This window comes from Trifolium pratense, linkage group LG1 (assembly GCF_020283565.1).
Source record: "Trifolium pratense cultivar HEN17-A07 linkage group LG1, ARS_RC_1.1, whole genome shotgun sequence".
Taxonomy (NCBI): domain Eukaryota; kingdom Viridiplantae; phylum Streptophyta; class Magnoliopsida; order Fabales; family Fabaceae; genus Trifolium; species Trifolium pratense.
The window spans coordinates 31,049,644-31,150,664 of NC_060059.1; the positions used below are offsets into that span (position 1 = coordinate 31,049,644).

At 33.8% G+C, this 101,021-nt stretch overlaps 8 protein-coding genes across 9 annotated transcripts; 5 read left to right on the forward strand and 3 right to left on the reverse strand.

Moving 5' to 3' along the window:
* The first annotated feature begins 1,951 nt into the window (after positions 1–1,951).
* Positions 1,952–6,968, forward strand: LOC123892259. Its single transcript, XM_045942064.1, has 3 exons — positions 1,952–2,771; positions 5,121–5,275; positions 6,159–6,968. Exons 1-3 carry the CDS (start codon positions 1,952–1,954, stop codon positions 6,840–6,842), a joined length of 1,659 nt encoding a protein of 552 aa, XP_045798020.1. The 3' UTR covers positions 6,843–6,968.
* A 1,398-nt stretch (positions 6,969–8,366) lies between these two features.
* On the forward strand, positions 8,367–10,037 carry LOC123902625 (chlorophyllase-2). Its single transcript, XM_045952397.1, has 3 exons — positions 8,367–8,525; positions 8,641–8,795; positions 9,314–10,037. The coding sequence occupies exons 1-3, from the start codon at positions 8,438–8,440 to the stop codon at positions 9,989–9,991; spliced, it is 921 nt and encodes a 306-aa protein (XP_045808353.1). The 5' UTR covers positions 8,367–8,437; the 3' UTR covers positions 9,992–10,037.
* Positions 10,038–11,568: 1,531 nt separating this feature from the next.
* LOC123902626 (GDSL esterase/lipase At1g71250-like) lies at positions 11,569–13,589 on the forward strand. Its single transcript, XM_045952398.1, has 3 exons — positions 11,569–12,162; positions 12,830–13,085; positions 13,250–13,589. Exons 1-3 carry the CDS (start codon positions 11,968–11,970, stop codon positions 13,507–13,509), a joined length of 711 nt encoding a protein of 236 aa, XP_045808354.1. The 5' UTR covers positions 11,569–11,967; the 3' UTR covers positions 13,510–13,589.
* A 5,730-nt stretch (positions 13,590–19,319) lies between these two features.
* LOC123892269 lies at positions 19,320–21,688 on the reverse strand. Its single transcript, XM_045942073.1, has 8 exons — positions 21,186–21,688; positions 20,876–21,055; positions 20,463–20,730; positions 20,271–20,367; positions 20,103–20,194; positions 19,975–20,059; positions 19,739–19,883; positions 19,320–19,628 (listed from the first exon to the last, which is right to left on the reverse strand). The coding sequence occupies exons 1-8, from the start codon at positions 21,633–21,635 to the stop codon at positions 19,320–19,322; spliced, it is 1,626 nt and encodes a 541-aa protein (XP_045798029.1). The 5' UTR covers positions 21,636–21,688.
* Positions 21,689–23,270: 1,582 nt separating this feature from the next.
* On the forward strand, positions 23,271–26,673 carry LOC123902830 (stem-specific protein TSJT1-like). Its single transcript, XM_045952632.1, has 4 exons — positions 23,271–23,624; positions 25,270–25,510; positions 25,605–25,725; positions 26,248–26,673. The coding sequence occupies exons 1-4, from the start codon at positions 23,425–23,427 to the stop codon at positions 26,436–26,438; spliced, it is 753 nt and encodes a 250-aa protein (XP_045808588.1). The 5' UTR covers positions 23,271–23,424; the 3' UTR covers positions 26,439–26,673.
* Positions 26,674–55,021: 28,348 nt separating this feature from the next.
* LOC123892274 lies at positions 55,022–55,504 on the forward strand. The gene has a single exon (XM_045942079.1). It carries the CDS (start codon positions 55,022–55,024, stop codon positions 55,502–55,504), a length of 483 nt encoding a protein of 160 aa, XP_045798035.1.
* Positions 55,505–56,810: 1,306 nt separating this feature from the next.
* LOC123902831 (protein argonaute 10-like) lies at positions 56,811–64,581 on the reverse strand. 2 transcript variants are annotated; one of them, XM_045952633.1, is made up of 22 exons: positions 64,104–64,581; positions 62,383–62,967; positions 61,605–61,813; positions 61,324–61,473; positions 61,094–61,227; positions 60,898–61,007; positions 60,430–60,536; positions 60,199–60,340; positions 59,996–60,112; positions 59,686–59,793; positions 59,511–59,582; positions 59,304–59,426; positions 59,061–59,220; positions 58,803–58,924; positions 58,553–58,690; positions 58,309–58,451; positions 58,156–58,218; positions 57,977–58,040; positions 57,763–57,898; positions 57,569–57,642; positions 57,358–57,484; positions 56,811–57,245 (listed from the first exon to the last, which is right to left on the reverse strand). In XM_045952633.1, exons 2-22 carry the CDS (start codon positions 62,842–62,844, stop codon positions 57,061–57,063), a joined length of 2,946 nt encoding a protein of 981 aa, XP_045808589.1. In that variant the 5' UTR covers positions 62,845–62,967; positions 64,104–64,581; the 3' UTR covers positions 56,811–57,060. The 2 variants fall into 2 exon arrangements, with proteins under 2 accessions (XP_045808589.1, XP_045808590.1); XM_045952634.1 differs by lacking the exon at positions 64,104–64,581 and adding an exon at positions 64,010–64,057.
* Positions 64,582–89,090: 24,509 nt separating this feature from the next.
* LOC123899083 (50S ribosomal protein L28) lies at positions 89,091–91,442 on the reverse strand. The gene is made up of 3 exons (XM_045950143.1): positions 91,267–91,442; positions 91,047–91,154; positions 89,091–89,529 (listed from the first exon to the last, which is right to left on the reverse strand). Exons 1-3 carry the CDS (start codon positions 91,343–91,345, stop codon positions 89,297–89,299), a joined length of 420 nt encoding a protein of 139 aa, XP_045806099.1. The 5' UTR covers positions 91,346–91,442; the 3' UTR covers positions 89,091–89,296.
* Positions 91,443–101,021: the final 9,579 nt, after the last annotated feature.

Below are 101,021 nucleotides of genomic sequence, written 5' to 3' on the forward strand. Positions count from 1 at the left end.
GTTATTAGTTCTGTTTCAATCTTCAATTTTTTGAATTTTTTTTCAAAACATCACAAATCATATTGCAAAAAACGTTGAGATGGAGGTCACTGGTGGACGAACGAAGAAGTGGCCGCGGCGACGACGAGAAAGAGAAAGAAGGAGTGATGAGATGAAGAAGATGAAGTGGCCGCCGACAGCGGCTATCGAAGGACGAAGGCTACTGTTGTTGTGATGGGTAAGAAGAAAGAGAAGAAAAGAAAGGTGTGTATTGTTGTGATCTCAGCCATTAGATTGTTTTTTCACACATGTCACACATCCATACAATTAATTGGGTAAATGGATGATACATTAAATGGAGGAAACTTTGACTCTATGACTCTCCTTAATGTATTAATGCTTTTGGCAGGTGCATAATTTTACAACCAACTTGTGATGCTGTAACAACCAATTTTGCAACAGTAGCATTAATAATAACAACAATAATAGTAGTCAAAATTGGCATATGGATCCTCAGTAGCAAGACTGCCGGCTGCAAATTTCACAACCGTTGGATTAATCCAACAATTGAGATATAAGATAAAAAATAACAAAGAAACCACCAAATTAAAAACCACAACCCATGATTGGTGAGTTTTCATTGAACAACAAATCCCTTGCTAAACCTCAATATATTCCACAATCAAAACCATCATCTCCTTCAATAATCACTTGTTCAAACCCCCTAATTTATTCTCAAGTTCCATTATCAATGCTCAAATTTTAGAGGTAAGCTTCATAATGCAATTTGAAAAACCCTTGGCCAGTGTCTTTCATGTGATTGTAGTGTTGTGAATTTGGGGTAAACACCGAGATAAATTCTACAGGTTATAAAAATGAATTATAATGATCATATTTGTAAAAATATGAAGGTAGAAAGATGCAACTTTATGAGGGATGATAACTATAACAGGTCAATGAAAATCTTGTTGAATTTGAATTTGTTTTGATTTTATTTGCAAGCAGCGACTCTGAGAGATTGATTGGTAGTTGTTTTCAACAGAGTTGTAGTGTTGTGTCCCTTATCGACATCTATCATCGGTGCTCTGACCTTGGTGTAATCTATAAGTGTTAACTCAGGTAAAAATAATCTGGTGTGTGTGGTGTAAACAACCAAGCATGATAACAACAATCTAACGGCTTAGCTGTTGCAGCAGAAACTATAGCAGCAGAGGATCCGGATCGTCAAAATTAAGTTACGCGCATAATAATAATAATAGTAGTAATAAATTTTACAAAAAAAAAAAGTAATAGTAGTAATAATAAAAATATTAATAACAACAACAACGGCGAAACCTGCTGTGACATAAACGAACTTATTTTTCTTTACAACGGCGGAAATTTTTCTCCATTCTTCTTTACACACCGCCAAGCACCACATCATTGTGTCTCCGTTAATGTAGTACGAAGTATTGTTCATGCTAGTAATGACAGACAGATGAGAACATACACAGGCGCAACAACACACCAATAATAACTTGCTGTTCACACAATTATTAGCAATTACATTGTTGTTCCTGTAAAAGAGAAAAAATTGGACACTGTTACATGCATAATAGTAATGATGATAATAATAAGGTTTTTTTTTCTTCTAATTAACCCTCACATAAATTGAGGGTAGGTGCTCTATGCTGACATATCACCAATTAAATTCAGCCATATGTGTCCAAGTTAAACATGAATAATTTTTTTACCAAAAAGTAATGTTGACTACTTTAATTTTCAAACAATTATATTTTAGGTTACTACTTCTCATTAATTATATTTTAGGATATATATATATATATATATATATATATATATATATATATATATATATATATATATATATATATATATATATATTCTTATCACTCTCATAAATTCAGTTCTTTCTAGTTTACCTCTCTATTTCTTCTCTTTTTTTAAAGCACCGGTTTGTGTGTTGAAGGAAATGGTGAGCATTCAAAGGAATTTTTTATGGGGTGGAGGAATGGATAGATCAAAAATATGTTGGGTTGGTTGGGATAATATTTGCCAACCAAAGGATAAAGGAGGGTTAGGCATAAAAAATTTGAAGTCATTTAATGATTCACTCTTATGTAAATGGAAGTGGCGGTGTCTGAATGATTTGTCTGCTTCTTGGTTCAATCTTTTGCATTTTCGTTATGGTTCTTTTGCCGCTAATTTCTTATATGGGGAAGGGAGGGAGAGTCTCAAACATGCTTCAATTTGGTGGCGGGATATGTGGAAAACAGGAGGAGCGGAGGAAGGGGGTTGGTTTGTTAATAATATTAGTAGCATTCTCGGCGACGGTAACAATATAGCTTTTTGGAAGGAAAAATGGTTAGGAATGGAACCGTTAAGTGAACTGTATCCATCTTTGTTCCAAAAATCAACTCATAAAGATGCTTGCATTTCAAATATGGGGATATGGAATAACAACATGTGGTCTTGGAAAGTTAATTGGATGGAAGCACTTGATGATGCAGATATTGAATCCCTCAATGAATTGCATCAATTGCTTGAACAAGTTCGGCCTAACAGAGCTTCTAGCGACAGGCGAAGATGGTCATCAAATTCTGATGGATCTTTTTCGGTTCGATCAACGTACATGGTTTTGCAGGACAAACGTGTAGATACTACTCTTGATACAAATACAATGGCAGCATTGAAAAGATTATGGAAGAACAATGTTCCATCAAAAGTTAGCGTTTTCGGTTGGCGGTTGTTACTTGAAAAATTACCAACCCGGGAGGCTTTATTTTGCAAAGGTATTATCACGAATAATCATGAGAGAAGTTGCGTATTTTGCTTCAAAGAGGTAGAGGACATACAACACATCTTTTTCACTTGCTGCATTACTTCACAAATTTGGCAGAAAATATTTGTTTGGTTGGGCACTAATGTGATCTCTTTTGAGGACGTCACAAGCCATTTCACTTTGTTTGGTGAATTAGCAAAAGGCAACCATAGCAAGCGAATTCGTCATATAATTTGGCTGGCGACGACATGGAGTATTTGGCGCACGCGTAATAACATTATTTTTAGAGGAGACTGTGTCAACATATCATCTTTAGTGGAGCAAATTGTTTATTTTTCTTGGTTTTGGTTTATAGGCCGAACAGGGAACAATGTTAATTTAGTTTTTTCTGAATGGCGTAATAATCCTTTAGATTGTTTTCAACGCATCTAAAGTGATCTATTCTGAATTGTAAGGGTTGAGTACCCCTTGTACTCCTTATAATTCATTTTTTTGCTTATCAAAAAAAAAATATATATTCTTATCATTTACTAAAAAATACTTTTCACCAATTCTATTCATCTTTTCTTTCTCCGTAAGATCAAATATTTTCGCCGGTGCTTTGCTTGTTGCCGCCGCTTCACTTGTCGTTGTCGCTGCTTCACTTGTGATCCTTGAAGATCGCCGCTTCCTTAGGCTCTGGAATCACTCCTCCATCATCGGCCTCTTCACAATTGTCTTTCAGAATTTTGTTTCGGATACATTTGTTCCAGAATCGGTTCATCCAGGTAACATTGATTTTATTTGTTTTTGAGCATGATAATCAAGATTGACGGAGAACGAAAGAGTGTCGCAAACAGAGAAAAAAATTTGGCTAATTATGAATTGATTGTTGACTAGAATGAAATTAAATTGAATTTAGGGTTAGAAAGATTGGACAAATAAATATAATTATTTGAAAATTAAAGTAGTCAAAATTATTTTTTGGTAAAAAATTATTTATGTGTGACTTTGACACATATATGACTGAATTTGATTAGTGTCATGTTAGCATAAGGCATATACCTTCAATTTATGTGAGGGTAGAGAAGTAGTCACCTAATAATAATAACAAAAACAATAACAACGGTGATGCCCGGCAGTGGCACGACATAAACTAACTTGTTTTTCTTTACTACGATGGTAGTTTTTCTCCATTCTCCGCAACACGCTACCCCATATTCTCGTCGTTTTTTTATTTCGCCGTTTCTTCGTCTCGCCATCTTCATCAACACATTTCGTCACACATAAGTGACAAAGCATGTTGCTGTTCATTGAGGAAGTGTTGTTCATGCTAATGATGACAGACAAATATTGCAACCCAAATAGGCGCATCAACACACCAACAACTTAATGTTCACGCAAATAGCATTGTTAGCGAGTAAATTAATTTCATCAGAATAAGTAAAAGTAATTCTTGAAAATGATCAAAGTTAGTTTTTTTTGCTTATAATTTAGGAAATGAAAAATTAATTTTTTTTTTTTGCTTATAATATGGACTGAGGGAGTATTTAATATACATCTTTTGACCAAAAACAAATGTCACCAAGATTTTTTTATCAAAATATCCAATTAAAGACGACTATATAAAAGTCACACCATAAATTTATATTATCATCAAATTCTTTAACAAAAAGTAACACTTAGCTCAAACATCAATTATGGGTTCTTCTGTTACTAACGTTTTTGAGATGGCAATTGCACCCCATATGGTAGATTCATGTTCACAAACACAATATGGTACGATTTTGGTTCTTTTTGCATCAATTGTTTAAGATTACTACATCAATTGTAATTATATTATTATTATTATTATTATTATTATTATTATTATAAGGATAATTAAAAATGAGAACTACCAACATCTATTTAATATGACCTGCTAGATACTTTAAACTCAAGCAAACCATCTATTTAATATATTACCAACATCTTTTGACCAAAAATAAATGGGTCATGTTATGCGGATATGTATCAGTTAAACAAGACTATATAAAAGCCACACCAACTCCCCAATAATTCCCCCCATGTTTCAAGAGGAAGGTTTATCTTTCTTCTTTCTTGTTGTGATTCCATTTCCTGCCAGATTTATATAGCCTTTATATTATCATCAAATTCTTCAACAAAAAGTAAGACTTAGTTCAATCATCAAGTATGAGTTCTTCTATTACTAACGTATTTGAGGCTGGCAATTACACAACTCAGTTGTTGATGGCTGATTCATATTCACACACACAATATGGTACAATTTTGGTTCACTCTTCTATTATAATATCTCCTTAATTTATTAATTATAACTTTCTTTTTGTTCATGTGTCTAATTATTGGTATATGTTATCAGTTCCACCACCAAAATCTCTTTTGATTGCAACTCCTATTGAAGGTGGAGAATTCCCACTTCTACTTTTCTTGCATGGTTATCTTATGTACAACTCATTTTATTCTCAGCTTATTCAACATGTGGCTTCTCATGGTTTCATTGTCATTGCTCCTCAGGTTAGTTCTTGTTTGACATTTACATATGTAAGTAATATCTTATCTTGTTTGTTCGAATACTTTTAATCTTGTACATCCGTAAAGTACTAAATGAACTTTTAACAAAAGAAGTATCAAATGAAATATGAACTAATGAAATTTGTGAAGCTAATATGAGCTTGAATAATTATAGACCTAATTAAGAACCGGGCCAATATGATCCATTATGAATAATTACCTATTTTTGTTTTTGTCCATTTTCTAAATTGAATTGGCATATAATATTATGACGTTGGATTGTATTTATAGAATTAAGTAAATTTTTCGTTTTTAAAAATATAACAAATTTTTATTTTAGTCCATAAATGTAAAAACAAAATGTTTTTGTCCTCCTTATTTTAACATGTTCTTGAGATTTTTTTGAACATAATATGGAAACATATATATGTTTGAAATAATTTATGGATATAACAAGGACACATCTTGAACATAAAATGGTCATAACATTGACAATAACATGAACATAAACCGGTTATTATGGACCAATAACAAAATAACAACAAAATTGAGAGGACAAAAAAATATATTTTTTATTTTTAGGGACTAAAATCAAAATTCTTTATATTTTTAAAGACAAAAAACTTATTTAACCCATATTAATATAATGTGTTTTCTTGTTGAATACAAGATTAGAACACTTAATATACACGATAAGGAAGTGTATATCTTAGAAATAACATGCTTCATGTTTTATAATTTCATGTAATATTATTATAATGGTATCCTTCCTTATAAATTATAAAGTTAAATATGATTTTAATCATGCAATTTCTTGTAGCCATATTTTTTTTTCAATTGTTATATTTTGGTGAACTAAAAGTTTAAATTTTGTTTTCACTCTTAGTTGTATGAAGTAGCTGGACCAGATATAAATGATGATATTTACTATGTAGTTGCGATAACAAATTGGCTTTCGAGAGGACTTAGCAAGATTCTTCCACCAAACATAATACCAAACCTTGAAAAGTTAGCACTTGGTGGACATAGTCGCGGCGGCAAAACAACATTTGCTATTGCTCTAGGAAAATTAAACATCACAACTGATTTAAAATTTTCAGCCATAATAGGAGTGGATCCAATTGATGGAATAGATACTGGAATACAAACATATCCACACATTCTCACCTATGTTCCTCATTCATTTAATTTTGAAATGCCAACACTAGTTTTTGGTTCTGGTTTAGGTGACGTAAAAAAGAATCTTTTGTTGCCACCTTGTTCTCCTAAAGGTGTCAATCACGAGAATTTTTTTAATGAATGTAACAAACCTTCTTGGCATTTTGTGGCTGAGGATTATGGTCATAATGATATGATGGATGATGATACTAATTATAACGGAGTTAAAGGGAGACTGAGTTATTGTTTTTGTAAGAATGGAGAATCAAGAAAACCTATGAGGATATTTGTTGGAGGAGTTATGACTGCTTTCTTGAAAGCTTATATAGTTGGTGATAATGTTGACTTGTTGGCTATAAGAGACAAGAATGTGAGTGTACCTTTGAAGATGAAATTTGATTATATTGTATGAAGATCAAAGAAGATATGAAATGATGCATATCTTTTTGTTGGACATCCATGTCAACTAATGAGACAATAATCATCGCTATGTAGTTTAATTACATGAACATCATGTTGTAAGATATATGTTGTTTTACTTTCATATCGGAGTTAATTTCAAATTCAAATAAAGAAACTTTGTTTTTAATAATTAAAACAAAGCTTAGAACTCTGTTTTTAATAATCTTTTATAGAACTTTAAATAAATAAAAATAAAAAACGCCAACTATGAATTGGATACACAAACATCAATCACCACCTGGCAAAACATGCATTTGCCAATGATATTATGGTTGCATGTGAATTGCATATGATAGATAAGAGATACTGTGTTGGCATATTCAATTCTGACCAAATTTGCAATGCTACATGCATGTCTTTGTATAATGACAATACGAACACGTTGTATGTTACTCCTCTTGCTCTACATGATTCAACCCTGTTCTACCTAATGTGTTCCATAATTCTATCCATTTCTCTCAAACATTGACAATATAAGTTAAAATTCATAACTCATTTAAAATAGAACCCGATAAATTCATAAGGTAAAATTCATAAATTCATGAAGAACACATGTTAGATTCTAGAATACGAGTAGCACTAACAGTCTAGGAAAAAAATGCATGCACTAAACAAATATTTGAATAAATATATACTAATTGTTTAGTAGGCGAAAATTGAAACAATGTGAAAGATTCAACCAATATTTGATTTTTTTTTATTTTTTTTTTAAAGGCACAATGAGAGGCTTCAAAATTGGGATTTTGATCCTGTCCAATTTTTCTCTCATTTTTATCTCATTTTATTAATCTAATGGTTAAATCACAAAGAGCATGAAAGCATTTAAAAAGAGAAAAAAAAATGAATGAGTGAGTAAAGATTAATATAAACATGAGAGAAAAAATTGGAGAAGATCCAAATCCCAAAATTGGAAGGTTTTTTAGTTTTTTATTTTGGGTTTTATTAGAAACTACTGAAGTGCTAGAAAAGTGGATGTTTTCTCTCCCCACCCCCCGTGATTCTTTTATACCCTCAATATTCCAATTTTGCCCTTGCAAAAAACTTCGGTTTGCAGAAACTGAATTTTTTCTAGTACAAATTCAGAGTAAATTTCGGTTTTTATAAACCGAAATTTGTTTTCAAGGCAAAAAAAAACTTCGATTTCTATAAACCAAAGTTTTTTGCAAGGACAAAATTAAAAATTCAAGGGGATAAAAGAATCACAGAGGGTGGGGAGAGAAAACATCGAAAAGTGGAAAGGTCACTCTTATCTTCTTCTTCTCTCTCTCTTTTTTTTTTCGCTTAACAATTCACACTCTTCTCATAATCAGCTCCAAAATCTTCTTATTGGGCCTCTTAGTTACTTTAAACCCATACAAAACCATCTATTTTTTTTGTTAAAAAAAACCATCTATTTAATATCACTAACATCTTTTGACCAACAAAAAATATCACCAAAATCTCTTAACAAAATATCCAATATTAAATAAGACTATATAAAAGCCACACCACATATTTATCTTATCATCACATTTTCAGCAAAAAGTAACACTTCAACCATTTGTCATGGGTTCTTCTGTTACTAATATTTTTGAAACTGGCAATTACACCACACAACTACTAAGAGTAGATTCATGTTCACGTACACAATATGGTATAATTTTGATGAATTCATATTATAAGAGTTCCTTAATTAATTATAATTTTTTGTTGGTAATTTAATTTTTCTCATAGTTTACGGGTACTAATTTTTCGTATGTGTTGATTAGTTCCACCACCAAAATCTCTTTTGATTGCTACTCCTATTAAAGGTGGAAAATTCCCAATTCTACTTTTCCTCCATGGATATCTTCTTTACAACTCATTTTATTCTCAACTTATTCAACATGTAGCTTCTCATGGCTTCATTGTCATTGCTCCTCAGGTTAGTTCTCATTCGACATTTAAATATGTAAATAATATTTTATCTTGTTTGCAAGAAGCACTACTAATATTTTATCTTGTGTGTTTATAAGCTAAATTCATATTAATATATTCTGTGTTTTTCTATTTTTGATAGCATTTGTTACTAGGCATTTCGATTACTAACTGAGCTTTGATCTTGCAGCCCTTAGATTAATCTAATTGTTAGGATTCAATGTTGAGAGATTGATATATAACTTGATTGAAAGGATACAAATTCTATATTTGCCAATACATGAATTTTCAATAAAAAGAAGTACCAAATAAACTAATGAATTTGTAATGATGATTTGGGCATGAAATTATAGACCTGTTTAAGAACTTGGCCAACCTGATCCATTATGATAACTACCCATTCTTGCTTATACTTGTTTCTATCCATTATGATTTTAGTTGTTGCAATTTTTTACAGTCACGTTTTTAATTTCCAACAGTTATATTTTGGTTAAATAAAAGTTTAAATTTTGTTTGCATTCTCAGTTGTATACGGTGGCTGGACCAGATATAACTGATGAGATTTACTCTGTAACTGCAATAACAAATTGGTTATCGAAAGGACTTGGCAAGATTCTTTCACCAAACATAATACCAAATTTTGACAAGTTAGCACTTGGCGGTCATAGTCGTGGAGGCAAAACATCATTTGCTATTGCTCTAAGAAAATTAAACATCACAACTGATTTAAAATTTTCAGCCATAATAGGAGTTGATCCAGTTGATGGAACAGATACAGGAAGCCAAACATCACCACCGATTCTCACTTATGTTCCTCATTCATTTGATTTTGATATGGCAACACTAGTTATTGGTTCTGGTTTAGGTGATGTAAAAAAGAACCCTTTGTTCCCTCCTTGTGCACCTAAAGGTGTCAATCACGAGAATTTTTTTAATGAATGTAATAAGCCTTCTTGGCATTTTGTGGCTAAGGATTATGGTCATGTTGATATGTTGGATGATGATACTAAGGGAGTTAGAGGAAAACTTAGTTATTGTTTATGTAAAAATGGGGAATCAAGGAAACCTATGAGGATATTTGTTGGAGGAGTTATGGTTGCATTCTTGAAAGCTTATCTAGATGGTGATAATGTGGACTTATTGGCTATTAGAGATAAGAATGTGAGTGTACCTTTAGAGATGAAATTTGATTATGTTGTATGAAAATCAAAGAAGATATATATGAAAGGAAGTATATGTTTTTGTTTCACATCTATCTCAACTAATGAGACAATAATTATCTCTATACATATTACATGAACAATTGAACATGAAAATCATGTTTTGATATAGTTTTATCCATATTGATTAAGTGGTTCATGAGTTTGTCTCTGGTGATCATGCTCATCCACAATGGGAGAGCAGATTACAAATATTTTAGTTTCAGTTATAGATACCGTAAAACTTTGGAGGTTACACCCTTAAACTTTGGAGGTTACATGATATTCAAGAAGAGAAAGAGCATTGTGTGGGTTATTAGTGAGGAATTGACAGTGGCTTTTGTCCTTCTTTATCATAGGGATAGAAGGCCCATTAGGGTCATTAAAAATCTTAGGATTTGTTTTGACTGTCATCATGATTTCATGAAGTATGTTTCATGTTCCACCGTTAATTTTTGAAGTCACACTTTGCGATAGCAGATTTAATAAAGAAATTTTTGCATTTACACACTAATTTTAAATTAAGCAGAATTTAATTAAGTAGGCATTGATTACAACATATTTGTTCAAAAACATATTTTAAATTGCACAAAGACATAAATGGATAGTACAACAGTTATTGCATCAGCTTAACTAAAACAACATTGTTTTCATAATAGTGATTACATATGAACTTCAAACCAAATGGGTTCATTTATTCACCTGCATATAAGAAAGGCAGGAATGTAGTCAATAATGTTGTTGTTAGAGAAAATGACAGAGTTAGAAGTAATTTGTTTCCATGCATGGTTCATAATTTCACACCATGTTCTTTGTAGCTTCTTACCAAATGTTCAGTTTTCAAAGTGGCAATGGTCCAGAGTGGTGGTTTGTCATCCTTCTATGGAAAGAAAGGAATTCTACACGCCACGCCAATGAATCTGTTAAGATTTGTTGCAACCGATATAAATAACTTTGTAGTATGCATTACTCAGAGTATAGAATTGATAACATAATTTTTAGACGGCAAATGGTTTTCTTAGCGTTTGGTGTTTAGGTTTCGTCTTAGGTTGTTGGACTACATTGTCGCGTGTACGAACTTTATGAAGGGCTAGGCAATGATTGTGTGCTTTGCATGAAACTGAATGACTCTTCTATGGGAGAAACCAAATTAGTAAACTTTTTATGTCAAGTTTGAGGCTAGTGAGGAAGGGATTGAAGTAAAAGCAACTATTTTATGTCCAAGAAGGCCCCAAATGTTAACACTGAAAGAGATAATATCGCGTGACAAATGACCAGCACGCCGTATCTGTAGGAGGTAAACAGGGTGAAAAGAAATCAAGTGGGGAAACGCAACACTTCATGTTAGGCATATATTGCCACCTCAACCCCAGATCTAAGAGCATATGAGAACATCTTCGCCATTGTCGCAATCTTCCGTGTGTAAGGCGGAAGCCCCCCAAAATGGTTTTCCAAAAATGGGTGATCAAAAGATCGAATCGTTATGCGTATCTTGTGGTCATTACTTTATCATTTATTTTCGTTCTCCGGCATTGTCGCAATCTTCCGTGTGTAAGACGGGAACCCCCCAAAATGGTTTTCCAAAAATGGGTGATCAAAAGATTAAATCATTATGCGTATCTTGGTGGTCATTACTTTATCATTTCTTTTCGGCTGACTTCTCGCTCTTCCTGTTCTATTCATTATATATATATACTTGTTTGGCTTGGCCAAACTCATTGCAGAACTAAACTAAATCTCACATCAATTTTGAGAAGAAAAAAAAATTAAAATGGAATGCTTGCAAATGATTTCTTTGGCACTATGGAGCATGATTTTTATAAATGCATCAGCATATGATTCATCAAAGGAGCCATTAATTTTGGCGATGTTTGTTTTTGGAGATTCATTAGTAGATAACGGTAACAACAACAAGCTACACTCTGGAGCAAAAGCTAATTATATGCCTTATGGCATTGATTTTCCAGGAAAGCTAATTATATGCCTTATGGCATTGATTTTCCAGGAAATCAGAATTTGAGTCAGTACTTGGCAAACTCATTGGCAACAGTGATTATGGGAAATAATGATTACTTAAACAACTATCTCATGCCTGAATTTTATGGTACTAGCTTTGTGTACAACCCAAAAAACTTCGCTGACATCCTCATTGAGAATTACAAAAAACACATATTGGTAATTTTCTTAGTAACTTACAAAAAACACATATTTAATGAGTGAATCACCATTTTGATTCTTAAAACTTTAGAGGGAAGACAATGTTTTTTCCCCCCAAAAATTAGCGAATTTTTAAAAACATATGTAAAATTGAAAATCTTCAATCACATTAGTACTTTTGAATGAGTCAATTTAGTCATTGAAATTGCTTCGAAGACTGATGTGGTCGAGTGTTTTCAATTTTAAATACTACTCCCTCCGTCCCAATTTGATTGAAATTGTTGACTGTTTCACGCATGCCGATGCATAACTTTGACGATTAATATTTTTAATTGTATAATAGTAAAAATTATAAAAAATTGATATTTTGAAAATACTCATCGAGACGAATCAAACAACATCTTCGATGAGTATTTTCAAAATATAAAAGTTTTATAATTTTTACTATTACACATTTAAAAATATTATTCGTCAAAGTTATGCATCGACATGCGTGAAATAGTCAACCATGTCAATCAAATTGTGACGGAAGAAGTATTTTAGAATTTCGTCAAGGTGATCCCTAAAACTTCAAGATTATATTAGTGTGATTCATTTGAAATTGAATAGATTCTAGTAGTCCACTATTAACATGTAAGTGTAAAAATAAGAAATATGTAAAGTACTACTATTATATGTGTTACAGGACCTTCAGAGTTTGGGACTGAGAAAATTCTTTCTAGCAGCAATTGGGCCACTTGGTTGCATACCGTATCAAATATCCAAGGGCATGATCCCTCCAGGACAATGCGATACTTATATCAACGACATAGTTGTCCTGTTCAGCAATTTGTTGAGATTTTTGGTGGAACAATTGAACACAGAATACACAAATTGTATTTTTGTATATGGCGATACTTTTAAAGTTTTCAATGAGTTGATTGCAGATTCAAATAGATATGGTAAGAACTTAGAAGTTAATGTTCTTAATTAATTATTATTATTATTATTATTATTATTATTATTATTATTATTATTATTATTATTATTATTGTTTTAAGATTATGATATATATGATCTGTCATGACGTGTGTGATATGATATAAAGATTTTATTTCTATTTCAGGATTCAATGTAAGTGATACGGCATGTTGTGGTATTGGAAGAAATAAAGCACAGATAAATTGTTTGCCAATGGCTAATCCATGCTCAAATAGAGACCAATATGTGTTTTGGGATCCCTTCCATCCAACTCAAGCCGTGGATAAAATTATGGCCAGTCAGGTTTTTAGTGGACCACCATCTGTTTGTTACCCAATTAATGTACTTCAGATGGCACAAAAGCATTTATCAAATGGTCAAAACAATATCTCAATCGCATTCTAGTATGCCTAAGTAAAAGTTTTTGTAATATTTTATTATGGAATGATTCCTAAATGAATTTCAATGTAAAGTATATGCAAAAATTTGTCTTGAACGTTAATTAAATTAAAAGGTTAATTATCCTTAAAAAAAGGTTAATTAGGGTGATATTTTATACGTCACATGCCGAAAAGTAAAAGGATAGGAAATATTGAAAAGTAAAATGATAGGAAATATATTTATTTATTTTGACAAATGTAAGGTGGGAAATAGAGCAGTTATATTTAGGGGTGCTTGCGGTTTGGTTTGAATCGATTTTGAAGCAAAAACTCATCCGATTCAAAAATAAATTTGTTCGCGATTTGGTTCGATTTTGAATGATAAATAAACAAAATCCGATCCAATCCAATTTTATGCTGTTTAATTTAGATCGGTTTTTGGATATCCAAATTATAAATTGTAAATTTTTTTATAAATATTAATATTATAAAAAATGCTAAAAAATAATAGCTTGACTTATTTGACGAATAAACATCAAGTTTGATCTAAAATATAACATATAATATATTAAAAATTAATATTTTGGAATGTCAATTATCAATTATATTTGAAACATATCATAAAGTAAAAAATAGATTAAATTAAAAAAACGAATAGTATTAGCAAAATTTAAAATAAAGAAAAAAAAATAGGTTAATGCAATATATATTCATACTATTAAAAAGATAAATAGGTATTAAAATATATGTATGCAGTTTGGTTCGGTTTTGAAAAATCAATCTGAAATTCGATCCAATCCAGCGATTTTAACAAAAGGACATTCAAACACATCCAAAAATATTCAATTTTTTGCGGCTTTCGATTTTTTTTAGATCGGTTTGCGGTTTTGAGCACCCCTTATATCTTATTAAGTATTGTTATAATCAATACTTCAAAGAAAATAATTAGCATAGGGATTACATTTCTCCCTGTCTCATTAAGTATCCCATAACTGGATGAAGTAAAGTTTACTATCCTATAAATGTCAATATTTTGTTTGTGATATCGGTAGTAAAGGAATTCCCACTATTTCCCTTGCAAAACTGCAATGTCAATGCAAATAATGTTTTTTTATTATCTTGTTTTTGGTAATCGGTTATCGAGAAAATTTATGATAGTTTTGTCGTTAGAAAATCTGCTAGTTGGGCCTGGATGATCACCCAGAAAATCAATGTTGTAAGGTATATAGTTGACTTTTGCTAAAGAGTGAAGTTTGTTGTTATTCACGTTGCCCACTAATAAATCTCCAAACACAAAGATTGCAGAAAATAATAGCTTTCTCAGTGAATCATATGCAGAGACATTTATCAAAAGAATGCTCCATAGTGCCAAAGAAACCACTAACAAGCATTCCATTTTAATTTTATTTTCTCAAAATTGATGTTAGTTTTGTTATGATTAAGGGATCTTTCTCATTGATTACTAATGATCACCACATACTTTATATAGGCAATGTGCCATATACAAGCAATGGGCTTAAAGTACAAACACTTGATATTGGGCTTGCATAATTCTAGGCCCAATATACAATATCCAACATATTCTCCCCTAATTGTATAACCCTACAATTACAAAAACAAACAGCAAACTATACAAAAACTAGAAGAAATTGCTAGGCCAAGCTAAGGCAAACACTCTAGCAAGCCAAACAAGAAAAACTGCGCGCGCGCCTAGGCCAACAGGCAGGCCTGCAAGCTGGTTAGGCCAGTCAAGCACACAGCCAACTGCTGTAGGCAACACAGTCAACCTGACCAATCCATAAGCACACTTCACACTATCATTTCACTGCATTCTTCATCCCTAAACCAGCCTTCAATTTGTAGAATGCATCAATCTTCAATGGTTTTGTCATTATATCTGCAAGCTGCTCCTGAGATGGACAGTGCTTGAGCTCAGTTGTGCCATCCTTTGCAAGATTCCTCAAGAAGTGAAATCTAACATCAATATGTTTGCATCTACCATGCATAATTGGATTCTTGGACAACTTAATGGATGAACTATTATCACAGTAGACAACAGTTACCTCTCTTTGTTCAACCTTTAAATGACTCATGACATTTCTTAACCATAATCCTTGGCAAGCACATAGTGAAGCTGCAACATACTCAGCCTCAGTGGTGGACAAAGTTACAATGGGCTGCTTCTTTGAAGACCAAGAGACTGCACCAGTTCCAATCATGAACACATATCCAGAAGTACTCTTCCTATCATCTAAATCTCCAGCATAATCAGAGTCAGACCATCCAACCAATTTGGCTTCATCTGAGTTATGACTGTACATTATTCCATCAGCAAGAGTACCCTTCAAATACCTCATTATTCTTTTAACAGCTGTGACATGAAGCTCAGTAGGTCTATCCATAAATCTAGCAACCAAGCACACAGAAAAAGCTAAGTCAGGCCTGGTAGCTAGCAGATACATCAAGCTACCCACCATCTGCTTGTATTCTCTAGCATCTGCAGCACTTTCATTTTCATTTTTGACAAGCTTGGATCCAGGCACTATAGGACTGCAAACCTCATTACAATGTTCCATGCCAAATCTTTTCAATATCTCAACTGCATATTTGTGCTGATTTATGAATATTCCTTCCTTAGATTGAATAACTTCCACTCCAAGAAAGTACTTCATCTTTCCTAAGTCAGTCATTGCAAACCTCTTTTTCATAGATTCTTTGAATGCTTGTATCATGTGCAAGTCATTTCCAGTGCATATCAAATCATCAACATATAAGCTAACAATCAGAATCTTACCATTTCTATCATACTTCACAAATAAAGTATGTTCATGAGGACATTTTTCAAACTTCTCATCATTGAAGTACCCTTCAATTTTGCTGTACCATGCTCTTGGAGCCTGTTTCAAACCATAGAGGGCCTTCTTCAATTTATACACACTATTCTTATTTCCCTTCTGATATCCAAGAGGTTGCTCAACATAGATGTCTTCAGCTAAATCACCATGTAAAAAAGCACTTTTTACATCCAATTGAAACACATTCCAGCTCTCTTTTGCAGCAAGAGCAAGAATTGTTCTTATAGTATCCCATCTAGCTATAGGAGCAAAAACCTCATTGTAATCTATTCCATATTTCTGAGTATATCCCTTAGCAATATCTTTAGCAAGAATTGTTTCTAAAATGCCACGATCAATAGATTGAAACAGGTAATTCTTTACCTTCATATCAGTAATCTTGCTTGCAGCTGCAGCTTTGAGTTGATCTTCTGTTGCATTTGCAGGCGCAATTGTAACTCCATCCTCTATCAATGACCAATACTCCTTTGATCTCAGTAGGTTTTCCATCAACATTGCCCAGTGATCATAAAATCCATCAAACTTAGGGATTGAAGGTTTCAGAAAATCTGAATTTTCTGCCATGGCTTGATGCTCAAGAAAGCCAAAGAACTGATGAATTTGCAGAAAGATGCAGATTGAAGCTGCAAGATCGTTGGAAAACTGAAGAAGAAAGAAGTTTGTTGAAGAAGAAACAGTTTAGAAACGGTTGTAACAAACTTTTTGATGGTGGTTTTGCAAAACCACCACTAGGTCCTTGGAACTTTGGTGATGATACCACTTGTTATGATTAAGGGATCTTTCTCATTGATTACTAATGATCACCACATACTTTATATAGGCAATGTGTCATATACAAGCAATGGGCTTAAAGTACAAACACTTGATATTGGGCTTGCATAATTCTAGGCCCAATATACAATATCCAACAAGTTTTACGTAGAGCTGTCAAAAAGGGCTGGGCTATCGAGCCGGCCCATTAGCCCTATCCTTTTACACTGGTCGGGCTTCATAAAAAGGGGGCCGGGCCTTATGGAGCAAGACTTTTTCATGGGCCGTCATGGGCCGGCCCTTAAAGAATTAAAAAAATTATTTAAAAAAATTGTATAATCTTTTTATTGTTATATTTTGGTCTTATTTTTATGCATAAATTCATATATAATTTTTTTAATTATTTTTGTTGTTTTATTGTTATTATTTGTGTTTTGTTCCTATCTATAATCTGTTTTATTCCTATTTTTAAGCATATCATCTTTTTATATTTTTTTTTTTGTGCAATTACAACGAAGGATATAAAACTTGGAATATGGTTATTTTAAGCCTATCATCTTTTTATTGTATTTATTTTATATTCTTTTATATTTTTGTTTTTTTTTTACTTAAATTACAATGGATGAATGAAAGATATAAAACTTGGAATTTTTTTGGTAGTAATAATAATAATATGACAAAAAACTTATTGGATTAGAATGAGATTATTTGTTAGAGATTTGTTTGTTTGATGAGGATAAAGAGGAAGATATTGTTGTTTGGGAAATTATGTGAGAAAATATAGGGATACGAATTACCTTCTTGAAGATTTAGTTGAAAAATATAACATAAATTTAGTAGAATATATTTTTTTTTTCAAAAAAACAAATACTATGAAAATTAGTGGACCGACCCATCGAACTATGTAGACTTTTTCTTATCGGACCGGGTTAAGCGGGTCGGGTCATGAAGTTAATGAGCCGGGCCCTTTATTTGACCGGGCCCCTCCAAGTCGGGCCAGGCCGGACCGGACCAGCCCCTTTGACGGTAAAACTTTTACGTTTAGCCCTGCAATGACCAAGCTAAATAGGTATAAATATACCTAACATGAAGACAAACATATATTTAATTTAACGTGATTTATATATATTAACCATTTATTCAACTGAATTAATTTTATATCTGATTAACCTAGTGTCACAATAATAACAAAGATTGAGTGCAATTTTGTTGGTGAAATTGCAAAAACCATGAATTCATTAATGTCATGCAAATATTGCCCTGTTAATTCAACTAATCCTCATTTATGTATAATCGAAATTATTAGCTTGCCCTCAAAGTTGCCAAGCATCTCTACAAGTCGTGTGTGACTTTTTCACCCCTCTTTTTGCTATTTCTCCTCCCCAACCATCATTTCCATATTGTAAATTCCAACACTTTTTTTTTTTTATGGGATTGTAAAGTCAACACATGTATAACATGTGAATATCAATTGTATATTTACTAGTGTAAGACCCGTGCGGATGCACGGGTTTAATTAAAATATTTAATTAATACATAATCTAACAATTATTTTCAACCATAAATAGTAAAAATTATAAAGGATAAATTTTTTATAAATAAATTAAAAATAAAATTTCCCAAAGGTAAGACCAGATTATTAAAACTAATTGATATTTATATTCAAAGTCCGTACTACAGACACATGTTGCATGAGCATAAATAAATAAACTTTCAAATCATTGAAGCTAATGATAAGTTATCAAACATAATGACAATAAATCAGGTTCAATAACTTTGTCGATAAAACACATCAGAGACATGAGATTTATCACAAACAAAGTATTTCATAATATATATTTATCTTGAATGGAGGTCTTGCACATGATCGTAGATATGATGACCAATATATTCTTAATCCTTTAGCTTCTTTTTGAATCACTTTAGCACATTTGAATATTTGATCACAAAGTAATGATACAATTATTATCTGCACAGACCAACCCAAATAGATAAATTTCAATTCTAACTATAAGTAAATTACAAACCAATTAATATTCATCATCAGGAATAAGGGCATTCCACGACTTAATAAAATTACATACCATATATTAAAGAAAAATACCAAGACCTAGAAAACCATCAACAATTAATCATTAATATCAATCAAACGATACCGCGTCTACGATAATCATCGCAATCTTCACAATCTGCCAGATCTATTTCAACGACCTCGATATAAAAAACAATCTTAAATTCTTTCTCTCCAAATTGTTGTTCCATCAATTTCACCAGAAATTTCTTCAACAAAATCATCATCTGTGTTACTCATGAAAGACCTGCGATATCGCTTAGAAGCCGACATTCCAACATGGATGTCATCGTCAGTGTCATCGTCAACATTGAAAACGGACGAGCAATCAACAATAGTGTGATCAATGACCTCACATTGGGGAGTCACCAATGTGTCTTCTGCAAAATTCAGAGCTTCATAACTTTCTAAATCTCCCACTTCTTTAGCAGCAACATCAGGGGAAGAAGTACCAAATATGGCATTGACCTAAAGCAAACACAATGAGATTCATACCATTTAAAAACAAACCAACCATAAAATTTTACAAAGATGAACATCCGAACAAAATAAATGAAACTAAATATAAAATTTCATACTTTATTGGCTGATTGACCAACGTTTTCTAACTCAAAAAGTTCAACAATTGGATTCTCTTTGCAGACATCAAACACTCCAACCTCATTCATAGCATTAATTTGCTCAATACTTTTTTCGGAGTTTGACATACCAGCAATGGCTAACCTATATAATAAAAATAAAACATAAACATATAAGATAGCAATGAGAAAAATCCAGTGCATACATTAAGATTGGCAAGACAACAATAGCATACCCCTTTCTTAACTCGGATGTCTCTTTAATCTCAGGGTCAAGAAAAATCCTTGTGGTATTCATAACATCTTGAATGGAAACTTTCCCTATGATTGGAAAAGATTGGAAAAAAAAAAGGGATATTATTACACCAAACAACGTGGAGACCGGAAGGACAATTACCAATTAATCTTTGCAACTCATCAACATGATCACCAAACAACGCGCATTCACATTTACCACTGATCCGATTGAAAATTTAGTGTGCAAATAAATTTAGGCAAAAACCAATATTAACCGACTTAAACTTGGTATTACCTATTGTCTGTAAGTTCAAGCACAACCATCTTGATGACTTTGCCAGCACGAATATACTCCCTCTCATTTGATATACCAGAGATTAAACCAATGACATCTACACAATGACATAAGAAACAAATAACTTGATACACAATGACCATTAATCGATGAAAATTACAAAATTTGTAAGGTTCTTCAAATCAAAATTACCTATTAGGTAATCATAGTTAACAGAGTAGCTAGCCACTTCAGCAAGATCGGTGAAAGAAAATCCCAAAATAGGAATATCAGAACTCGCAAAATTCTGAACTTTGGTATTCGATCGAAAAATCAATTTGTAAGGATGCAGAGTTGTACGATAAAATCCAACGACTGGAACAACATCAAAGTTTGATAGCTTATAAACTTCCCCTTCCTTTAATTTATTCTGGAATAGGTAAACCAATTCTTTCCTTATCAAGGCATGAATCTTACCTCCCTGTGTATTATTCAAAGTTTCGTTATTTATAGATCAACCATCACCAAGAACACGAGAAACATATCAAAACAAAACCAAAAAAAAATAATCATACACAATAATCAATTCTATGAATTAGCAAACAAACCAAATATTACGAACAAACCTTCTCATCTATCAGCACCATTTCCATAGAGTTCAACTCATTAGGCTTCATAAAAGAAGAAATTGCCCACATACGGAGGACACGAACTTTGAACTTCCATGAATTATGCCCAGGAAGAACATCGCACAACATGTCAAATTGGGTTGCCATTTCGAAATCGAATTGGATGACTGATTCAGCCTCAAATGCAATGGAAGAAGAAAAGAAATTATGGATATTTATAAGTGAGAATCACAAACAATAACACACTGTTGAGAATAGTCTTATTCAAATGATTATAGAGAAAAGAAGAATCAGAATATATTCTTACCCAATTGCTAGAAACAAAGCCGCATAGTATTCCCATAATCAGAATCAATTTACGCGCGCAAAGCTTTTGAAAAACGAATCTAAAACACCCTATTAAGCTGGAACAATCGCACATGATAAGCTGGCAGTGTTTCTGTGAGCATGTTGGTGTGAAAGCTCCTGGAACGGCGAAGAGAACGGCTTTTTTGCCTTTTGTTAGGTCGGAAACTGTTATGGTTTGAACTTCGCCGGCGGGGTCGAGGTATGAGAAGGTGGATTTGGGAAGTTTGTCGCCGACGGAGATGGTGGCGGAGATTTTGGATGAAGTGGAAAATCGGAGAGGTTTTGGGTTGAAACGGTTGAGTTTGAGGGGGAGGGTAAAATTGGAAGAGAGGGTTTTGGTTTTGGGAGATAAGAGTGATGTGGTGGTGGAAGAAGAGAGGAGTCTAGAGAAAGAGAGAGATGTATCCATTGATGAGAATTTTGAGGTACAATCTAATAGTAAAAACCCTATTTTTTCTAAACAAACAGTGGCCCAATCAAGGAGAGTTCATTATTTTGAAAACTGGATGATTTTTGGCTGAAATAGTTCTCGACGAATGGGTTTGCATTGTTAATATATAGGATTAAGTTTTTTCACTACATATACTTTCTCCGTCTTTGTTTATCAGCACTTATTGCTTTTTTCATGTATATTTAGGGTAGTGTTTCGGCAAACTTAATTTCAGCTTTTCTCTCCATAACAAAAGTAGGGCCAAACAAATATATTTATAAAAGCACTTAATATGAAAAGCAGCTAAATTTTTGTTAACAAAAACTAAAAAAGGCACTTCTATAGAAGTTACTTGCAGCAACTTTTGTAGCCTAACGCGTATCTTATATTTAAGGTGCACTCTTAGATTTTATTTTTGTTAGGTTTTAAATTCGTGGTAAAAAATTTAGTTGTAAATTTACATTTTTGACCTTCTAATTTTTACAAACTTACGATTCTGACTCTTTAACTTTTATAATAGCACTTTTGGCCTCTAATTTTATCGCATTTTGCAAAAGGATGGTCCTCCACTAATTTTGACTAAGTCAACACACATGTTGCAAGTGACTCAACAGTCACATCAGCATGTCTTGCCACATATGGTAACGTGACATGTGTGTCATTGTCCACATGGCAAGACATGCTTACGTGGAATGTAAGTCATTTGTCATATGCACGTTGACTTGATTAGAGAGTCAAATCGCAAGTTTGTGAAAACTAAGGGTAAAAAATGCTATTAAGAAAATTAAGAGGTCAGGCGGCCAAAAATATAATATAATCAAATTTTGAAAGAGCAAAATAGGTTAGGGCTCAGCATAAACCCGAGACCCGACTCGAAACCAATATAACCGATAGCACACTGAAGCATTTGGTCGGGTCATGTCTCGGGTCAACAAATTGCGAACAATCCGGTATGAATGGTTGCATGCAGGCGGATGCGGGTCTCTAAAATTCTATTTCTCCATAACCGAAACCGACCGAAAAACCATTAAGATACAAATTAATTTTTCTCTTTCTCTCCCTCTCAATCTCTTATACTATTATCTTTGTTGCTTTTATCCATCTTTAATATAAGCGAGAAAATGTTATATTTTACAAAGCTTATAAGTAATAATACGTTGATGAAGGAGGTGCGAAAAATATTCAAATATATATTCTAGATCTATTTTAATTTCTACTTCTCTTCTACTTGATCTTTTATTGTCTTTAGATCTACATATTTGAAACATATTTGAAACAAAGTAACTGCATCTCACCCTCTTTGTTTTTAATTTAGTTCGTATATATTTTATTGCATTGTGTACGAGGTATTGAACTATTCGAAAATTAGGAATTTTTTGATAATGGATGAGTTTTAGATGTAAACAAAGTTTTAATATAACCCTTAATAACCGACCCGTTCAACCTGTCACCCGCACGACCCGAACCCGAACAAACCGAAGATATAGACGGTCGGAATTGGGTCCAAATTAAATGTTTGCAATTTTTATCGGTTTGATGATTTTGGGTCCGAACCCGACCGAAATTGACCGATGCTCAGGCATAAAATAGGTCATCCCTCGAATGATTTTTAATTATTACCTTAACTAATTTGTCAGGTTCAACCTCCAATCACACTTTATTACTGTTTTAAACAAAAATTATAAAACCAACCATAAACTCGTTTCTTTGCATTGAGTTCTGTTCTTCTGTGAGAATCTATTTTGCGATTCAGAAAAAAAAGAAAAAAATGTTAGCAGTTTTTGACAAATCTGTGGCGAAGAGTCCAGAGGGTTTACAGAGTCCTGAATCAAACTCAGTTTCATCACTCAAAGATGGTTTTTTGGCTCAACATTTTGCATCTCTAAACCCTTCTTCTGTTACCCTTAATCTTGCTTCTTCTGGTCTCTTAGCTTATTCTGTTCACAAAGACAACCCTTTACTCCCTAGGTATAAATTTCTCATCTTTTAACTATTTTTGTGAATTTGGTCATTGTTTGATTTTGTTATTTTAATTTTTTATATCTGGGTATCTTTGAAGTGATCAAAGTTTGAACCTTTTTGTTTTGTATATGTTATATGCATTTAGGGTTTTTCTTACCCTTTTGATCCCTTGAACATTTGGTGATCAGTGAATTTGTTGTCTGTGTTCTATTTAGATGTGTTTTGATGATCTAAGTTGGAATTTTGGTTGTTGACTTTATCATGATTTTTGTTTTTGTTGTACTTTTTGGAAGAAAAAAATTGAGTTTTGGAAGATGGTAGTTTATGTTTTGATTATTGAGCTTAATTTTGATTTTGGGAAGATTATAGATTATGTTTTGGAATTGATACTTGTTGGGAATAAGGTGTGTGTGTTTTGAGTAGTTTATAATTATTTAACTTGACATGTTATTATTGATATTCTATTCATGGTGAATGGATAATTTTGAGGACTATAGTTGGTACCTTTTCCTCTATGAAACACTCACATAGACACCAACATCAGACACGACACTGACACTAACACAGACACCGATAATAATCTAAGAAAAGTAGAATTGACTGAGTGTAACTACATGTATCATTTCTGAAACCAGACACACTTTTAATTTGAAGTGTCAGTGCTACATAAAGTTGCACTGAAAGTCTGAACCTTCTTAGAAGTTAGAACTTTCCTTGGCCAAACTTCTGGTATTCTCCAATTTTATGATTGTCATTCATTACTTTATTGATAACTTTTCAGAACAGCCACCAAATATAAAGTGTTTGATTAAGAATTTAAGATATGCAACTTTGTGTTTGTATTATTAATAGAGCCTTGTCATTTTCCTTGTGGTTCCTTATTTGGGATATATGCACATGATTGCATATGTGTATAAAATCTTACAGATTCTTCTTTAAGGTTGTTTTGGTGTATGATACAATACAATAATGCTTCTCATTCATTGTTTATTCTTGGATCTTAACAATTATATATAGTTTGTCTTTTGTCAATTGTCTTCATATGTGTAATCTTTAGTATTCCGCAGAATCGTTTGTTAATCTTTCCACCACGGTTTTCATCTTTTTCTACTGCTTCTTGTTACTGTAATTTGATGAAATTGAAAACATTCGCATAACAAGGTTAAGTTTCTACTTAGAACAACCTTGTTTAATATTTTCTTTCTAATGTTACACCGGATTTTCTCCTCCGGTTTTTTGTTTGATCTATGATTAAATATGTTATTGCTAAAATAACCATATCTGATAGTCCTTCTATTGTTTTCAATCAGATCATTAAAAAGTGATTCTATAAAGAGCCTGTTTGGATTGACTTATTTGAGCTTATCTACTGATATAATCACTTCTTCTGTTTAGGAAAGGTTGTGGAAACAGCTTATGACATGCATGTCCATAAGCTGTTTTAAGCCTATTTCCATAATCTCTCAAAGATAGCTTATGAAAACAACTTGTAGCTTATATGACAACAGTATAACTTTATTTTAACTTTGGTTATAGAAATAGCTTATACATAAACACTTATCCATTTATGATATAAGTGCTTCACTGAGCTGTTTATCCAAACATGGCCAAAAGATTAATGTAACTTATTATTCCTTTCCCGTGTTCACAGGCTGTTTGCAGTTGTGGATGACATCTTCTGCTTGTTTCAAGGCCACATTAACAATGTTGCGAATCTTAAACAACAATATGGATTGAACAAAACAGCAAATGAGGTGACCATTATTATAGAGGCTTACAGGACTCTGAGAGATCGTGGTCCCTATCCGGCTGATCAAGTTGTGAGAGATTTCCAAGGCAAATTTGCATTTATCCTGTTTGATAGTAGTTCAAAAGCTGTGTTTGTTGCTGCTGTGAGTAAATCCTAGCGCCTATCTTTATCTTCCAAGTCATGTTTTCCGTTAAATTTTCCGCTTTTATCTGGCATACTATTGTAACTTTTTTCAGGATGCTGACGGGAGCGTTCCCTTCTTCTGGGGAATTGATGCTGATGAAAGTCTAGTTCTTTCAGATGACACGGAGATTGTTCGTAAGAGCTGTGGCAAATCTTATGCACCTTTTCCTAAAGGTAGTAGCATGATTTAATTACCTCATCATAAGGAAAAAAGATTCAATGTGCTTTACTAGATGAATTCATAAGCCCTTGCGTTGAACATAGCTATTATCTGAGGCTATAAGTGATAAATATTGGATCATTAATACCATTTCTATGTAAGATGCGCAACAAGTGAAATCTTCTAATTTATCCAATCCAATTTCGTAAAACTAAATCGAACCGGCCGGTTCAACCAGTTGAACCAAGACCGGTCAGTTTGTTGGTCGGTTTGATCCTGCTTATACTGCAGTCCGGTTAAACTGAGTTGAACTGACTGAACCATGACTTGGAGGTTTCACCCGTTCGATCTTCAGTCCGGTTTCTTAAACAAGTTTACCAACTTTATGAATTACAATCAAATTTCAAGAGCTTAATATGAAATTTTCCCTCTGATTTCCAGATCCTCATGCCTGTATTGATTGTTCACTATCAATGTTTCTTCCATATTGTATACGTCTTTTCAAATTATTTTATGCAATGTTTATCTATGTTTAGGATGCTTCTTTACAACTTCTGGAGGTTTGAGGAGTTTCGAGCATCCGCTTAACGAGCTGAAGCCGATACCAAGGATTGATAGTTCTGGTCAGGTCTGTGGTTCAACTTACAAGGTCGATGCTGATTCTAAGAAGGAAACAACCGGCATGCCAAGAGTTGGGAGCGCTGCTAACTGGTCTTCTGATTACTGATTTCAACTCCATTTCGTTTGAACTACTAAAGGCATCATTTGTTCCTGTTATCATCAGATGAGACTTGCAATCTAAATATTAAGATGATACTTTCTTGGCACATATGATGTAATAATATCGACTTTCGCATTGATTTTTTCGTGGAATGTTGACAATTTGATGTAGTTATTTGGATCTTATTTACTTTGACTTTGTTTTACTCCTACATAAACTGTTAATGTGATGGATATTCAAAGATGGTGCACCTTAGTGATAGTTAAAATTGTTGAGATGTTGAAAAATAGAAGTATCAAGTATATCATATCTGCTAGTTATTACTACAACAAAACAATCTCATTAAAAAATGCAAATAGAAATTACAAAGAAGGAATATGATACACAATATTGATGTATGATTACTTAATGCATGTGATACTTTTATGAAAAATGCTAACAGTGATTCAGGGTGCCCCAGGGGCAATAGTTAAGAAACTAAATATAGTAAAATAATCTTGAAATTTGTATAATTAACCTTTTAAAAATATTTAAAAAATAAAAAAAACAATATTTTCAATACAAAACGCTTCTTTTCTGTCCATCATGAACTAACTATAAAGTATAAACATGTCACTGAATGTTTATTAAACTCTAAAATAGTTAAATTTCTTATGTTTTTAAATCTCTTCAAAATTTAAGATGTATGCCACTTTTAGTGGTATTTACTACCTTGTTTACATACAAAGTTGTAAACAAAGAAAAATACTAATTTTATACATTTTAGTCTTAAATTAACTATTTTCTGTCACAACTCACAACTACTAAAAAATAATTTAGAAGACAATTTCTCTTATAGTTATTTAAAGTTTTGGAATAGTCTGTTGTCTTTTTTTAGTTAAGTGGCCTAATGACTAAATTTACATTAGAAGTGTGAAAATATAAGAAACTTAGGATTCAAACCTCGGTATTCTTAATACTCCCTCCAGTTTTTAATATAAGAGAGATTTTACTTTTTAGATTTATTGAGAATCTAATGTATTTATATCATAATATGGACTAGATACATTAGATTCTCAATAAATCTAAAAAGTAAAGTCTCTCTTATATTAAGGACTGAAAGGTGTAATGTCTACGATAGCCCACCCAAATTGGCGCCAGAGAGAATCGAACCTCAGACCTCAAGAGGAGCACACTCCCAGGTTCCAAGCCAATACCAATGCACCAACCCAAGTGGGTTTTTCTAGCATATGAGATGTTTGATTTTGTCTCGATTAGTATGTTCCAAATATATCATTTTTATAATTTCTAATAAAATATAATTTAAGATATTAACGGTTAAAGTTGTACATTAACAAACATGACAATGGTACCATATTACAATCTATTTGAGTCAGATACACAGTCGCAAAACCTTTGTTGCTATTTTATTTTATGTCTTTCTTATTCTTTAGCCAACTCCTAATTTGTTTTTCAGTTTGCTTGTACGATAATCAATTAATCATTCTTGTTTTTTTCTTGTAGATTTAACAAAAATCTAATAAAATAAACACACGAAAGGTACCATCCCACTGATTTCTTAATGTATATTAACTTATGTTAAAATCTTGAACAGTTTCTCTTTTCATTATTTTCATTCTTGAAAATCTGATTGTTCAGTTACAGTGGAAGGAGGAGACTCAATATATATTGGTCTTCTTTTCAATACTAGTGAGACTGCCACATCACCTAATTGTAACAAACTCTGTGACACGTCATCACTTATTGAACTAACTCCTAACAAACTAATTACACGTCAGCATAGGTTCTTAGTTTGACTAGCTAATTACACATTTAGATGCAACATTACATAAGTGCTTATATACACTAATATCCCCCCCTCAAACACAAGGGGTTTCATAGCATGAGAACACCTTAAGTTTGCTTCTGATGTCTGCATAATTGTTAGGAGATAGAGGTTTTGTGAGTGGGTCTGCAAGTTGATCAACTGCTGGGACATGAAGAATGTTTAGCTTCTTTGATAAGACCTTTTCTCTCACAAAGTGTATATCTAATTCAATGTGTTTAGTCCTTGAATGAAGAACAGGATTGTGAGCCAAGGATACTGCACTGAGATTGTCACATAAGAGTGTAGGAATGTGACAGGGGATTTGAAGTTCAACTAGTAAAGACTGAATCCATAACAAATCTGCAGTAGTATTTGCCATGCTTCTGTATTCTGCTTCTGTACTTGATCTAGCTACAAGAGGCTGCTTTTTGGAACTCCAAGAGACCAAATTTGATCCAAAATAAATGCATGAACCTGAGGTGGATCTCCTGTCATCTTGGTCATTTGCCCAGTCAGCATCACTATAGGCTCTAATTGAGAAGGGATGGCTTGACTTTGAAGGATGTAACAGTAATCCATGATTTTCAGTTCCCTTGAGATACCTTAAAATTCTCTTGACTGCTTTCCAATGAGATTCCAGTGGATGTGCCATGAATTGACATACTTTGTTAACACTAAATGCTATATCAGGCCTTGTTAATGTTGCATATTGTAAGGCACCAACTGTAGATCTGTATAATGAGGGATCCTCCATAGTATCAGTGCCAAATTTACTCAGTTTGCAGTTGCTTACCATTGGTGAACCAATTGGTTTACAGTTTTCCATTTTGGTTTTGCACAGTAGATCCTTTATGTATTTGGATTGATGAAGCAGTATGCTGCCTGAAGTAGAGTGATGTACCTCAAGGCCTAGAAAGTAGTCTACCTCACCAAGTTGTTTGAGAGCAAATTTGATGTTAAGTTTGTGGATGAGATCCTTTATGAGATGTGGTGCTGAACCTGTGATGAGAATGTCATCAACATAAACTAAGACATAGGTACAAGCTCCATTTTGATGATGAACTAGTAGAGAAGGATCACATCTACTCTTGGTGAAGCCCATTTGAAGTAGTGTCTGAGTGAGTCTATCGTACCAGGCACGTGGGGCTTGCTTTAAGCCATAGAGGGCCTTGTGAAGCTTGCACACTAAGTTCTTGTCAGAGCTTTCAAATCCAGGAGGTTGTGTCATATAGACCTCTTCTTGTAGTATACCATTTAGGAAGGCATTGTTAATATCAATTTGCTGAACAGACCATTTATGGGTGACTGCAAGTGTGAGGATGATTCTGATAGTTACAGGTTTGATGACAGGTGAAAAGGTCTCTGTAAAATCAAAACCTGGAGTTTGAAGGAAGCCCTTGGCAACTAGGCGTGCTTTGTATTTGTTTATGGAGCCATCAGGATTTTCTTTAACTCTAAAGATCCACTTGCATCCAATGGCCTTTCTATGGGGTGGGAGAGGTACCAGGGACCAAGTTTTGTTATCCATTAGGGCCTTGTATTCTGCTTGCATAGCTTGAAGCCAGTGGGGTTCAGCTAATGCACTTTTTACATTGGTGGGTGCAATGCTGGCAGTGAAGGTTTTGGGTTTGAGATTGCCAGTTTTAGTTCTTGTAATCATGGGATGTTTGTTATGCTCGATATTGGTGTTGGGAGGAGTGAACTTGAAGGGCTTGAACTTGTATAGTCCATCAGATCCAACTGTGCCTTCAAGCAGAGTGTGTTTAGAATCCTGAGATTTCACATAGCAGGAATGAGGGTGAAATTCAAAAAATACATTGTTATCTTGTGCAAACTTACTCACAGATAAAAGATTTTTGGAAATGTGTGGAACATGTAATAAATCATTGAGTTTGAGTTGCACATTAGGGTCATAGGGAGAGTAAAAATTAGAGTGACCTAAAGAGTTAATGGACACACCTTGACCGTTTCCCATTAAAACTTGATCATGTCCATAATAGGGCATGCGATAGCCAATGTTGTTGGGATTGAAGGTAAGATGGTGGGAAGCTCCTGAGTCAGGGTACCAGGAAGCAGTAGAAACTGAGTCCATGTCTGGTGTGTTGTAAAATTGGGGTATGGCAAGATGAGCAGTGGGACGAGGGTAGGGATTGTAGTGTAAAGGTCTTGAGGTGTTACCAGCATTGTGACCACGTCCTTTAGGTTTAGAGTGAGGAGGTTCATACCTGTACCAGCAAATTGCAGCGTCATGGTTAGATTTTCCACAAATTTGGCATTGAACTTTACCAGTGCTAGGTGCATTTTGAGTCTTGCCACGACTTCTGTCTCTTCCTTTTCCTCGTCCACGGCCACGATTAGTGTTGACATTGTAATGCTCAGTGCCTGATTCTTGATCTTCATATTCCAATTTAGGACTATTGGAATTGGTTTCCACCTGAGCTATGTTGGCAGAAACGCTAGGGTTTGCTAGTTCTTGGCGAAATTTCTCAAATTGAACTTCTTGAAGCAAGAGTAGGGCTTCTACGTTCTCAACTGTTGGTGTTTCAAACCGACTATAAACCATCATTACGAATGAGTTGAATTCTTCTGGTAATCCCTCTAATATCGCATCGACTTGTTCTTGTTCAGAAACAACATCACCTACAGCAATAAGGGAATTCACAATGGATTTAACACGAAGAAGATACTCGTTTACCGATTTTGAGAGTTTCTTGGTGTTCTTGAGCTCAGATCTTAATTGGCGTGCACGCGATTTGAGTACAGAGTTGAAGAATTTGTGAATTGTGTCCCAGACTTCGTGCGAATGCTTGCAATTCAGAACTCGTGGAAGAACACTATCGGAGATGGTGGAAAGAAGCCACGTGAATAGTGTTTGATCTTTGAAAAGCCACCGTTGATATTCATCGGAATTCTTTCCGTCTAAACGATCGGCGACGGAGGTGTATTGCAGCGGAATCTCTGGATTGACGACAAATCGGTGAAGATTGTGAGCAGTTATGACTCCATTGACTTGCTGATTCCATAGGAGGTAGTTCTTTTCGTCTAATTTGATGGTAAGTGAATGAGTGAGACCTGATTTTGACGAACCCTTGGTGGTGGAGGGTAGATCAGTGGTGGCGATGTCTTCGGAAGCGTTTGCATATGGAGTTTGTGGTGGCTCCATTGAGGAAGACGACGCGAGTTGATGAGTAGTGCGGAAGCGAAAAAAATGGTTGAACCTTAAAGGCTCTGTGATACCATGTTAAAATCTTGAACAGTTTCTCTTTTTATTATTTTCATTCTTGAAAATCTGATTGTTCAGTTACAGTGGAAGGAGGAGACTCAATATATATTGGTCTTCTTTTCAATACTAGTGAGACTGCCACATCACCTAATTGTAACAAACTCTGTGACACGTCATCACTTATTGAACTAACTCCTAACAAACTAATTACACGTCAGCATAGGTTCTTAGTTTGACTAGCTAATTACACATTTAGATGCAACATTACATAAGTGCTTATATACACTAATAACTTACTCTGTTGACACACGAGAAGTACATTATGTGGGAGGGAGGACGCATAGGGGTTCAAAAAGAAGAATATCACCTAACGATGGGTTAATGATGGGTTTAGTTCTTTAATTAATAATAAACATAAATAATGAATGACTTAAATTATGACTCAATGGTCAGATAGTAGTTTTATAAATAGAATTACTTGTTCCTACAAAAAAAAAAAAATGAACTATACTTGTGCATATACCAATCGTCAATTGGTTCAGTGACGATTGGCGTTGAACTTGGTAGGGAGGATTACGGTTCAATCTCCCGTAACTATGATCGGGAGGGGGTTGGAACAAATGTCATAACGGATACTCGAACCAGATTAAACTGATGATAAACAGAAAAAAAATACTTGTACATACTTTAGTTTATCGTGTACTGTGTTTTATCTTAAACTTCATTATACCTTATGGTGTGTCGTTTTCTCCTTAATTTCATGTAATTAAAGAATCGAAAATTGTAAACTTATTTCCGGCATAATAGTTAATATCGATACGAAAAATTTGTTTTAAAATGTGTGCATTCAATATTTAAAAGTGTAAAAAGTTGTCTTCCTACTATTAATTTTATTTTTCATTTTCTTTTTTGGTATACTTAACAATTACTTTGGAGGGACTATTTCATCAACCGACTTTATAGTTATCCTGTTATGAACAACATTTGAATGACAACAAAATACTTGACTCCTACATCTAGGATACATAGGCTCTATTTGGCAAAAATAGCAGATGACTGATAAGCTAGTGATCATTGTCATACGCGGTCAAAAATAATTGAATTTATAAAATGTAGTAACAAGGTAGTTAACATTTGTCGTCTCACAAGGACTCTTAAATCAGTTTTAGCAATATTATAATCAAGTAAAAACTATAAATTAGGGAGGTTTAGTTTTGGGTTTCTATGATTAAAAACAAAGAAGATAGTTTGGTTGATAACAGTTATGAAAAATCGATTATTATATTATCAGTCCCTAAGCGGATTTAATTCTCTTTCAATCATAGAAATGATTAACAAACGTATTCAATTCTATATGAGTTATATTCCTTTTGTTAGATTACCAAATTAATCAAACGTTTAAGAACACTTTAATGAATAAGCTAAGTTAAAACACGACTACCTTAGAAAATATAAATCAATCAAAATTAACAATCATATTCCATAAAATTTGAATTAAGCTAACAAGAACAAGAACATAATCGAATTAACAATGAATAATATAATAACCTCAAAGCCTTGGAGAAATTCTCTTATAGCATATCAACCTTAATTAATGGTTTAGCAAGCCTGGAATACTAAAGACTACAATAGTTTCGTGGAAACTGGAATGAATAAAATATGATAATTGAGGCTCTATTTATAAGCTTTCTAGACTTGGGGACCAAGCACCATCATGGCACGATGGGCTTTCCTTGTTCAGCAAGTAGTTCTTCTTTTCTTAGTGGCTAATCTTCCTTCTCATCATGGCACGATGTAATCCATCGTGGCAAGATGGAGACTTCAGAATTGGATTTTATCTTCAACGTGAAAGTTGTAGCTCTTTGTCTTAGCTTTCCAACGCATTGTCACGAGCCTCAATCTGATACTCGTAGCTCTAGTTATGGCATGCAGAGTGAGAAGAGGTCAAACTGCTGTTTATTCATGAAATAAGTAATGAAAACAAAATAAAACCAAAACTAAATTGAACTTAGGAAACACATTGAAAATACTAAAAATACACAGAGAAATCATATAAATGTCATAGCATTAGATAAAAGAAAGTGCATTAGAAATGTACTGATCAGCTATAGCTTATGGCTGATTGCTAATAGCTGATAAGTTAATTTAAGTATTTGGTAAAATTAATTAGCGGTTCAACAAACTAATAAATGTAAAATGACATAAAAGAATATTCTTAATTTATATTAAAATTGATATTAATTTAATATTTAAGATACTTTAATTATTTATAATTAATTATGTGTTTTGATTACTTATTTATAATTAATTTTTAAACATTTATATGGTATTTTAATTTTATTTTATTTCAGATCAATATTTATCTTCATTATTTTTATATAGGATTTTTTTTTTATTTTTTTTTTGGTTACTATAGGATATTTATTTTCATTGTATATAATCTTATATTTTATATTTTTGAACAATCTTATATTTTATATTTATTTTATAAAATAATGTTATCTTTGAAATACAAGCAATGCCAATGGCATAGCATTTTCTTATGACGTGATTGAACAATTAATAGGATACAACTTACAAGCAATGCCAATAGCATTTTCTTATGACGTGACCGAAAGTTACTTATTTTATTTTATATTACAATAAATTAGAAAGGGTAAAATGATAATAGTAAAAATGGAAGAAAAATAATAAGCTATAAGCTATAAGCTATAAGTTCATCAGCTACTTGAAATAAGTTATAAATCGGTAAAATAAGCTATAAACTCGTGATGAAAAGATTGTTACCAAACATATCTTATAGCTCATAAGCTATAAGACATAAGTTATAAGGTTGGTATACACCACTATCATTATCAGAATAACTCATAAGCCATTTGAAACAATGTATTATTCTCTGACCAATCCAATAACAAATATTACTCTCAATATTTATACATACGTGAAGACTTAATAAGCGGTTATCCGTTTACCCACATTATGTCTTACTACTATCTAATTTCATAATTAAGTTCTAAACTACATCAATAATATATATATATATTAGTAACATATCTTATGCCACGTGTCGATTCTATATTTATTCCCAATCATTTTATTTTTTTAAGAATAATTCAATTTCACATAAATATCTCAACAAATTATTTTTTTTCCAAACAAAATTTTTCTTCTTTCTATTTAGCACATATATATATATATATATATTGAATTTTCCCCTTACCAAAAAATATATTGAATTTTCAATATATTTTTTTCATTACTTTTTATATAACATAAATATCTCAACAAACTAAATATATTATTTCTTTTTCCTTGTTTGGATGTTTGTTATATCTTATCTTTAAAATTAAACTTTTTAAATTGCTTAAAATATTTGTTACTTCTTTATCTTTTAACTTCTTTTTTTACATAATTATCTTTTAACATTATATTCCAAAACAAATTGGTATATTGACAACAACAACAAAAAATTCGAGTATTGCTCAAGTTAGATATCAAATTGGAGTACTCTTGATTGAAAATTTAATTATGAACTTAATCTAAAATTGAGAATTTTACTTTTAATTTAGAAATTTAAATATTGCAAATTTTAATTTTAATTATAGAAATGAAGAAAACACAAATAATATACCATTTGTTTTTTAATATTATTATATAAACAACACAATTTTTTTCACTCATTTTCATGTGTTAAATATGACTTGAACAGTAAAAAAAAAATATGACTTGAAGTCATGCGTATTAATCATCAATAACACCACCAGCCAATTACATGCATGACACCACCAACTAATTATGAAATTTAAATTTTGAAAAATTAATATTAATAAATGATACACAATTCCCCAAATTCTCATGTATTAAATATGACTTTGGAATCATGTGTATCAATTACCAAAAACACCCACAACTTGTTATTAGATGCATAACACTGTTAGAATTCATTTTCTCCTTAATTTTTCATGTAAATTACCATATGCATCATTATTTCTTTAATCTCTTATTTCTTTTCATATTTTTCTCTTTTCTTTCCTTTCATCTTTCTTGCTTACATTCATAAAAATAAAATAAAATTGTGCAAAATTACATAGTACATTACTAGGATAACAAAAATATATACTCCCTCTTGTCATTATTATAAGTAAAATTGACTTATTTGGTATATAAAAAGTGATGTATTTGGTCCATATTACGTACTAGATACATAATTTTTTCAATTTACTAAAAATAAATCAAATTTACTTATAATAGTAACCGGAGGGAGTATCCTCTAACTATTTAAACCACTATTAAAATAAATTTATGTTCATCTAATATTTATACTTCTTATATATGTATTACTAAAAATTATTTGTTGCCTATTTAAACATGCTCTGGGCAAATTGTTCATCTTGAACCGTGCTCATGACCATCATTGTTTACAGTATTTACTATATAAGTTTATTTTATCTTCATGCATCTGTTAAGCTATTTGTCTCGTGTCTATAGTAAATTTTATCCACAATCACAACTATCGACCGTACGAATTTTTTGTTACCGAAATACTTTATATCCTTATGTACTTATTTTATGCATTCTAAACATATACTCTTGATTTCTTTTTTTACTTCAATAAACAAAACTTTTTTATTTTATGTATATCTATACTATAAATAAAGAGATACAAATATTTTTTGTGTCGAATTTTCATAATACCAACAATACTCTTTTTTCTTTTAGCAATAAAAATCTTTTATTAACAAATTTATCATAACATAAGACACGTCTTTTTTTTTAGTAGCAAAAATCTTTTATTAACAAACTCACCATAACATAAGACATGTCTTTTTTTTTTTGTGGACATAAGTTAGACACAGGCAGGCGCGGGACACGTCTGTCTAGCTCGCTAGTATTAATAAATCATTTATTAACCTGGACAACGCCGGAAAAATAAGCTAGTATGTTTTAAGAATAAAGAATAATGTCCAAAAAAAAAAGTCATTTAGTTTAATATGAAGTCTATGAAGGGAAATCGATATATCAGAGGCAGCGGAATTTTAAAAAAAATGATTTCCTTTCCTTGGATCATTACGAACTTAGAATGAATCAGTGATAGAATTGTTACCTCACAAAGTATGGAAATAGTTTCGATCACTAGCAAAGCAAAGAAGCGATGCATCTACTCAGTCCACACGAACAGAACTTCTCCGATGACCGGTGCTAGCCAACTCCACCAGAAATTCAGGGAGAATAGGGTTTAGAGAGCGGCGGCTAGGTTTTACTTTGTGAATTAGGTTAAGCTTACAAAACTTCATCACAAGGGTTCTATTTATAGAACCACTTGTGTGGTCATCAAACCAAGCACTGCACCGTACCTTACGGTGGACCGCATTTCTCTATTTTCATAAATTAAATAATAAGTCATACTTAATTATTTAATTACTAATAAGTCCTACTTATTATTTTATAAATAAGTCTTACTTATTTATTTCTCTCATCTATCTGTTCTTTGTGTGTGACCCTATAGGTTCTCGTAACGTTGGCAATAATATTAAATCACATATTTAATATCATAAACAGTGAGCGGTATCTAGCAACACATCACTGCTACCCAAGTGACGAGAATGTCATGTGATCTGACGAAACCTTTCCGTGATAACGATCTTGTGTATAATTACCCCTTTGCCCTTATATCTATATTGAACACAAGGCATAGATCGTGTCACCCTTGTATGGTTCAATATCTTATTTCTTGATCCCAGAATATACTGAACAACGAATAAGCTCAATATCTCATATTGACTTAGTTCGGCGTGGCCACGCATTTTATCAGTCATATTCCATCAAGAGGCCTACAGATATTGCTCCTGTTATGTAGGAGGGGCAAATTCCATCTAGGTCACTCATGTCTCTCAGCATGATTTGTAGAGTACCCATCAACCGACTTTATAGTCATCCTGTTACGGACAATGTTTGAACGGCAACTAAGTATTCTACTCCACATCTAGGGTCCATAGTGGTTTCAGGTCGAAGGGTGGTATACACCATTATCATTATGAGAATAACTTATGACACTTTTCATAACATACAATGTAGCATTCTCATGGCGGGTCAATCCAATATAAATATTACTCCTAATATTTATATCTATGTGAAGACTTGATATCTCATATCCATGACTCGTGAGATGAAGTCATCGGTCTACTCACATAATAGTCTCTATGTTTTACTGTTATCCCACATCACAGTAAAACTTGACTATGGATACTTTAAGAATAGTGTCATTATGTTTAATGGAGTCTCACTATTAAGTCACACTTAATGTTCCATTAATTAGACTAGCTATTCTAGGGACTTTATTAGTTTGAAACAAACATAATAAAGAAATGCCTTATTATATATATTAAATATATAAATCAAAGTCATCATACAAAAGACGATTCTATCAAAATAGATTGGCTTTTAGGGCTTACTCCAACAATCTCCCACTAGCACTAAAGTCAATCAGATATTAACTCAACATCTATTGGACTAGCGTCATCATCAAGCATCTTCTATGCAAGATTTTCTATTAGTGGATAAGAAACTCTTTCCTATGTTGGTACCCGATACATCTTCCTATTTACACTTTTGATCTTCTATAAAAAAATCAAGTGTCAAAACTTGTATTTGAATCGTTGGTGTGATCTGGTTTTCCGTTGCTTGCAAGATTAAACCATTACCATCTTTAATGAGGTCAAGGGAATCTGCAACGTAAGGAAAACAATTTTCTGCCTCATCTTATGAGACAAACGATTCAAATCATATATTTGACCTTTGTAATAGATATATCAATCTTCTGAAGCTTGTAAGCTTACAGATTTGACATCCGAGCATAAAGTTTATTCCAGACTACAATCTGGGTATACTGTTCTTCAGTTTTGGACAATCAATATCATTGTAACTCATTTACAATGATCATTTCCAGAACCGATCAAGAAGTCATCCTTAGTGATTTTAATATATCCATGGATATTCTTGATGGTGATCTAATGACAATCACTAGAAATAATTGGTACATGTTGTTTATGCTAATAGCATATAGTACATCTGGTCTAGTACATATCATGATATACATGATCAATCCAATTGCCAAAGCATTTGGATACTTCTCATGCATCCCTTTCTCATCCAATGAGGTTGGATATTGTCTTTGAGACAAAATACATCATGTGATGTATGCAATAACTTCAATAATTTAAGCACATGAGGTGTCTTTACACTTCATCAAATTTGTACATAGGCTAAGGTTGATATATGTCAACAATCTATCTCTATAGATCTTGATTCCTAACTTTTAGGAAGTCTCACCTAAGTATTTCATCAAGAAACAATTACCTAATCATGTCTTACATGTGTAGCGTATGAAAATTGTCTTGATGATCAGTACGTCATCCACATACAATACCAGATTAATTTAAATACTCCCACTGACTTTCTTGTGTGCACAAGATTTCCTTTATTAATCTTCGTTTTCATAAAACTTGATCAATAAAATTGATAATTCAACTTTGAGAAATTTGAACAAATTCACAAATGAATTTTGTAATTTATATACTTTTCTAGCATGCTTTAGATTAATAAAAACCCTATCCATATGTCAAATACATATGTAATGTCATTCCAATTAAGGAATAGAACCTCGTTATCTATCCGCCAGAAGTGTTATGGTGAGGCCATGTCCTTCAACTTTTGATAGGACATATTAGACTCATCTAGTTCTTGTGCTACTCGAACCGGTAGTCCAACAACAACCTTGTGGAATTGATTCGTGTTCCAATTTTGAAAGGACATGTGTTTTGTGTTACTTGAATTTACTCAAGTTTTACGTCACTCCCACTGTCTCTTTTAGAGACATATTTCTTCTAAAGAAATATTTCAGTTCATGTAATAAAACAACTTTTATCCTAGAGAGTGTCGTAAAATTAGTATCCCTTAGGTACTTCCACAAATACACATTCATTCAATTTGGGATTAAGTTTATCTAATAAACCTTACAATCTCAAACTATCATAAAGTCAAACAAGGTACTCTTACCTCCATATCGAATATGGTGTCTTTATGATTTGATTTATTGGAACTTGTTGTGGGTAAAGAATAACTATAATTAAAATAATTTTTCAAAAGAGTCGTAAGAGATATAAATGAACTATCTTATATGTAAACATGTCAAACATGATGTAATATAAATAGTTATTATTATACTTCTTATTTAAGCATTTACCATCACGACATGTTCGTATGGTCTAAATACTTTTCAAAATTTCCTTTACTTCATTCATTCATGAATTCTTTGAACAAATTCAAAGAATCATAGTTTGTGTCAAATACACATATTCACATCTATTAAACTTATTAGCAATGTAAATGAAGTAAGAGAAATGAAACAAGTAGTCCTTTTCTTGTCAATACAAGGTTTAGGCTCAATGCTTCTATTATTAAATGAAACTTAATAACAATTATTTGGTTCCATGTTAAACTCAACTTATACGATCAATGAAACTATTTCATTCTAAACGTAAGTTGATTTTATCTATAGTCAAATTTTTACTTCTTTAAAACAATTTCATATTTCAATAAATATGAAATTTGCATCTAGTATCATATACCTTAGATGTAAAAGTAAATAATTTAACTTTCTATAACAAGATGTATGAAGAAGTCTTACTTCTTTCTTCCATTTTGACTCTTTCAAAACTATTAGAAGTTTTTCTCGTATTTGAGAACAATTCTCAATATATGTACCAATTCAGAAACTCTTTTCCGAACCTTATGTCCTTCGTAAGGACCTTTAGTGAAATATAAACTATATGCCAAATATATCTAATTATGAAGATAAGAATATTTGTATCATGATTAAAACATATTTAACTAGGTCTTTAATTAAATATGCTCCCACTATTTTACTCAAAACAAATGACCCTCGACATTTGATTCGGAAAATCCCATTGAAAATTTTCTAGTGGGAATGAGATCCATATTTCACTTTGTTTTAAGTCAGCGTTGGGCTGATTACACAAAACGTAGTTATTTAGGTAGGAAACTGTTTCCAATTGTATCTCATACAACTCTCATGTCCTTTCTGTTGGGTGAATAACACTTATTTTAATCCATCATATGGTATAACCCAACATTTGCTTCTAAAGTCATATAATCATATTATATTTTTCTTTAGTTAAGTTAAACCCAATAAATAGCAATCGGATAAACTGGTTATCTCACCGCAACTTATCAATATTGACAATGCACTTTACGTTGGCAAAACCTACATTAATCGATATTGATCTTGAAGGGTGCTATTCTTTGGAAAGCATAAAACTTAATATAGACACATCTTACTAGTATAGAAAATGCACCTTGCGTTGGCAAAACCTACATCTTCAATATTAGTCTTTATGAGTACTTGAAGGATTTTTAATTAAATTTGATCTCACCGACATGTGTATCTTATACACGCGTTTCACTTTACATGACATTCATGTAAATATGCGTTTAATAATTATATAAAACATACATGGCAAATATAATTAAAACATACATCTCATGCATCACATACATAAAATAAAATAGACTAGGTAGTATGGTTATGACCTCCTAACGCACAAGAATTAAATAAACTACTTTATTACAATTCTTTGACCCTCGAGCAAACTTCTCAAGCTTCTCCATCGGTATCATCATTTGGCGTTGTCTCTTTTGAACTCGAGCAATTACATTATTTAAGTAACTAAATAAATAAATAAATAAAATGCACGACACGCAGGCCGTATTTTAAAATAAACCACGACACGCAGGCCGTATAAATTAACGCACCAAATATCTAATGTCATAACCATATACCATATATTTAATAAATAAATAAATAAGTAATAATAACATCTTATTATTACTATTATTATTAAATTAATATTACATTGTTATGCCAATAACAACGTATCTTAACAAACTAGCGCCAAAAAAAAAAAAAAAAATTATTCTTTCTGTTTTATTGGCATAACAAACTAATATTATTTCAAAATAATATCGCATCACATGGATATATATCAAATAAAAGTAAAACTGATTCAAATCTTTTAATCTACAATCAAATCTTTTGATTCATAAAAGAAAATAAAATTATGCTAAATTTATGCTAAACTTTTAAATCAAATCTTTAACAATTAATCAAAACACTTTTGAATTAATTTAAATCAGAATCAAACCTTTTGATTCATCATCGCTTTAAAAGTACCAAATCAATTTTATTTGATTCAAATCTTTTAATTCTAAATTAAATATTTTGAATCAAATCTTTAATGATTCTATAATCATCAAATATGGTAATTTAATTAATCAAAACTCCTTTTGAATAAACTTTAAATAATTCAAGTAATTAATTTTAAAAACAGAATCAAACATTTTGATTCATAATCGCTTTGAAAAACCCAATTAATTAAATTTGATTCAAATCTTGTAATTCTAAATCAAATATTTTAAATCAAATCTTTGACAATTCTCTAATTATCAAATATGGTAATTTATTTATTCAAAACCCTTTTGAATAATATATTTGCAAAAATTGATAATATTATCTTTTAAAACAATTTCAAAAGATATTTCTAAAATTTTGAAACAATTTCAAAATTAAATATATTTGTCAAAATCACTTTGAGTTACCATCTAATTTATGCATCAACATTTGATACGTTTTGCAAACCCTAATTATAATGGCACAACACATGCGCCGTTATGAATCCTAATTGCAATAACATGATCATACCAAATCAAGTACTCTGATTTTTATTCTATATGATGATCGAATATTTTAAAACTTCACCAGATTCGGTTCCGAAGCACTTCACCAGATACGGTTCCGAAGTACTTCACCAGATACGGTTCCGAAGTTTCAAATATCAATTATCAAATAAACAAATATCATCTGACTTAATTATTTTATGATAAAAACCAGTATATCACATATACTATTATTGCTTAAGGTTTAAAGTTGTTGCGATGTCGATTTTAATTCCCTTTATTATTTAATTGATTCAAAAATGTTTAAACAAATTTAAACAAATTGTTTAAACAGAAGCAGTTCTAAACAGAAACATGTTTAAACAGAATTGCAATTAAACAATATAAACAAATCGCGTTTTAAACAATTTAAACAGAATAGCGATTTAAACAGTATTATGTTTAAACGATTTAAACAGAATTGCAATTGCGATTAAACAATTTAAACAGAATCGCGTTTTAAACAATTTAAACAAATCGCGTTTTAAACAATTTTAAACAGAATCGCGATTTAAACAGTTTAAACAGAATCGCAATTTAATCATAAACATGTTTAAACGATTTAAACAGTAAACAAAACAATCCGATTCAAGGTTTCGTAATTGGCTCTGATACCACTGAAGGGAAATCGATATATCAGAGGCAGCGGAATTTTAAAAAAAATGATTTCCTTTCCTTGGATCATTACGAACTTAGAATGAATCAGTGATAGAATTGTTACCTCAAAAAGTATGGAAATAGTTTCGATCACTAGCAAAGCAAAGAAGCGATGCATCTACTCAGTCCACACGAACAGAACTTCTCCGATGACCGGTGCTAGCCAACTCCACCAGAAATTCAGAGAGAAGAGCGGCGGCTAGGTTTTACTTTGTGAATTAGGTTAAGCTTACAAAACTTCATCACAAGGGTTCTATTTATAGAACCACTTGTGTGGTCATCAAACCAAGCACTGCACCGTACCTTACGGTGGACCGCATTTCTCTATTTTCATAAATTAAATAATAAGTCATACTTAATTATTTAATTACTAATAAGTCCTACTTATTATTTTATAAATAAGTCTTACTTATTTATTTCTCTCATCTATCTGTTCTTTGTGTGTGACCCTATAGGTTCTCGTAACGTTGGCAATAATATTAAATCACATATTTAATATCATAAACAGTGAGCGGTATCTAGCAACACATCACTGCTACCCAAGTGACGAGAATGACATGTGATCTGACGAAACCTTTCCGTGATAACGATCTTGTGTATAATTACCCCTTTGCTCTTATATCTATATTGAACACAAGGCATAGATCGTGTCACCCTTGTATGGTTCAATATCTTATTTCTTGATCCCAGAATATACTGAACAACGAATAAGCTCAATATCTCATATTGACTTAGTTCGGCGTGGCCACGCATTTTATCAGTCATATTCCATCAAGAGGCCTACAGATATTGCTCCTGTTATGTAGGAGGGGCAAATTCCATCTAGGTCACTCATGTCTCTCAGCATGATTTGTAGAGTACCCATCAACCGACTTTATAGTCATCCTGTTACGAACAATGTTTGAACGGCAACTAAGTATTCTACTCCACATCTAGGGTCCATAGTGGTTTCAGGTCGAAGGGTGGTATACACCATTATCATTATGAGAATAACTTATGACACTTTTCATAACATACAATGTAGCATTCTCATGGCGGGTCAATCCAATATAAATATTACTCCTAATATTTATATCTATGTGAAGACTTGATATCTCATATCCATGACTCGTGAGATGAAGTCATCGGTCTACTCACATAATAGTCTCTATGTTTTACTGTTATCCCACATCACAGTAAAACTTGACTATGGATACTTTAAGAATAGTGTCATTATGTTTAATGGAGTCTCACTATTAAGTCACACTTAATGTTCCATTAATTAGACTAGCTATTCTAGGGACTTTATTAGTTTGAAACAAACATAATAAAGAAATACCTTATTATATATATTAAATATATAAATCAAAGTCATCATACAAAAGACGATTCTATCAAAATAGATTGGCTTTTAGGGCTTACTCCAACAATCTAATCATTAAGTCACACTTAATTTTCATTAAATAGACTAACTATTCTATAAACTTTATTATTTTAAAACGAATGTATAAATAAGATCATATACATAATTAAAGTTTAGACATAAAACTATGGACGTTTAATTAAACCAACACGTTTTTAGATTTATTGATATTCGACCTAAAAATTGATTTCTCTAAATCAAAAATCAACTTATGAACCCAGAAATCTCATAAGCACAACATAATCATACAATAACTTATATGTATATCGCATAACCTCCACAGCGCGCCACTTCGAGCACGATTGTAAGTCCTCGATACCTTTTTTTCCTCTACTTCAAGGACTTAAAGTATTGCTTAAGCTCATCATCATGATTGCTTTGCCCTTTTTTATCAAGGACTCTAAGGATTGTTTTCTGAAGTTGTTTGTGTTTATTGCTATAATGCTGTTGAAGAGGATCTTGGTGGTACATTGCATATGCTGATGATCTTGAGATACCCGATCCACGGGTTTAGAGTGTAACTTAAGTTTCATTATTTGTGTAACTTGGACACGGGTTTAGAGTGTAACTTAAGTTTCATTCTTTGTGTAACTTGGAATTTTACCTGATTTTTATTGATAGAATTAATTATTTATTTAATAATTTTATTTTTAGTATTTTTAAAACATAATATTTGATTTAAGGAAAAATTAATGAAATGAAATATATTTTGTCAACATGGACACTATCACATCATTAATGTGTTTGGTTTTATTTTTTCTGAACAACCATTAATGTGCTTGATATTTGATCAAACTTAGTTGAGGGACTAAAATTCAGAAAAAACTAAAATGATGGGATAAAAAAAAATTGGCTTTTATAATATGGGGACCAAAAGTTTAAATTTTTAAAATAGGGGATCAAAAGTGTATTAAAGCCAATAAAAAATAGATTCTTACAAAAAGGTCATTTAAAATGATCTTACGACAAAACCACTATGTTTGATCTAGTGGTGAGAGGTTGGACAGTATACATGAAGTGGTAGGAAATAATAATGATGCACACATGCAATTAAAAAACTGGGTCTAGAGTACTATGAAACGAGAATGGATCCTCTCAATTTATTTTTCCTCAATTAACTTTTCTCCATTTTTTTTCAAACTTAAATATTATTCTATATTTTTAACTCAATGGTCTAGATAGTAGATACCACATTATTTCCTCAAGTTTTTTTTCACTTGAGAGGATCCATTCTCCTCTGGAAACAAGTTGTAAGAAATGGAACCGAAGTAGTAATAATGAGCAATCCAACGATTAACATGCTGCGCGCAGGATAGCGGCAGATATGAATGCAGCCGAGGATCCAGATCGAACCTAAGAATGAGGAGACATCATATTATTCAATATAGTTAAATCATCACCCATTATATTTTTGGTTTAACACCTCCGTACCTTAATCGACGATTCACTGTCAACACAAATTAGGTTGATAGAACGATGATTTCAATGCTTTGCTTGTTAATGTTTAAACATGAATAACAAGAAGAATATGAATCAGAGAAAAGTGTGATTTTGAACAATTACCCTAAATAGATTTTAATCACTAATCTTACTGATCAATTGATGATTATGATCGATGAGAAACATTAATAATGTGATGTTTCCGGAGTTGGTAATCCACAGCAACAAAAAGAACTAGAAACGCTTGAGAATTGACACTTTTGTGATTACTTGATTCAAAACTCATATAAACTACTGATTCAATAGGAAAATTGAACTTTATATTGGTGTTTTTGCAAGCAAATTAATGTGTAAAACTTAGGTATTTTAGTGTTTAATCAAAGGAATATGGGAAGAATTTAGGGGAAAACAAAACAATCATTAGAGTGAGTCAAATCATTAATTTCATGATAAACCTATGATCCTCAAACCCTTGCCTTGCCCTGCCCTTGTAAACTAAATGGTAACATATATACTTTATATGTATCATGTAATCACTAACTCTAACTATAATAAGGTAAAATGATTCTATAGATATATAACATTAATTTTCTAACTGACAAGTCGTTTTCTTAAACAGTATCAAATGTTTTCCATTAAATAGTATCTATGAATTTGGCACTATACAAATGCAGTAGATCATGTATATTCAAATGCAAAATTCGCAAGAAAATGGCATGTGTATGAAAGTACATAAAAAAAGATATTTTTAACTTATAGGAAATATGTGAATGCATAACTATAGTAGAAACATAGTGTGTGTGTTTTTGTATGTTCATCTGAGAGAGAGAAAAGGGTCCCCCACTCACTCTCTTGGTACTCAACCCAAAAGTTATTAATGTTCTTGCAGTATACATATAAAACACTCACTAGCCTTGTCTTAAAAATATGCATGGTATATTGTTGGTGTGACAATATTCAATTTGCATCAGAAGGGACCACTTTCTAACTCTTACAATTTGATTTTCATTTCAATAATATGTCTCCAATGACTTTATGTTACACAAAGAAGTTTACCAATACTTCATCAATTATTAGCAATGAGAGCAAAAACAGATTAAGGACCGATAAATAAAGATAGAAGAACGTTAGAACGTCACATTTTCAAGATGGTATCAGAGTCTCTCCAAGATTTATTGGATTACCTGCTATCAGGTTTTCGCTATCAGGTCAACCAAGCCCATCAGTGTTGGACGTGAGAGGATGTGTTAAGAAGTCTCACATTGTATGTGGGATGACCTGAATATATGTTTATAAAGTAAAGACAATTCTCACCTTACAAGTCAGTTTTGTAAGGTGAGTCTCTCGCGTCCTATATTTGCATCGCTGCTACAACCAACATAATACTCGATCCTCTTGACTACACTGTCAAAAAAAGTTTCCATACAAAGATCCTATGCACGAGTATCCACTCTCACTCCTTCACCAAGTTGAACTAGACTCTGGTATCACTTTTCGGGGAGTTCGGGGAAGTGCCATAAGCTTAGCATGGTATCGAGGACTAACAAGAGACTAAACTACACATCTACTTTCAAAACATTAAAACATTGAATATATGGATCATCTCTTATATATCTAACATTTACTTTATTCATAGTTAATGTGAGACTAACAATACATTCTTGAATTCAAAAGTTATAATAACATATATTAAAAGAGAAACATGTCACAAAATAAAAAAGAAGAAATCAATGGTGCTTTCCCGCACTTATAGTTCTATTTAATTTGAAAGATTAGTTCCTAAAATTACAGATGAGAAACAGGTAAATGAGGTAATAGATACTCCAACTGATCTTTATTATAAAAAGAAGTTTATGTTTTAGGTTTATAGAATATTTTATGTATCTGATCCATATTATAGACTAGATATATCAAACATTCTATGAACTTAAAAAGTAAATTTTTTTTTTATATATAATATGAACAAAAGAAAATATAGTGTAACACAGGTAATAGAAATATTTGAGTTGAGTCTCTTAAATAAATCTCAATCATCTTGTAAATTAGTTTCAAGTGGAAACCAAAATTTACCAAAGTGGAAATTAAAAGAGAAGGTGGAAAAAAAGTACACATCTATATTTTTCACTGAGTTATAAAATTACTATATATAACGGTGGCCATTCCCTACTTTCTTCTCAATCCAAACTCTAACAATTTAACAACCTTTTAAATCTCAGTCCCATAATATTGAAGTAGCAATACTAGTTCTTATCATGGACCACTACCAAGTGAAGCTGCCAGCATGATCTTGACTTTCCTTCTTAATTTCTTAGGGAATGATGAGATCATGTGGCCGTTTCACTTAGTTGTTAGTTGCATGAACAAAATTAAATTTCTTAGCTAGCTCTTCTCTGTTTTATGTTCAATCTTTGGACATTGGAATATAATTTTGTTTGCTGATCAATTGTGCATTAATCCAAAAGTTTTGTAAGTAATATTACTCACCATTTGATCTATCCTTGATTAATATTTCATGTTTTTCAGAGTTTGATTAATATTTCATGTAAACACATGGATGTTATCTTTCTTTTTGAGGAAATTTATATGTTATGTTCCAACACATCTAAAAGTTTCACATCACTTGAGAATCAAGGTAAAGGGTAGTTTATATATACCACTCACTCATCAATATACCGAAGCGTCTTTTACAAAAGACAAAAATTGTGGTGTGACATGTACTTTGAGGGTGGAACGAAACATTAACGCTAGAAGGAAGGGGTAATGCTACTGTTGAATATGTCTTGAATTCTCAGTTATAAGAAGTCGGAAAAATCTGTGTAAAAAATATATTTTCTTGGATGGCACTCTGACTTGGATTCGTTTTATTTTAAAACAGATTTGTTACTAATTTTTAGGCATATATTTTTCTATAAATAAGAGAGTAGAGATGTAGAAGCAAGGATTAGGGTTTGCCACCACACAAGGGCTAGGGTTTTAGAGAGGAAAAAGAGTTTTTCTCTTGGTACAACTCTAGGGTGCGCGAACTATCTTTGTGGTACACCTTGGGAAACACTTATCAAATTGAGTCTTTTGGCCACGAGAAGAGATTCAGGTTATGGGTAGTATTAGAATTAATTCTTGTAACCCAATTGGGAATTTCTTTTGTAAAGTTACTATTTTATATAATGGAACGGAGGGACTGCTCTCTCCTCCAGACTAGGTCATTATTGGACCGAAATGGGTAAACAAATTATCGTGTTCTTTCTTCTCCTTTATCTTGTTTATCGGTTGTTATTATTATTTCTTATTCCGATTAATTATTGGTTGTCGTTCTATTGTTCCACACATCAAGTTTCGTATTGATGTGGTTTTTAAGACGAATTCACAACAGCTACATGCCCTCTAGCCCCTTAGCCTTTATTGGGGGTAATTGTTCTGGCACACCTAAAAGTTTCACAGCGTTTGAAAATCGAGACTAAGAGTAATTTATATACAACACTCACACTCTTCAACCCATTAATGTGTATTAAAGGACAAAACCGTGAAACCTCGCGCAGGTCATTTTCTCATAGAATTATTATTGTTATGCACTTATGCTCAAGCAAGAATTACTACTATAGATATTGTTACTCAGGTTCGTACAATTCAATCATAAATTCAAGGTTCAATATAGAATGGTTTATCTTCTCTCTTTTTTTGCTCTCATGTTTTCTAATGTCTTTCAAATCTCACCCTTCAATTTTGCTCTCCCATTTTTCATATTGAAAGTCTCTCCCATCTCTTTTTTTATTCAAGGTCTACACCCTTCATTCATTCTTAGCTGATATCGACAAAGAGAATTTGTTATCTTTTAGACTTAGGTGGATAATGCACCATGCCCAAAGTCCATACAGTGTTGTTTGTGTGTAATATTTGAGACAAGGATTTGATGCAGTTACTGTGTGACGCATTAATGCATCTGAACCGTCTGATTTAGAATTGTCGGATGAGATCTTTTGATGGTTATTTTTAAGTATTTAAGCTATTCACTATTACTTCATTCAGAGCCGTACCCCTTTTCCTCACCCACCATTGGTGCTATCTATTCAAGTTTCAATTGTAAGAAATTGTTGTTCATTGAGTCAAAAGAATTAATTGTAGTTCATATAACTTATTGATCAGTATAATGGGTGTAAATTTTTTAATTGCAATGAGATTTTTATTTTATTTTTTTGTGAATAATTGCAATGAGATTCTAACAAGGTTACACAATTAACTTAAAATAATTGATTAATTATGTCTAAATAATTTTATTTAGAAAAAAAACATTGAAGAACATTAATTGATTCCGAGATATTTCAAATTTTTTTACAACAAAATTTCTAACATTGTTATCGACGATTAATCTCCTTCAAAAAAAAATTTGTAGGACACACGAAGTGGGTTCCCTGTCACTACCGAATTATTTTTATATGCAGAGCCAAAAACCAAACCTCCTACTTAAGAAGTCTAAGACTCTTACCACTTAAATTATCTAATCGTTAATTTCTTTACCATGTGAATATTTAACAAGCGACAAATTTTATTAAACGAGTATAAAGATACTCCAACCCTTTACATCATAATTTTGATTTTACATAAACTTTTTTTTGTCAATTAACTAAATAGCTAAAAAAATCATCTCTTAAAGTGAATAAATGAAATATCCAAATTCAAAACTCGATCCTTCATATAAAATATAATATTTCTACATGTTAAACGGGACGGTTTTACATAATTTCTTGTCGAACAAAAACAATTGTGCGAACAATTGTGCGGACTGACAAGTTAATCTGGTTTTGGGCTGGACCGTTGCAATCTATCTTTGAATTGATGTTGTGCATCAAATAAAAAGGATATCCAAACGTCAAAAAAAAAAAGGACATCCACATTTTGTTTGCCTATCACATTTTGATGTCTATTTTTTCTCTATCTTCATTATTCATTTTTGATCAATTATACTTTTTTTTCTTTCTTATAACCATATTTTATGCATTTAGTCATCAATTGTTTTATATGGTACAATTTATATTTGTTAAAACTTTAATGATTTATTGCTAAAAAAAACCTTAATAATTTATAGTTTGTTATGTGCACGAATTTTGTGATCATAGAATTTTTAATAATTTTTCATCCCAACCTTATATAAAAATGTGTGCATTTAGTCTCTCATTTTATTAAAATTATAATGTTTTTAGTTCCTGCAAAGGGATTAAAATCACTCCAATCATATAAAAGGAGAGAATCAAATTGAAAAGAAAAACAAATAACAAAACAAAAGTTGTTACAAACTAAACTTAAAAATTAACAACTTTATATGGACCAAAAACATACTCCCTCCGTTTTTTTTAAGAGTCTTTTTAGAATAGTAACACTAAATAAATTAACAAATTGTATTTTTGTACATTATCTTTCTATTATACATTAATTTTAATCCACCAATAAATTTCTTTTTTTTTTGCACACACTTTCTCTTTCCAATAAATTTAATATATTATATACAAAAAAACAAAAATTTAATATGTTATATACAAAAAAAAAAATTAGTTTTCCAAATATATAGCTTTTTTTTTCAAATATATAGCATTAATTAGTTTTATCGAAAAAGATAAAAGTAATTGACAATGGCTATAATTGACAAATCGTACCCTTAAAATACCATAACGACAATTAAATAGGAACGCTAAATCCAACGTCAAAAGACACTTAAAAAACGGAGGGAGTATTATACTTTTAAAGTGTAGAAGAGTAAAGATAATGTGCATTATATATTTATTTTTTTCGTTTTTCATGAAATTTCCTAACAAAAATATAACCTACCTAAAATATTAGTTCAATCCCCTTGTCCGAAAAACATATTTTAATCTTTTATTTATGGCTCGTTTGGCCCAGCTTTTTTTAGAGCTTATGCAATTTTTATATATTATTATAAGTTTGTCAAGGTAGTTTATGATAAAATAGTTTATAAAATTACAATTTTCACTAGTGTGAACTTATAAAATAACATAAAACCTAATTTATATTGCATAAGTTGTTTAAATAAGCTCTAAAAAAAACCGGGTCAAACGAAACCTTATATACGCAAATTATAAAAGTGGTACAACATCGACAATACTCTTATAGTTTTGAGGTGGTAGGATGCGTACTTCAACTCTTTCCAAAGTTGTGAGGCCCATAGATATTAGTTTTGAGGTCTGGTTCCTCGTCAACATCAAATCCCTCCAAAGTAACTTCATTAGTTTCAACTAAATGATCTATTTCTTTGATGGTTGCACCGTTAATTTTTTTTTTACCATTTGCAGCTTTATTGCTCTCATTTCAAATGACATATCTTCATGTTACCCTGTTGCCCTATCTTTCCCAAAGAGTTTGGCTAGTTTATCATAAAACAATATAAGCTTGTTGATGGAGTAAGAAAAGGGTAGCATCCGAGATGGGTGGCTGGTCGCCGTCAGTAGCTTGGTGGATTGGTGGTTGTTGGACGCTGGTGGTGGTGTGTTAGTGTTAAGCTAATTCGTTTTTTTTTTTTTTTATCAAATGTTAATTCTCTGTTTCTATTCATTTTCTTTAAAAAAAAATCTTTAGAGAAATTAGGCCCGACTATTAGGCTTTACAATTTGCTATAATATAATTAATTTTTACACCCCTGTAATTTACTGATACTATTACCATATAATTTTTTCTTAAGACTCGCATTTTTAAGAGGCTCAATGTCGTGGCAGGTGCATTTAGGCCCCTGGATTTAGTCTAGTGACAAAGAATTTGGGTAGAATGCATTACGTCCTGAGTTTCATTCTCATTGGTTCCATTAAAATAAAATAAAATAAAAAAACTTGACTTCTTGATTAATTTTGGGTGCTTAGAGTATGCTCCTTCAAGGTCTCAAGTTCGATTCTCCCTAGTGCTAATTTCAGTGGGCTAAGTTCATACAGAACAAAAAAAAAACTCTGGCTTTAAATGGGACCCCCGCAAGTGAGCGGTGGGATTGGTCCCCTTGAATTAGCCGGTCCTAGGACCGGGTACCAAAGTTTCAAAAACAATAAAATTTGAGCTAATCAGTTAAAATAGTAATTTGAACCGTGTCTTTAATTTTTGAAAAATGATTAATGGCACGACAAATTTGTCGTCACAAACGCAGGACACTCTTCCCAACTTCATAATAATGCATTTATGATTCATTCGCCCACTTAATTTTAATTTCATTCAAAATACCAAATATTGTTTGCAGATTGTGGCAGCAAAAACAAGAGTTAAGATCTCTCCATTTTTGTAATTACTAAAGTTTTTGAAATATAAATACAATAATGAGACACTTTGTGAGTCTTATTTTATATATATATATATTCTAAAATGCTTTAAAACTATATTAATGGAGAGACAAAATAGAGAGGATTTTGACTTAAAAAACACTTTATGATGTAAGTTATGATCCATTCCCCCTTTTATTTTTAGTTGCATGCTAAGTTGCTAACTAGTACTTTTAAGACACCGGTTAAGAGATAAAAAGTAAATTTTTACATTTAAAATAATATTGTTTTTATAATTTAATTTATTGACTACACAAGTTTTAAAATGATTATACTATTTTTAGTTTTCTTGGAATTGGGTTTGGCATATTCCGGCACCGGAGAAGATAAAGTTCTTTATTTGGACAACTCTCCATAATGCTCTTCCAACTAAAACTATGCTTTCCCGTCGAGGTTTATATCAGGTAAATTTCTGTCCTAGATGTAACATTGAGGAAGGGACAACTTTACACTGTTTAAGAAATTGTGAGTTCATAAAGAGTTTCTAGAAAGCTATCGGTTTTGTGGATTGGACCTTCTTTCAAGGTGACAATTTGTATGGATGGTTGTGTAATGGCATAGATGGTCCCTCAAGTTTTCTGTTTCTTGCTGCAGTGTGGTGGATTTGGCGCGCCAGGAATAATCTTTGTATGGAAAATGAGGTAACCTCTTATTTTACTCTCAGGACGAACACTGAGACCCTTGCTCAGCTGCTCAGAATGTGTTTCATTAAACACAACATAAGTCCAACCACTACAACGGTTCGTTGGAATGCCCATGGTGGTATTGGGATGATTATGAATGTTGGTGGGAGTAGAATCGGTAATCCAGGTGTCTCTGGCTTCGGAAGCTTGATTCGGAACTCTGACGGGGCGTGGTCCATGATTTTGTTGGAAATATAGGCTTTTCGAATATCTTTCATTCAGAATTATTGGTAGTGCATCATGGTTTAGTTTTGGTGTGCCACCTGGACATAAAGGATTTGTGGTGCTATTCTGACTCCAAAACCGTGATTAAACTTCTATATGATCATGTAAATAAGTGGCACCACTATGCGGCGATTATTTACAACATAAAGGATCTTCTCTCCAGAAACTGGAGAGTTAGACTAGTGTATAATTTTCGGGAGGGAAACACTTGTGCAGACTTCTTAGCCAAGATTGGAGCTCGCAACCCTGAAGCTTATTCTCGGATAGTTGTTCCACCGGATGAAATAAGTCTCCTCCTGCTAGCTGATGCTAGTGGGATTATTTTTTCTAGACAATTTTTTTGTTGTCTTTTCCTTTCTTTTTCATCTTGTACCAAATTAAAAAAAAAGGCACTAGTTAACATTTTCCTTATTTTTAATTTAATACAAAAATATATGGAAAGACGTACATTATTGAAAGAGTCCATAATGGAATCATGAATTATCCACTTCTTCACACTTAAAGTGGTTAATGAGTTTTCTTATGACAAATTGTTTGGAAGAATCTGAGTTCGATTCCCGTTGAAAAGTCTCATTCCCCGAAAACCAGAAAGTTAAAAACTAAAGAAAGAAAAACACATAAGTGTCTTAATATATTATTTTTTGCCGTTTAAAAAAAATATGGACACATTACACATATATGATTGTGCAATTTCAGAGAATCAGCCGTAGTGGTAGTGCCATATAGCATGGCTGTTAATTTTTCTATGTATACCATAGATTTTTTTTATAAAAAAAAAAAAAAAAAATCTGTTTTTGTTTAATTTTTTAAAAATGATCTACGTATATCTTAATTTTCTATGTGCCACTTATTATTCTGTTTCAATAATCCTAATATTTAGGATTTGTATATAAGATAAATGATTAAAAGATAATATAAAATAAAAATTTAAGATTAACTCTATCATTTATCTAAAATTTGTTGAATTTGACTACAACAACTTGACTCTTGATAGTTATAAAAAGCCAAGTATGCACTTACTCATTTGTATTCAAAATCATCTTCCATTAAAATTACGATGGATTGTGGAAAAGAGTTCCTTTACCACAATGAAAGAGAGATATATGAAATCTTGGTGATGAAGCTTTCAAGAGATCCAATTGAGTCAATGAAACTTCTTGCATTGTGGTTATGGTTGGAAGAGATCGGATATGGTAACGTGGTCCACAAGATATATTCTTCATCTTCAACATCATACACTATTATCAATGAAATTGCAGATGAAGGTGTTACTTGTCTTAATTGTATCAACACAAGTATGATACATTCATCATTTGAATTTAATGAAGATGACATTCCTCAAATGTGTTGCCTTATGGATAAAGAAATATCTCTCAAGATGTTATATGAAAATAAGATTTTGGCTAAAAAAATGGTGGATATGATGTTAAAGAACATGTGCATGGTGGTGTTGGGAGATATCATGGATAAAGTTAATACGAAGATCATAGGTGATGATGAGAAGTATAACAATGTCAATCAAATCTCTACTATAGTTTGATTTAGTTTTTTAGTTAGTTAGTTATTAATTTTTTGTTTAGAATGTTTTTGGATAGCTATCACAAATTGTCTAATTGAGATATTTTGAAATTTCAAGTGTGATCGTACCTTTTCTTTATTGGTAATTTATTTGATTTGTGTGTTTCATTTTTTTTATTATTATTATCTTAACCTAGTAATATATGGATGACTGCACTGCATTCCCACTTTTCTGACGGCACCAACCCCTGATTCGAAAATTAGGCAAAGTGTATGGCGCACAAGTCTCTTAAGTTGTGCATCATGTACTAGTAAACAAAAACACTGAATACGAATTTTACAAAATCCACCGTTAGATTGAAAGTTTATATCGTATAGATCATCTATAATTTTTTTAAAAAAATTGAAAATCATTTGATATGTTATTGAGATCCATCAAAATTAACGGTTTATGGATTTTTATTGAATACCGTTAATCTTGATGAGTCTCGATAACATATCAAATGATTTTCAAAAAAAATTTAAAAATTTATTGAACGATATAAATTTTTTATCCAATGGTGGATTTTTTAAAATTCGTATTCGTTATAGTGATATGACTAACTTGTGCACCATACATCACTTAATGTGGTTATGCATGTTAGACAAAGCCCGGAAATTAAGGTTCTATTCTATGTTAGATAAATAGATCTTCAGCCAAAGAATTGGCCTTTGATGTATTTTTGTTAAACTATTGTAATTATTAGAGTTTTATCGTTATGGCTAGAGCTTATTTATCAGATAGGGAACAAAGAGAGGATTCGAACGAATAATTCTTGATTGTTTTTGTTATTATTAATTTCTGTTAATCAATTGATCTGAAAAAACTCTTACTTGATGATGATTTAGTACACTTGCTAAATTAAGGAGTCGTGTAACTCATGTTCGAACCCTCAGTCACACAATGATTGACCTAATAATGTTAGCATCTTTTCTAATTGAGCTAAATTTGTAGAAAATTCAAACTTGATTTTATTCTAAGGTTTTATTATTTAAATTATATTAATGATCAACCGTCACCAAATGCAACTCAATTAAAAATAGTCTGACTAGTGGTCATGATAATCAACTTAAAGTCTTGCATTTAACTTTTTAAAAGTTAAATTATTCTATTTTTCAATGCAAAAAAATCTACTTTTAGATTATTTAACATGTGCCCTTAGATTATTTAACATGTGCGCTTAGAACACGGTCCAGACTTTTAACTACAAATGAAAAGTTAATGTTTGGAACTTGCAAAACTCAAACCTTCTAGCAAATAAAGTGAAATATGTTTTACTCTTCAACATCAATAAAGATTGATTCATAGAGCTTTGTTTACAATGCCTGATACAATACCATCTAAAGTCTAAACCTATGGTGAGTCTCCCCAAAGTTCTAGCCAAATACTTCTAGAAAAATCCTAAACTAGGCCACTAGAACTAATGTACAAGTAACTGTTAAATATTGCGATGCATGATGGTGCTTGCTGCATCTACCGTTTGATTTCTCTATGCTACCATCCTCCATGCATCCACCATTTCCTAACTGGTTCATAGACTAACAATAAAACATAACTCTCTTCACATTTTCCTTCAACGCTGGCAATGGCTTGACACCGCAATCACCGGCTGCACGTGTTGTTTTCGAACCACGACCACCGGTGGAGCCAGTCTCCTGTAGGTCTGGCTCTGTGTAGAAGCGGGCTCGAAAAGCTGCTAAATGTGCATAATATGCTGGAGGAACTGCACAACGTAACCATAAGGTCCATTAAATTTCACATGCATGTATTTGTTTGCTTATATTTATGTCAGAGTAGTACGGTTAAAAGACAACACATTAATCAAATAGGCTTACCAACAGATACGGAGCGTGTACACCTGGCATATGTATAACAGAGATTGTTTGTCAAAGACTGAATCCCGTCTGCTGTGAAGTTATTTTCATCCCATAGAACATGATAATGCGCTGGACGACTTGTACCCTGCGTGATAATAGCAAGTTAGAAACCATAGTTGAGGCAAATCCAAAACTAGCTTTAGATTTATATGATATTTCTATGTTCTACCTGGATGCCAGCGTGACTGCAGAGATAAAAATCAAACTCCGTTGGATGACAGATTTTGGTATCAACAACAGTTCCTGTAAGCATATCAAAAGCACGAGAAAGTCAATCGAGATAGACAGCCGTTTTCAAATAAAGAGAACAGCTCGTGAATTCACTTGCATGTATAAGCAATTCAAGAACAACATTCAACATACCAGGCAGGATATTTCCACTCCTATCGGTGCTGTTTCTGTCCCTGTGGTTGTTTGCGAATAACCGAGTATGATGTCGTTTTTGTACAACTATGAAAGTTACTGGTGGTTGATAGTTTGGCTCCAAAGAAGCACACGCCTGCATATATAACATGTCTGTTATTAAAAGACAAACTACAACTTACAATTAGTGTACGAGTGTGTGAACAGTTCTAACCTTCCGAATTGCATCCAACTCGTATAGTAAAACTTGGTAAAACTGCCCTTCACTTACACCATCCCTGTAAAAAAAATTGTTAATATACAAAATGGTAATTATGAGTTTCGAAAAACTAGGATGTTTCAACCTCATTTTAATCCTTCATTATTTATCAACCATAAATTTAAGATACGGACCTGTAAAATATAATCCTTTGTGGCTTCTGTCCGGTTGCCCTTCTAAACGAAACCAACAAATCTCTGCACAAATAGGACAAAATTTAAAATGTTATTAATAAACTCTTAATACTAAAATTCATACAACACAGCCAAGAAAACAATGACAATTACCGGATCATGCCACCACTAACTACACCACGAACAGGGTCGTGCCAAGTTTTGTACAAATCTTGTATAAGTTCTTGTCTTTGAGGTTGAGCACATACTAAACCTGCATACTTTGTAACTTCAGGCCAATCTTGCGACGCTACTACCTACAGATCGGACAATAGATATCAGTAATCGAAACACTTGATGAACATTGCAATATAAAAAAAAAAAATCAAGACCAGTAATAGATTATCTAAAACCATACCGCTGCTATTGAGGGGCTGGAGTCTTCCCCGTTTTCAGGGTGGGTAACATCTGCTCCAAATATTATTGTTGGTATGTCACTAACCAATGGTATTCTGCAGCTTACCGCATCAACAAGAACGGTGTTTCTACCACCCATCTGCATAAATAAGACGATGATCACTAGCAATTAACGAGAATTGATTATAGACTTGGAAACTTTACTTAAGAAAGTGCGGTTTCATGTATTTGAGATTCGAGAGCAAACGAACCTTAACGTTGATCTTCAGAGACACATTGGCTAAGTACTGCTTAGTGATCTTAAAGACATGCTTTGTCAGACAACATTGAGAAATTAAACCAAGGTCAGTCTCGCAAATACGCTTGAGATCGCCTGAAAACAAAGGAAATTTCCACAAAATCACGAATATGCAGAATTTGAACTCAAACTCATTATTCAGTCAAATGAAGAAAATAGAAATCTTTGATTGATACAATCATGTACTTTTATTTCGACTAGTATGGCTTACCATAGAGAGAACCATTGTTGTCCGGCAATATAACTAACAAAAGCTCCAATTCCTTTCCTTTGGTTTTGTTCGATGACACATGGTAAACATGCTTCAAAGCTTTCTCCACCTGCTCGGGTTTTGCATTGTAGATCGGGATAACAGGCTCCAGATTAAATTCCTACAACAAAAAAAAACATTATGAACTTGCGTAAAAAATTTGCTACATTTCAACCACAACAAATAGAAAGGATGGGAAACTACCATGCCAGATACTTGACACATTTGCGCAAGCTCGTTACAAAAAGTACGAGCAACACTATCCTGCACGCCTCGTGAAAAATTGATGCATGCCCAGCGGCTAACGGTCATTCCATTAATCATTTTCTGCATTGTTCGAGTATTAGGAGACAAATATACCGGGATTAAAAACAATCACATGAAAAACATCCAAGGAGCGAACAAATATACCTTGTTCATCATATTCCACTGGCCAACTTGGGGTAAACAATTTTTCTCTTTCCCACTCTCGTGATACTTAAGCTGCGAACATAATCAATAAAGATAGATGAATAATAAGTTAAAAAAATTAATCGATTATACTTCAGTCTTCAGCCATCTAACATCTTTTGGAGAATTAAATTACCCAAGGAGCGGGAAGAATTCGTGCTTCCACCGAAGCTAACTTCTCGCTGATTTTAATCCCGAATTCCTTTGCGTAAGGATCTTGATCATAAGCGTTGTGCTGAACCGTCTGCTTGTAAGCAAAATTGAGTTATTAATATGAAGATCTAACATCAACATTTAGCATCTAGAATATCGTATCTATACATTAATAATTTGTGAAAACATAAAGTGTCATAGTTGAAAGTACTTTATCTTCGTCAACACCATTTATTAATATTTTATTACAACTAAAAAAAAAACTTAAATCAAATGTAAACACCAATAATTACCCGCAAAATGTCATTTTCTCGATCACGAGGTCTCTGGCACGTGACTTTCAAAAGAGAAGTAATTTGCTTTTCATTCAACCTTTTAGTATATCGTTGCCCCTCGACAATTTTGCAGGCCTAAGGAACCATAAACATGTAAGAATAATCAATATAATTATGAACAAGAAAAGTAGTAACATAAACTGCGCGAACAATTTCACTACCTCCATAGGTAAATAGTTTGCTTTCTTTTGATTTCCACCAACTTGAAGGCACGGAAGGTGTGTATGTTTAATAGTGAAACCGTACATCTCTTGGAAGTATTCAACCACTGATTTCATTGTTGAGTTCTCATCGACAGGAAACCTAAGAGATGCATAATTGGAAAACCATAAGAATTTTATTGAACTTGATGTATAGCATTAGTTACAAGACTAGAAAGAAAATTTACTTACACAAGTTCTCTTGTTGGTTGAGACGTTATACCGGAAACACGATACTTTCGTCTAACACTTCCTCTGTGTGTTACTTCAACTTTAACTCCTCTAAGGGATTTCTTAATCTGTTAGACATGTTAAAGTAGCTTTGTAAATTTGTAGTTAAGAAAACACAAAACTAACCATGCAACGTCTAGACTATGTTTGGATAAACAGTTAAGTGTTTATAGCATAAGCGCTTAGCATATAGTTATTTATGTATAAGCTATTTTATATTATATAAAAACATAACATACAGTCATATTGTTTTCACATAAGCTATAAGTTTTATTCATAAGATATTTTGAAGAGCTAAGAGAAAAAACAACTTATCGAATGTCATAAGTTATTTTCATAAACTTTTCCAAACAGTCTCACAAGTTCATATTCGATAGATAAGCTCAAATAAGCCAATCCAAACAAGTCTTTGTTGACAAAATCTAGTACCTTGATTCGATCCGCATCAGACAACTGCCTTGACAGCACATCTTTTCCCAATAGCTGGCCAACAAATTCCACCACCGGAAGAGGTTCAATGAACGCAGCAGAAGCCATATCTACGGAATATGACAAAAGAATGAAGATAAATCAAATGTTAAAGTGCACTTTCATAAGGAAATGATTTAGTTAATGAGTAATATACCGATATTGAGGGAAAGGCCCATCTGAGTAGGCCTTATGCTTTGGTAAAATCCACACCATGACTCCAATCCTTCTCCGAGTCGTTGTGGTGTTCGAATATCAGGTGAATAAAAGGACCTCCCAATCGGACAGAACCTTTAAAAAAAAATATCAGATTTTGTGAGAAACATAATGATAATTGTAAGTTTCCGTGTTTCACATTTTAGCTCAATAATTATTCGGTAAAGCTACCTCTTTGATGCTAGCTCTCTTAGTACAATGTCAAGAATTTGTATTGCCTCCTGTGGAGCATCCGCACGCTTTCCAGCTAGAAATTGCCCCAAGTGATGCAAGTTAGCCCTTGCAACAAACTTGATCACAACTTTGTATTCTCTTTCCCTTCTGAAAAACGGTTAGTATTAGTATCATTCGATATTTAACTTCGTTCAAATAAATCAAAGCCAAATGAAAAATATTGTATTATTGTGTTTATATTATGTATGTTCCAAGTTAATATATGCAATAAACCATACTTGGGGCCATTAATTCCATCCTCTTCCTCTATAAGCTTAATCTTAAACTCTCTCCAGGAAAAGGGAAGAACCCCCGCTGTGTACAAACTTTTTCGGCCATCATACGCTGGAAGTCTCATGCCAAGGTCAGATTCTTTATACAGCCTCACAAGTTCTGCTATAATGGATCTGTTAACGGCTTTGGACGACACTTCAGGTGTAATAGTTACCTATAAAATACAACATAAACAATAAGAACAAAGCCTTCGAGAAATGTTTTTCGAACATCCAAAGTTACACAACTTTTTACTTGGTTACGCAATTCAAGTGTTGATTTTCATTAACTACGAATTTGGACTTGGTTAACCATGATTTTAAGGGGTTCAAATACATGTAGATTTAAAGACCTAAAAATTATGGTCAATCATGTCTAAATCGTAGTTAATGAAACTACTTTAATCTTTAATTAGTTTTGAACCATGGTATAACCATTAAGTTAACCGTCTACAGAACACACTTAAAAAGTTGTAGTAAAAGTTGTTCAATTAACACAATTGAAGCATTTAGGTCAAATTCAAGCCCTCATAAATGATACTACAATAAAAAGGACAGCAAAATCAGAACCACATTCAATTCATTCTGCAGTTGAACAGAACATATAAGAAGCAAAATTAAAGGATAAACTTAAATACTTCCATAAAGGGCTATGTGTGAGTCACTAAGAAAATCAACCTATATTGCTTTTGCAGAAAGCTAGAACTAGAGTAATAAAGACCAAAGAGAAGAAAAAAAAACTTACATCATACTGATTCAAGTCTTTGTCTGGTAATTCTGCAAAGAAGTGATTAGCTTTAACAATGCATTTTGTACCAACTTGTCCATAACCAGGTCTTTGAGCAAAACTCAAAGACTTACTTGAAGTAGGAAAACTCATCTCAACATCACTAGAAGTGATTATGCTTCCATTTTCAACATGACCATTATCATTATTTTTCACAACAGTAGTACAAGGTCTACAACTTGGTCTCATCAAAACATCAACTTGATCAGATTTTCTACCATTTCTACTCCTTCTTCTTCCACCATTCTTTACTTGAGGTGGTGGTGAAGTTTGTTCTTGTGACAACAATGGTGAAGAACCTTTACCATTTTGAACAGCTTTAGTAACTTTCTTAACTTGATTTTGACTCATATTGTTTTGCATATGAGGTTTTATCACAAGATGTTGTTCTGAACTCTCTTTCATTTGCCTCAAAGGCATGTTAACTTCTTCCAAGAACAGCTAGATATATAGATAGATATATAGATATAGTTACACACCAATCAAAGGTGACAAGAAGTTTCAGCAAGAACCAGTTTTTCACGTTTAGTTTTTTGCCTATAACTGCAAAATAGTGAAAACTACTTCAGCTGAAAATACATAAACAAAGGTGGAAATTATAGGTGAGAGAACAATGAGAATTTATTATTATTGCTAAAAAGTGAAAAAGCAAAAAACTCAATTATGAATTGTTGAGCTCAATGTATCAATGTATAAAGATAAAAATGGAATGGCGTGAAAGTGTAAAGTAAATGAAACTGTTTAAGAATACAAAAAGAAGAAACATTACTATTCCTTTGTAAAAATTGAAAATTCAACAAGTTACCATTTTTTCAGCAAGATAAACACAAAAGTAGTGATGGAAATTGAACATGAACATGAACTATGAAACTAACTATAATAAGATAAGACAAGATAAAAGATGAAATTTTTAAGACATTTATTCACACCCTTTTGATTGAAGATTCAAAGAACATGAAAACAAGGAAATTTTAATGAAATTTGAAGATCAAAATCATGGCTTTAATGTTACACCGACATGAAACATCACAACCAACATAAGACAAACAAAACTAACCAAAAAAAAAAAAAAAACCTTTTTTTTTTAATTTGTGAATTTGTGAATTGATTAATAAAATGTGATTATATTAAAGAAATGTGAAGACCCAGAAAATGGAAATATCCAGAAGACAAAACAAGGTTCTTAGGCCTGTCCCCTATAAAAGAATGAATATCAATAAACACAACAACATAAAAATAAAAATAAACACTTAAATAAACATTGGAACTTAAAAAACATATGTGAAGCCATGTTTGAAGTGAATAAAACAACCACAAGAAAACAAAAATTAAGAACAAAACATCCTTAGTGAAGGAATAAACATTGAAAGGGGTAACAAAATCACTGTCTACTAGAAAATAATGTAGCCATAAAAAAATTCAAAAAAAATAAAAAATATTGTTTTTTTTTGAGAAAAAAATAAAAAATATTGTTAATGGTTAATTAATGCTAAAAATTAATGTTAAGACTATAGAGTAAAAATTATATCTTTATTAAATGCCTTGAAGTGTAAACAAAGTAAAAAATAAAAAAATGAAAACTCACCAACCAAAGTACAGTACCAAACAACTAACAAGTTAACTCACTCAATCATCTATAGTTTACATGAAAATGAAAAAAAATCAAAACTTGAACTTACCCTTATGCTTATATCAAGCTAATTAACAAAGTAACACATGTGAAAGCAATGAGAGAGTGAAAATAGAAGAAGGGTGTGAATAGCAATGAAAGAAAAATGGGGTGTTTTTGAAAGGGTTCAAAATGAAAATGAAGATGAAGATGATGATGGTGATGAATCTTATACACGCATGCAAAAGAAAAGAGTATAGCTTTTGGTGTTTTCTTTATCACGTGTAAAAGGCTTTATTACTTCTGCACCTCACTTTGCTTTTTTGATTAGGTGTTCACTGTGATGTTTATAACTCTTGTTTATATTTATGCAAAAAAACAAAAGAGAGAAAGAAACAAAGAAAATGAAAAAGAAAAATAAAATGTAGTAAAAATATATTTATTTATTTATTGTGTATGATAGAGAAAGGAGGAAGAGTAAATGAGTCCAAAAGAGGTACTGAGGATTTTAAAAGCAATCATACAAGGAAGAAGAATAATTCGAACTTACAGTCATCTCTCTTGCAGGTTTCTGCTGTATTATTTGTGTTTTTTTATTTATTTTGTTTATCAATTTTTTTATTTTTTTTCTTCAAAAAAAAATTTAATAAAAGTAAGTTTATATATTCTACTTTGTTCTCAAATATAAGTAAATATATGTTGATTTGATCTATTTAGTTTAAATTTTAAACTTAATTAATGTATCAACATTGTTTGACTACATTTTATGTATATTAAAAATTGAGGGGAACGGATCATCTTTCGTTAAAGTAATTGACCAGTGAAATTTGGACTATTGAATTGTTTTTGTGTCGGGCGGATCAAATATTATAAAAGAATTTAATAGTTCTGATTACTATTGAATTTTTCCTAGTGTAATTTTTACGAAAAAGGATCTCAAAATTGAGATGTGTTGTAAAAAATTATATCATTAATCAATTATAAATATTTTAGTTTAATTATTTGTTACACGATTAATCAATCATAATTGATCGTGTTGACCAGAATGATGCGACTTCGCCGGCGTTTGCGGTGGTTGAGAGCGTTTGAAACCCCTGTTGGAGCGGAGGGGGGTTGTGTACCTGCAGGCACTCCGACGCTCAAGTCAGTATGTGTGTAAGGTTTTCTTAGCTATAAAAATGCGTACCTTGCAAATGAAGTGGAGATGCATATATATAGCCCCCAGCGCTGGGCTAAGGCCCTTGATGGCATTAATGGCCATCAAGTGGCTGCCGGAAAACGGCTTGGAGGCCTTGATGTGCAGTAAATGCTCATCATTCCGGTTTACGGCCGTTACAATACGCAAGAGTATCAGACCGTTGGAGACTTGCTCGGATCGTTTATGTTCGACACCTTCTGTTGCTCGAGCTCGATGCTCGGCCCAGAACAGGAGCCCCCCAAGTCGTTATGCTCGTAGGCGAGGGTAATGACTTGAAGCTTTACCGATTCATCTCGATTTGCCGAACATAACAGATCCGAGTTGGGCAGCTGAATTTTCGCAGTGTCCCTGTGGTCAAAGTCAAGCTTTGGAAAGGGAAAATCGTTTATTCCAAGTGGTCAATCCTAGGTTTCTGCAGCCGCCTCTCGCATTTATGGGATGTCAGGTGTGGTGACTGGTCCTTTGGGCGGCAAGTTTTGCTATAAATACTTGCTTATCCTTTGGCTTCCCATATCGTGAGTTTGAAGGCTAGCGATGGATAATAGGGATTCCAAGAAGGTTGTTGCTGATGGCTCTGAGTCTCGAAGAGGGAAAAAGAGAGTGGAGGTTCCTAAGCCTGCGCCGGCTCGTTCTCAAAAGGGGAAAGAAGCTAAGGTGATGTTCCCTTCCTCGGATACTTCTGATACCTCAAGTTCCGACGAATCGGCGGATTTCATTGGGGCAATCGAGGAGTTCCTGAGGGCTCGTCAATCTCCCTACCTCTATCCTCCTGGCCCTGCCTCTGGCGAAGGAGGGTCCCAGGTTGGGAAAGAGGCTAAGATATGGCCAGAGGAGGTGCTGTGGACTGATTCGGATTCCGCAATTAGCTCAGGTTCCGAGCACGAGGATTAGGTGCTCGGTTCCCCTTGTAATCCTCTTCCCTTTGTAATGGACTATCATTAATAAAATAATTCTCCTTTGAATTTTCCGAGCATAGTTTATTTACACTCATGCTTTATGTATGCTTTTGATTTAATAATGTCGAGGATTTTCCGAATGATTCCGAGCGGACTTTTCGATCGAAAAATTATACTCCTTGTTCGAGCATGTTTTCGATTTTACGAATTTGTCGAGGAGCGCGGTGTTCTTATTCGGTTGCTGCGGCCTTCCCCGTATTTTTAGCAAAGAAATAAGGGGAAGGATTCCGAGGATCTTGCGTTTCCTTATTTGGTCGCAATTTTCTCGGGATGTGGTGTCTTGGATTTCGCGAGATTTGCGCGAGCAGACGGATGTGACTTGAAAGGACGAGTCGCTTCGTTTCCTTTCGCCACGTGTAAAGACTGTTCACATAGCACTTGAGTGGCTATAGCTGAGATTTGAATCTCGAGGTCGTCTTGAACCGTTGGATTTTCGCGCCCTTTCGTTTATCCTGAGATTAAATCTGAGCCACTTGATCGTGATTGATCCGGACCGTTGGATCGATCCTGTGGTTCAGATGGGAGCGGCGCGGGTTTTCCTGTACGGTCGCGTTGGCCTATATATAGGAGGGAAGGTTTTTCGTTTGAAACTTTACAGTTTCTCACCTACTTTCTCCATCATTTTGCTTTTCCGGTTCAAGCTTTCTCTGGTGGTTTTGCTCTTTTTGTACTACAAACTCCTCACTCCCATCTTCATTTAATCAACAAGTAAGTGTTTTATCCTTTTTAATCTTTGAAGATTTTGCTTTGGATTTTACTTTGATTAAGTAGTTAGTTGCGTGGTAGGGGTTTGTAATTTTGTTTCCTGTGTAGCCTGGGTAGTCCTTTCGAAGGTTGTAGGTGGTGATTAGCACCCTTTTCCCCCCAAACTAAGGGTTTTTCGCGGTTTATAGGCGAGAAATCGCTTTTTTTACCAACTGACGGTTGGGTTTTGGCTTAGAACAGTGTCGAGCACCACATGCGTTTCGTGCTCGGTTGTTTGATGATCTTAGCGCTCGGAGAAATTGTTTTGTCACTTTTAGTTTCCGTGTAGTGTTTTGTTTGAGATCCTCGCCCTTTCACTTGATTTGGCGGTGGAAGGGTGGATTTGAATGTCGAATTCATTTTTCCTTCCTCTGCTTTTTCAGGTTTTTTAGATGGCTGAGGGATCTCAAAGTCAATTCACGTTCATAGATCAACAGCCTTCCTCATCAATTCGTATCCGAGCCGACGTTTCGTGGGTGGCGGATGAACCTCGAGAGACGGCGTCAGTTTATCAGGACTGCGAGAGTGACATCCCGGAGACGATGTGCACGGATATACAAACTCCTCCCACCGAAGATTTCGAGGTGCGGATTCCCACTGCTCGCCACCGGATCTGCGGCAACTGGGCTTGGGGGACGATTCCCATGTACGAGATTGCCTTTAAGCATCTGGGAATTCGGTTGCCTTTCACAGATCTGGAGGTGTCCATCTTTCGCCATCTTCACTTGGCCCCTTCTCAACTTCATCCGAACTCGTTGGCCTTTATCAAGGCTTTCGAAAAAACTGCAGAGTATTTGGGTCTGGGCCCCACCTTGCCTTTATTCTTTTACCATTTTGGCCTTCAACGGAGCTGTCCTCGGGGGGAACAGGCGAAAGGGAAGCTCGCAAAGGGAGCCCCAGTACCGAGCACCAAGCATGGATGGGTTTCTTTGAGGCAACGGAAACGCCTCTTTGATATGTTCGACGAGTCGGTACGAGGGTTCAAGTCCGTGTTTTATGGAGTTAGGCCAATAACGACGAAAGGTTGGAACAATTTCGTTCGTAGGGGGCATCGAATTGATGAGCTTGGACAGGAAGTGTTTGATGAGCAAGGTCTCCCTATAGAGGAGGATTTTGCTATATTCCCGTTCTATTGGCGCAGGGATCATTATTCCATGTCGACCAAAGAATTTGTGTTTACGCTGGGAGCGTTATCAGCTGAGGAGAGAGCTGATTATAAAAAATTATTAGAGTTTGTGGAGGGCTTGCCTCCTTTCCTTCTGAGTGACTCGAGTGGCGAGCCTTTGTTTGGGGAAGATGGTCGAAGGTTGACCTGCCCGAAGGTGATCGCTACGAAAGAGTTGCTCGCCTGTGATACCTCGGAAGAATTGACTGCTTTTTGGAGTATGCTCGCAGCTTTCTTTTATTTACTTTTTACCAACTGTTTTCGCTTCTTTTATTTGCTCGCCTTCTGTTTTGCTAACTGTTGCTCTGGTTTGTGTAGGTACAATGACCAGTGGATCTGCTGCTCTCCGCAAAGCTCGTGCTGCTAAGAACAAGAGGGAGGCGAGCAGTGCTGCTACAACTTCTTCTGCCCCTCAGTCTCCCACAGCCTCAAACCTGGATCGCTCGAAGAGGATACGACTGGAGGAGGAGACCTCTTCTCGTCAGGAGCACGAGGTAGTGGATCTTTCTGGTCAGGATGATCCTCCTCGCCCCGGTCCTCATAGGTTGTCTGCTGGTGTTCCTGCCGATGATTTCGTCCTTCCTCCACTTTATGCTCATGAGAAACTGTTGACCGGAGAGACCAAAGTGAAGATTGATCCGGCAGATGAGGCCATCCTCTCGGATATGGGTCCTGAGGGTCTCCGGACTGAAATAGCCGCCCAGTCCATGGCTCTGCTCAAATTAGTCGAGGTAGCGACTTTTTTGAATGGCCGGGAATGCAAGTATCTGGAGGAAAGGGATGAAGCTCGCAAGGAGTTGCCTTTGCTGCAGCGGAAGTTGGCAGAATCCGAGGCCTCCTGTATGGTGTTCAGGGAGGAGCGTAAGACCCTCTCGGCCAATCTCAAGGAAGCGGAGGATAGGCTCAAGACGGTGTCCGAGGAGAGGGATAGTGCCGTGCAGAAGGTTGATGAGCAGAAGGGTTTGATTGGCGAGCTGGAAGGGAAATTGGAGAGGCTCCAAGTCACCGGGGTTGTTGAAGATCGGGAGAAGGAGCTCGATCCTCAAGGGGAGTATGCTTCCTCCTCTCGTGCTGATCTGATCGCCAAGATCCAGGAGCTTGAGTCCAACATGGTGGCTGCTGCGGCCTTTAGTTTTAACAACGCGGTGGCTCAGCTCAGGATTCTCAACCCCAGCTTGATCGAGGAGGGTTTGGATGAGGAGAAGGAGGTGCGGGATGGAGCTATTGTCACCCCTCCTGATGATGAAGTGTAAATTTATTTTTTCTTCTTTGTTTCGCTCGGGCACTTGCCCTTTTTGATGTAACCGACAATTATGGCCCTTCGGGGTCTTTAACTATCAGTACTTTGATTTATTCTCTTGCCTTTTTACCTTTATCTCATATCTAGACTTAGGCTTTGTATGGCGATGTTTTCAATTTCCTCTGAATGTCGAATCGGCCGTTCGTATGCTTCACCGTTTTTAGGTTCGTGCCTTGATTATTTTTTCGTAGCGACGACCTGTATTCCTGTGCTCGACTAGCTTTGAGGTTTTTAACTTGGTAAATTTCCAAACATTCTATGCGCCGAGCTATGTAATTCTTCGCGCTAGTGTGTGTCTGGATGGTGGTCATCGTTATGATAGCTGGTACCATTGATGCCGAACTCAGAAGGTGCGGGGAACCATTCTAAGTGTTTGGAGATGTTAATCCAAACTGACAACGAGGAGAGGGGCTGTTGTTAAGCTTTCCTCCTCGGGGTGTGAACATCCCATCGCGAGCTGGGGTTCTACCGAGCGTGTACTACGACGATGGTGTTCCGTGGTCTAGAACTATCCTCGCCAACATCATCGAGTTCCAAATGCCTCGACTTTGTTTTATGTTTTAAGATTCATGCCCGTACCTAAGCATTCCTCCGTTGTATAGGCGTGCTTCTCATGGGCGAAGACACAACCTTCGTCGAGGGATGGCTTGGAGCTTCTCTCAACTGTAGTATTGTTTGAGCTTTTCGGCATTCCAAGGTCGTGGAATTTCTTTTCCGTAAAGATCTTCCAAATAATAAGCACCGTTTTCGGTTTTGGCTCGGACACGATAAGGTCCCTCCCAATTTGCCGCGAGTTTACCCTCGCGAGAATCTTTTTGGTTGCGTCGGAGTACTAGTGTCCCAACGTCAAATTCTCGCTTGATGACCTTTTTGTCATGCCGTTTTGCTATTTTTTGTTTCAAAGTAGCTTCTCGGAGGGCTGCGCCGTCTCGGAGTTCCTCCAAGAGGTCAAGCTCCTCTCTGAGCATTTCGTGGTTGTTTTCCCCCTCGAGGGGTACTTCTGTTCGGAAGGAGGATGCTCCGGTTTCTACTGGAATTACGGCCTCTGTTCTGTACGTCAGTCGGAAGGGCGTTTCTCCCGTTGTAGAATGTGGAGTGGTTCGGTAAGACCAGAGTACGCTGTGTAGTTCTTCTGTCCATTTTCCCTTTGCTTCATCCAACCTTCTTTTGAGTCCTCGTAGTATAACCCTATTTGCAGCTTCGGCTTGGCCGTTCGTTTGAGGGTGTTCGACAGAGGTGAAATGTTGGGTTGTACCTATTTTTGCCATGAATTCTCGCACTTTCTTGTCCGTGAATTGAGTCCCGTTATCTGTAACGACAACTTGAGGGATCCCAAACCTCGCGAGTATATTGCGTTTGAAGAATCGCAACACGTTGAATGTTGTGATGTGGGCGAGAGGTTCGGCTTCGATCCATTTCGTGAAGTAGTCGACAGCTACTATTAAGTATTTATTTTGTCCTGCTGCCGTTGGAAACGGTCCTAAGAGGTCCATCCCCCACCAAGAAAACGGCCACGGGGATGATAGCGTCTTTAGCTCGTTTGGAGGGGCCAAGTGCATATCTCCGTGGCGTTGGCATTTGTCGCATTTTTTGACATGCTCTTTTGCGTCTGCTTGCATGGTAGGCCAATAGAATCCTGCTCGCAAGGCCTTTCTGGCCAAGGAGCGTCCACCGATGTGTTGACCGTTTATTCCTTCGTGGATCTCGCCGAGGATCGAAGCTACCTTGCTTTCCTCGACACACCTTAGCAGAGGGATGGAAAATCCTCGGCGGTACATTTTTCCATTTAGGATTACATATGCGCAGGCTCTCTTTTTTACCTTAGCTGCCTCCTTCTTATCAAGTGGGAGGTTCCCAGTGTTCAGAAATTCGAACACGGGTGTCATCCAGCTGTTGGCGTCGATCTCGCATATCAGGAATACCTCGGTGGGTTTCACTATGCTTGGTTTGGATAGCGTTTCCTGAATAAGCGATTGATTTCCGCCTTTCTTTTTCTTAGTGCTTGCGAGCTTTGATAAGATATCTGCTCTTGCATTGTGTTCGCGAGGAACGTGCTTAATTTCGGATTGTCTGAATTTGGTTAATTTTTCTTTGATCAAGTTTAAATATTCTGTGAGTCGCTCGTCTTTTGTTTGGTATTCCCCGGTTATTTGTGATGCGACGAGCTGTGAGTCCGTGAATATTTTAATTTCCTCGGCTTCCATATCCTGAGCCAACCTTAATCCTGCCAAGAAAGCTTCGTATTCGGCTTGGTTGTTTGTGGTTGGAAAGGCGAGCTCGAGTGAAACTTCTATGAGCGCTCCTTCACCGCTTTCGAGTATGATACCTGCGCCACTCCCTTGTGGATTCGAGGATCCATCTACGAAGATGGTCCATTTGTTTTTGTCCGGGGTAGATGGTGTGGTCATCTCGGCTATGAAGTCTGCTAGCACTTGGGCTTTTAAAGCCTTTCTGCTTTCGAAAAAGATTTCGAATTCGGACAACTCGAGCGACCATTTTAGCATTCGTCCTGTCATATCCGGCCTCGCAAGGAGTTGCTTAATTGGTTGATCTGTTCGAACCACGATGGAATGAGCTAAGAAATAGTGTCTTAGCTTTCTTGCGGCCATGACTACTGCTAAGGCCGTTTTTTCAATCTGTAAGTATCGGAGTTCTGGTCCTTGCAGAGCCTTACTCACGAAATAAACGGGTTTTTGCCCTTGCTCGGTTTCTCTTATGAGAACGGCGCTGATGGCCTCCGATGCTACGGCGAGGTAAAGGTATAGGGTTTCCCCTTCGTTGGGCCGCGTCAGGACTGGGGGTTCGGATAATGCTCGTTTTAAGTGCTGTAGCGCGTCCTCGCATTCCTTTGTCCATTCGAATGCGGATTCTTTTCTAAGTAATTTGAATAAAGGTAGCGCGTGTTGAGCGGATTTTGCGACAAAACGAGATAAGGCTGTGAGCATCCCATTTAGTGATTGTATTGATTTCTTTGAGTCCGGCGTGGGAAATTCAAAGAATGCTCTGCATTTATCGGGGTTAGCTTCGATTCCTCTTTCGGTTAAGTAAAATCCGAGGAATTTCCCAGCTTTTACGCCGAACGTGCATTTTTCAGGATTGAATCTCATGTTATACTTTCTCGCTTGGTCGAATACTCTTTTTAGATGGGCTGTATGATCGACTTCCTCTTCGGATTTGACGATCATATCATCCATGTAGACCTCGAGCATGTCACCGATTTCATTATTGAAGACTTTGTTCATCATCCTTTGGTATGTGGCGCCTGCGTTTTTAAGCCCGAAAGGCATTACATTGTAATAATAATTACCGGATTCGGTCATAAACGCTGTTTTCTTTTTATCGATTTCAGCCATTTTTATTTGATTATAACCCGAGTACGCGTCCATAAACGATAGTAATTTAAACCCTGATGAATTATCTACTAGTTTGTCTATGTTAGGTAAAGGGTAAGCATCTTTAGGGCAAGCCCTATTAAGATCGGTATAATCAACACACATGCGCCATTTTCCATTCGATTTCTTAACAAGTACAACATTGGATAGCCAGGTGGTATACCTAGCTTCCGAAATAAAATTTGCCTCGAGGAGGTCTTTTACAGCTTTTTCAGCAGCCTCCGCTTTTTCGGGAGACTGCTTCCTACGCCGCTGAACAACGGCACTAGCCCTAGGATCTAAAGTCAACTGGTGACAAGCGACCTCAGGGTCGATACCGGGCATCTCTGCAGCGCTCCAGGCGAACAGTTCAGCATTGTCCTTAAGGCAGGCGATCAGCTGCTTTTTGACCAAGTCGGGGAGCCCAGTTCCAATCTTGATCCCTTTGAGGGGGTCTTCGCCCAAGGGCACCAGCTCGAAATCTCCGTCCGGAATGGGGCGGTAGATTTTCTTTTCAGCATCGGTGAGGTCCTTCTGTTTCTCTTTTTGATGCTCCTTTTTTGTGAGTCGAGCATCGATGTCGACGGAGTCTCCAATAGTGTTTACCCCCTGATTTTTCTTTTCAGTTTTCTTGGGGGTTGCCACGGTGCTCAGATTTTTCGCCGCGGCCTCGAAGCATCTCCTCGCAGCAGCTATGTCACCGTTGATGGTGGCGACCTGGCCGTCCATCGTGTAGTATTTCAGCTTCAGGTGAACGGTGGACGACACAGCAAACAGCTCCGCTAAGGTAGTTCTGCCGATGATGCAGTTGTAAAGCGAGGGACAGTCGACGACCATGAATTGCGTCCTCACGGATTTCATAGTCCTTTCCTCGCCGAAGGTGACGATGAGGTCCACGTATCCCCAAGGTTTGGTAGTCGACCCGTTGAACCCCTGAAGGTCGGGTCCTACATATGGAACCAAGTTCTTCTCCGACAGCTGTAGAGTTTTGAATAGCCCCGAGTACATTACGTCGCACGAGCTCCCCTGATCTACGAGGATGCGGTGGACGTCGAAGTTCGCCATACGAGCCCTTACCAGTAGCGGAATCTGATAGTTTGGTGAGCCCCCAGGAACTTCTGATTTGTAGAAGGCCAGCGGGTCGGAGTCCCCCTCAGGTTTGGTGACGGTGATGTGAGTCACTGAGCAAACGTTTTCCAGCTCCTCGAACTTTCTTTTTACCGATCCGAGGGTGATTTTGTTTAGCCCTCCACCTGTTATCACCAGTGCTTTTGGGAAATTCTCCCATGAGCCATTCAGGTGGGCGTTGAAATGCCTCATGAGCGCTCCCTCGTCTGACCCCGGGGATGGGAGCGGAATTTCATGTGCGGAGATGGCAAGCGCCTGAGGGGCGATGCCTCTGTTTTCCTGCTCAGGAACATCAATGGCCATTGCGACCTCTTGAGGCTCCCGCCTTGGTTGTTGTTGTTGTTGTTGTGCTTGTTCGTCGTTCTGAACATATCTCCGGGCATATCCTTTTTGTATCAGAATCTCGATGGCATCTTTTAAGTGGACACAGTCCTCAGTGACGTGTCCATGGCTTTTATGATAGCGACAAAATTTCGTCCTATCAGTATTTGCCTTCATGGGCTGCTGTCTTGGGAAGTGTATCCCAGCCTTTTTGAAGTCCGCAGCGGAGACTTCGGCGAAAATGCGATCTCTTGACGCATTCAGTGGAGTGTATGTTGTGAATTTTCCCCGAGGAGGTTTGGAATCTTTGATCCTTTCCTCCCTTTGCTTTTCGTTACCTCTTCGCGAGGTTCCAGCTTCATCTTTCTCATGGTTCCTGGTTTTTTCTTGTCCTTTAGGCCTTCTTAGATCTTTGGCCCTCTGTTTTTCCTCGTAGGCAATTTAATTTTTCGCCTTTTCGAAGAATGCATCCAGCGTTTTCGGCTCTTCGATCCCGACAGCTTTAGCAAAGTCGCTGTCCGGATGTAATCCCCTGTCGAGGAGATACAGCTTCATGCCCTCCTCGACCTTCACTTCTACGGCTGCTTTGTTGAACCGTTCGAGGTAGGCCCTTAGGGGCTCGTTCTCTCCTTGGATAATGGCCTCGAGGGTTGCTTCAGTTTTTGGGTGACGCCTCGAGGAGGTGAAGTGAGCCCGAAAGCGGGCGCACAGGTCCGACCAAGAGTCTATGGATCCTGGCGCCAAGCTCTTGTACCAAGCCATAGCGCCTTTCCTCAGAGTTGTGGGAAAGAGCTTACACTTGATAGAGCCTCGTACATTTCTGTACTCGAGGAGAGCTTCAAGATTTTCGATGTGCTCGTCCGGGTCTGTCGAGCCATCGTAGGTATCCATTGCCGGTGGTTTCTCGAGTCCGACCGGTAGGGGGAGTTCTCGGATCCTTCGGGAGAGGGGGCCTTGGTGACTGTCCCTCTCTTCCGGGGATCGGTTCCTTTGGCGGCGAGGAGGGTTGTCCCTTCTAGGGGAATGTCTCCTCGGCGGGGTGGAGTTTCGAGATATAGCCTCGTTTCTCCTTGGGCTCGACCTCCTTTCGCTTCTGTGGCGAGGTGGTGTGCGAGACCTAGAGTAGGTTCTGCTCCTCACTGGTGTGGGTGAACGGCGAGCTGGGCGAGCTTGCGCCGTGATCCTCGACTCAGCAATTGCGTCGATGCGACGGCTTTGTTGCTCGAGCCTTTGATTCTGTTGCTCGTATCGCTGGTTCTGCTGCAGCAGTAAGTCCGACTGGCGGTTGATTGCATTGACCAGCGCAGCCATCATTTCCTGCATGGGAACGCCCGGAGGGATGGCCACTGCCGGAGTCGCCTGTGGCGGGGTAGCCACAGGGATCTGCGGTTCTTCTGGGTTGTAGGGCTCGTAATGCGCGTCTTGCCCTCCCTGGCCATCTTCCGTTACGGAGGCGAATTGTCCGTCCAGCGGGTGGTACGGCGCGTAGTCCATTGGTTGAACGTTGTTCTCCGCCACGAGCTCCGGGATTTGGTGGTTGTTAACGCCAGCCATTGGTCGTGAAGAGGGTGTTTTGAAGGAAGTTTTTTAGTTTTTGGTTTGGTTAAACAGGGAAACTACTTCCCACAGACGGCGCCACTGATCGTGTTGACCAGAATGATGCGACTTCGCCGGCGTTTGCGGTGGTTGAGAGCGTTTGAAACCCCTGTTGGAGCGGAGGGGGGTTGTGTACCTGCAGGCACTCCGACGCTCAAGTCAGTATGTGTGTAAGGTTTTCTTAGCTATAAAAATGCGTACCTTGCAAATGAAGTGGAGATGCATATATATAGCCCCCAGCGCTGGGCTAAGGCCCTTGATGGCATTAATGGCCATCAAGTGGCTGCCGGAAAATGGCTTGGAGGCCTTGATGTGCAGTAAATGCTCATCATTCCGGTTTACGGCCGTTACAATACGCAAGAGTATCAGACCGTTGGAGACTTGCTCGGATCGTTTATGTTCGACACCTTCTGTTGCTCGAGCTCGATGCTCGGCCCAGAACAATAATCATAATCTTTAGATGATTAAAATAAGGTCATGTTGACATGTGTCTTAAGAGTACATATTAAGGTTACTGTAAATAATAATTTTGTCTTGAAAAATAAATATTTGACTTCTAAAATTATAAAATACACAAGTTTCAATATAAAATTTATTCAAATAATACTCTAACAAATGCTCCAGGGCACATATTATATTTTCGAGCTTTGTGAAATGGAGTTCTAATAATATGGAGTTTGGCTACAAAATTAAGTAAAATTTGGTTAAAAGCTACTCGAGCATTGAACTCGAGATCCGAGCAACCTATTGTTTGATTAAATTTATTAACCATTTAAAGTCAATATCTTAATTTATCAGTAACTTATACATAAGTAATTACTCCCTCCGTCCCAAAATATAAGAACTATTTGACCACTGCACGCACACCAATGCATAACTTTGATTACGAATATTTTTAATTGTGCATTAGTAAAAATTATGGAAATTTGATATTTTGAAAATACTCGTCGAAACAAATCAAACAAAATCTTATATGATAATATTTACATTTATATACTTGTGAAATAATTATGCGGTCAAAACAAGATATATGAATAGTGTATTTAGTCAAATTAGGTCTTATAAAATGGGACGAAGGGAGTAATTGTCGCAAATTGAGAGTTAAATAATTTAGTCACGTTTTTTAATATTCATTAGACATTTTATCTTTTAATCTTTTGAATTTATGTATGTGCCTAAACATATTTTATTTAGTGTTGTGTCAAGTATGTATTACTCCATCTTTCTATACAAAAAAACTTATTCTTCTATACAAAAAAACTTATTCTTTTAATTCCTTAAGATAGTTCTTATCGTTTCTATTTTAAATTTATAGATAAAATGGTAAATATCATTGAAATTTATACAAAAATGAAAAATTACAAGTTTAAATTCAAGACATTGCAAATATTTAATTGGTAAAAAATTGTTGAAATTATTAGGTCGAATGTCATGATTAATGATCAAATCCGGACTCTATCACTTATATGTGTGAGTTTATGATAGCTTTGTTTTTTTATCTATATACCAAAATATATTGAATCTAACTATTTCTCTTTTATTGTTAAATAATCTAATTGCTAGAAATCTTACTCTTTAAAATGAATAAATGAGATGTACGATATTTAAATCTTTACCCTCTTATATAATACAATATATCTATCAATTTAGTTAAATTTTTTTTCTTTATTAGCAATAGTGAAAACCAACATAGTCGGGCTTAGGGCCTCATGAATACCAAAAAAAAAAGAAAACCAACATAGCAGACATTATTAAAGTTTAAATTACATTCATAATATTATAATAATTTCACTGCTCCCTATGTAAATGTCCCAGCAATCTTTTTTTACCTTTTGTTTATAAGTGTTCACTGCCCATCATCGATTTACCTTGTGCTTGGGTAATCCTACCCTCCTAACGGTCGATTCAATTTTAGGCCCACTTTTTTAATTTTATTTTTTATATTTTCACTTTTTTGGTAATGATTCGGTGCTTCACAGTGCACTATTGAACGGTTGACCAGAGAAAATTACACTGTTGATGAACTTTGTTAGATGGAATCTTGATTTTGAATCTTGATCATGATGATATCTGACTTTGATAGGTGTGAGGTGTAATGTGACTTATGGTGAATACTAATCATTGGATTATGGTGTGTTTTGAGGGACAAAATCTGAGGTAGTGATTGTTTATGATGATATCCTCAGACTATAGTTTGTTGGGTCCCACCAATAATGATTTATATCTATGGTGGAAATTGAAGTGTGTAGGATTGGATCAGCTCAGATCAAACCATACTCAATTGTAATTTGGATGGTTGCATTGCATATTGGAAAAACTAGTTCTTGATCATTACTTGTTGACCCTAGGGTACCCCACATGTGTGTGCCACATTCTAGCATCATGCTCTTCGTTTTGGAGTCTCATTTTTTTCCGTTGGTTTGAGATTTGGGTCTTGCTGACCAGTGTTTTTAAGTAGACGTAAGTTTCGGTCGATTTCGGTCGAATTCAGGCTAAAAATCACTAAATGGATAAAAGTTATAATTATTTAATTTGAATTTAATTCTGATCGACTACATATTTACTTTGTTCGGGTGTCGAATCGTACGAATGATGGGTAGAACGAGTTGGTAATTTCAAGTTATATTGAAATTTTTTTTACATCCGAAACTCCATTATACAAAAATTTCTAATTTTTAAATAGTTCAATACCTCATACATAATGCATTAAAATATAGAAGATTAAATGAAAAAATAAAGAAGGTGAAATATAGTTACTTTGATTCAAATATGTAGATCAAATGATAATAATATATCTAGTAGAGCGAGAAGTAGAAATTAAAATAGATCTAAAATATATATATATAAATATAGTATATATATTAGAATATCTTTCACACATCATTCATCAGCGGATTATAAGCTTATAAAATACTCCCTCCGTCTCAAATTATAAGGGAAAAAAACAAAGATCACACTTATTAAGAAAAAGTAAAACATGATAATTTGAAATATGTTTTTGTGGGTTTTCCTTGGAATAAGTTGCATGAGAAGATGTAAAAGCAATTCTTATTGATTGTTGTTTATTGAGAAAAGGGGAGAGAGAAAAAATTAAATGCAATTTGCATTAAATTTTATGAGATTAAGGCAAAAAAAACATTCTGGAAAATGGTTTTTTCCTTATAATTTGGGGAAAAATGACATTTTTTGCTTTATAATTTTGGACGAAGGGAGTATAACATTTCTCTCATATATCAAACATGGATAAAAACAACAAAGCGAAAAGTATACAGAGAGAAAGGGGAAGAAAGAAAAAAAAAAGTACTTTTAAAGAGATAGAATTTTAATGGTTGTCTAGTCGGTTTCAATTATGAAGAGATAGAATTTTAAAAACCTGCACTCGTCTGCATGCAACCGTTTATGCCCGACTTTTCACAATTGTTGACCTAAAACCCCGCACCTGACCAAATGCTTCGATGTATTGTCAGTTATATCAGTTTCGAGTCGGATTATAGGTCTGTGCTAGCTCTATTTTCAAGGTAAAAAAATTAAAGAAGAAATAAATAAAGAAAATTATGTGAAAAAGAATAATTTTAAATATAGCTTCCAATAAAGCTTGTATTTGGATTATAAGTTGTTTAGATATATATTTTATTAAATAAACTTAAAAAATTATTTTTTGTTTATATTTAAAGTTTTAAACTGAAGTGAGGATCACAATAAAAAAAAAAAAAAAACTGAAGTGAGAATAATGATTTCACATCTCAAATATAAAAATATTTACTATAATATCTTATCACATGATTTTTAAAAAGGGTTAGTAGTGAGGACCATAATAATTGTCCTATAACACAGCATATAATTATGAGGGTCATTTTATAAGAATGATTTTGGTTGCATGCTCACAAGATCCACAATACATTAATGCACCAAATCATTACTTCCGCAGAAAGACAGGCATATATAGAGAAAATTTTAATGGAAATTGTTTATATACCTTAATTTTAATGGAGTATGTTTGAATGGATGATGGAAGCAAAATATAATAAATACTCCATCTAATCTTTTATATAAGAAAATATTTGTTTTTTAAATTCATGGAATGATTGACGTATTTGATATATTTATTAAACCAAATACATCAATCATTCTATGAATTTAAAAAGTAAATTTTTCTTATATATAGGATCGGAGGAAGTAAAATAAAAAAGAGTAGAATAAGATAGAATTAAATATTAAGAGTCTGTTTGATTGAGTTTTTGTTTTTAGTTTTCAAAAACTCTTTTATAAATCAATTTAAGAAAACAGTTTTTAAAAAAGAAAAAGAAAAAAAAGTTGTTTGAAAATTCTATTTTCAAAAACTATTTTGCAAAAGAGAAAATGAAAAAACTTGTTTGTTAAAATTATTTTTAAAATATGTTCTATTATTATTCTAAAAAAATTTCTATTATTTAAAAAATGAGTAATTTTTAAAACTATTTTTTTTTTGTTTAAAATAAAGTACTGATTTTTATTATAAAAAAATCAGAATTTTTTATAATAAAAAAAAACAAAAAGCAGATTTTATTAAATATAAAAACAGATTTTTGAAAATTTTAAAACAATTTTTTTAAATTTTAAAATAATATAATAATCTAAATATTATATTATATTTTTTTATTTAAATTAAAGTACTAATTTTTATTATAAAAAATAGCAATTTTTTGAAAATTAAAACAGTTTTTTAAATTTTAAAATAAAATAATAATTTAAATATCATATTATATTTATTAAATATTTATTTAAAAAATGAGTGGTGGTAGGCGGTGGTTGCCGCCGGAGCACCACCACCAGTCACCGTGGGTCCGCCGGAAAATTTGGCTCTGCCGCTCTGTGTCGCCGTGCCGGTGCCGGAGGTCCGGCATTGACCGCGGTTGACCAACCACCACACCTGAGTTTATTAATTAAAAATTATATTATTAAAAAAATCAAAAAGGAAAAAAAAAGAATTGGGTTATTAATTAAAAAAATAGAATTGGGTCTGATAGCAAATCCGGGGTGTCTAAATAGCAACTTTCTAAAAACTGAAAGTAAAAATAGAAAACTAAAACATATTTTACAAATTTCAGTTTTATAGTCCTCAAAACTGAAAAATACAAAACAGTTTTCGAAACTTTTTTTCAAAAAATAGTTTATCAAACAAGTTTTTTAGTTTTCTAAGTTTTAAAAACTAAAATAGAGAATTTGAGAAGTGTTTCAAACAAGCCCAGTTTTTTGGAAAAATTATGTTGCTAATTTTTTTTTAAAAAAATAATATAATTCCAATATAAATAAAATAATTAAACATAAGCAGAAGAAAAATGAACAACAAGCAGAGAAATTATAGTCAAGTCCACACATGCATATTTTTCTCATATACACCTTTACACCATGACATATATTGGCCCCAACGTTAGTCTCCTCTCCCGTGGGACATTCAAGAAGTTCACAGGCGCATATTTCTTCACAGATATTCATGTTCACCTAAAAACATAAAAAAATATATCTTATGAAGTCATGTCTATATTCGAAGCATAAAAGCCTTCCAATTAATTTCACGCCAGCCTCTCAGTTTCAAAGGGAATAACCTCTCACGAAGTTTATTTCCATTAGATGAAAGCCAAAAAATCTTAGTCTTATGAACATTCAAATCAAGACCTAATCTTGAGTCTGTCTTCCAAATGATATCAAGTGTTTTATCCATTTTCCCTAAATCCCCTATGACAATCGCTTTATCCAGATGCCAAGCTTGAAGAAGAAGCTTGCAGTTGTCTCTGATCTTATGTATAAGAGGGTGCAACACAAGAGTGAAAAGGAGCGGTTCCAACAGGTTGTCTCGTTGCACTTCAGTGGCTAACATAATATTGTATCCCCAAGGTACAACATTATTTCCCGATCATAAAGAAACTCAACACACAAGGAAATAGATAGACATCTCGCCCTTATCTCACATAGTAGCACCGAACTATCTACCATGTTAAAGGCATTTGAGAAATATCTACTATGAGCATAGCCAAAGAATCATCTCCATGTAGCTGACTCAACACCCTACATTGTTCAAAATGATGACCTTTGCTATTTCAAGATGATGGAAGTCCTCTCAGTTTTTTTTTCTCAATTTGTACATATCAACCCTTAGTTAATTTTACTTCTTTTTTAAAAAGTTTCAATCTTTTCCTCTTTGACTAATTTTAAAGGCTTAAGATTCCACCTTACTCACTCAATTTATTTTTTTTTTGAAATTGAGAAGATCTTCTCTCTTATTTCAACCCCAAACTGAAAGTCATTGAAATATTTATCGAAACAAAATTATATTTTTATTCTATTGTTTAAAAAGTGAAAAGAACAAAACAAGTTATAATTTTTAATTTTATTATAAAAAAATTCTATTGTTTAAAATGATGGATTTTTTAGTACTATACTACCTCCGTCCCATTTTATAAGACCTTGTTTGACTAAATACATTATTTATATGTCTTGTGTTGACTGTATTTTTCTAAAAGTAGATAAATGTAAATATTATTATATAAGATCTTGTTTGATTTGTTTCGATGAGTATTTTCAAAATATCAAATTTTTATAATTTTTATTAATCGCCAATTAAAAATATTCGTAATCAAAGTTATGCATTGGTGCACTACAGTGATCAACTTATTATTATATTTTGGGATGCTGGGATTATCTAATAAAACTCTACTCAACCGGAGTCCACTAATTGTAATTTAATTTTCTTAGGAGATGCATGGGCTCATTTTGTTTGGACATGAAGATGTGGGTATGCAATTATGCAACTAACCTAGTTACTTTCATAACATTAAACTAATATTAGTGGATTAAGGATAAATAAGTAGATATATACTTGTGTTATGGGCAATACATGTTAGTTAGACCATGAAATAAATAATGTATATGTATGTGATATGATATAATAGGACAAAGCCAAAGCATGTTTGAAAGCGATTATACATAGGTATAGTGATGGTGTAGTTGGAATTCCTAAGCAAAAGAATCAAGGGAAAGTGGGTTGTGGTGGGTTCTACCTATTTTCTGTATACATAACACATCCCAATCCCAATAATATTGTACAACACCTTACACTGCTCCATTGCATTGTTGCAGTCTATGATTCCACCCATTTCAATGTTGGGTGCTATTGGGGTCTCCTATGTCATAGGAAAGGGATATAGTGGGCATTATGCTATGTGTGTAGTGTGTGGGCTTAATGTGGATCATCCACTCAACCTTTAAGTTTAAATACAAATCAATATAAAAAAAAATGAAGTGAATTTTATTTTTACCTATGAACTCCTACCATTTGTATTGATGTGAGACAAAGGTAGAGTTGCTTTTTTTGGCAAAACAAACCTATTCATTTCTTCCCCTAGGGTGACAAGTTATGCTTAAGGCTATTTTTGAGAGTTTAAAGGGGAGAGAAAGATTTTAGAGGAAAAAATAAAAGAAAAAAAACATTAGTATCTTAACTTGAATTGATGAAAATAATTTTTTTTGGAAATACAAATTTTTTTTAGAACTAGGCCTAACCCAATCACCCAACCGAAATGTTATCGAGTTGATATAGTTTGGGTTCAACCACTCACTTTTTATAACTATGAACTAAAACAAACCAATTAAATTTCATGGACCAGGATTCATTCCTATCAAATTTCTCTATGGTTTCGTAATTTATACACTTTAGTTTTTCTTCTTTTATGGATTTTAGTATTTTGTCTTTCCAAAAATCTCACTCATCTCTAACAAATATGGTGACCATAGAAATTTTCAACATTGGGGAATCAAAACTCAAATTTCTTTGATTTTGTTTTTTAACAGCATAGAAAAGTGAAAAAAATATATGGTTCGAACCTCTACTATTATAATTTCATTGAGTTAAATTCAAATTCTCCTTGATCTAATCCAACACATGGCAACCCTTGCACAATATGGTTTCAAAAGTTATAAACTAGATGTGAAAAATGCTTTAAAAGAAACAAAATTTTGATAACTAAAGAATTTATATGTCAAAATTTTGTCGAGGGTCATGAGAAAACCTAATATTTTAGGAGGTTATATTAGATTAAGAGCAATGAGACCAATAATTTAAATTGATAAATAAGTTGATTGTGCATGAGGTTTTGTAAACTCAAAGAATATTTTATAGCCAAAATAAGAGCAACCAAATTTATAAATTATTCGTTATAAACTCATTTATTATATTTGTTATATGTAACCTCATCCACTATTTTTGTAAAAAAAGAAAAAGCATAGCCAATTTTCCTTGTTTAAATTATAATAATTGTAACTGAAAAAAAATTATCATAATATTTTAACTTTTTACCGTGTGTATACTATTTCTATTTCTTTTAAGTTGAGTGGCTCTAGAATATGTGCACGAGGTTTCCAAATTTGAGCCTACTACAGTATATAGCCTAGATACTAGCAATCGTTCATTCAAAAGAAAAATGGTCAGAACTCCCCAAACACAAAGTACTTTTTTCACTTTAACTTTTTTCCTTTTATCATGTTTTTATTAACTTAATCGTTATTTATATGTGTATTTTATAATTAGTACATTACCAAAGCTAAAAGTGGGTTAAAGTGTGTGTCTTAAAGGACACTTTCGTTCATATATTAGAAAGAGAAATATATTTGTTTTATACATCAACATGTAGTTTTCACTCTTCAAGTTCACATTTCAAATTTCATAATCACTTTTATTCTCATAACATTATTTATTATCACTTTTAGTTATTTTTATTCAACGTTAGTTAAAGTGATAAAGGAAATAATAATGAGATTTTTTGTCACATTGTGGGAGGATAAGGTGTGCCGTAGCAAAAAAATCTATAAAGTAGAGGTTGTCTTTATTGGGCCCCACAATTGTCCCAAAGTATGTGGGCTAATCTTTTTTAATGGGCCATGTGTCTACAGTAAATGGGCTAAATTCGTACTTCTTAGACCAAATGTTGGTGGTTATCATCTTATTTGCAAACCTATAGTTTTGGCTTTGCATATATACATCAAATCACAATTACAAACAAAATTTGATTAACCCAAGAAAAAGAGAAAATGAAAAGAAAACAAAAAATGTAAATTTGATTTCTTGGAAGTTTAAGATCAAGAGTTTAATGGATATGCACTGACAATGTAAAATATTTTTACACGATCGTCCAATAAACAACTATCATTTTGTCATGTCATATAGAGAAAGTGGGGTGATGTGAGACGATGTGGCGGAAAATATGGTTGATATTGGTTGACAGTGTAAAAATACATATTCCTTTTTCTCTTAGATGAAATAGAAAAATAGTTTTCATATCTTTAAAAAAAATTGGTTGATTTTCTCATATTTCAAAGAGAGAATACTTGTGCAGATAGGCGAGTCAATGTTGAATTATGTGTTGATGGTTTAGTATGGTGGAATCAATTATCAAGTTGTTCTAGAGAGAGTTTCTATAGAATTATAGAGTTAGTTTGTGTAATTATCATTTTCGTTAATCTTGTTTTGATGAGTTTGGTTTATGCCACTCACCCTTTGTTTTCCTTTTCATATTAATAATACTCTTTGAGCGATTGTAGTGGATTGACGGTGTATTGAGATACTAACATAGTTGAGATGTAAATGTAATACTATGATGTCATCATCTTCAATTTTTGCTTAATAAAAAAATTCATGATAATGCAATATTTTTTTTACGAAGAAAAATATAACTGAGTTAGGTTTTGGAGCTCACTGGATCAAATAAGTCTTTACGCCCGATAATAAGAGTTGAGCCCACACTCTTGCGGAGTATGAGTCAACTTCTTAGTTCTTACCGGCCAAACCAACCTTCAATGACATGATGCTATGTTAATCATTATAAAGTGAATTTAACATAATTTTTGTTAATAATGATACTTTGAATTTAGTTTGTTTTCAAAAAACAATCATGAAGAACATGAGGTTAATGATTTTTAAAAGTTAAAAGAAAAAGATATTGTAACATCATTTTCTTTGAAAGTGCACCGAACTTTTGCAAGTGGTTTAGCTTCCTTTCATTTCCACTTTATATATACTTTTATTGGACGATCTGCAAAGCTGGATGCCATGGATATGTTTGTGAGAAAAGAGAGTTTCAAATCCAATGCATGATACTTTTTTCGTTATTACTTTGACTGCATGTTATCCATAGAAATCAAAGATTTTTAGTGAATAAAAAAAATTGTAATTTTTTGAGCAATATTTTGGTGGTATATTCAGGGTTTATGTTATATGGTTATTCATAATAATGTGTATTAGTCCTTAATATTATATATTTCATTTCCACAATCAGCCTTTAAGTTTTGTTATTGTTGCATTGTATTATTGTAATCCCTTACATCATATTTTATGATTGTGCAAGCTACAACTTTTGATTCATAACCTGAGATTTTTTTTAAGTCCCTAGATTTGATCTAGTGGTAAAAAGTTTGAGTAATATTTTAGAAGTCATGTGTTTAATCTTCAGATTCATTGTAAACCAAAAAACTAGATATTTTTTTGTTGACTAAATTAATAACCAAAGATGAACAGCATTCAAGTGTCTATTTATCCCACGTCACATTAGAGATGAATGATTCATTGTTATGGGTTAATAAATTTGAACCATTGCTCTTGAATGAAGAAATTGCTGCCAAAAAATAAAAGTTTGGTTTTAAAGTTCTTGGATTTGAAAATTTAGTTTCAAAAATTTGAACCAATCAATTTTGGCTCGCGGAGCTGCTTCTTGAATTCTTATGGGCCGATCACTTTTGATTCGAGATCGGGAGTTAGAGTATAGTAATATCTACATAGGTCGAGTTGATGTCTTCTTTGGTGGTCTGGAGATTGTGGAGTGCCCTTTAGCTATTGGACCTCTATTAGGTGGTGTGTTGTGGTTCATTTTGGTGTGCGGAAGCTTGTTTTGGTGTGCCTTAAGTTTTGGTGTGTTTTGGTGATTCAGGAGGCTTGTTTCTAGCTCATTGTTTTTTCTTTTGTCCCTTATGTATCATGTTCCCTCGCTTGACATATTTCATGCATTGTTTGAGGCTTTCTAATAAAATTTGCTATTTCAAAAAAAAAAAAAAAAGAAGAAGAAGAAATGAATGGAGAAAGTAAATGAAGAAATCGGACATGTCTACGTGAGTCTTCTCAATATTAAGTGAGTTTATTTTTAATGGAACCTGTTAAAAAGATTTACACAAAGACCAATTTAAACAATTTAAAATTTAAAACTAAAGGACCAATTCAAAAAAATTCAAATTTAAAGGACTGTGTACATAATTTTATCTAAAAATAAGGTTATGTAAGACATGGTCAGCTAATATGGCATTCATTAAGTTAGCTAACCAAACTACTTCAAGTCTTCCATGTTAGAACTCGCCTTAAGTTATAACTCAGTTTATTAGTTGTCAAAATCACGGCGAGTCACCATGAACAGAAACCACATGTATGCATTAAAAACTGCAAGAAACACTGGTCTCTTTTGTCTATATGATACACAAATTGGTCAAATCCTTTGCATTCTGCTTTTACTTCGTTCTTTCTAAATTTTTGAGATCGATTGATAATTGATAATAATCAACCTAATTCAATTGATTGAATCAAATGTTTAAAGGCTAGTGTTGCATGGTGAAAAGATGTAGATAACAAAACTTATATATTTGAACATTTTAGTAGAAAAGTAACAATTGCAATTGTATTTAGGGATGATAATAAACTGAATCAATTCAAAATTAATTTAAGACTCGATTCAATAATTAACTCTTTGAACTTGATTTATGAACCAAACAATAAACTAAAAATTGAGCTCATTAAATAAACAAGTTTAACTCAAACTATATATAGTTTGCTTTGTTGAACCAACTAAAAAATGTGTGTGTGTGTATTATCATAATCTGTAGAAGGGAAAAAATAATCAAATTGGTTCAACAATAATAACCAGAACAGAGCTTCATATTAAACTGCAATGCAAAGTGTTTTAGTTATCATTTTTTTAGAATACTTATTCGCCGATGCTTCAAACACAACGATGCAATTATTCTTCAACGAGAGAACACCCTCCTTCCATTGAATCCCCGGTGAGTAGAGGTGTGCAAAAAATTCAAGTAACCTTAACCAAATCACTAACCAAACCATATCCAAAATTAATAACCAAATCCATTTTAAAAAAAAACCACACCAATTCAATACAAAAAAACCAATTCTAAACCATATCCAATTTTTTATAATTGGTTTAAAATTGGTTTTTAAATTAAGGCCCAATAAGGAAAAAGCCCAATAGTTTCCTTTTTAAAAAAAAACAAATTTTCCAAATTTAATTAATTATATAATTTAATAAATAAATAATTAATAAGGTGGTGGAGGAATTGGTCAACGCGGCGGTCAACGCCGGACCACCGGCGGCCGGTACGGCGGATCTCCGGCGATGGACGGCGGTGGAAGGCGATTTTCCGGCGAACTTCCGGTGACCGGCGCGGTGGTTGGCGGTGGTTGACGGTGGCGCTCCGGCGGCCGGCCACCGTCAACCACCCTTTAATATTTAATTATTTTTTATTTAACAAAATTTATTTATTTTAAAAATAATTATAAAAAACAGATTTTTGATGGTTTTATTTTTTAAAAAAATCTATATTTTAATTATTTTGGGCTTAAAAAAATCTGTTTTGTTGGGCTTAGAAAAAAAACTTTTATGAATTGATTATAAACCAATAATTCATAAAATTAAAGAAAAATTATGTTTTTTTTTATAAACAATAATTATTAAATATGTTCTTTTAATCAATTAAACAAAAAAAAATTGGCTTAATTATTGTAAAAAAAAAGTTTAAATATATAGGAATTAAAAGTTATAATAATGCATTTTTAAAAAAAATAAAAAATAAAATAAAATTTAAGATGAATCGGTTATAAATAAGTAACCTATTTTTTATTATAAACCGGTTATAAATTGGTTTCGAACCGATTATAAACCATATCCAAATTAGTTTTGCAAAATAACCAATTTTTCATTAAAATGATTTTGGTTCTAAACCAAAACCATAAATATGATTTGGTGTGGTTTTTAAACCATGCACACCCCTACCGGTGAGATCCCTCACACACCAGGGTCTATACATTGTAACAGTGGAATGCTTTGAAAGATGACTTTAATGAATTTACATGCAACGGTGGAATGCTTTGACAGATGACTTTAATGAATTTACATGCAATGGTGGAATGTATCTATTATATGTTAAAGTCATCAGTATGCAAACATGCTAGGTTCACAGGATTCAAATTCTTCATTTTGAAGTGATAATCAAAGAGATTTCCATTTGTGAGATTCATGACATAGTTAACTCGCATGTTTACATAACTCAAGTTGATTTTGACAGTAGCCAGAGTGAACCCTAGTCACTAAACATATTACATAAAGAAAAGAAATTCTACAACAAAAATTAATGAACATGGTTTTATCCTTTCACACAATTACAATCATAATCACATACTCTTATTTCTTATTAAGATCAATTCCAGCCTTTTTCGCAACTGCATCAAGTCCATTCTTCTCTATGGTCTTCAATGCCTTAGTTGACAGACGAAGCTTTACAAAGCGCTTCCCAGCTTCCCACCAAATTCTCTTGTACTGGAGGTTTACAAACTGCAGTTTCTTTGTCTTATGGTTTGAAAAAGATACAAGGTTGGCCTTGTTTGCTTTCTTTCCAGTTAAGGGACACACTCTCTCTAAATAAATAAAGAGTACTAGTAAGTTTAATCACCAACCACCTAGTTAAATCGTTTTACGACAATAATCATGATTTGCAGTAGCATACCTCAGATACTATTGATGATGTAGTTTGTCATCAATAACCAGTAAGATGTAAACATTTTTCTTTTTGTTTCTCTGGCTGAGCCAAAGATCAATTATTTAATGGGCTGACATATTCCAACAAATGTCCTTCTATACAAAAGTGTCGTATATTGAACTCCTAACCACATGCTTAAGACTAATCATTTTAAGGATTGACATCTCCAAACATATGTTCCATACAAAAAAGTCATGTAACAAACACCTATCTACATACTCAAGAATCTCAGTTATCCATCGATTGTGCAAAACCAAGTTATGCATGTTCTCTTATTTACAGAAAAAAAAAAAAAAAATCCATTACCGTAGAGAAACATAAATTAGGAAGAGTATTTGTCAAAAAACAAATAAATTAGGAAGAGGTATATGTGTCACTCTAAAGACGCAGCTGGAGTAAATACTAGTGCCAGTCTCTTTTGTACACAATAAAAAACTAAAATACACATTAACCAGAGCATAGTTGGTCACTTGGTGGGGAAGAAGAAATGGTATTTTCACGAGATATGACCCTATTGTTATGAAAATAAAAGATGCCTTATTGTTGTTTAAAATTTCTGTTGCCCTTTTCTACGCTTAACATAAGTTTAACACAAGTTTCAACAAAGAAAATCCATCCTTCAATACACTGAAGAGTAAAACAAATATCACTTGATCACATTCTAGTGTAATGCAACTACAGAGCAAGGAATTCTTGCATGAAAACCATGTTAAAATGAACAACTTATCAGAAACTGAATAACTGCTTATGATGCAAGTATTGCTCCTATAAACCTTCCTCTTTATATATACACATATGGCCTGCTCATATAAACAAACTAGTATGTAGCACCAACAACATTTGGGGCGTGTCTTGTTAGAGCAGCAACCAATAACAGAAGAGAAATAGAAAACGAAAAACGCAAACAATGAACATGGCCATTTGGTTACACAGTTTGGTAAAGCGTGCCTACGTCTGCAACTACAGAGCAGTTGTAGTTCCGTATTATTATTTGAACGAAATAGGGTTTCCAGTGTTACAAACCATATATATAACTACTCCTCACTCGCTACGCTCGCTCAGCTCCCCTGCTGCCCCTTGCCCACCTTATGTGTCTGTGAGCCATACTCAACATGTTTAGTGTCTGACTCATGTCAGTGTCGGACACCGATACATATCACACTAATACGACATCTACATTCCATTCAATAACTTGTATTTGATGTAAAGGTATCATTTTTAGTGTCATGTTTGGGGTATGCATGTCATAGTCGATACACATTTCATAACATATTCAGAATCAGAGCAATAATTATTGGATTGTTTCAATAGTCCTATCCAACAAAAGGACCATTGAAATGCAACATGGAAACATTGAAAAAAAAAAATGAAATTGAAAGAGAAAAAAGTACTTACTAGCAACAATTGGTTGAAATGGAGAAGAAACAATGGGTGTAGGCACTTTAAGCGAAGTCTGGGTGGAGATTCTGAGACCACTTAACTGCGAATTGAGGAACCCTAATTCTGAAATCACAAAATTGCAATGAAATATTAGTAATAACATAGATTCAGCATAACATAAGAAAACAATTTGAAATTGAAATTGAAATTGAGAAGAAGTTAGTTAGTTAGTTACGTGGTGAAAGTGATGAGGGTTTGTGAGTGTTGGCGAAGACGAAGTTGTTTCCAAGTGATATTGCAGAAGCTGTTGCCATTGTGCTATTCTCTTATTTTCTCTTCTTATCCAAACCAACCCAATCTTATTTATTTGCCTCTTCTCAAACAAATAGTACTATGCTTGCTATATTGTCCACCCACTGCCCTTTTCAAATAGCTTAGATAACTAATTCGTTCTTAATTGACGAATTTTTGGTTTTTGTCCCTGGATTTTTTTTTTTATATTCAAATTATTTTGGTTTTAGTCTCTGATGTCAGAGTCGATTAAAAAATGCATATGTGGCAAAAAGTGAGAATGATGTGTTAAAGATGATGCTTAGTCATCCGCTTACAAGGACCACAAATTCAAAAATGAAATTACATAAAGAGATCAAATCCAAAAAAACGAAATTGAACCCAAAAATATATATTTCTTGAATCTCTAAACCTATAAATCTATGTTAAAAGATACCAAAACAATATTTTCTTCTTGTTTTAATATTGAAACTGTTAGGATTCTCTTTCAACATATAAATCAAAGGTGTTCTTCTTCATCTTCATAATTTCTCTTTCTCTCTTTTTTCTTCTTTTTCTTCTTCAACAATACTAAATTCAACGTGAGCCATTTTGTTGTTGATAAATTCAACACAAGCTTATATTTTTCATTAGCTTCCATTTGAATTCCCAAATTTTTCAACATAAGCAGACAACTTTGGATTCAAATGGGAAATAGAAGCAACTTGTGTGTAATATGGTCTTTTAATTAAATCAAAATAAATGATGTATCACTAAAATCAAATTTTGTTGGGTAAAAAGTTTTATGGGATTTAAAGGTTTGAGATAAGAAAGAAAATTGAAGAAGGAAGCTTCTAGAAAGGAGGAAAAAGAAAATATCATTTTTAGTATCTTCAACGCAATACACATATGTAAGAGTTTGGAGAAATATGAATCAATTTATAAATTTAGAGAAACACGAAAAATATGTTTTTGTGTTCACTTTCGCAATTTCACTTTTTTGGATTTAGTCCCTCTCTGTAATTTTATTTTTTAATCTGGTCCTCTAAGTGGATGAATGAGCATCATCTTTGACACATCATTCTCGCTTGTCATGTCACACGCTGTCACGTCAGCCTCCATTTGCCACATATGCATTTTTCTTTTAAAAGACTTTCATGCCCGGGACCAAAACCAAAAGATTTGGACATTATGAGATTTTTTTAAATAAAAAAAGATACATGAACGAAAATAAAAAACTCGTGAACTTACATGGACAAATTGGTTATTTAAAGTTTATTATTATTATTATTATTATTAGGCTTAAATAACCAATTCGGTCCATGTAAGTTTGTCAGTTTTTGGTTTTCGTAATGTATCTTTTTTGTTTTAAAAAAATCATTGAATGTGCAATTATTTTTTGGTTTTGGTCCTTGAGGCCAAAGTATGTTGAAAAATGTATATGTGGCAAACGAAGGCTGATGTGACAAAATGAGGATGACGTGTCAAAGATGATGTCCAATCATCCACTTAGAGAGATCAAATTCAAAAATGAAATTACATAGAGGACCAAATCCCAAAAAATCAAAATTAAACTCAATAACATTTTTTTTTCTTGTATCTCTAAACCAATAAATTAACTGGTGTTTTTAAACTCAGAAATATATGTTAAAAGATACTAGAACAATATTTTTTTTAAAAAATTCATCACTCCTTAATATATTTTTAAAATAAATTCAATCACAAAGCAACATCACCACAAATGTGGTCCACTGACTAGCCACCGTTAGAACAAAAAACAATCACACTTTGTTTGGATGATGAAAGAAAGTCGAAAGAAAGAAAGTAAGAGGAAAGATTGTTGAAGGAAAGAAAGTGAGAGGAAAATGAGGAGAAAGTAAGATGATTATTTGATTGTTTGGTTGAAGTGAAAGTGGAAGGAAAGAGTGCGTTTGATTTGCTAAAAAACAGGGGACTGAACATGATAACTTTTGTTGTACTCTGTTTGATTTGAAATTGGTTATGGGACTGAACAAATTAAGTAACAAGGGACAGGACAAAAACAAGATTTTTTGTCCCTCACTAAATCACGGGACAACTTTTTGTCCACAGTACAACTATAAAAAATATGAAAATACCCATTTTATTTTCGAATATAAAAATATTATCGTCTTATATCTTTCCGGTACAGGTTTGTCCTGTCCTGTATTATCTTGTTTTGTCATGTACTGTTATGTCAAATCCTTACTGTTTTACGAATCAAACGCACCCAAAGATAGAGACATATTTAAGGAAATGACAAGAATATCCCTTATATAAAATAAGCCCTCCGTCCCAAAATATAAGAACTAGTTTGACTACTGCACGTATGTCAACGCACAATTTTGATCATTAATATTTTTAAGGGTTAAATATGCAAAAAGTCCCTGCACCTACGAGTCATTTGAGTTTTAGTCCCTGCATTTTAAAAATATTTCATTTTGCCACTGCACTTTCATTTTACTTTAAAAATGGTCCTCAGACATTATTTTTTTGTTGAAATGACACATTTTTGTTGATCTGTCATTGTTGACTGGACTTTAGAGTTGATGACTCATTTAATTTTGCAGTGAATCGATCAAAATACCCTTAAATAAGTAATTTTTTAAAAGTAAAATAAAATTGACATATCATAAAAAAAATGTGTCACTTCAACAAAAAATGAGTTCAGGGACCATTTTTAAAGTAAAATGAAAGTGCAGTGGCAAAATGAAAGGATTTTAAAATGCAAGGACTAAAACTCAAATGACTCGTAAGTACAGGGACCTTTTGCATATTTAAGCCTATTTTTAATTGTCTATTAGTAAAAATTATAAAAATTTGATATTTTGAAAATACTCATCAAAACAAATCAAACAAGATCAAATATGCTAATATTTATATCTATATATTATTAAAAAAACATGTTCAAAGTAAGATAAATGAATAGTATCATTTAGTCAAAATAATTCTTATAAAATGAGACGGAAAGAGTAATTTTATTCGTAATATAAAATTATGCAATTATAAGTTTTTTTTAATGATAAAAGCAATTATAAGTTCTGAACTTCTGATGCATTGTAGAGCAAAGAACAGTGCACTATCATTGTGGGTCCCGGCCATTATCATTTTGTTTAATTTTTAATAATTTTTAATGTAAGAGATGGAGGATATTTATGTAATTTTGGCTAAAATATGAGCATTCTTGTGCTTTCCGTCTATTATAGCGCGGAACGGAAACACTTTTGATGTGGGTCCCAGCTATTATTTTCCTTCCTTTTCTTTTTAAGTTAGTTCCAAACGATGGAAAGATTACCAATCCTTCTACTTTCTCTCCTCCCTCAATCTTTCCTCACTTTCATGCGAAACAAACAAGTCATAATGGTATATTGTATGTTTATTATATAAGGGGACGTTTGTTTCAAGGTTGTTAATTTTACTCCCAGGAATCATATTCCCAGAAAATAATAATGGGAACTTTATTCCCAGGTATTTTAGAAAAAACATGTTTGATTCATATTAACTACATTCCTAGGAATTATTGATAAAAGTGGGTAAAAGAGAAGTTATTGAAAGTTATTTAAAATTGAAATAGCAAAGTTTTTCACAAGAAAGGGGGGGTTTGAATTGTGACCCTTTTAAAATTTAAACTCAAGTCACAAAATAAATAGTTAGTGATAAAATTATTTTTGTGCTCAGTGAGATCGTTCTAAGAATGATCTGTGCTGTGTAAAAACAGTTGCAGAAAATAAAAGTTTAAGGGAAAGAAGATAAACACAAAGAGTTATCCTGGTTCACCCCTAATCTTTGGGTTACGTCCAGTCCCCACCTCCTGTGAGTTTGTCCACTAGAATCACTTAAAAGTTACAGATCCAATACTTACAAATTCACCTTGATCTTGACCTAAGATCAACAACTTACCAAAGCTCCTAGAGCTTTGAAACTTTCCTAGTCAACTTGACCAATCAACACTCAATCAATAGTCACGTATTGACTTGAGCAATTACAATATAGATGATTTGTTTCTAAGCTTGATTTCAGACTCACTATAAAAGAGAAGCTTAGATGAAAGCACTCTAAAGAGATTGAAACTCAGATTATGATACAAAAGAGTGACTTAAAAAGGACTTTGAGCTAAAGAGATTGAATGGGATTTATATCACTTGAATTGCTTGAAAACTCTTGCTCTTTCCCTTGGACTTGATTGCCTTTTATAGATGCTTGCTTGAGATTGAAGCTTGGCCTTCAAGTATATCAGTTAGAGAGTAAAATAGAGCTGTTACTCAGTGCTCTATATGCAGCAGACAACTTCTGCATAATGTGCAGATTCTCTGTTCAGTCTTGGAACAGTCTTGATTTCCTTTAGGCTTTGATCCATAAGATCCAAATAAGTATGAGCTGTTGCCAAGTGTATATGAGTTGTTTCTTACATCCTTCCACTGTCATGTATCAGATATAGCCGTTTGGATGCTCAGAAAAGGACTCATGACAGTTGGAGATGGTTTTGAAAAACTGTGTGCAGGATCAGTCTTGCATCAGTCTTGAAACAGTCTTAACTGCACCAGCAAATAAGATGAACCTTCATCCTTCCTTTCTTGTGGTATGCAGCTGTATAATAGCTCTAAGGACTGATCAGTAGTAGCCTTAGCTTGAGAATAAAACCAGCTGGAATAGTACATGAGGATATAAGACAAAAATGTACTCTTATGACACCACATTGAAGAATGTTCCACTTGTGTACTTTTGCATAAGTACAATACAACTCCTAGTTTAAATCTGGTTGTTCCTTTGTGATTGGTCCATGATATTATATCAGATGTATTCATTGGTTGGCCAATACCACAATTGATCAAGCTCATGGTTTTCTTCATGATATGTGACTAGGAAAGCATATACTTAAATTCCATCACATGTTGTTGATCCCAAAAGAGATTATCTCCTGTAGTGATTTGGTCCATAAATCCATTGTAAAGTGATTATTTGTTTTGTTCTTAGTTGACTTGAAAAACCAGAAAGCACTTATTCCAAAACGTGCTTATTTGTCAAAACTGCAGTCTGTCTGCTAAGAATGTTCTTAGAATGGTCTTGAAACAGCTTTGCAGGATTTTTACTTTGCAAGTGGTTTGTTAGAATCTATTTAATCTTATGCCACTCAAAAGCACTTGTTAGATAACAAAATGATCAGAATCATTTAAAATATAATTAAAGATGTTTGTAATCTTTAAAACATCAAAAGTGGATTTTGCCTCAACAATCTCCCCCTTTTTGATGATGACAAACTTCTTTAATTTAGATTTTAAAAATGATTTCTGATTTAATCAAATGATAAATGTACTAGTGTTTTTATCAAAAAGCTCCCCCTCAATTTATGCATTCAATTTCAAATTATTAAGATAAAATTGAGCTAGATAAAAGTTCTTGAATCATAACACATCCTTAATCATTTAAACTTCAAATAAGCATTACAAATCATGTGTTCAGCAGGATTAGGACCAAAAGATGATTCAGAACAACAAGAAACAAACACCTAAGACTTAGATTACATAATGCTAGAAGTTCTATCCTAAGATTAAAACTTCCTACAATATCTAGTCATCAAAAGTTTTCAAAATATAAACACAGTACACAAAACAAACACAATACATAAGCAGAAATATTTAAAAATCCTAGCATTCTTGAAACAAGCTTCTTCTTGAAACAAGCTTCTTCTTCTTTTTCTCCCCCTTTTGTCATCACAAAAAGTGGAGGGACTGCAAAGGTTATTAAGGAGACACAGTAGGGCTGGAAGCATCAGATGATGGATCATTCTCTGGCTGAGGGAATTCAGGAATGTGTGGAGGAGGATGAGCTGGAGGATGAGGGATATTGAGAAGAGGACAAACATGATCACAGAGCCAGGTGCGATAGTTTTGTTGTTCAAGCATGATATGCATAAGCAAATTGTTCTGCTGCATCATAGCTTCCAAAATCTTGGTGGTTTCTCTCTTGGTTTTGGAAACATCCTTTTCCATTTTGGTTCTCTTAGGTCTGGTGCTAGGACCAGCAGCAGCAGGATTATCAGCAGGTGGAGCAGCATCTTCAATGTTTTGACCAGAGGAGCAAAAGGATTTTAGTGAGCCAAAGTGTGGTGGAAAGGAGGGTAATGAATTTCCAGCAGAGTACAAGGGAATTTGAATTTGGGGAGGTTCAGGACTTGGAATTTTAAGCAGGTTCTTAAGAAAATCAGAGCTGGATTGAGAATCATAAAATGGTGGAGAGAAAAGAGCTTTGTTGGTGAACCTCGGATTGGTGGTCAATCCTTCAAGAACCTGTGCAGCATTTTGGGAAAGAGTGGGTTGGTTGCTTAATCCAAAGCTTGAGTCAAAGCCAAGGGAGACATCAAGATCAACAAATGGAACAGAAATTGTTGGAGTGGGTTCTAGGCTTGGATTTGCAGAGGAAGCAAGGTTGAGAACGTTCTCAGACTGTTCTATAATACCAGTAGCAGTTAAATTTTTGTCAGCTTCAAAAACTTCTCTCTTTCTTTTCTCACCTACAGTAGGTTCATCAGCTGCTTTCTTCATGTGAGATAAGTTTTTTAAATCAAATACTTTAGAGTTGTTAAAACTCTTTTCCTTCTTGAGTTCTACCTTGCATTCTCTAAAAACCTTGGTCAGATGCATTCCATAGGGTAGAGTGATTTTCTTAGAACCAGAAGATGCAGCCTCTATCATGTTGTGAATGATAACATAGGGTAGGTTCAGCTTTTTCCCAGTTCCTAGATGATGCATCACCATTAAATCTCCATCATAAACCTTCTCTCTAGTTCCTATTCTTGGAAAGATATGGTTTTGGACCATATTGAATAACACTTTGTATTCAGTTTTCAGGTAAGAAGCAGGTGGTTGAGGTAATTTTGCACCTTCAGCAACAAACATCTCCTGAATTAAATCCTCCTTTTTAACTTGAGCTTCAGAGTACCAAGTGTCTCCAATCAACTTGGCTCCATCAATGGGTAGATTGAGATACTTTCCTAAGATCTCAGGGGTTAGTTTGATTTCAACATTCCTAAGGGTTGACTTAATTAGATCATTCTCAGGATCAACTTTGGCATTGAAATAGAAAGCTTGAACTACTCTAGGGTAAACAGTTTCTCTCATTCTAAACAGGTGAGTCCAACCCTGTGATTCAGTAAGCTTCATCACATCAATACCCCCACTAGCTAGGTTTGCAAAATCATAATACCTACAGCTAGGGACAAGTTTCCCATTCCAGAATAAATCAAAATCTTCTCTTTCAGAGTAGTGAATAAGAGGGATTACCATGTTCTTGGGCAGTAGTTGAGTCAAAGTTGGTTCTTCAATTTCTGGAGATTTCCCTTTTTCTCCATTATCATCTGAGTTCTTCTTAGCTTCTTCTTCTTCAGAGCTTGAAGTTTTTCCTTTTTCAGCAACATATTTTTCCAGATGATCAAGAAATGCTTTGCTTGGAGTTCTTGTTTTGACAGGAGCAGATTTGGTGGTTTGAGTTGATTTGGATGGTTCAACAATTTGGGATAAGGGTTTGGTGTGACGAGTGAGAGAGGTGGTTTCCAATTCTTCAGAGTCACTATCATTTACTTCATAAATGGTGTTGTCTATGACAGGTTTCTTAGTTCCACCACTAGATAACAATCTAGCTGATCTTCTTACTTGAGGGATTTTGGTTGATTTGGATTTGGATTTTGTGTAAACAATGAAGGGTTTTGGAACAGTATTAGAGGGTTGAGGGTTTGATTTTGACACATCTTCCTGAGACAGTTTCATGATTGTTTCAGCAATAATCTTCTCAGCATTTCCTAATTCCACTAAGGAATTTGTTGGATTTTGTTGGTTAATTTCCGTATCAGAGTTAGGAGCGGTTGTGAATCGTTCAGAGATGGTTTCAGAGATGGGAGAAGGAGGTGGAACAGGCGGTTGAGATGGTGATTCATTTTCAGCAGTTGGTGGAGGAATGGGAGCAGGAATACGACCGGTGTTCTTAGTTCTTGCCATTGAGAATGGAAGAAGATCGATGGTTTTGGAAGGAAGAATGAAAAGAAATGAGCAGTTATTGATTTGATTTTAAAGAGGGAAGAGAAGAAGGGTTGTCTAAAGAGAGTAGGTGTACTTAAGTGTACTATTTGCCTTGGAACTCTAAACTAAAACTTACTCATTCTATCTTAAATGTACTAACTATTATTATAAGCATAGTAACCTAGGTCTGTAGGTAATACAACTGGTTTTTACTCTCTTTTTAAAACTACTTATAAAAAAAAAATTATTTTAAACGCAGAGGAGGTCATAAAATTTGATCAACACCAAGAACGTTCTAAGACTGTTCTTTAGACAGGGCTTTTCATTATTTTTAATTTTTCTTTAATAAAATTAAAACGTTCTTCTACTAATGGCTTAGTGAAAATATCTGCTAATTGATTTTCAGTATCCACAAAGGTTAATTCAACTTCCTTTTTATTAACATGATCTCTAATGAAGTGGTGTTTTATTTCAATATGTTTTGATCTTGAATGCTGAATAGGGTTTTTTGATAAATTGATAGCACTAGTATTATCACATAAAATTTTAATATTTGTGTACCTTAATGAGAAGTCTTCAAGTTGGTTTTTGATCCAAATCACTTGAGAGCAACAGTTTGCAGCAGACACATATTCTGCTTCAGTTGTTGAAAGTGCTATGGTATTTTGTTTTCTGCAACACCAACTTACAAGTGCTTCTCCAAGAAATTGACATGCTCCACTTGTGCTTTTTCTTTCTAATTTATCCCCAGCATAGTCAGCATCACAATATGCTATAAGATCAAAATGTGAACCCTTTTTGTACCATAGACCAGTATCAGGTGTTCCCACCAAATATCTAAAAATTCTCTTGACAGCAGTAAGATGTGATTCTTTTGGAGATGATTGAAACCTTGCACATAATCCTACTGAGAAGACAATGTCTGGTCTACTTGCAGTCAAATAAAGGAGTGATCCAATCATTCCTCTATATTCCTTTTCAGATACATCCTTTCCTTTTTCATCTTTGTCCAAGCTTGTTGATGGATGCATTGGTGTAGGCATAATCTTAGCCTCATTCATCTTAAACTTTTTGAGGAGATCTTTGACATATTTTTCTTGACTTATAAAGATTCCTTCTTCAAGTTGTTTTATTTGAAGACCCAAAAAGAATCTAAGTTCTCCCATCATACTCATCTCAAACTCACTTTGCATGAGGGTTGAGAATTCTTCACACATTGTTTCATTTGTAGCTCCAAAGATGATATCATCAACATAAACTTGAACTATTAAAAGATCATTTTGGTTTTCCTTTCTAAAAAGTGTGGTATCTATTTTTCCTCTAGAAAAACCATTGTTTAAAAGGAAAGTGCTTAATCTTTCATACCATGCTCTTGGAGCTTGCTTAAGCCCATAAAGAGCTTTAGTTAGCTTAAAAACATGATCTGGTCTATGTTGGTCAATAAAACCAGGTGGTTGATGAACATAGACTTCTTCATTTAAAAATCCATTTAGAAAAGCACTTTTGACATCCATTTGAAAAAGTTTTAAACATTTATGAGATGCATATGCAAGTAGTATTCTAATTGCTTCTAACCTGGCCACTGGTGCAAAGGTTTCATCATAATCAATACCTTCTTGTTGATTATATCCTTGAGCCACAAGTCTTGCCTTGTTCCTTATAACTTTTCCTTCTTCATCAAGTTTATTCC

Excerpts from the sequence above, each read along its gene's own strand:
- LOC123892259 (XM_045942064.1), top strand. The coding sequence starts at position 1,952 with ATGGTGAGCATTCAAAGGAATTTTTTATGGGGTGGAGGAATGGATAGA. Across the intron at positions 2,772-5,120 it reads GGAGGCTTTATTTTGCAAAG|TTCCACCACCAAAATCTCTT; the intron begins GTATTATCACGA and ends ATATGTTATCAG. Across the intron at positions 5,276-6,158 it reads TCATTGTCATTGCTCCTCAG|TTGTATGAAGTAGCTGGACC; the intron begins GTTAGTTCTTGT and ends TTTCACTCTTAG.
- LOC123902625 (XM_045952397.1), top strand. The coding sequence starts at position 8,438 with ATGGGTTCTTCTGTTACTAATATTTTTGAAACTGGCAATTACACCACA. Across the intron at positions 8,526-8,640 it reads ATGTTCACGTACACAATATG|TTCCACCACCAAAATCTCTT; the intron begins GTATAATTTTGA and ends TGTGTTGATTAG. Across the intron at positions 8,796-9,313 it reads TCATTGTCATTGCTCCTCAG|TTGTATACGGTGGCTGGACC; the intron begins GTTAGTTCTCAT and ends TTGCATTCTCAG.
- LOC123902626 (XM_045952398.1), top strand. The coding sequence starts at position 11,968 with ATGCCTTATGGCATTGATTTTCCAGGAAATCAGAATTTGAGTCAGTAC. Across the intron at positions 12,163-12,829 it reads ATTACAAAAAACACATATTG|GACCTTCAGAGTTTGGGACT; the intron begins GTAATTTTCTTA and ends TATGTGTTACAG. Across the intron at positions 13,086-13,249 it reads TGCAGATTCAAATAGATATG|GATTCAATGTAAGTGATACG; the intron begins GTAAGAACTTAG and ends TTTCTATTTCAG.
- LOC123892269 (XM_045942073.1), bottom strand. The coding sequence starts at position 21,635 with ATGGATACATCTCTCTCTTTCTCTAGACTCCTCTCTTCTTCCACCACC. Across the intron at positions 20,368-20,462 it reads TAACTATGATTACCTAATAG|ATGTCATTGGTTTAATCTCT; the intron begins GTAATTTTGATT and ends GTCATTGTGTAG. Across the intron at positions 19,629-19,738 it reads TTGGTCAATCAGCCAATAAA|GTCAATGCCATATTTGGTAC; the intron begins GTATGAAATTTT and ends TGTTTGCTTTAG.
- LOC123902830 (XM_045952632.1), top strand. The coding sequence starts at position 23,425 with ATGTTAGCAGTTTTTGACAAATCTGTGGCGAAGAGTCCAGAGGGTTTA. Across the intron at positions 23,625-25,269 it reads GACAACCCTTTACTCCCTAG|GCTGTTTGCAGTTGTGGATG; the intron begins GTATAAATTTCT and ends CCGTGTTCACAG. Across the intron at positions 25,726-26,247 it reads TTATGCACCTTTTCCTAAAG|GATGCTTCTTTACAACTTCT; the intron begins GTAGTAGCATGA and ends ATCTATGTTTAG.
- LOC123892274 (XM_045942079.1), top strand. The coding sequence starts at position 55,022 with ATGGATTGTGGAAAAGAGTTCCTTTACCACAATGAAAGAGAGATATAT.
- LOC123902831 (XM_045952633.1), bottom strand. The coding sequence starts at position 62,844 with ATGCCTTTGAGGCAAATGAAAGAGAGTTCAGAACAACATCTTGTGATA. Across the intron at positions 61,814-62,382 it reads AAGACTTGAATCAGTATGAT|GTAACTATTACACCTGAAGT; the intron begins GTAAGTTTTTTT and ends TGTATTTTATAG. Across the intron at positions 58,452-58,552 it reads CCAGCCCCTCAATAGCAGCG|GTAGTAGCGTCGCAAGATTG; the intron begins GTATGGTTTTAG and ends TCCGATCTGTAG.
- LOC123899083 (XM_045950143.1), bottom strand. The coding sequence starts at position 91,345 with ATGGCAACAGCTTCTGCAATATCACTTGGAAACAACTTCGTCTTCGCC. Across the intron at positions 91,155-91,266 it reads ACCCTCATCACTTTCACCAC|AATTAGGGTTCCTCAATTCG; the intron begins GTAACTAACTAA and ends TTGTGATTTCAG. Across the intron at positions 89,530-91,046 it reads ATTTCAACCAATTGTTGCTA|AGAGAGTGTGTCCCTTAACT; the intron begins GTAAGTACTTTT and ends TTATTTATTTAG.